The sequence below is a fragment of the Adiantum capillus-veneris genome, chromosome 27 (assembly GCF_014529385.1).
Source record: "Adiantum capillus-veneris isolate H3 chromosome 27, ASM1452938v2, whole genome shotgun sequence".
NCBI lineage: Eukaryota > Viridiplantae > Streptophyta > Polypodiopsida > Polypodiales > Pteridaceae > Adiantum > Adiantum capillus-veneris.
This window is the reverse complement of record NC_140957.1, coordinates 76,176,167-76,308,469: the sequence shown is the minus strand read 5'-3', so window position 1 is coordinate 76,308,469 and position 132,303 is coordinate 76,176,167. Positions and strand designations below refer to the sequence as shown.

General features: G+C 43.3%; 1 protein-coding gene and 1 pseudogene across 2 annotated transcripts; one reads left to right on the top strand and one right to left on the bottom strand.

Moving 5' to 3' along the window:
* Positions 1–16,235: 16,235 nt before the first annotated feature.
* LOC147422217 (uncharacterized) lies at positions 16,236–19,493 on the bottom strand (annotated as a pseudogene).
* A 23,949-nt stretch (positions 19,494–43,442) lies between these two features.
* On the top strand, positions 43,443–77,559 carry LOC147422216 (autophagy-related protein 18d-like). 2 transcript variants are annotated; one of them, XM_086502578.1, is made up of 4 exons: positions 43,443–44,449; positions 75,101–75,398; positions 76,362–76,546; positions 77,126–77,559. In XM_086502578.1, the coding sequence occupies exons 1-3, from the start codon at positions 43,535–43,537 to the stop codon at positions 76,517–76,519; spliced, it is 1,371 nt and encodes a 456-aa protein (XP_086358704.1). In that variant the 5' UTR covers positions 43,443–43,534; the 3' UTR covers positions 76,520–76,546; positions 77,126–77,559. The 2 variants fall into 2 exon arrangements, with proteins under 2 accessions (XP_086358704.1, XP_086358702.1); XM_086502576.1 differs by having other exon boundaries at positions 43,445–44,449; positions 76,362–76,488.
* The last annotated feature ends 54,744 nt before the right edge of the window (positions 77,560–132,303 follow it).

Genomic DNA, 132,303 nt, shown 5'->3' with positions numbered 1-132,303 from the left:
AGAGAGAGAGAGTGTTTGTGTGCAAGGGAAACAAGAGTTAGTGATAAAGAAATGTGGAGGCAAGGGGGGGGGGGGGGGGGGGGAGAGAGAGAGAGAGAGAGAGAGAGTAGAGAGTGGAGAACAGAGGATGGGGAGGATGAGAGGATATAGGTGGAGGTGGTGGAGGAGAAGAGTGGGTGGGCTTTGGTAGTCAAGGAGGGAAGCAGTAGTGGTGGCCAAGGAGGAGGAGAGGGCGGAGGAGAAGAGCTAGTGGCTTTGGTGGCCAATGAGGGTGGAATGGTGGTGCAGCGATGGCCCTCCACTCCCTCAAAAGCTCGCTCCATATCCTCACTCAGCTTTTAGCATAGATGACTAATGGTGTAATAGTGATACTATTAGTTGAAGAAGAATGATAATATTTTTGTACGCATCATATCTTCCTAGAGAATGCGATTTATGAGTATAGCTAGACTTAGATTTGCTATGGTCCCTTGAGTGGACACAAAAGAGTTAGAGGACGTGGGGAAAGCACTTAAAAGCATTGTGACTATTTGGGAGTTAGTAAATTGCAAGCTTGCACTCTCATCTACAAGAGATTGCAACTCTTCCAAAAATGGGGGGATGAAAGAGCCTTTTGTGAGGGATAAATTGAGCAGAAGATTATGTGTAGACACCTTGGAGGTGATATCAAAGTTATCATAGAGTAATTGGAGCCTTTCCCATATTTTGTGAGATGTACCCAAGCGATGGAGCGAGCTCAACTTGGTGTACACTTATGCTTAGCACGCAGCACGATATCCACCATAGCCTTGGCACCAAATATTTTCCATGCCACTATATTGGTTGCACCTGTGGGTGGGTCATTGAAGCGGCATTTGAGGCATATACCATATCAGGACATGAAGATTTTCCATCAACATATGGCCATAGTTCTTAGTGGACTAGAAGCATGTGCATGTGGATAGACTTTGTGTGATATTTATGTTCTTGACATGGTCTGTCTTGTGTGAGGTGTACTCTTTTCCTACAGATGTAGAGTTATTTCTAGGTGTGTGTTAGGGATATGAACAATGACAAAAAGCCTTAATTGTAGGAAACTTTATCTCTTGGGTAGCATACAAATGGGCAGGTTCAAGTACAGGTTGTGTGTACCAATGACAAATTTCAATTTGTGTGTTTTATTGCATGTGATATTAGGTAGAAGTTTCAAAAGTAAGAAAAAGAAAAGGTTCAAGAAAGTTTAGCCAATATATTTTTCTTCTTTTCTTTTTTCTTGACTTGATGTATGCTGGTTGAATGCTTTCTTAATTTGCATACTATCGACATCACTCCATAGAACCCATTATTAGGAGAAGTGAAGGTTGCGTCAAGGTCGTGGGTCGGGGGGCTGCAGATCAGAGCCGTCCATCGCCTCATCTTTACTGGCGAGAATTTGTGCTTGCAATCATTCGATGTTGGACAGCTCAGCATTGGGAATGTACACAGTTTGCGTGCCAATTGTTTGCCTCTAGCTCAGCACGCAGAATCGCAGTTACACGGAATGCTGACACGTCAGCCTACGGAATTGGTCGCCTGCCTGGGGTTGGCCTCTTGAACCGGTGGCCCTCCTCCCCACGACCGTTAACGGCCGAGAATGGTCCATTCCTTGCAATCCTGCTCCCACAGGACTCCCAGCTCCGCCAGTCGCCCTTTGGTCGCAGCGATTCCAAGGAATGGTCCCTAAGGGACCTACACCTTCTTTTTATGGCATCTATTTGTATTACTGGAATTGTAAGGATGATGGGAGGGGTAATTGTGGTGGCCAGGAAGAGCAAATGGCGAGCAAGGTGTGTACAACTCACAAGCGCACCAAAGAAAGGTGTGTATGACTCATAGGCATGCCAGAGCAAGCTGGCTTGATACCATGAACAGAAACAAAGAAGGCAACATCTATGCACATAAGAGGACAAGGAAGAGAGTTGCACATGCACATGCACACACAAAGGGAGAGAGAGAGAGAGAGAGAGAGAGAGAGAGAGAGAGAGGATGCTATGGTTGAATGGTTATATTTTGTTCAGTTGATAGTGTGTTTAAATGCAATTGATGTCTCATTGGGTTGCACCACTGTTTTCGTAATCAAATTCTCTTTTTATAATTTAATTATGATTTACAACAATATGTGACCACGATTTAACAAAAAGGAGACAAAGGAGAATCTTCTAAGATTCAGAAGATTGACGCTCTACAAAATTAGAAGCGCTAGTACAACGGTGCCGCCTCCGACAATGATGCGGATTTTCTTACCTTAGGCATGCCAACACAATCTACACTATCTGGAGAGACACCAGCACCTAGCATCTACCAAAAAAACACTCATACCTCCTTGGTCCTGCCGAAGTTGGGCATATCTTGCAATTAGTGCAAGACATGGAGCACCTCAAGCACCTTTCGTGCTTTATGAAGTGCACCACATTTGGCATACATGTTGATCAAGAGAGTTTCAAGCATGACGTCGCATCCGCCGAAAACAACCCAAAGCTCCTTGGCCCTCCTGCCCAGGTTAGGCATATCCTGTAGTCAACGCATTTCAAGAGATGACATCCTGGACAGGAAGCTCCTCAAGCAAGTTTTGTGCTTTATAAAGTACACCAAATATATGTCGACCAAGGTAGTGCCAAGCATGACATTTCTTCAATCAATTACTAACGATATCATCGTGAATTCTTTTGCCCATATCAACATTTTGTGTAATGCCACATGCCTGCAAGGTGCAAGTATACGCGATTTCATTTGGAGAGATGCCCTTTCTCTGCTTCTACTGAAAACAAATCTCTCTGTTCCTGACCTGATTCTATTGGACATATCCTACAATAAATGTACACCTTGAGACAACATTTCATATGGAGAGATGCCCTCTCTACATCAGCTAAAAACATCCTAGAACCTAAAAACATTTGGAGAGACACCATCCCTTCCAACCGCCGCTGAAAAATGGCCAAAGCTCCTTGGCCCTGCCCAAGTTGGACATATCCTGCAATCCATGCATTCCAAGAGACGACATCCAGGATAGAAAGTTCCTCAATAATTTTTTGAATTTTGTTATTGTAGACACTAAATTTCTCAAAAAGTTGAAGGTTTTTACACTTAATTTCTCAAACATTTGCAGTGCCTCTCTCCAGTAGTTGTGGTTGGATGCTACTTCCATTTAAAATTTGCCTCCATGTTAGACAAATTTTCTTGAGATTTTGACGTTTCATGCTAAATTCTCAAAAACTTGTTCTATGTGTGTTTGCATGAGAGAGAGAGAGAGAGAGAGAGAGAGAGAGAGAGAGAGATGGATGCAACTGGAGTAGCCTTCCACTCTATGGGCTTCTTAGGCATTGGTAGCCGCTTGTTACCTACCGCCGCCTCTTGGGCTCTCTGCGCTACTACCATGCATAGCTTTGTCAAGGCCCCTAATTTGGCGCAGACACCTCACCATTGATTTGCAGGGTCTCTCTCCACTCGTTGTGGTTGGATGCTACTTCCATTTAAAATTTTCCTCCATGTTAGACAAAATTTCTTGAGATTTTGACGTTTTACGCTAAATTTTCAAAAACGTGTTGCACACTTATAGGTTGTTTTATGTGTGTGTTTATGTGTGTATGTGAACGTGTGCATGAGAGAGAGAGAGAGAGAGAGAGAGAGAGATGGATGCAACTGGCATAGCTTCCATGCTTTGGGATTCTTAGGCGTTGGTAGCTGCTTCTTACCTGTCACGCCGCCACCTCTTGGGCTCTCTGCACTACTGCCATGCATAGTTTTGTCAAGGCCCCTAATTTGGTGCAGGCACCTCAACAATAAACAAAAGCATAAACATTATTAATTCAAACAATGTTGTGCTGATTGGCAGAGGCACTCAGCTCGCTGTTGATCATTGGCACATGAACCTTATAAGCTCCACTAGCAAAATCCGTGACAACAGAAGGAGAAATATGAGTAGGCAAAGACACATAGAGAGAGAGAGAGAGAGAGAGAGAGAGAGAGAGAGAGAGAGCACGCTTGTTGTTCAAGGGATCAAGCACAAGGAGCTTTGGACGGCTTACCATATGGCAAAAAATGTATAATTGCTAGATATTTTACTAGTTTCCATACACACATCTAGTAGAAGTGCAAACTAGTAAGCGTGAAACAACTCCTAGATGCTTCAAGTAGCAATCCCCTTACCATATAGTAAGTTGAGTAGCTATATGGTAAGATAATTGCTAGATGAATCAAGAGAGTTCAAGCTCACTTGCTAGTTTGAGATGTATTATGAAACTAGTAATACATTTAGCAACTCAAATATGTAAAATAGTAATTCATCCAGTAACCTTAACACGAAAAGTCCTAGCCCTACTCAGTGTGTCTCCCAAAATTACCTCAACCTACCTCTTGGTGAAAGTCCTCATCATGCTACCTATGAAAATATATGAACTTTCAATAATCAATCAACCCACGGCATTTGGAACAATCTACAGTAAGAAACTTGACTCACAAGTAACCCAAAACCCTACACACCCGCTCAAAACTATAGCTAGATGTATTGTGCCTGGTTCACAATCACCTTACAAAGCCTTTGACCTTACAAAGCCTTTGATCTTACAAAGCCTTTGACCTTACCAAATAGTCCTCATACAATAAACGTCAATCCAACATGACTCCCACAGGCAATAGCATACATCTGCAAGAAATATCCCCATCACATACATCAACCCACCATGTAAGCTACAAGTTCCACCTGCTGCTCCAGGATCAAACCGCAAGGGGTTACCCTTGCCCTCATTACAATTTGTTATGGTCTATCCGTGAGCAATGACTTATGCAATTACGCCAAATCCAGCTTCACCATGGTGGTTCGCTCAGCACTTCACACTCATCCTTGCACTCTTGCAACCCCGCATCTACATATATAAGCTTTCAAATAAAGACAGTGTAGAGATTATTTATTTACATAAGAACTTAAAAAACAAACCACGTACAATCAAGCCTAGTAATTCACTTAAGAATTTAACATTTGCTACGTGAGTTATGCTTGATTTGCAACAAGCACGTCAAAGGAAAATGTCGCCTTAACTTCAGCTAGATTTTGGAGTCAGGGGAAGCATTTACAATCATTTGCCACTTCTAGTACTTATACAAGAATAATTTTTTGCATATCAATGAGGTATTCTGTGCCATTTGATTCAACGAACTGTTATGATCTCCTAATAATCTCCATAATAAATCTGCCAAAAAGAAACCTAAGTTGTGAAAGATCATCCAGAGATACAAGTATTAAATAAGAAATTCCTTGAGTGGGCTCACCTGGTAAGAGCCAACATAAAGTAGGAGGGCAACGACCGCCAAAGTAAATGCACCTTAAGCAAAAGGGTAGTACAATGCCAAAAGGAACAGAGTACATATCTACATGATCGGTTGAAGAAACAAAGACTTTTTCAGTTTCAAGAGGCTACAAACAAAACTTAGAAGTGAAACGAACCCTTCAGCCTCCAAGACTATGTCACTCATGTGAGAGTGAGCAGCAGAAAGAGTGTGAGCCATGCACGTCAAAACGCTAGAGAGAGAGAGAGAGAGAGAGAGAGAGAGAAACACAAGTGCTTTGCAAATGATGCTCTCAATAGACAATCTCTGAATGACTACAAGACCCTAAGCATTCTATTTATAGAATCTTAGGTTGAGGTAGGGTAAAAATGTGTAACTGGTGTAAAAAACATAAAAGCCCAAAAATAGCTAAAATTGTGTGCACCCAGCCAAGCTTCAAAAATGATCTGTCGAGCACGTGCTAAAAGTGTTCACCCATGCAATCTACATGATGTGCAATGGGTGGCCAACCTAGGACAATCACTAGCCATACAGAATGGATAAGCAACGATGGTGTAACTCTAACACCCCCTCTCAGCATCGGATAACACAGAGGAGTTGAAGGTGAGAAGCCAAAGTCCTCTCAGGTACAGCCTTCGTGAAGATGTCTGCTACATTGTCCATTGTGTCCCTATCAAGGGAGTAACGGAGGCTTTTTATCCCTTAAAAGCTCCATCGGCAATTACAGTATCTCCCATCTCAAAAGCTTGAATGCCCAACTTAGTTGCCAACTCTATTGATATGAAGTTGTGAGTAGAGACGAGGTCAAAGAGAATAAGGGCATCATGCTCCCTTACTTTTCCCCAATCATAGGAGAGGTATGACCCTTTGTAATGACTATCATCTTTTGGAGCTTCAACCATGGAAGCTCTAGGAGTATCATTGAGTATATTTCTTTTGGGGCAAGAACGATAACCATGTCCTTGCTCCCCACACTCAAAGCATTTATGGTCTTTATGAAAGGCCTCTAATTTTTTGGGAAAGAGCTTATTTTTACCTTTGTAAGCTCCTTTCTTCTTGGCCTTGTTGTTTTTGGTGTTGGTGTTGCTTTGGGAGGAGTTTTGAGCATTACTTTTCCCTTTAGCTTCATTTTAATCTTTGTTTTCCATGGGCTTGAAATTTCTTCTCACCCCTTGTTGGAAACTGATCCTTGAACCAACCATAGTGTGGTGGATAGCTTCAATGATAGTGCTAGGCCATTGTGAGTTGACATACTCAGCCATTTCTTCAAGTAATATTGCACAAAATTATTGCTTTTGTTTGGAGAAGCCTATCCTTTGAAAGACTGTAGCTTAAAGATGTAAATCCCAAAACATGTCTACATATTTGTGGATAGACTCGTTGCAGCTTCAAGCTCCGCCATTCGGTAAGCAATTCGTCCTTTGCATCGCTTGCAAGGAATTTCTTAATGATGGAAACTTGTAGAGTTTTCCATGTCTTTGGGGCCTCACCATAGCCCACCATTAACGAGCAAATTTTTGGAAGTGCATAGCTACATGGTGTAGCTTGAGGACTCCGTGAAGCCCTTGTCTCCAAAGGCCGCATCAAATTGTTGGATGAAGGCCAATACTTTGTCTGTGGCACCAAAGGTGCCATCATAGGTGAGGAAAGAGATACTCTTTCCTCCCTCTTTGAACTTCTTAAGCTGTTGTGATCTTTGCCATGCAGGGTGTGATTTGTGATGTCCTTTCCTCTTTTTCTCTAGGAGAATAGCCATAGCTTTTGTCTCGAAAGAGGGGGATGGTGAAGAAGAAGGAGAAGAGGGTGACCTCTTTCTTGCCTTTTTCTTTCTTTGTTTCCTCTCTTCCCTTTTGGAGTGGCAAGGAGAAGGACTATGGGTTGACCGTTTCCTCTTGAGAGGAGTTGGAAAAGTCTAGACCGCCGTCTTCATGGAGCCACATCTTTAAAGAAACTCAGGGATTCACTTCTTTCTCGTTCTTTGAATTCCTCCTCTCTGATGGAAGAGAGTCTTTTTTTGGTAGTCTCATCAAGAGGCCTCTTAAACTCTCTCTCCTCCTGGAGAGGAGAGGAAATCCCATAAGCATGAAGTTTTTGGGTAACTTTGGCTTGCAAAATAGGGTTTCCCATAGCTTGATGCAACCTAGTAACAAGATAATTGATAAACATGGGGGCATCATCATTAGCACCCTCATGTGCAAAATCAAAGTTATCAATGTTCATTCTACTCTCTTGGTTATTATCAGGCCATGCTAATTATAGTGTATCCTTTGGCAATTCAAAACCTTAGTTGTTACTCCTCTTAGCCTTTAAATATCTACACCAACGGCTCGAAGTGGTTAATTATAGAGAGTAGTGGTGGATCTAGCATACCAGAATTGCCACACGGGATAGCTCCTTTAAGACTTCTTATGGCTCAATAATGGTAAAGCCGTAGGCAAGTCTAAAAAGACCTCATTATTAAGACCAAATCTCCCGAGTTGTGCACCATATCCCACATAGTGGACTCAACAAAGCCGATAATAGATCCCAGTCCCACTTACCCTAATATAATTAACAAAATAGACCATTTAGGATACTTAAGGACCTCTCTTCTTAAGCAAGAAAAGAGAAACCAAATGCTCTGATACCAATGTAATGGAAATGTCTTATGAACTTTGAGAATAGCACAATTAAGAGAATTAGAGTTAACATTTTTTGTGAGATCACTTTGAGAACATAGAGGGTGAACTTAATTGATGGTAGCAGCGTGAACATAGTACTTAATTAACTTGGCATGAACAACTTTTGCAAGAGAGAGCGTATTAGAGAGCATGATAATAGTTGAGGATTGGATTTACTTGGAGCCGGTCCCCCCTCCAAAAGACTTTTGTGTTATAGATTCTCCCATCAAGAGAGAGACTTGGTACAATACAATCTTTGTGTTCCTTGTGACCTTGGTGATGCTATGAATATGGAAAGCTTCATGCATCACAAGCATAACATAAACTTTGAAAAAAGAATTAACTATCCCAAGGCCTCAAACACCTTCAAAGGTGGAGAGAGATAGCAGGGAATGAGGGTAGGAAAGAGCAAGAAGAATCATTCATAGGAGAAAGAAATAGTTCCTCACTTATCATCACTCTTCTTGCTTAGTATAGCATAATAGCATAGTAATGAAGATGAAGAAGATGGCAAGCTTAAGCATTCAAGCATGGCTCTTGGTTGGAGTTGCATTCCATAGCCAAGAGTGTTGGTGTAGGCTCTCCACTTCTCAACAAGCTTGGAAGGAGATGGAACTCCTGCACTTTGCACTCCACACAATGAGTGTGTGTGTGTGTGTGTGTGTGTGTGTGTGTGTGTGTGTGTGTGTGTGTGTGTGTGTGTGTGTGTGTGTGCGCGTGTGCGTGTATGTGTGTGTAGGAGAGTATACCCCCTGTCATGCTTGGTCCACACCTCTCTCTCTCTCTCTCTCTCTCTCTCGTATTATTTGATTATATCATTTGGACATATATCCTTTTTTTCCTCTTTGAGAGAAAGAACTTAATTATTTATCTTTATGCATCTAGATTCTCATTGGACCCCTGTAAAGCCTATCCAATAGGATTCAAGACCATCATGAGGGCCACATGTGGAGGATTTTTGACATGTGTCTTTATACACTTCACGCATTTAGTCACTTAAGCATGGAAACCATTTATGTCTCTTGAGAGTTTATCTTTGAATTGAACACTTAAAGAACCTTAGTCATTTAAGCATAAAAATCACCTCAAGCTTTGGGCAAGGTTCCCACAAACACTTTAAGAACTTTAGTTAGCAAGCCGACAAGCACCTCATGCTTGGGTAGGATTCCCACCTCAAGGTCAGTCCTAGCTTGCCTAAGGTCGAAGGACTTTTTAATAGTAACTTTTAAAGGTCTTCAATGAAGCTAGCCCTAAGGTCTTTTAAGCTCCATTAAGTGCACGTTGCTCTTTGATAGACTATCTCCATTTGGACCCCTATGGAGATGTAACCATCTCTCCTCTTGGTCCCTTACTGAGGTAAATCTAGAAGCACTTATTGCACATTTCTCTTTGGTAAACCGTCTCCTTTTGGGTCCCTATTGAGATTCAACCATTTCTCCTTTTGGTCCTCTATTGAGATAGGTCTAAAAGCACATATCTATATCCTAACTCTTGTTCCCCTTTTATCTTCCCATATTAAATGATCAATTTAATATGAGAAAATCATTTCGTAAAGTTAGATATTATATTTTATGACAGAGAGGTTTCGTATGCAAGGATATTAATCTTGCAGCTTTGATCTTGTGAAACAGCATAACCAGATTATGTAGGAGATGTTTGTACGTCTTAGTTATAGGCTCTACTATAGGTAGGTTAGATAATGAGGAGGCTTGTTTTCATGTAGATTGTGTGAGATTCCATCAGTATTTTGAGCTTACATTGCATGTCTAATGAGGCTTGCAACTTCCATGAGGCTCGCATCTTCCACGAGGGAGGATTTCTCGTGTTGATCTGGGCCATGCATGCAGGTAGAAGATCATATGGAGATTATTGTTGATACAAGGAAAGAGGAACCATGAGGTTTCCTAGTCAGCATAGCATTGCGCACACACACACACACACACACACACAGGCAAACATACACAAATCTAGGGAGTATATATGTGGAAGCAAAGGCATGTTGGAAAATGACTTTTAGTCTTTCAATTGTGTATTGTTGAATGTCTTGAAAATTAGGGTTTTTCTTAGGACCATTCTACGTCGCAGACTTGACTATGGTAAGCAAGCTCTATGTGGAATGTTCTCACTCAAAAAGAGCGTGAGAATCAGCCAAAATAGCGAGCACCGAAGTCTCTCCCATCAAGAAGAGGAGATGACCTTGACTAGTAGTGGAGGAGAGATCTATAATGGAAGTGAAGAAGCCAAAGAAGCTTATGGATGTCAGCATCAAGGGGTGAGGACATAGACGTATAGTTTCTTCCACAAGTGAATGATTTTCTATAAAATAAAACTTTAGTAAGAATGTGTGTTGTGGAGAGAGGGGGTGGTGTCTTCTGTTTGCACTTTCAAATGCTAGTGTATAGGTTACCTTATCAATCAAAACTTGTATGTCTAACCTTGGCTTTTCCCTCTCCCCACTTTTGAGATCAACGGTTAGTGGTTCATTTGCCTTCTTTATGCATACCCACACATGGGTAGGTCGGGAATTTATACATCCAATTTGATACTTGGCACTTAACCTTAGGTTCATTTGACCACTTTGCCTGCTAACCATCAATTGTATGGTAGGATTTACTCACATAGTTCCGCTCCTCATAATACTATCGACTCGGATTCCATTTTTTAACCTAACTCCGGTTGCTATGAATTACCACCAATTTACATACACACACACAGACACACATTCTCTTTGACAGGATTAATATCATTTCTCTGGTCCAATATAATTGGATTCTTAAGAGATCTCGGTAAGACGCTTTTTTTCCAAACTCACAATAGTGAGTGTGTGTATTTTATTCATCAACATAATGTATAAAGGAGCCTCAAGCTTGTATCAAGCCTTGAGGGGAAGCAAAATTACAATTGATAGCAACTAGGCTCCTCAAAGAGGCAACCAACAGTCCCTCAACAGGTCAGTTATATCTTGTCAACACTGAGTTGATGGCCCAATACCATTCTTTCAAGGTCTTTCTCATACCAATAAAGATAATCAGTTCCTTGCTTTCCAGTACTATTTAAGAGAAGCTAGCAATTACCATAGTCTTTTCAAAAACTCTATGGTTCTCGGCCTTCAAGATTGCTTTAAAGAAGCAAAACCTGACAATTTGTATGCAAATCGGGAGCACTTGGCTATCGAGCATCATCTCTCCAAGGAAATTCTTGAAAAAGACTATCCTCCATGTCCTTTGGACCCACTTGAAAACTTTTCCTGCTAGGCCACTGATAGATGGGAAATCTCTAAACAAGTGAGGCAAATCCTCACAAGATATTTTGGAGCCGCTACATCTATTTGGGCTGATTCCTTTGGTGTGAATTCTCACAATTGTCAATAGTGCCCCTAGTAAGAGCCCTAGTAAAACCTTCCAAATAAATCACCTCGTTGTTGAGGGCCATTGTGGAGCCCAAATGTTCTTCAATACTACCTTCCATCTTGTCTCTGGCCATTGTCTACCCCATTGCTTACTGAGGGGAGAACCAATCCATGAAGCCCATAAGAGATAGATAAACGTCTTTGGTTTTTGGTTTCCAAAAATGCGTGCACTTAGGCCACTGCCACGCTTTCCACTCAAACTTGGATTCACACACTGGCATACAATAGTTGTATAGCCCTTCAAGCGCTCTGATTGCCATTAGATTTTTTGTCCCACTAAGGTTGAAATGCAAAGCTAGTTGGTCAATATCTTTCCATTTTTTAGTATTGTTGTCCCAAAAACTGGCCCAAATGACTTAGACGTTTGTTATTTATCTTTGTAGAGGATTCCCTAAAAAAGAGGATTTAATGATATATTGCCGGTTTTAGAGAGCCAAGGGGACCAGTGAGAGATGAAGTTCTAAAAGTATCTAGTTAACTCTCTCGACTCTAGTGCCTCCACAGCTGTGTTGCACTTCCGTGCTAGCTGCCTCCTTATTCCTCCCTGTTTAAGGTGTGACTATGTAGGGACGATCAGCTTATGTGCAACTACAGACCTTTGCACTGGCCACCCTGTGAGTAGATTTTTTCCTTTCCAATCATGAATCTTATAATATAGTCCAAGCCTCATCTTGCTTAGAGATTTTGGTAAGGAATTTGGAACATTGGGCCTTTGCATGGGTAATTGGGCTGTTAAGCCCCAACCCTCCTTGTTCCACAGGTCTTGCAACGGATTCCCACCATTCCCATTGCTAAGGCATTGCATCTTTGGTGTTCTTTTTCCACAAATATCATTTCATTGGTTTCAATAACTCTTACCATTGGCACTTAGCTATCTTGAGAATCGGGCCAGTAAAGTCTATGTAGGGGATCAACACATACTCACACCTTCACATCTTGCTCTTGACCTTGTACAAGACCCATTGGAGTCTTTGCTTGTGTGTTACCCCAACCCCCAATGGAGCACCAAGGTGTCTAAATATCTTACCTTTTCACACTACCTCTCTGGTCCACACCAAAGGATCAAACGAGTTGTTTTCTAACATAGAGATCAATCTAGATTTTTCAACATTTTGTTTTGACACGGAAGCCAACACAAATGCTTGCACAATATCTAGAGCATTTCTAACCACATGGAGGAAAGATTTTAGGAAGAGAAGTGAGTCAAAATTGTTTTGCTATGAGGCCTCCTCTCTCACAGTGTTGGATGCCAACAGTGTGACAAACGGATGTGAGGAGATGGCAAACAGCAGAGGGGCAAGTGGAAAACCTTTTCTTGATTGATCTTTTGACCTCAAAAGCTGTCAGGACAAGGGTCCTGTAACCTAAGGACTAGGATAGTCATGGACTACGGCCAAGGGCCGGGCTAGACAGTGTGGACAGGGGATCCGTCTAGGACAAGGGGCTAGGAGCCCACCTATATAATGGGAGGTTGGGAGGAGGATCTCTAGTCTAGTTTCCCTAGTTCTTACACTGGTATCAGAGCTTATGTGGCCTAGGAGGTGTCTCTTGCACTCTCTCTCTAGGCATTCTCACTTTTGGCTCCTAGAAAGAGGGCTTTAAGGTGTGAACCGTGGTCTTTTTAGGGATTTTCCCAAAAATAGCAGCTTGTTTGCCTAAATCGGGTATCGTGTCCTGTTTTGGATGCGATTGTGTGGTGCATGAAATTGCGCGATCTCTGGCTTGACAGGAGCGCCATGGCTTCAATGGGGAGCTTCCAGGAGCACTTGGCCTAATTGTGGCCGTGCAAGCTGCACACTCTCTCCCTTGTGCTCACGATGCCTGCGACAGAACTCGTCAAAAGAGTTTTCGTTTTCACATAGCAAGGCCAAAAAAATTCAATTTTTTGAGCCTTTCTTCTCCTTGGTGGTCTTTCCCACAGGCAAGGCAAGTCACGAGCATCAACCTCCGTGCTCGGTGCAAGCATCAAGCCATGTCGGCTTTTACCAGAGCTTGACGTTCCGCTCAGTCCTTGCAGAAATTCTAGATTTCTGCATATTTTTACAATTGTGACAGTTTTGATTGGAGTGTATGCAACATAATGGTTCGCCGATTAAGGAAGCTTTCAACAATCAAGCTTCTTCAAAACGGTGACGATTCAACCATCTCCACTGAAAGATTTCAGTCCTCTTGTGAGCCACGGGCAATTTTTCGGAGTTTGTTTTCTACGCCGATTGTGCAAGTTCTTTCTTTTTCAACGGTCAGGGGCTACGACGCACAAGTGGAGTTAGCAAAGCTCCTATACTTAGTGAGTACTCTGAACATCAGGTATTTTTATCTGAGTACTTCTTTCATCGCACTGTGTAGCCATGGATTCGGATATCAATATGAAATTCAATTTTGAGCAAAGTACTCCTAATCCTACCAATGACGGCTCACGGCCGGATCCTCTCAAGGAGAGTACCCGCGACGCTACGCAGGAGAAGATACTTACAAATTGCTCGATATTCAAGAATTTCGTGCACTTCAGACACGCATGACAGTCATGGATGAAAATTTTAAAGCTTTAAATGAAAATGTTACTAAACTTTCCACATTAGTGATTCAATTAATGCATCAGCAGTCTAAGAGTCCTGATGACACCCACATGCATGAGCAAGTTGGAACACAAGGGCAAGGCCCAATTAATGAAACACTGCATACTCTCACTGCCAAAGAGGTGGATGACTTGTTAAAGAACTTTAAACCACCATTTTTCAAGGGCGAAGATCGAGACCGCAATAAGGATGCAATGAACATCTTTCTCAGTAAATGGGATGGAATTCATGCCTTACGGCGTACTCCGGATGCAGTCAGAACTCTGCAAACGAGCTTAACTTTAGAAGGCAAGGCCTACAAATGGTGGATGTCTCTCAAGGAGAAGAACATCATACCACAGAGTTGGGCAGCCTTTGAAGCAATGTTTAGCAAGGAATTTTTTCCTACAAACGAGGCCGATCGGAATTGTACGGCTTGGGACACATGTTCCATGCACCAATACCCATCACTCCTTGAATATATCTCTCACTATCGGGACGTTATCCTCAAGTTGGAAGGCTTGGATATCTTTCAACAAGTACGAGGGTTTATATGAGGTCTGACACCAGAGCTTAAGAAGTATGTCAAGACCCAAGACCCTAAAACACTTGAGGAAGCCATAGTGAAAGCACATATTCATGATGACCCTGATGATAAGAAAACACATAATAGTAACGTACCTGCTAGTATACATGGTAATACATGCACGCAGTACGGGCACAATAAAAAAAATTTTCTATTTGCTAATTCAGATGCATCTAAAAAACCCAAGGGGTCCAGGGGTCCTCTCTCTCCCGAGGATTTTGATAAAGCCAAGAAAGAGAAGCTATGTTTTCAATGTTTAGGAAGAGGCCATGGCAAAAAGGATTGTCCCAATGCAAAATCTACTACTCAGGGAAAGGACAAAGCAGTGCACATGGTGAAACTACTGCCACTTGAGTCTTCCTCAAAATTCTCCACAGTGGAAGTAACACACATTGAGGTGGTGCATGAATGATGTCTCACAGCTTCCATGTGGCAAAAAACCTTTGGACCACATGAGTTAGTATGTATGCACGGATATCTGCAAGGGCACAAGGTACGCTACAAAGAGGGAAATGGGAAAACCACCAGCACAATATAAATGCCTCTCTATAGTCCAGTGATCTCACAGCACCCCTGTCCCCTAGCAAAGAACTAATGTCCAGGCCCAATCCCGACCAACCCTGAGAAGATAGATCCGATTGCAAAGTAGGTTCGGATAGCCTCCCTCTATAACACTCTAGAGCACCATGCAACAAATAGGCAAACCAATAACAATCGATACTCAAATTCCTACCCAATCCTTGACATACACATGTTTGCCCTCAAGCTTGCATACTTGTATGCATCGACATACATATAGGGAGCTCTCACACATATTAGATACCACGAGCTACACTACCCCTAGCACATATCCTACTCACACACACATATGGCTTATAATAGCTAAAGAGAAAATCGACATTGATGTGAGAACTGACTGGACCAATATCATGGTAGACATTTCCATTATAGGATGTACAACAATGATACTCCAAGCATGCCTATGATCTCCCTCTTTGATGTTGATTCGAGTTCCGGCTTCTTTGTCTTTTGTCCTCTCCAATTGATATGGCGAGAACCTTCTCAGCTCCTTTCGTCTCCTCAAATACTCATGGCCAAGCTCACTCGCTATTTTATGAAGGTGACTCAGTTTGTAGCGGTGGCTCCTCCTCCTGTGATATGGTCGCTAGCTGCAGGCCCTTCTTGGCTCCCTGTGGCGCTGCTTACTAGCTGCAGCCCTCCCTCAACTTCTTCATGCACTGGCGGCCCCTCAGGCCTTGTATTCCCTTGTGGCGGCTTTCCTCTATGGCCAGACCCTTCGAGCCCCTGGCTGCCTTCCCTTTTGGTCCCTGGCGGGCTTTCATAAACCAGCCCCCGTCCTCCTACTGTATTGCGCTCTCCTTAGAGCCACCACCCCTCACCTGTACCTTCTGCCCGATATGGCAGCCCTCCACCTCTATATGGCAGCCCCTCAACTGCTTTGGCGGCCCTTCTTCTCCCGAGTGTCAACCCCGTTTCCCTCTGGCAGCTCCCTTCAAGCAACGCCTTCCTCCTCTGCTAGGCCAATAGAGACCTCGCTATTGGTCGATTCCTCTATCAACAAGCCTCCCTCCTTTTTTATTCCCCTACAATGCCGCCTTCTAGCAACTCTCAGTGGAAACCACCTGTCTGCATGCACTCTCCAAGTGTCGCCCTCCACTCGACTGGCCACATTTTCCCCATGCAAAACTACCTGCCCGTTTTTTTTAATTCCAGGCTTCAGCTTTAGCTTTTAAAAAATATCGAACTTGGCATGGATTCCCACGTGCCCGGCTGCCACCTTCAGCTGTACTCCAACATTGACCCTTGATAATCATTGGTCCAGAGTATGCTTCTCTGCAAGATCCATCACCATTGGTCAGCCAATGAAAAGAATCCCGGATATCGATGGCCCTTGGGTAAAAGAACCCCGTTGACAGTACTACGACCGTCATGAAACTTGAGCTGCCCTCACTTGCAACTGAGCCCTCAATGGACATGTTATATCATACATACCCTGGCAAATAGAGCCTCTTGTAGACATCTCGCTCCAAATCCCATAGCATAAACTTCATGGCACCTGCATCCAGCACCCCTTGCCTTGTTCCCAACCTTGTGATATAAGCATATGCCCCTGCCACCTGTGATAGCAAAAAAACACTTGGAGTTTTGACTAGCAACTGCTCCAACTCGATGTACCTGGCTCCTGGCTCCATCAAATATCTGCTCAAGGTCTTTACCACTTGCCTGCAAACTACTATGCCTCGACTTCCTGCACTTCCATAGATCAACACAGTTTGGCTATACCATCATTGCCCACCCCCTCGTTGAGCATTTATGCTCAACCACAGTATTATTTAGGTATAATAAGTATGTATAGAGAGAATGATATAAAATAGAGCTATAGACTGCATAAGAAAAATAATAGTGTCTATATAGATAGGATAGAGATAGAGAGAAAATCATCTGCTACTGCACCACCCGCCAGGGTCAAATGGAAAGCTCGAAGCTTCCCCAAGCATGACATAGAGTCCACCTAGATCAAATATAAAGCACTAGCCGTGGCCATCCACCTGTAAAGCATGTATATCCAAGCCTTCCTTCGCACTTGTATGCCAATAGACAAGCCACCTCTCTAGCGTTTTATAGCATGAAGCTTCATCACCCTGCATCCATAAGTCTTTCTGCCAACCATAAGCATGATTTTGACCATTTGAAACACCTGTACCATAAACAGCTATCATGCCATCTGCTATAGAATCGTATGTAGCATAGTCTTCATCAAAAAAGCCTCACCACTGACACAAAGACACCTGTAAAGCAACCTCCCATAACACATGTATCCATAGCATCCCATAAAATAGCAAGACCCTGCCATTTGTCTTCACTTGCTGCATAGCCAAGCCAACCTGATCACTTTGCAAACCTGTATCCAAATCTTCTAAACATGGCTCCAAGACCATCTCTTCATCTTCAAGAGCATGACCTGCTAGAACGACAACCTGCTCTTCAAACACCTCATCACCTGCAAGATTCGTGTCACCTTCTTCGTTGCATGGAGCCTCACGCTCATAGGCTACACCTGTACCAGTTTCCATAGAGTCTCATGCCAGAGCTAACTCTCCACGGCCACACACAAACTCCGAAACCTCAAAGTACACCTCCACATGCTCACCAAGGCAAGGTTGCCCCACCCCCTGCATAGACAAATCACTTCGACATACCTCTGTTTCTGCTTCCAGCTCCTGCAAGTGATCCTCCAAAACCTGCTCTTCAATCAAACTGGATGCACAATCAAACCACATTTCTTCCTCCAATAGGGACTCACCATCACAAGACACAAGAGATGGCTACTCGACTCGCAGATTCACACAAGACATTCCCACACTTGCACTATGCATCTCCTCGACCTTCAAATGGCTGGCAGGCAACTCGCATACATCTTTCTCAGCTTCATCTACATGAAAGACATCATAAGTTTCATACCTAGAAGACCGGGATTCTGTCTCCCACATGCTATCTGTGTCCAAACTGCTACTAGAGCTATGAGAGCTGTCGGATTCCTCTTTAGAACTTGTCAATTCTTGGACCACTGCTACCTTCCTCATTGCCAGCTCTGGAACTGAAACCTCCTCTTTAAGATCTTTTATGACCTCACTCTCTTGAGGAAGCAAGCTGTGTGGCACCCTAAATATACCTCTCTGCACCTTTTGAGCCCTTACTGGTACTTCTTCTACCTCTTCTATCCTGGCATCGGCTTCATGTGATTTGATCACATTCATATCAACAAAAAAAGGAGCTTTTGCCTCTTGACACTCATTGATCTGCTTGGGCTTAGGTCCATGGGCTACCGTGATTGCCGATTGTAGCAACCCTACCTCCCACATGCTATCTGTGTCCAAACTACTGCTAGAGCTATGAGAGCTCTCGGATTCCTCTTTAGAACTTGTCAATTCTTGGACCACTGCTACCTTTCTCATTGCCAGCTCTGGAACTGAAACCTCCTCTTTAAGATCTTTTATGACCTCACTCTCTTGAGGAAGCAAGCTGTGTGGCACTCTGAATATACCTCTCTACAACTTTTGAGCCCTTACTGGTACTTCTTCTACCTCTTCTATCCTGGCATCGGCTTCATGTGCTTTGATCACATTCATATCAGCAAAAAAAGGGATCTTTTGCCTCTTGACACTCATTGATCTGCTTGGGCTTAGGTCCACGGGCTACCGTGATTGCCGACTGTAGCAACCCTGCCTCCATCTTCTTCTTCATCTTCCGACTCTTTGCTTTGGCAATTCTGACGGCTTCATCATAAATGCTTGGATCTTCATAATCGACTCTCTCATGAACATATGGATGCAGGCATGATAGAAACCTTTCGAGCTTCAAGTATCTCGAATTGGTTGCTTGGGTAGCAGCCGCCAAATTCTCCCAATAAGCTTCAAATTTATCAACTAAAGCATCAAAATTTTCACTTATGTCTTGTTGCAAACCTTTGATCTTTGCATTTGCTTCCGAAGCCGACACCACCTTTCGATATCTTTGTAATAATTGCTCTCGAAATCCGATCCAATCCTGCTTGTGCACCTCTTCTAAGCCATCGAACCAAACCTTTGCTTTACCTCGCAACACCAAAGGTAGAGTCTAGAGCTTTGCTTCATCACCTGGCATCCGCAGTACTGTCAGCATAAATAGATCAAAATCGGCAAGCCAATCGTCAGCATCTCCATCTCCTTTGAACACCGGCCCAAAATCCTGCTTCATCTTGATTTAAGAACACCTTGTTAGGAAGCAATCAATGGATCCTCAGTGGGGGCACCACAAGATGGAAAGGGGGAAATGGGAAAACCACCAGCACATAGTATAAATGCCTCTCTATAGCCTAGTGATCTCACAACACCCCTATCCCCTAGCAAACACACATCCAGATACAAAATCTTCAAACAACTAATGTCCAGGCCCAATCCCGACCAACCCTGACTAGATAGATCAGATTGCAAAGTAGGTTCGGATAGCCTCTCTCTATAACACTCTAGAGCACCATGCAACAAATAGGCAAACCAATAACAATCGATACTCAAATTCCTACCCAATCCTTGACATACACCTGTTTGCCCTCAAGCTTACAAACTTGTATGCATCGACATACATATAGGGAGCTCTCACACATATTAGATACCACGAGCTTTACTACCCCTCGCACATATCCTACTCACACACACATATGGCTTATAATAGCTAAAGAGAAAATCGACATTGATGTGAGAACTGACTGGACCAATATCATGGTAGACATTTCCATTATAGGATGTACAACAATGATACTCCAAGCATGCCTATGATCTCCCTCTTCGATGTTGATTCGAGTTCCGGCTTCTTTGTCTTTTGTCCTCTCCAATTGATATGGCGAGAACCTTCTCAGCTCCTTTCATCTCTTCAAATACTCATGGTCAAGCTCACTCGCTATTTTATGAAGGTGACTCAGTTTGCAACGGTGCCTCCTCCTCCTGTGATATGGTCGCTAGCTGCAGCCCCTTCTTGGCTCCCTATGGCGCTGCTTACTGGCTGCAGCCCTCCCTTGACTTCTTCATGCACTGGCGGCCCCTCAGGCCTTGTCTTCCCTTATGGCAGCTTTACTCTATGGCCAGACCCTTCGAGACCCTAGCTGCCTTCCCTTTTGGTCCCTGACGGGCTTTCATAAACCAGCCCCCGTCCTCCTCCTGTACTGCGCTCTCCTCAGAGCCACCACCCCTGACCTGTACCTCCTGCCCGATATGGCAGCCCTCCACCTCTATATGGCAGCCCCCTCAACAGCTTTGGCGGCCCTTCTTCTCCCTGGTGTCAACCCCGTTTCCCTCTGGCGGCTCCCTTCAAGCAACGCCTTCCTCCTCTGCTAGGCCAATAGCGACCTCGCTATTGGTCGCTTCGTCTATCAACAGGCCTCCCTCCTTTTGTATTCCCCTGCAGTGCCGCCTTCTAGCAACTCTCAGTGGCAACCACCTGTCTGCATGCACTCTCCAAGTATCGCCCTCCACTCGGCTGGCCACCTTTTCCCCATGCAAAACTACCTGCCCGTTTTTTTAAATTCCAGGATTCACCGTTAGCTTTTAAAAAATATCGAACTTGGCATGGATTCCCACGTGCCCGGCTACCACCTTCAGCTTTACTCCAACATTGACCCTTGATAATCATTGGTCCAGAGTATGCTTCTCTGCAAGATCCATCAACATTGGTCGGCCAATGAAAAGAATCCCGGATATCGATGGCCCTTGGGTAAAAGAACCCCGTTGAGAGTACTACGACCATCATGAAACTTGAGCTGCCCTCACTGGCAATTGAGCCCTCAATGGACATGTTATAGCATACATACCCTAGAAAATAGAGCCTCTTGCAGACATCTTGCTCCAAATCCCATAGCATAAACTTCATGGCACATGCATCCAGCACCCCTTGCCTTGTTCCCAACATTGTGATATAAGCATATGCGGCTGCCACCTGTGATAGCAAAAAAAACACTTGCAGTTTTGACTAGCAACTGCTCCAACTCGGTGTACCTGGCTCCTGGCTCCATCAAATATATGCTCAACGTCTTTGCCACTTGCCTGCAAAATCCTATGCCTCGACTTGCTGCACTTCCATAGATCGACACAGTTTGGCTGTACCAACGCATCTTGGTAGATGACGGTGCTACTCACAATTTCATCAACTATGGATTGGTGAAAAATCTCAAACTACCTCAAACTCCGAGTACCCACTGCTACAAGGTAGCAATGATGAATGGACATGATACTGAAATATGGGATACTCAATGCCAAGCTGTTCCATTGGATGTACAAGGGTATTCTACTTGTTTGGATTTTCAAGTTATGAACATGGAAAGGGCTGATGTGGTTCTTGGTAGGGAGTGGTTGCATAGCCTAGGACCATCACTGCAGCGTAGCTATGAGCACAACAGCTTGATGTTTGAATCCCATGGCGCACATGTGTTGTTGTTAGGAGAAAAGGATATACCTTCATCACCACTGATTTGTACTGTTGAGCTTATGCAGCTCGTTTCTGATAATGAAATAGAACAGGTTTTCTTGTGTTACTCACTGTCTCATTTTCTTTCTAACATTGAGTCTATTCAACATTCCTCAACGCCGCATGCTTCTGTCTCCTCTATTCCACCAATTGCTAATTCTACACAAGCAAACATTGCTAATCAATTACAAAAATTATTAAAGGAATTTCAAGATGTCTTTCCTAATGATTTGCCATCAGGATTACCGTCGACACGCTCAGTACAACATGGCATTGACGTGGCTGCAAGCTATAAACCTGTTAGTAAATCACCATACCGTATGAGTTACTCAGAGGTTGCTGAGGTGGAACGTCAGCTTGCTGACTACCTTTGCAGAGGGTTTATACGACCCAGTTCTTCACCATGGGCTTCGCCTATCCTTTTAGTGAAGAAAAAGGATGGCAGTATGCGCATGTGCGTAGACTACCGGGGCTTAAATGCGGTTACAGTTAAGAACAGATACCCATTGCCAAGAGTAGATGAGTTATTTGATAAGCTAACTCATGCTTGCATTTTCACGAAAATTAACTTGCGATCAGGATATCACCAAGTCCGTATTCGGCTTGCCGATATACCTAAGACTGCATTCCGAACACGGTTTGGACACTACGAGTTTTTGGTGATGCCCTTTGGGTTAACCAATGCGCCCGCAACATTCATGACACTTATGGATAGTGTCTTGAAGCCATATTTGGGCAAATTTGTCATTGTTTTCCTCAATGAAATTCTAGTTTAGTGCTTCTGAAGAAGAACACTTACAACATCTCAGGCAGGTATTTGAGTTGTTACGCACAAACAAGTTATATGCCAAGGAATCTAAATGTGATTTTCTCAAAGATGAAATTCATTATTTAGGGCATGTTATTTCAGCTAATGGCCTATACATGGATCAATCCAAAGTGGATACCATCAAGAAATGTCCACCTCCTAAAAATCTAGAAGAATTACATATCTTTTTAGGATTTGCAGGTTTTTACCGACGGTTTGTTAAAAACTACGCTCACATTGTTGTTCCTATGATGGATCAACTAAAAGGCAAAGGTAAAGCTTTTCAGTGGGGATCCGCTCAACAGTCAGTTTCGATACGCTCAAGGATGCATTAGCTACAGGTCCTATACTGGCTATTGTAGATCCTTTGAAACCATTCGTTTTGGAAACGGATGCCAGTGATCGTGCTATTGGAGCAATCATGTTACAAGACGGACGGCCGATTGCATTTGAAAGTAAGAAGCTTGATGCAGCTAGCAGAACTATTCTGCTTACGAACACAAACTCTATGCAATATTGTCTGCCTTAAAGACATGACGGCATTATCTGTATGGTACTCACTTCGAGATTGTGTTTGACAATGAAAGCATGTTATTTCAGTTAATGGCCTACACATGGATCAATCCAAAGTGGATACCATCAAGAAATGTCCACCTCCTAAAAATCTAGAAGAATTACAGATCTTTTTAGGATTTGCAGGTTTTTACCGACGGTTTGTTAAAAACTACGCTCACATTGTTGTTCCTATGATGGATCAACTAAAAGGCAAAGGTAAAGCTTTTCAGTGGGGATCCGCTCAACAGTCAGTTTCGATACGCTCAAGGATGCATTAGCTACAGCTCCTATACTGGCTATTGTAGATCCTTTGAAACCATTCGTTTTGGAAACGGATGCCAGTGATCGTGCTATTGGAGCAATCATGTTACAAGACGGACGGCCGATTGCATTTGAAAGTAAGAAGCTTGATGCAGCTAGCAGAACTATTCTGCTTACGAACACAAACTCTATGCAATATTGTCTGCCTTAAAGACATGACGGCATTATCTGTATGGTACTCACTTCGAGATTGTGTTTGACAATGAAAGCATCAAATGGTTTACACAAAAAATAGATTTAAAGGGTCGAAAAGCCAGGTGGGCCAAGATCCTTCAGGAATATGACGCCAAATTAAGGTATCGCAAAGACCGATACACTGTAGTGGAAGATGCTCTAAGTCGAATGCCAGAGATCAATTCGCTCTTGTTCATGGAACTTCGTAGTGAATTTTTAAATTCTCTCAAGGGCAAATATGAGCAAGATGCAACATATTCCAAAGTGTGGAGCCATGTTCAAAAGAGGGATCCTTCTCACTCCAATGCAGGTAGTGTACAGTTAACCTCCACACCTAGTTCTCCTTTCTCAAGTGATGAACTACAACGATGGAAGCAGTTTACCATCGACAATGAGTACCTACTCCACAAGGGGAGAGTTTGTGTACCGACGGACACAGACATTTGACGCCAGATTCTTTATGAATGTCATGATAGTCCAAGTGCAGGGCACCCGGGGATTAAAAAAACTTATTCTCTCGTACGACGACAGTTTTAATGGCCAGGTCTGCATGGCTTTGTTCAAGCTTATGTCTTGCATTGCCAAAAATGTCAAGTTAACAAGACAGAGCGCCTGAAAGCAGGAGGACTCTTACATCCTTTGGAGATTCCCAATGGAAAATGGGAAAGTATCTCTATGGATTTTATTGTAGGTTTACCAACCAGTATACGAGGTCATGACTCAGTATGGGTGGTCATAGATAGGTTGACTAAACTATGTAAGTTTATTCCGACCAAATCAACGGTTAAGACACCGGAACTAGCCAAGTTATTTGTGGACTATCTATACAAATTGTGTTTGCCAAGTAACATTGTTAGTGACTGTGATCCCAAGTTTAACAGCCACTTTTGGAGAGATGTATTTAAACGATTGGGTACACAAGTAAACCTCAGTACAACTGATCATCCAGAAACGGATGGTCAAACGAAACGGGTTAACCAGGTGCTAGAGGATATGCTAAGAGCATACGTCAGCAAAAAACAGTCAGACTGGGAAGAATACTTACCTATTCTCGAGTTTGCTTACAACAGTTCTAAGCATGTCACAACAATTTTATAGGCCACCAACATCATGGTTATGGGCTACCAGTGTTTCAATTAGGAGCAACAGATTTGCTTTTGGATGAGTATGATGAGACCCCTATTAATGCCTAAATCAAGGGCCCCATTGAGCAGGGATCATTGGCCTTTTGTGTAATTGGGGACTCAAAATCCTCCCAAAATTCATAGAAGAACCCTGTGGTCAGGCTATCCCACCCCATGGATTTTTCTTTCTCTAGCCTTTGGCATGAAAAAGCATTCTTCCTTAGTAAAGGACTTCTCCAAGAGATTGAGTCACTATTTTCTTAACTCTCCTCAAGAGCCAAATGATAGGATTGATAAGACCCTTCTATTAAAGTCATTTGTTGTTGAGACTATAAGTGAATTGGCCAAAGCTCATAAGAGCACTTAAATAATCAAATATACATAAAATATAATATCCTTTTGCAATAGCCTAGCTCGATCCAATATTTTCCACCTGTCGACTGCAATAAATAATAAAATATCAATTCCACAACAAAAGCAACTCAAAGCTTCTTGGTCCTACCATATTTGTCATACATGTTGACCAAGGCAGTGCCAAGCATAGCATTTTTTTTTCATCAACCCTTGACTAACAATATCATCGCGAGTTCTTTAGCCCATCTCAGCGTCTTCCAAATTGCCACATGCCTTCAAGATGAAAGCATAGGTGATTGCATCTAGAGATATAGATACTCTCCCTTTGCATCTGTTGAAAACAGCCTAGCGCTTTTTAGCCCTGCCCCTGGTGAGCCTTTTTCCTGCAAAATCAGTGCGTTTTGAGAGACGACATTCTGGCAAAAAAGCTCCCCAATAACATTTTGAGCTTTCTGAACCAAGCCACTTCTATACATGTCAACCAAGTTAATGCCAAGCACAATGTTTTGTTTCAACAACCCCCTGGGGCATGACTAACAATATCATCGTGAATTATGTTGCCCATACAGGCATTCTACATAGTGCCACATACCTTCAAGATACAAGCATAGGTGATTGCATCTGGATAAATGCCCTCATTTCCCATTTGTTGAAAACATCCCGAAGCTCTCTGGCCCTATTTCTATTGAGTATATCCTGCACTCGATGCGTTCCAAGAGATGACATTCCGGACAGAAGCTTCCAAGTTGCAAGCATAGGTGATTGAATGTCCTTGTTTCACATCTGCTAAAAATAGCCCAGATCTTCCTAGCCTTGTCCCTGTGGACACATCTCACAATCAATGCACTTCAAGAGAATACATTCTTGACAAGAAGCTCTTGACGTAAGTTTTGTGCTTTCTGAAGTACATCACATGTGGCATACAGGTCGACCAAGGTAGTGCCAAGCACGGTGTTTTTCTTAAACAACCCCTAACTAACAATATCATCATGAATATTTTTGCCTATATCAGCATCTTGCATAGTGCCACTTGCTTTCAAAGGTGTTTGGAGAGATGCCCTTGCTTCAGGTCTTGTTATCAGCAAGCTAACACGGACACCATTTTTCGGAGTTCTCTTTGTAAAACATTTATTATTTTGATAGATCGAGAATATTGTAACTCCTATTTTCTCGAATAAACTCTGTAATTAATGAGCCAGGGCTACAAGCTTCTAAATTGTATCAGCCAATCATTACCCAGCTTTGGTAGAACTCCAAATTATTAGTTTTGACCACCCAAAAACCTTGGCTAAGGTATAAAAGCCAATTTTTGTAAGTTTTTGGATAAGAAATACACAGCGTGAGCTAACGATGCTCACTCCTTTCCTTCTCGTGCTTCCTACTCCCTCCCCATTTGTCACATTGCGATTGCATTTGTTGCATTGCAACCGCAGGTAAGTGCTCTACGCATTGACGTAAGCAGTTCACAGTATTTCGTAGCTTTTGGCGTCACCAACCCGCGACCTAATTTCATCATAACTAGAAATTTACACTTTTAAATCGAAAACTAAGCATAGGAGGGGTATTGGGACATCATTGCTAAGCATTTAGATGCATTCTGGGTCAAAAACGACTAGGTCAAAAATCCACTGCTGTTAATAATCGCGATTTTGGAACTTAACCTAAAGTGGGATTTGAGACCATAAGCATGTGTGCTTAGGTCTTATAAACTTGTCCTAGAATTTTTGTTACGTTTGGATGTCATTTGATGTTATAACGGATGTGAATTGTTTGTCGATGAGCGATTGGCTTTTGGTGATTTCAGTCACTTGAGTGTAGCCTGAGTTAGATGCGAGTTGTTAGTTGTTTTCCGAGAGATTGACAACCTCTTGTAGCCTCTATGCACTAGTCGAGTCAGCTTTGTCCCATGGATTGACAATTTAATCGTGGTTCTCGCTAATACTGCAATAAGATAGGATGGTGAGGTTAGACATGAGTCCCACATTTGGCGCCGCTGCCGGGGATCAAAGAGACCTAAACTAGGGAAAAACACGAGCGTCTTGTGAAGTTATCCTTTAACTTCCTCTAGGTTCGCCTAGAGTTCAAAACTTTCTTTTAGAAATCGCATGGCTTAAGATTGTCGTCTTTTGCTATGTAGAGGTAGCTTGGAAGTAATCATACATGTTGAGTGCCTTTAGGATTGTAGGATTGTAGAATTAGATTAGGATTTTGAGAATGATTGGTAGACAAAACAAGTCTTAAGATCATTGCTCAGAAAAACTTAAAACACAAGAAAACGAGTGTGTGTGGACACTTTCCACAATCCCATTGCATGAGAATCTAGAAGTAGGGTATGTAGGATCTGAGGTGGATTTTAGAACATTGCTCTCTCTGAAAGAATCAAGTGTGAGTTGTTATTGGAAGCTACAGAATTTTAGGTCTACGGCTAGAAATAGCTCAAAAATACTCGAATCCACTCAATCCGACTTGAGAGTAAGCCTAAAAGTTGTCTGAACTAGTTGGTAAGCTCAAAGACACTTTGAGGTAAAAATTTCAAGAGTTGGCCAAAACTCAGATTATTTACTTTTTCTTGACATTTTAGGCCAAATTAAGTTTTGACTTGATTCATAGGCTTAAAATAGCTCATATAAAGATTGTCTTTGAAAAAATTACAAAAAAGTATTCATTTCAAGCCTGAAGTTAATAATCGTGATTATTAACTTTCTGCTCTAAATTGACCAAGGTTCATACCATTGACTCATTGCATGTGTACAAACAACTTTTTTAAAGGCCCAAGAGATTTGGATCACTAAACTGGCAAAAAACTGGGTAAAAACTAAAGTTTGTACTGAATTTTTAAATCTCGAGTGTGAATTGGGAAAGAAACTTGTTCAAACTTGTTGAAAATTGATTCATAAGCTTATATTGATGTGATAAACATGTGTACATGCTCAGTTGACCAAAAAGATGCAAAAATTTATCAGTAGTAAATAATCGCAATTATTTACATCTGCCCACTTTTTCATCTTTTTTTACCAAGGCAGCATACCACTAGTTTTACCATGTTGTAATAAGCCCACAAGCCAAATTTGGTAAGATTTGGATCACTTGATTGAAAATTGTGACTAAAATTGCAAAGTTAGTCTGCGGACAGATTATTGATGACCATTTGACCAAAAATTGTCGAAACTTGATGAAACACTTGGCTAGTGACCTTAACTTAAGGTGCTTAACAGATATGTGTCAAAGTTGGGGCAAAAAGATACAAAAATATTGTTGGAGTAAATAATCGCGATTATTTACATCTGCTTCAAAATTTGATGATTTTGCAAAGTTGAGTATGCCACAAGGTCAAGCATATCAAGTAGACCTCACAAATCAATTTCCGTGAAATTTGGATCCCAAAAGTGAAACTTAAGCCAAATTCTCGAAATCAGAGTCTGTGGACACAAAACAGTTGATAAACTTGATCAGATTTTGTCCAAACTTGTTGAAACTTTTCCAAAGACTTTAACAAGTAGTATACTTGCCAAACCAATCCAAAAATTGTAAAAAACTGACAAAAGTAAATAATCGCGATTATTTACTTCTGCTATTCAGAGACATCAATTTTGACTTTTGAGCTTATGCAGTGCTAAACCAACATAATATAAAGTCACAAGGTAATTTTGGGTTCAATCGGATTAAAATTGATACATGTTCACTCTGTTTCCAGGTTGCAGATCGAACCTTTGAATTTTTGCTAAAGTCAAATCTAAAAGTCAATTGACTCCCATAGCTCGATTTGAAATGATACACAGAGACCAATCACAAGAGTTAGCGAAAAACTCTATTGTCTGTATAGAAGAATAGCTAACTTGATCAAATTTGTACAGGAATCAGGTTGCAGACGGGGAATCAGTGGCTTGACAGGAAGTTGCAATTGAGTCAAGTGGAAGTTGACGACAAGTCAATCCAAAGGTAAGTACTCTATTCAGGGCTTCGTAAGTCTATATAAACCTTAGATCTGGTCCTGTACTATGAAATCAGGGCATACTCGAAGAAACCTCCAGTAGAGTATCCACCGAAGAAACCGTGAATCAAGGCAATTCCTTGCACACAATTCCTTAAGAAGTCTCAGACACTTTTTCAGCTTCAACATCCGAAATGTCTTCTTACTCGACTCACTCAGAAACAGGAACGACAGTGCGCTATAAGCATATACTATCTTTTTACAAGACTAACCATCATGGAGCCCAGGTTTACTTGGACCCTAACGAGGAGTATTCTATTCGCATTGATGACCATGGTATTGAGTTCGAAGAAGAGGTTAGGGCAAACAAACAAGGAAAAATGTACATGGATCAAAACGAAACTCAGTATTTACAAGTTGCAAACCCTGACGTGATAGACAAATGGGGGTTAGAAGTAAACACCATAATCCTAGATATGTCAGCAAAAGAAGGACCACCAACTTTAGAATCCGAGGGATACGATCAAGTAGACTTGAAGCCTTTGAAACAGCTTAGTACGTTTAATCCTAGGATCAGAGTCTATTATTGGGAAGATAGAAATATAAAAGATCTTCTGTGGATTTCTCATGCCAAACCACGACAACTAACGGCCATGAAGATCATTTATATCTTCAAGATCAAAGATAAGGGATTAGCTGACCTACCAACCTACATGTTTAGGGATTGTTATAACAACAACTTTGTTATGATGACTCTTGAGGAGGTAGAACAAACCAAATACCAAGGGTATTCCATACGGGATTGGATATTGGGGCAAGGACCAAAAATAATTCCAAGAGATGAACACCGTGAGAGATCATCTGAGAGTAATGTGAAGAAACCAAAAACCACCTCATCACGTAGAAAACCGGGTGACACTAAGGCCAGTCTAGGGCTACATAAGTCACTATTTCCAACAGACTGGTTTAAAGGACTCGGAACAGGACCAACTGCCAGGAGACCGGGAGTTGAAACAAACAGACATTCAGAAATGGGTTAGAAAATATAGTGGATCAGGGGATCCATACGACCACTTAGCAAGCTTTAAGCAAGTGCTAAGAGCAGAGCGCATATTCGATTTATATACTCAATTCGAGGGGTTTGGAATGACATCAGAAGGAAAAGCATTGACATGGTTCCAAAACATTCCACCAAGGTCAATCATGGACTTGAACACATTAGCTCAAGGATTTGTAGCTGCTTGTTCCAAAACGGGGATCAAACATAATATGGTAGCTCAAATCTATAGCTTTAAACAAAAACATGGTGAGTCTGTTAGGGATTGTGCAACTCGAACGAAACAATACATTGCCAGATGCCCAGAGCTGGAGATACCTGCAAAAGAACGACTTGTATCTTTTTTTCTGGAGGGACTGCTAAACAAAGAACTTCATGCTATACTCTATAGTAAAAAGCATACAACCCTAGAAGCGTGTGTGTCAAATGCTATTGACTTAGGAGACAATTGTGAAATTTTCAACGAAGAAGATGTCCCTAAGGATAACCAAAACGTAAAAACGGCATCACTAAACCAGCACAAGTGGGATTGGCTGCTACAGCACCACTCTCAGCCATAGAAGATATGCTAAAAAGGATGAACGACATGATGAACAACATCCAAAAAGCACCTATGAGGGGACCAGGACAAGGGATACCTCCACAGGGACAACCAATTAGGCCACAAAAATGGTGTGCAATCAAGGGTAAATGGACCAACCATGAGACCCACGAGTGTTACTCCAGACCAGAGTCGTGTGTCTCCTCTCTCTCACTCTCCGTCTGTGGTGCCCCCCGATCCCCTTCAATTGGTATCAGAGCGTAGGTGTGGAGGGAGCGCGTGTGTGCACAGTCACGACGACAGCGGAGAGCACGACGGCTTTGAGAGCTTCAAGGCGATAGCTCGCTCTCTCTCGACGGTAGAGAGATTAAGAAATCAAAAGACTTGCTGTGAGAATGCAATGGGAGCTTGTGAGCTCATTTGAGAGTGATGTATGCTCTTGTGGAAGCTCAGAAAGGAGTGTGGAAGATTGTGTTTAAGTGAAGGTGCTGCCCTAAAACTGTGTGCGCAGCAGCACAGTTTTCAGATTAGTTTTTCTCCTTGTAGAATGCAGATCTGAGAATTCTGTTTCAGTTGCCCATCCATTTCGACGTGGTCTACATCTTTGCAGAAGAAACTTTTTGCAAATTTCTCACCGTTTTGCTGATAAACAGCTCAGACTGACTGTATACAGAAAATTCCAGATTTTCTGTTGTCGCATTGTGTGCGAGTTTGATGCACTTTTGGAAGCACGCGAGATGCTTGAAATTGAGTGTATAAATTTTGAGCTGAAGATACAATTGCAGCTTGTGTTAAGCTTGTGGTTTGAGGGTTTTTGGTAGACTTGGGCAACGAAGTACGGAGGCGTTTACACACCACCGAAGCGGTCTCTTGAGAGACGCAGTTTTTTGGAGCACACAGGTGGAGCTTCTTTCACTGGTTTTCACAGAATACTTTGGCAGTGATTTTGTGCTTGGATTCATGGTCTTTGCGGATGGTTTGCATATGGTTATGGCGCATGGTTGATGCCCATTATACATGCATTTTGGCGAGCACTTTCAAGTGCCGGTGAGCTCTCTTGAGAGCATTGTTTTCGCATTGATCAAGTTTCCGGATTGCAAATCTTTTGGCGCTTGCTTATGCGCGGTCACTCCGTTGATGTACGTTGAGTGCGGATTGCCATTGTATGTGAAAATGTGGAGCCATTTTGGCATTCTTACTCATTGGCATTGAGTAGTGTTATGGTTTATGGTAGAGATTGTACTTGAGTTTTTGCTCAATTTTCAGGGAAAATTCTGTCCGATTTTTCCCAGATTCTCGCCATAGTTTGTGATCGAGTGTTTACTCTCACTTTGACAGGTTTTGTCAGTTTGGACACAGTTTTGTGTTTTTGTATCCACTCTCGCAAGAGTGAGTTGTGTATCTTTCTTTGCTTGAGACAGTGGTTTGCTCTCGGGTGGGAGAGTCTTGTGATCTCGAGCATTGTTTGCCATAGTTTTGCAGAGCTTATGCATGTATGTTGAGTGTAGTTTGATGCGCATTGATTGCTCATTGTATTGAGCTTGCAGGACAATGGTTATTTTGTGTTGATAACCATTGTGCGTTGAAACTCTAGCGAAATTTTCCCAGGAGTTTTATGCGTATCATTTATGCGATCTAGGTAGAGATTGCAGGTTGCACTCAGCATTTGCGTGCGGTGTTCTCTGCAGGTGGGAGATTTGTGCGTGTGTATGCATCGATACCGCACAGTGTGGGCTTGGTGATTAGCTCACAGATTGCAGTGTGATACTAGAGCATGCGAGGCTTGTATTGACATTGCGGGAACTCTATTTTGGAGTGTGTCTCACAGGTTTTACATTGTGTTTCTGGCCATATTGGTAGACACTTTCCAGGTGTTGTTGGTGAGGTGGTTTTGCTTTCTAGTTTGCTACATTGTGCTCATGGAAGAGACAGGTGATCGATCAGATTGTGACCTTTCACAGATGCGCGTGTTTGATGGGTCAGACTTTGCGGCATGGAGAGAGTGTATGCTTGATGCATTAACACAGCGAGGGTTGCATCGACCATATAGTGGTGATGTAGGTAGACCTTCAAACATGTCTGACGATCAGTGCCAGGAGCTAGAGGAGATGGCACTATCTACACTCTCTTTGCACCTTGCGGAATCTGTATATGCTCTTGTTATGTATGAGACTACTTCGAGAGCACTTTGGCGCAGATTACATGATATGTATGATAGATCTGAGTCATCACGGACTCGTGTGAGACATGTACATTCACGAGTACGCCGACAGGTGATATGTTGGTATTGTGGTCATTCTGGACATGTTAGATGGCGCTGTTTTCGTCGTATGCGACATCGTAGAAGACATGGCAGTCTCAGAGATGTATGTAGTGATGCCATGGACTCAGTTGCTTTGACAGTTGAGGCACATGTAGTGTCGGAGTATACTAGTGATGGGGATGTCACTTTTACCTCGAGCTATGCACGAGATGCTATACATGTGGATAGTGCACTCCCTTCGCAGTGGTTGCTAGATGCAGATGCTATGTTTCATGTCACGCCGCATCGTGAATGGTTTTGTAGCTATTCTAGCGGGATGCTTGGCAGTGTACGTTTGACCGATGGCTCGGTGCATGCGATAGCAGGTGCAGGAGATGTGAGACTGTCATTACCGAGTGGTGCATCTTACTTGTTACGACATGTGCGCTATGTACCAGATTTGACAGTGATTTTGATCTCGATTGGTCAGCTTAGAGATTGTGGATGTCAGATTTCGCTACGAGAGCGATATTTTGTGATGCATTTGGGTTCGCTAGTGATTGCGAGAGGTGCCAGGAGTGGTACTGGTTACCCATTGCATGTGGATCACGCGAGAGACGGTGTTGTCTCTGTGATCACGCAACCAGGTAGAGAGCGAGAGAGCTCTGGAGCACTCATAGGTTGAGAGGAGAGGTATATCAAGCTCTTCTTCTCACTCTCCTTCGTTGGCGACGATCACGAACAAGGCATGTAGAAGAACTTACTTCTTGAATTTCAATGACACTGCAACCTGGTAACAAGACCTCGATGAAAGCTTTTAAGGCCTCTAAAGCCTCCTCCTCTTCTGTTCTCCAATTTGCAAACTCCTCACGCCATTCGTCCATGTTGTAGATTGCACATCTTCATTGCTTGTGGACTGAAGGTCTGTGTAGCCCTCCTCAGTGGGGGCACCACAATAATATCGGAAAAAAGAGCAGTGCAATCGGGTGGCCTCTGTACTCGTGCACACTCCACAAACCATGCCTCATGCAAACAAGCAAAGAACAAAACAAAGGGGGCACCACCCTAAATTAAGAGGTTTAGGGACCTCACACATAGTGCACATAGGCAAGTGAGACTTCTGGCATTATGATGGTATCAAAACATATGGCAAAACACATAGAAACGAAGCTTAGGGACCTTATGTAGCATATATATACACAAGACATCAGCTTAACAATACAACGGCATCTAATCATACATAACAAGGATATAGAGAAGCAAGCCAAGGATGGCATAATCCCTTGTCAAAAACAATCAACCCAGCAAGTAGATATGATCCTACTAGCAACACATCAATACCTTAGAGAATGATGGCGAGGATGGTGGCCATGGAGCATGAGAGAAGACTCCTTATTTAGGTTTTAGGGCTAGTAATGTAGCATACTAGAGGGAGAGAGAGAGAGGGAGAGAGAGTAGAGCTCCATCCATAGCTCCTCGTTGTGAGCAATGTCGTCATAGCTTTGTTGCTTGGTGAAGTGTTGGTTTTGAGTGAGAGAAGGCCTCCTTATATAGGTTTCTGAGAGGGTTTAGGATTAGGGATAAACATGCTTAAATCCGTTGATTGGGGTTACTTTTTGCTTAGGGTGGTCAACAGATTGAGGTCACCTGATATGTCACCATCAAGATATTCTCTAGAGTGATGTGAGAGGGGAGGGTAAATGCTGATTTTTCTGATTGTGACACATGGGGATAAGGCCTTGACCAGCATTTAAGAGTAGGTAAGGTGGCTGTTGAAACTGGAGGTTCTGCACATGTCAGGGGGGGAACTGCTGGGTCCTCCTGAATATCAAATTCTCAAAAAATCCTCAACCATGGCTTCTTTTGACATGTGTTCTTTGAAAAAATCAGCATGTCTCTTTTCAACTCAAAAGTCTTTATCCCTGTTGACTCACCTTTACCATAAGATTTTCTCCTTTTCTCCTCTTGTAACTGCATTGTTGATGCCCAATCACTGCTTCTAGTAACGGTGAACTGTTACCTACCATATACTTATGGTGCAGTAAAAAATATTTACCATGGGTAAAAAAAGTTACTGTAGGTAAAAAGTGATTTGTATTTACCATGTAGGTGAAAAATATTTACTGTGGTAAAAAATATTTACTGTCGGTAAAAAAAGTGAAAACGGAGTATGCTGTGCTGTGAGTCCACACGAACATCCTCGTGTAAATTTCACTAGAAATTCACACCTAGAATGGGCTACTCTGTAAGATATAGGTTGTAGGCATGCATAAGAGCTCGTTCCCACGTATCTTCTGTCCATGGCACTTTTTACTCTTTGGTGCTTGTGAAGTAGATTTTTCTTCTCTTTCGAGATCCCTTGGACTAGAGTATCCTCATCTCCCCAACAAATGACTGTGCCTTTATTGCATCTTCAGAAGGGGTCCTAAAAACCATGCATCAACACACTAATTTGTGTGTGATTAGTGTGTGCATTGGCCAATGTGATTGGTCAATGTACACACTAATTAGTGTGTGATTAGTGTGTGCATTGGTCAATGGGATTGGCCAATTCACACACTAATTAGTATGTGTTAACACACACTAATTTGTGTGTGATTAGTGTGTGCATTGGCCAATGTGATTGGTCAATGTACACACTAATTAGTTTGTGATTAGTGTGTGCATTGGCCAATGTGATTGGTCAATGCACACATTAATTAGTTTGGGATTAGTGTGTGCATTGGTCAATTGGATTGGCCAATACACACATTATTTAGTGTGTGATTAGTGTGTGTACAAGCCAATTGGATTGGCCAATACACATATTATTTAGTGTATGATTAGTGTGTGTACAAGCCAATTGGATTGGCCAATACACACACTATTTAGAGTGTGATTAGTGTGTGCACACACTAATTGTGTGCACAATCTAATGCACACACTAATTAGTGTGTGCACAAGCCAATTACACAAGCCAATGCACACACTAATTAGTGTATGTTAACACACATTAATTAGTGTGTGCACAATCTAATGCACACACTAATTAGTGTATGTTAAAACACACTAATTAGTGTGTGCACAAGCCAATGCACACACTAATTAGTGTATGTTAACACACACTAATTAGTGTGTGCACAATTCAATGCACACACTAATTAGTGTATGTTAAAACACACTAATTAGTGTGTGCACAAGCCAATTACACAAGCCAATGCACACACTAATTAGTGTATGTTAACACACACTAATTAGTGTGTGCACAAGCCAACACTAAAACACACACTAATTATGTTAAATTAAACAACAATCAACACAAAAACAGAAACATACCTCCATGATTAAGTCATAGGTGACGTATTAGGCTCCAATGACCGTCCAAGTGATCGCGCAATCGGTCACACTAATCATAAACACAATAATCTCTTATTAGTCAATACACACACTAATATCTTATTAGCACTCAAGGCTTTGCAAGACTCTTTTATAGGTTGTAGACACACATTGGATTCTTTCCACATTGGATTCTTTCAACATTGGATACTATAGAGAATCCAATGTTTGAAAAAAATCAATGTATAAATTTTTAATCATATATTCAAATTTTATACCCTAGTTTAATCATTGTCATAATAAATGCAGACCGTGTCTTCTTCTTCCACACCATGCTTTCGCAGCATTGAGGATTTCATGGCAGACGGGATGTCATATCCCGACGCTCTCTCTGCCTATCATTCATAGCCGTCGCCTCAGCAGTCATCATCAGGGTTCGGCTGGTTTCGGGACGCTCTAGGTGGGTCCACTGCCGTACTGTGACCGATCCAGATGTGGAGAGGGCATTGCGTCTTCGGGCTGAGTGGTTAGGTTCACAACAGACCCTTACACAACGCTATTCACCGACGCAGCTAGCAGCTTTTGGATTATCAGAGGTCTCTACTCCGAATGGTGGCACTCCATACCTGCAGAGTTTTCCAGCTACAGCTCCGGGTTCAACTTTTCCTTCACAGGGTCCAATGCCCCAGGGTTCGACGCCACGGGCGTTCACCTATCCATCACCTATCCCACCTTCTGCCCCAGATTCACGTCGGCGCTCTTCTGGCAGTCAGCGTCAGGGCAGCTCGCGCGCTAGCGCCGGTCGATGTCAACGAGGGAGCGGAGCTAGTTGTTGTTTTTTTTGGGGGGGGGGGGGGGGGGGGGGGGAAGTACTACAGATTCTCCTCCATAGTCACCGCTCCCTGCTCTAGCAGAAGATGAGGACCATGACATGCCTTCACTAGATGCTCGCGGGTTATACTACCAGGTTCATAGAGGAGGTATGGTGGATCTCGGGACAGCGCAGGGCAGGAGAACCAATTAATCCACTCCACATATATCAATTGTTTTCTCAAATTTGATGAGCAAGATCCCTACAACCTCACATATATAGAGACAACCATGCACATGCGTTTCCCCAACCCTGAGGGGCAATAATGCTCAAGGCAATGGTTGCAAGAGCATGTCAAAACATTTCTGAAGAACAAAAAATCTAGTGTGAGGAGAGCGGCAAAGAAGACAATGGAGTCTCCAGAGCATAGTTATCGGCCAGGAAATGTCCATGATGTGGAGTGGGAGACCGCTATGGGCGAGAAAGAGGACAAAAGGGCAACGGTGCAAGGATGTATACGCGTTAAGTTGAGGCCAGATCCCATCAGACTCCTACGCATTATGGTTCGGGAGGGAAAACGGCTTGGAAAGACAAATATGTAAGTAAAAATATTAGTTTTATTGTAAAAAATCTAATGTTTTTCAGTATAACATTACCATGAGTCGCCCGACCAGAGATGTGCAGAGATATAGAGAGAACCATACCGAGTATCAAACTTGGTGTTGGTTGTTTGAAAATCAAATGATCTCTCGAGAGGAGTTCGAAAATGCGTGCAGAAGTCTGCAACATGTAAGTTTAATCTTATCTAAATAATCAAATTGTTGATTTTATATCAAATATTAAATAACAAAGTGTTAATTGTTTCTTTTTTATGGTTTTGCAGAGTCAAGGAGTTCCATGTGAAATGCCGCCAACTCCCCCATGAGCATCCTCTATTTTGTATACGCGGGCCCCGTTTGCCCTATCCCACATGACCATACTCTATTTTGTACACGCGGGATTTTTTTGCCCTTTATGTAAATGCAATACCTATCATTCTTTGGCTCAATACCTCCCCCAATTGTAATTCCACTTATGTAAATGAAATTATCAATCTTTTTTTGGCTCAATGTATTGTCCAATTGTGATATTTTGTTGTAATTAATAATAATTTTGTAAAATAACTAAAATAAATAAAAAATAGATGACCTTTTGGATGGTCCTGCAAAGGACAATCCAAACGGTCATCTGTTTTTTTATAATAAATCCCGCCGCGGTAATGCTCGCGATAACTCAGTCGCGGTAATGTTTGCGGGTATCTGTGCAGCAAAAGGCGCGGTAATGTTCGCGGAAATATTGCTGCAGCCATTACCGCGGAAGTTACCGCTAGACCATTACCGCAAACTTTGCCACAGTATTTTCCACATACGGGAATTTTTATATTTCAAGTTTGTTTGTTTTTTGCGGTAATGTGAGCGATAATACCGCGCATATGTTATAGTGATTGACGCTTTCCAAAGAGAGTTAGAAGACAGGATGACTGTCATCACCGATCTTCAGAGGCAAGTGCAAGAGATGAAAGCAGAAGCTGAACAGCACCAGCTAGCTAGAGATCGGCAGCAAAAAGAAACGGAGGAGTTATGTGATCTGGTCACCAAATTATCCGATGCCTGCAAAGCAAAAGACGAGCAGCTGACAGAAGTTATGAATGAACTTCTTACGACATCTCTGTCAACTCAAAAAATTCAAGTGCAATTAGATGTTGCCAATGCTTCTATGCAATACTCTGAACAGAGAATAAATGATCAGGCAATCTTCTTACGGCAAGAAGATGGCGCAGATAAAGACCACCCAAAGTGGAGGTTAAGCTGGTTGAACAAGAATCCGAGATACCTGATTCTGTTCACAAGAGCACCTGCAGCCCTGCAAAGAGATCCCACATTTTGTCATGTACCCAGAGTAAGGACATGGCAAGAGCATGAAGCACTGACAAAGAAGAGGCCAACTTGGCTTAACTACCCCAGACTGCCAGCTCCAGAGAGAGGACAAGCGACAGAGGAATACATGGTGAAAACCCTAACGGGCGCCATGTCTTTCTTCAAGAGTCTACCAAATCTCTCTTGCGCCATGTTATATAAGATCTGTAGAATGTTGCTCACATGCATCCAAGTCTTTAATGAGCCTGGGCAAGCAGGAGCCCCATGGATGTCATTTTTAGAAGGTAACAAAGGAAACAAAGGCTTATGCTATGATCTAAGCAGTTAGCCTTTTGAAGAAGTACTTTACGGCTTCTATGCCAGATGTATGTTCTTACCATCGAATAATATGTTGGCATTTGAAAAAGCTTTCTACACTGGATTCATCACCTGGCGGACGAAGATATTTGTGCATGTGATCAGCAACCTTACATCCAGGTTTGTAGGCTACTCAGTTGTGGAGCTGAAGAATAAAGTGACCATGCAATTTCTGCAAATGCCCAACAAAGAAAGAAAAATCAGATACCAGAAGGCACTGGATGCGCTTAAAGACCGTCTCGTCAGCCGTCAACCCGAAGACTATTTCAGCCCATAAAGCTGTGTCAAGGGACGACACAGGCGTGGAGGGGGGGAATGTTAGCAGCAAGCTAACACGCACACCATTTTTCGGAGTTCTCTTTGTAAAACATTTATTATTTTTAAAAATTGGGAATATTGTAACTCTTATTTTCTCGGATAAACTATGTGATTAATGAGCCGGGGCTACAAGCTTCCAGATTGTATCAGCCAGTCATTACCCAACTTTGGTAGAACTCCAGATTATTAGTTTTGACCACCCAAAAACCTTGGCTAAGGTATAAAAGCCAATTTTTGTAAGTTTTTTATAAGTTTTTGGATAAGAAATACACAGCGTGAGCTAACGGCGCTCACTCCTCTCCTTCTCGTGCTTCCTACTCCCTCCCCGATTGTCACATTGCGATTGCGTTTGTTGCATTGCAACCGCAGGTAAGAGCTCTACGTATTGACGTAAGCAGTTCACAGTATTTCGTAGCTTTTGGTGTCACCGACCCGCGGCCTAATTTCATCATAGCTAGGAATTTATACTTTTAAATCAAAAACTAAGCATAGGAGGGGTATTGGGACATCATTGCTAAGCATTTAGATGCATTCTGGGTTGAAAACGACTAGGTCAAAAATCCCCTGCTGTTAATAATCGCGATTTTGGAACTTGACCTAAAGTGGGGTTTGAGACCATAAGCATGTGTGGTTAGGTCTTATAAACTTGTCCTAGAAGTTTTGTTACGTTTGGATGTCATTTGATGCTATAACGACGGATGTTAATTGTTTGTCGATGAGCGATTGGCTTTTGGTGATTTCAGTCACTTGAGTGTAGCTTGAGTTAGATGCGAGTTGTTAGTTGTTTTTCGAGAGATTGAAAACCTCTTGTAGCCTCTATGCACTAGTCGAGTCAGCTTCATCCCATGGATTGACAATTTAATCGTGATTCTCGCTAATATTGCAATAAGATAGGATGGTGAGGTTAGACATGAGTCCCACACATCTGTTGAAAATAGCCCGGAGTTTATAGGCCCTACAAGAGTGTCATCCAAGAGACAACGGTTCGGAGAAGAAGCTCATCAAGAAGCGTAGGTGATTGCATAGAGAGAGATGATGTCGCTTCGCATTTGATGTAAACAGCCCATGGCTTCTTAGCCCTACCACATTTTTCATACATGTCGACCAAGGAGGTGCCAAGCACAACGTTTTTTTTTCCGCAACCCCTAACTAACAATATCACATATGAAGTACACCACATCTGGCATACATGTCAACCAAGGCAGTGCCTAGCACAACTTTTTGTTCTCGTTTTGTTTCAATATACCTTGGCCAACAATATCATAGTGAATTTTGTTGCCCATATGGTCATTCTAGACAATGCCACATGCCTTCAAGATGCAAGCATAAGTGATTGCATCTAGATAAATGTCCTCGTTTCACTTACATTGAAAATAACCAAGAGCTTTTTGGCCCTATCCTTGTTGAGTACATCTTGCAATCATTGCCCAACACAATGTTTTGTTTCAACATCCCCTGACCAACAATATCATCGTGAATTATGTTGCCCAAAGCTTTCTGGTCCTATCCATTTTACTATATCCTAAAATCAGTGTGTTTCGAGAGACAACATTTCCGATAGAAATCTCCTCTAGCACTTCCAAGTTGCAAGCATAGGTGATAGAAATGCCCTCGCTTCCGTTTGTTGAAAACAATCCAGATATTTTTGGCCTTATCCATGTTGGGCATATTCTGCAATCAATGCACTTCAAGAGATGACATTCTGGAACTAGAAGATCTCGATTCAAGTTTTGTGCTTTTTGAAGTACATCACATTTGACATGCATGTCAACCAAGGCAACGCCACTTGCATGACGTTGGTTTTTAAACAACCCATGACTACCAATGTCATCATAAATATTATGGCACATATCAGTGTCTTGTATAGTGCCACATGCCTTCAAAGGTGATTGCATGTGGAGGGATGTCATTGCTTCTCATCCGCAAAAAACAACTCAGAGCTTCTGTTCCAAGAGGCGACGTCAACCAAGGCAGTTCCAAGCATGGCGTTGTTTTAAACAACCTTGACTAACAATATCATCGTAAATATTTTGGCCCATATCAACGTCTTGCATAGTGCCACATTTCTTCAAAGGTGATTGCATCTCGAGAGATGCCCTTACTTCTCATCCGTGGAAAACATCCTAGAGCTTCTAGGCCCTTCATAAGGTGTTCCAAGACACGACGTTTCAGATAAGAAGCTTGTCAATGTTTTGTTGAGCTCTGACAAGTGCACCGCACTTTGACATACATTCTACTTTTTTTCCAGTAAACTATCACAAATACTGGGATGCATCCTGCTTCTTCTTAGCACAGGCTTTAAGTGAGCTGACAAAAGGAAGACTCATTATCCTCGTCTCCATGTTTGCTCGTGTAGAAGATATTGCTGCTTTCTTGGTGCTGCTCTGTAAACATATGAAGTTCTTCAATAGCATTACGAAGTGTTGCTGCAAGTAGATTATATAGCCCTTTTGAAAAGGTGCCAACAATTGGCCATGAAAAGCGAGCACATGTTAGAAAAGCAATTCTCCTCATCTCAAAGCATTATCAACAATTCTTGACTAAGAATCTCATTGAATTTTTTTTCCGATGTCAGCGTCTTCCAAATTGCCACATGCCTTCAAAATGCAAGCATAGGTGATTGCATTTCGAGAGATGCCCTCGCTTCGCATGTGCTAAAAACAACCTAGAGCTTTCTGGCCTTGCCCTTGTTGAGCATATCTTACAATCACGTTCCAAGAGACGACAATCCGGACAGAAAGCTTTTCAAGCATATTTTGTGCTTTTTAAAGCACACCACATCTTGCATAAAGTCGATCAAGGCAGTGCCAAGCACGACGTTTTGTTTCAATTGCCTTTGTCTCACAATATCATCGTTGCCCATATTTGAGTCCTGCGTAGTGGCCATGCCTTCAAGACACAAGCATATGTGATTACATTTGGAGAAATGCCCTCACTTCGCATCCGCTAAGGACAACAAAGAGCTTCTTTGCCGTGCCCTTGTTGGGAATATCTTGCAATTACTGAGCAATCACTGCATTCTAAGAGACAACATTCTGGAGAGGAAACTCGTCAAGCACTTTCCTGAGCTTTCTCAAGCATGTCACATCTGGCAGACATGTCAACTAAGGAATTGCCATGATGACTTCTTTTTTCAACAACCCCTGACTCAATATCATTGTGAATTGTGTTGCCGTATTAGTGTCTTGCGCAGTGCCTCATGCCTTGAAGATGCAAGTGTAGGTGATTGCATTTGGAGAGATGCCATATCTTTGCATCTCTTGAAAATTGCCCATAGCTTCCTGGCCCTATATTCGTGCTCGTGGTTGCCATCCTTGACTAGGATGGACTGAGTAGACAAGGAGGGGACCTTTGTGGTTGCTCTCAGTGGAGATGTAGGTAGAGCTAACGGCTAGCGAGTAGAGATGGTAAGAGCTTGGCCGATTGTGGATCTGGGATGACACAGCACCTTAAGTGGGCAGATGATGTGGGCTGAGGTTGAGGCAGGAGACCAATGCGAGGAGGTTGAGGGATGCCGACCGATGGAGGAAATGCACGAAGCGTGCGTGGTGAAAAAGCATGATATGTTGAGGTGGGACTCCCACAACACCAAGTCCCACGGGTTATTCAATGAAGTTGGAGAGATGGGATCAACGGTTGTAAGCCGAGCAGGGGAATCTCGAGGGGGATGGACAATCTATCTGTTGACAGACTGCTACTCTAACCATGCGACCGCGTAGCTTTTGATGGCACCTAAGGAAGAATGCACCCTTATATGGTGAACACAAACTAGAAAAAGTAAACTTGTCAAAAAAGAAAAACTCAGACAACATTCGACGGTGCACGTTGTTTTTGAATTTTGAGCCGTGCTTGCGTGTCGTCAATCCCACGGCTTGGTCTTTAGTGGTGAGGGTGAGACTCTGACAAGCCCGAATTTGCTAAATAAAGCATGGCTGTATGTGAGACATCTCAACTGTTTTTACATCTAAAGCCTCCGGGCTCATTTTACCAAAAGGCCTTAAAAATTTTGGGCATTACATCCAACGTGGCACTAAATCTTACGTGGCTCCATGCTTTTAATATTAATAATTTCCAATATAGAAACGAACACGGAGCACAAAACAAAAGAGCACGCGCGCGCGCGCTCGCGCGCACACACACACACCCACACACACACACCATGTAACGCACAAACACAAGGCTATGGCGGCTTCTTCTCCATCCACTACAACGGCAGAACTTTTGCCTTCATTTTCATCATCTACAGAAATTTCCATCTTTTCGCGCTCTTTCAACCAGGACCAGGGCTGCTTTGTCTGCGGCACTCCCACAGGCTACCGCGTGTTTCAGTCAGATCCTTTGCGAGAGCTTTTTTGCAGAGAATTTGATGTGGCTGGTTGTGATGACTTGTTTGCGCCCCGTCCTTTTAGAGCAGACAAGAAACCTTCCATTACAAGAGGAAATTCAGGCAAGATCTTCTCTGCAAAGGATGGTCAGGGTGTGCACAATGCCGGGTCAAGTCCAAGGGAACTCCAGATGGATGGAAAGCAGCAACGTTCATCACCCACATCGTTGTCCAATGGGGAGCCCGAACATGGTTTTGCAGAGAACCATAACAATGTGGAAGGGTTCACAATTGTCGAAATGTTATATTGCACTAACCTTGTTGCGCTTGTGTTACCGCGATACTCATCAAATAAGGTCATCATTTGGGATGATCATCAGGGCATCAGCACTGGTGAACTTGTATTTCGTAGTGCTGTTAGAGCCGTTCGCATGAGGCTCGATCGTGTTGCAGTCATTCTTGAGCAGAGAATCTTTGTGTACAACCTTCCCGACCTACGCCTTACATTGAGTGTGCAGACTATTTCCAACCCAAGGGGCCTTTGTGCTCTCTCCTCTTCCTCTGGCTCTTGTGTGATGGCTTGCCCAAGTGAAACTACCGGGGAAGTTCGCGTGGCATTGTATGAAACAAAGAAACGGTTTTTTCTCAAGGCGCATACGTCGGCTATTGCTTGCATTTCATTGTGCCATGATGGCTCTTTGCTTGCTACAGCAAGTACGAAGGGAACACTCATCCGCCTCTTCAACACCGCAGATGGGACAAAGATTCAAGAGGTTAGCATCGTCTTGCCTATTATTCAAGTATGCTAATGTTTTATAAATTTGTGTGTGTGTGTGTGTGTGTGTGTGTGTGTGTGAGAGAGAGAGAGAGAGAGAGAGAGAGAGAGAGAGAGAGAGAGAGAGAGAGAGAGAGAGAGAGTGTCGTTGCCTCCATTTTCTCAGTGAAGCACCATCGGCTTTTCTGGAGGTGCTCACTAGCATTTGGTTTGACATTATCCACTCTTTTCGGAGTCAGTGGGATATGTCAATTGGGCTCGCCAAGGCAGCGGGTAGTGGCGACATGCTTTTCTTCGATGCTGGTGTAGAAAAGGTCTGATTTTTACTTTCTGCAGAGGATAGATACAGTGGCAGTATGCACTGCTGTAGTGGTTCTTACTCCAATCTTCACATGATCCGCCTTGATGTAGAGCTCGATCAGGGCCTAGGCCCTCCACTATTTTCTATACCCATGTAAACGGTTTTGTATACCCCACGAGAGAGGCTGCTTTTAGCATCTCTTGGAATTTTTGTACACATTAATACAGAACTGTAAAAAGAAAACAAAAGTGGGGGGAGAGAGAGAGCCTTACGAGCATGCGATGCTGCCTCTCCTTGTTTCGAACTGCTTGCCCATGTGTGTGCATGCTTGCCAGCAATGGTTGCTGTCCCTTCGTCAAATGTTACCGATGTCGTGGCTTGCCCTTCTTGCAGATGCCAGCTTTGTTAGGCTCAACAGAAGATGAACCCCCCTCCCCCCCCCCCCCCCCCCCCCCCCCCCCCCCCCCCAACCGGGTGCCCCTCTTCCCCCCCCAACACCCCTGCGCACATGGGCATCTTTTTTATTCGTCCCTATTTCCTTTTATTGCTTTTTCCTTACTTGTGTCTGTGTATGAGTGAAACATGTGGATATAGAGAGGGTGATAGAAAAAAATGCAAGACAAGAGTGGGACCATGGCATTTCTATACAAAACTGATAACAAACAAAGTAACCCTTTGGTGAAGGGACAAATCAGTGTGGCAAATGAGTGTGCTCCCCTCACGGTGACTCACCATATATAAGGGAGCAACCAGGCTGCCCGATTTCCCAAAATCCACCAACAACCCTATAAATGGGGATGTGATGTTAAAGTTATGAATCTCAAGTGAATGCCCAATTTATTTATTTTGGCATTTTTAGGTATTTTTCACTTGTTTCACATGAGACTTGAGTCGTGCATTTCAGTTGAGGGGTATGTAAGAACCCCCTGTCCCAGTTGTATTGATCATCTCATATTGCCAAGTTGGTTGGTTCTAGCAATCTCTCTCTCTCTCTCTCTCTCTCTCTCTCTCTCTCTCTCGCATTCTCTCTTTATCTCTACTCTTATGCATCCTCTACTTTGACATGGTATTAGAGCTTTCGGCTTGGTGATGGTTGGAGAGCTACGCGGGACGAGGAGCGCGAAGAGGTGGATTCAACGTTTTTCTTCTTGGTTGAATTGTAGAAGGTCTCGCGATAAAAAAGGGTGTCTCAACATTTTTGTTTCATTAACACTATTCTTGGAGGCTATAAAGCTTACATGGGGTAAATAGAAGCAACATTGCAAGAAAGTGTATATAGAGGCACTACGAATGAAGAATGAGCCGAGGAAGTATGTGTGGGAGAGACTCTCTCCAACAACTACTTTGCATGCGATCTCTCTCTGTCACGTGACACATCCAACCCTATGTGTCCGTGGACAAGCTACAACATGATCAGGGTTCAGTCAGTCCAGTCAAGTCTAGATTAGAAGTGATTTGGCACTTTTGTGAGTCTATTCGTAGACCGTGCATGCCCAGTCACTTGGTATAGATGCATATCCTCTGGTTGCACACAGGATGATCATCAGTATTCCCATCAGAATTCATTATTCCCATTAGAATCCATTAGAATCAGTTAGGGGAATTTTCCAGTGCATTTAGCCTATTTCCCTATTTTTGACATTTTTCACTTATTTTAAGTGACTTTCTAACAAAAGTAGGTAGGGAAAATTTGCTAAGAAAATATGTAAGCAAACCCAAGTTAGCACTTTCTGGCAGAAGAGGCAGCAGGAGCTCCCCGCTCAACAGGCACCTTCTCAGCAAGAACCCGTAGTAACCCCAGCACCCTTGGCGTTTTTGGTCTCCATCATCGCCACACTCAGCCCAGCGTTTTCCAGTTTGTAGCATCGCCACCAGTACCAGATCCCTAGCGTTTTGCATAGCGCCAGCACCTCCCCAAACCCTTGGTGTTTTTCAGCCTTGCATCATCGCCAAGTTTTCCAGACAGCCTAGCGCTTTTGCTAGCGATAACAGATTAGTTCAGGGTTTTCATTTCCAGCCTAAAGTAAAGCATTGCAGCAGCATTTTTCAGCATTCAAGACAGTAGCAGATTCAGCCATAGTCCCATGCAGAAGACCCCTGTTTTCAGCCCTCGAAAATGCAGCCAAAACAGTCATTTTCAGCCACCGAAACAGCCCCGAAATTCAGCAGAGAGAAGACTATAGATTTCAGCCCTAAAGTCGTCGTCGTCATCACCGTCGTCGTCAACGGCATAGTCCCAAGTTGCATCAGTCCATTGCATCCGCATTGTACCACTTTGTGCAATCATAAGTAGACCACTCCCGCCGACGAGAGTGGGGCCTTCGGAGGAGGGTTTTACGTCTCTAGTGTCGTATCCCTCTTCTCTCTATCTCTCAGTCTCATACACTTGCACGCACAGTGTCCATTCACTTTGTTGTGATCATAACACTTTCCATTAAGAACGGAAGGCTCTCCCTTCCATAAGAACTAAAAGGAACCTTGAGCACAGTTCGGAGCACTCATCTTGAGCAAAGCGCAAACAATCATTTCGCTGCACCTTACATTGGTATCAGAGCCTTGGCAGTGTTCTGCATCACTCAAGGAAAGAACCACAAGAACCACAATATTTGTTTTTTGCTTGTTGAGGTTGCATGAACCCAAGTTCGCTTGGGCGTGTCGATTCCTAATCGTGTTTTGTTGAAGAGTGACAGGAATCCTAAGAAAGAAGGGCTTGTCCAGCCTCCCTTGTGTCTCTTTTCAGTCATTGAGAGCGGACTGTGCACTTAGCGGCCGGCCAATCGACGTGAGGTGAGAAAAAGCAACCTTGGTGTGAACGCAAGGCCGCCAAGGGGTGCGTCCGCGGAAAAGAGTAGAACTCGGGTGAAGGGAAGATCCTTCTCAAACGCGATTTGCAAGCGAAAGAAAACCTCAAGAACCTCAAGAATCTCAAGACCCTCAAGAACCCAAGAATCCAAGACCCTCAAGCACCCAAGTTCCTCGTGAACTTAAGAACCAAAGATCATAGTGCATGGTCGTCACCCGAAGTGGAATGGATACTTCGCATACAGGTGATGAGCATGAGAGAGGCGGCGAAGATTTTTCCCCACTTGGAGATTTTTTCGACCCTCCCCCTTCACCATCTACCCACGAGTTGTACTAACTCCTATGGAGATGATGGTCAAGTTGATGTTAGACATGATGACACAACAACAAGAAACGAATCGAGTTGCGTTGGCACAACTCGCAAGCAAAGCAGAACAACAAGAAGCTAAGGACCGTGAGTGCGACGAAAGAAACGCAAGACTTGCCGCACAACAAGAAGACAATTGCCTTGCTTTAGAACGCGAGTGCGACGAACGCAAAGAAAGAAAACAACAAAGAAAGGCGAAAGGCGGACGAGGCAGCACGTAGCGCGGCCTTGGAGGCCGAGCGTGCAGCTCAAAGATTGGCTTTGGAGACCGAGCGTGAAGCTCAGAGAGAGCTACGAACTCAAGAATTGCTTCGACAAGTGCTAGCCTCGAAGACCGAACCACCCAAAGATCGTGGGAGTTCCTCAAGTGGTGCAAGCCACGATGCGGATTCCAACCATCCAGTCACAGAGAAGTTGACTTTCAGTAAGTACGACGGTAAGATGGATGCTACGGTTATTCATTCTTGGTTGCATCAATTTAATGCTTTTTTTGCGACAACTAAGAAGACAAGAAATAGCAAAGTTTTGACGGCAGCTATGTACCTTGCCGGTGATGCCATCAATTGGTACCACGCATGGCAAGAGGCACAGCTAGCCGCGCACCTAGAGGAAGCGGATGAATTCATGCCCCTTTCCTTCAATTAGGCTGAGAGAGGCGGCGAAGATTTTTCCCCACCAGGAGATTTTTTCGACCCTCCCCCTTCGCCATCTACGCCACGAGTTGTACTAATTCCTACAGAGATAATGGTCAAGTTGATGTTGGACATGATGTCACAACCAGAGTTACCCGGAACACGGAACGGGAACGGCGACGGGGACCCTCGCGGAACGGGGGAACGGCCAGGGGTCCGGAACGGGAACGGCGCGGAACGAGAGGCATAAAAAACACCCAAATAATGCTTGAGAAGGGAATGGGTGTGAGGGGGTGCATTTTAATTTTTGAGTCCTTGCACACTAAAAAAACACCTAATGTTCATTGCAAATTTGCAAAAAACTGCCTATTTCTTTCCATTTTTGAGAGTTGGCCGTTCCGAGGCTGTTCCGGACCGTTCCGGGGCCGTTCCGGTATCAGGTGGTCACCCGGAACGGCAAAACGTTCCGGGGCGTTCCAGCTTGGCAGAGGGGGAGGGAACGGCGTTCCGGCCTTCTAGGGCCTGCGGAACGCGTTTCCGGTAACTATGGTCACAACAGTAAGAAACAAATTGAGTTGCGTTGGCACAACTCGCAAGCAAAGCAGAACAACAAGAAGCTAAGGACCGTGAGTGCGACGAAAGAAACGCAAGATTTGCCGCACAACAAGAAGACAATCACCTTGCTTTAGAACGCGAGCGCAACGAACACAGAGAAAGAAAACAACAAAGAAAGACGGACGAGGCAGCACGTAGCGCGGCCTTGGAGGCTGAGCGTGCAGCTCAAAGATTGTCTTTGGAGACCGAGCGTGAAGCTCAAAGATTGGCTTTGGAGACCGAGCGTGAAGCTCAGAGAGAGCTACGCACTTAAGAATTGCTTCGACAAGTGCTAGCCTCGAAGACTGAACCACCCAAAGATCGTGGGAGTTCCGCAAGTGGTGCAAGCCACGATGCGGATTCCAACCATCCAGTCATAGAGAAGTTGACTTTCAGTAAGTATGACGGTAAGATGGATGCTACGGTTATTCATTCTTGGTTGCATCAATTTAATGCTTATTTTGTGACAACTAAGAAGACAGGAAATAGCAAAGTTTTGACGGCAACTATGTACCTTGCTGGTGATGCCATCAGTTGGTACCACGCATGGCAAGAGGCATAGCTAACCGCGCTCCTAGAGGAAGCTGACGAATTCACGCCCCTTTCCTTCAATTGGGCTGATTTCCAAGACAAGCTCAAGGCGCGGTTTATGCCACCTTAGTACCTCGCACGATTGAGGGACGATTGGCGCAATCTCAAGCAAAATGGTATGCCAGTTATGTCTTTTTCTAATCGTGTTTTGCAGCTAGGTACTCAATTACGAAAATCGGATGATGAGCGCAAAGATGCTTTTCTCTTTGGATTGGACGAGTATATCAAGTACGATATCGCGGTACTCGATCCAATCGATCTTAACAAGGCGGTAGCGATTGCTCTCGCACAGGAGATGAAGCACAACAAGGGAAAGCCTAAGGAGAACAAGACTTCCATAAGAACCTCGCAGACTTCTCAGAACGATAAAAACGGTAAGAATGGTAACCCTTCTAACCAATCTTCCAACAGTCTCTCAGAAAAGAATTCTTCCAATGATTCAAAGGGTAAGGCTAACACAATTGCTAAACCTAAGCTTACTCCATATGAAAAGGTAGCACAAGGAATTGTAGGAGGATACATCATGTCGGAAGAGCAAAGCACTTATTCTAAGGAAGGTCGTCGTTTTCATTGTCACATTAAGGGTCACATAAAAAGAACTGTCTTAAGCTTGAATCGAATGAATCTAAAGAATCCACAGAACCCACTTCCTCTGTCAATGCAATTAATGATAACACGAGTGTGCCCCAAGTTTCTCATGACCCTCCCATTGATGATTCTCTCATTAAATGTTATGGTCGTACATCGGGGTAGCGTTTTGTCATATTGTTTGACCCAAGTAGTATGCATGATGTGATCAGTCCCTCTCTTGTTGAGAGAGCCCGCCTCGAAGTTAGTTCGAGATCTCCTTTCGAGGTCTCTGGCTTTGTTCCCGGTATGGACGCTCTCATCACGGAGGAGTGCCTTGATGTGTTTTTTGGAATTCAACAAGCTGCCTTCACTAGAAGATTTGTTGTTTCTCCTCTCTCAGGATGTGATGATTTTGGGCATTAGATGGTTTCGTGATAATAATGCTCTCATGGATTTTGCGGCAACACTTTAACTCTCAATACCACAAGTGATTCTCCTATTGTCATTCATGGAGAGGACATTGTTCATTCTCCATCTCTCATTGCTAATCTGTAGGACAAGATTGAAAGGATTCAGGAGAAGGAGACTCTTTTCCTCCACAGTATGACACACAGAATTTGCATGATTATGAGAAGCATGATGATTTGATTGACAATGATAAGCATGATGATTTGGATGATAAAGACAAGCATGATGATTTGCATGATCAAGATGTGATTTCTCACAAGCATGATGAGTTGCATGAAGAAGATGTGATTGTTCACAAGGATGATGTGTTAGTGGATGCTTTTTCTAGCGAAGCTAACCTCGTTGCAGATTCGATCAATCACGAAGAAGCGATCTTGGCTATCGGGCTTAGGTCCAAAGAACCCTCACAGGAAGTATTATGTGTTCGCATGATTGATACGCACTCATTGTTCGAATGTTTCATTCGTGATCGTTTCGTGTATTTTAGTCAGCATCGCTATGTGATCCCTTTTCCTAGGCATGACATTGTATGTTGAGCACGTTTCACTCATGAATGAGCACGAATGTATGCGGATTTCTCATGAAGAGCTCAAAAGTATGTATGTCAGGAAGTCACATTGAATGTCTCTTCCTTGGCATGACAGTTTCCGAACGAGCACATGAAAGTATGAGCACCAAGCATGGGCATTTCCATTGTGTTTTGCCACAGTTCATTGCTCTAGATCAAAAGAGAAAGATTCGATCTCATTGTTTGCATATGTTTGGTGAACGGGTTGTCACTCCGTCTCTTTGTTCATCTACATTGCATACACAGTCTTTAGCGAAGCCAAGATTTTTTCCACTCACTTTACATGGAATGGGTATGTTCATGGTTTTGTGTTGGAACTGGTTTCAGGAATTTTCCGCCATGTAGATTCTTGAAGAAGAAAGAAGCATGATTCTCAACGAAGATGTAGCATCGAAGGAGCCACAAAAGACTGTCGCTTTCGGCACGGCCCAAAGAAGCAAGCGTTGCAGACCTTTATGAAGTTCAAGTACCGCACGACCCACACATCAGAGTGGGCCGATGAAGAGTCCCTTCCAGGATTCCGGATGCTATTGGCGATCTCCCTCGACGCCATACAGTTCGGTACCAGTACCTCACTTTGAAAAGGAGGGGATGTCACGTGACACATCCAACCTTATGTGTCTGTGGATAAGCTACAACATGATCAGGGTTCAGTCAGTGCAGTCAACAAGTCTAGATTAGAAGTGATCTGGCACTTTTGTGAGTCTATTCGTAGACCGTGCATGCCCAGTCACTTGGTATAGATGCATATCCTCTGGTTGCACACATCATGATCATCAGTATTCCCATTAGAATCCATTAGAATCAGTTAGGGGAATTTTCCAGTGCATTTAGCCTATTTCCCTATTTTTGACATTTTTCATTTATTATTTTTAAGTGACTTTCCAACAAAAGTAGGTAGGGCAAATTTGCTAAGAAAATATATAAGCAAACCCAAGTTAGCACTTTCTGGCAGAAGAGGCAGCAGGAGCTCCCCGCTCAACATGCACCTTCTTAGCAAGAACCCGCAGTACCCCCAACACCCTCGGCGTTTTTGGTCTCCATCATCGCCACACTCAGCCCAGCGCTTTCCAGTTTGTAGCATCGCCATCAATACCAGATCCCTAGCGTTTTGCATAGCGCCAGCACCTCCCCAAACCCCTGGTGTTTTTCAGCCTTGCATCATCGCCAAGTTTTCCAGATAGCCTAGCGTTTTTGCTAGCGATAGCAGATCAGTTCAGCGTTTTCATTTCCAGCCCGAAGTAAAGCATTGCAACAGCGTTTTTCAACATTCAAGACAGTAGCAGCTTCAGCCATAGTCCCATGCAAAAGACCCCCGTTTTCAGCCCTCGAAAACGCAGCCAAAACAGTCATTTTCAGCCACCAAAACAGCCCCGAAATTCAGCAGATAGAAGACTACAGATTTCAGCCCTAAAGTCGTCGTTGTCATCACTGTCGTCGTCATCGGCATAGTCCCAAGTTGCATCAGTCCATTGCAACCGCATTGTACCACTTTGTGCAATCATAAGCAGACCACTCTCGCCGACGAGAGTGGGGCCTTTGGAGGAGGGTTTTACAACGTCTCTGGTGTCGTATCTCTCTTCTCTCTATCTCTCAGTCTCATACACTTGCACGCACAGTGTCCATTCACTTTGTTGTGATCATAGCACTTTCCATTAAGAACGGAAGGCTCTCCCTTCCATAAGAACTAAAAGGAACCTTGAGCATAGTTTGTAGCACTCATCTTGAGCAAAGCGCAAACAATCATTCCGCTGCACCTTACACTCTCTTTCTGGTCGATGTTGCAGAGCCAACGTTTTTGTTCGACGTTGTAGAGCCAACGTTTTTTTAACGCTAAGGCTATAGCTACTGGTCCATCAAGTTTATTAAATTCCCCAAGGGGCTTTTCACATGTGGTACATGTTTACATTGAGATTGGAAGCAGCAAGAAGGAAGAACGAGCACATGAAGTATGTGTGGGAGAGACTCTCTGGCAGCGTGAAGAAAGAATGAGTAGAGGAAGTATGTGCGGGAGAGCCTCTCTCCAACGATCACACTCTGCAATCGATCTCTCTGGTCGTCAACATTGTAGAGCCAACGCCTTTTTTAAACACTAAGGCTATAGTTGTTGGTCCTTAAAGTTTATAACATCCCCTAAGGGACCTTCCACACGTGGAAGAGGTTTACATTTAGATTGGAGGTTTTGTCCAATTTGGCCCCAACTTTGTGGACTATTTTCAGATCCAAGGTATATGCTAAGGGGATTTTGACCTCGAGATGGCTCCCTTCGTTCGAACGCCAGCGACAACTATGCTCATTGGAAATTGATCATGCAGTTGTGGTTCCTACGGAGTTCCTACGCAAAGGCTTGTGAGACATTGTCAACGTGTCAGGTGCAATGGAATCAAAGTGATTGTCACGTGACACATCCAACCCTATGTGTCCCTGGACAAGCTACACCATAACAAGGTTTCCGTCAAGTCCAGTTAGTCTAGATTAGAAGTGATCTGGCACTTTTGTGAGTCTATTCGTAGACCGTGCATGCCCAATCACTTAGTGTAGATACATATCCTCTGGTTGCACACCGCATAAGCATAAGCATTTACATCAGATTCCATCAGAGTCAGTTTGGGGATTTTTCCAGTGACTTTAGCCTAATTTTCCTATTTTTGACATTTTTCACTTAATAAATAAGTGACTTTTGTTGGGAATTGAGTAGGGCAAATTGGGTAAGTTAATATATAGGCAAACCCAAGTTAGCACTCTTGGGCAGATGAGCAAGGAGCACAACAGGCCCCCAGGCAACAGGTACTCCCCCTCTCTCAGCAAGACCCTCTCCAGGCATCCCTTGGCGAGCCCCTCCCCATTCAGCCAGCGTTTTTGGTAGGCGCCATCTCCCCTTGCAGCTTGGCGTTTCCACAAGCAACACCTCGTCGACAGCCTCCAACCCTAGCGTTTTGCTATCGCCATCATCCCGCAAGGCCTAGCGTTTTGGGATCGCCCTCAAAGGACTGCAGTAAGCCATTGTTTTCAGCCAAAAGGAACATGCAAGGAACAACATTTTCAGCCCTCTGTCGCAACAGATATTCAGCGTTTTCAGCCTTCGATTGCAGCAACAAAAACGCAGCCATAGACCTGCCAATTACTCAGCGTTTTTACAGCCATAAGACAGCAGATAAATCAGGGTTTTTCAGCCTCAAAAACAGCAGCCAAATCTGTGTTTTCAGCACCCCAAAGTAGTCCCAGATTTTCAGCCATAGCCTCTTTGTGGACAGCAGATAGAAGAGCACCGATTTCAGCCCTAAAGTCATCATCGTCGTCACCGATATAGTCACGAGTTGCATCAGTCCATGCATCATCATTGTACACCTTTGTGCAATCAATAAGTAGACCACTCTCACCGACGAGAGTGGGGCCTTCGGAGGAGGGTTTTACAACGTCTCTGGTGTCGTATCTCTCTTCTCATTCTCTCAGTCTCATACACTTGCACGCACAATATCCACTCACTTTGTTCGTGATCATAGCACCCTCCATAAAGAACGGAAGGCTCTCCCTTCTATAAGAACTAAAAGGAACCTTGAGCAAAATATGGATCACTCATCTTGAGAAAGAACAACACTCATTCCGCTGCACCTTACAGTGATGAAGATCTAGACTTTACACTTCCATAAATCTTTACTTCTTCCCTTGCTTTGATGTGTGCTACTCTGTCACGTGACACATCCAACCCTTTGTGTCCGTGGACAAGCTACAACATGACCAGGGTTAAGTTCAGTCAAGTCTGTCTAGAATAGGAAGTGATCTGGCACTTTTGTGAGTTTGTTCGCAGACCGTGCATGTCCAGACACTTAAGAGTATATGCATATCCTCCGGTTGCACATAGCATGATCATAAGCATTCCCATCAGAATCCATCAGGGGATTTTTCCAGTGCATTAAACCTATTTTTCCTATTTTTGCATTTTTCACTTATTTATTAAGTGAATTTTGTTGGGAACTAGGTAGGGCAATTTTGCTAAGATAATATATAAGCAAACCAAAGCTAGCACTTTTTGGCAGAAGAGGCAGCAGGAGCACCTTGCTCAACAGGCAACTTCTCAGCAAGACTGACCTTCGCGACAACTCTAGCGTTTTCAGCATTGCAGAAGGCCTAGCGTTTTTGCATCAGATCAGGCAGAGTTTTTGCACTTGCAGATTCACGGCGACAGTAGACAACAGATCAGCCCTAGCGTTAGCAGATTCCCCCACAATAGCAGATTAGCCCTAGCGTTAGCAGATTCTTCTCGCATGACACCAAATCAGCCTAGCGATTTGGAGCAGCATAACAGCGAGCGTTTTTGCAGTTCCGTCGCGACAAGTCAACAAGAAGATTCCGCAGGAGAAGTCCAGAACCTCGCAGATCTCACCTTCCCGCAGTAGATCCTTGCCGCACGGTCAGATCCATCGTAGTGTGCAGTTTCAGCCCGGAAAATGCAGATTTCAGCATCTGCATTTTCAGCGCGTCGTTGTCGTACGGTCGCCATCGACATCGTCACCGACATAGAGTCAGAATTCAGCAAATAGAAGATTTGTAGATTTCAGCCCTTAGAGTTTTCAGATTTCAGACCCTATCGTCGTCGACATCGTCGGCAAGTCCAAGCATTGTAGAGATTTGTGAAGTAGACCGCTCTCGCCATAGAGAGTGGGGCCTTCGGAGGAGGGTTTTACGTCGTCTTTGGTGTCTTTTTCTCTTCTCTATCTCTCAGTCTCATGCACTTCCATTCACTGTGTTCATTCACTTTGTTTGTGTCCATTGCACTCTCTCATTAAGAACGGAAGGCTCTTCCTTCCATAAGTAAAAAGGAACCTTGAGCACAGTTCGGAGCACTCATCATGAGTAAAGTTCAACATTCACTTCCGTTGCACCTTACATTGGTATCAGAGCTTTGGCAGTGTTCTGTATCACTCAAGGAAAGAACCACAAGAACCACATATTTTTTTTGCTTGTTGCGGTTGCACGTAACCCAGTCCTCTTGGGCGTGTTGATTCCTAATCGTGTTTTTGAAGAGTGAAAGGAAACCCAAGAAAGAACGGCTTGTCTAGCCTCCCCTTGTGCCTTTTTTTACTCATTGAGAGCGGACTGTGCACTTAGCGGCCGGCCAAATCGACGTGAGGTGGGAAAAAGCAACCTTGGTGTGAGCGCAAGGCCGCCAAGGGGTGCGCCCGCGGAAAAGAGCAGAACTCGGGTGAAGAGAAGATCCTTCTCTAACATAGATTGCAAGCTAAAGAAGAACCTCAAGAACTCAAGAACTCAAGAACTCAAGAACCCCAAGAACCCAAGACCCACAAGAATCCAAGTTCCTCGTGAACTTAAGAACCCAAAACTTCAGTGGATGGTCATCACCCAAAGTAGAATGGATACTTCGCATGGAGGTGGTGAGCTTAGGAGTGGCGAAGAAGAGTTTTCCCCACCAGGAGGTTTTTTCGACCCTCCCCCTTCCGCATCTACGCCAAGGATTCCACTAACTCCTATGGAGGCTTTTGACAAGATGATGATGGACAGGAAGCTAGAACGCGAAGCACGAACAATAGAAAGAAAGGCCGACTTTGAGCGTGAGTGCGAGCAAGCACGCTTGGAGGCCGTAGAAAGAAAAGCAGAAATACAGCGTGAACACGAAGAAAGAATGGCACCCATAGAGCATGAGCACAACGAAAGGAAAGCCGCCTTGTTCCGATTCTTTTCTCAAGTGCAGGCACAGATACAAGAGATCCCGGAAAAGGAGACTCTCTCAGTCTCTTCTTCTCCAAACCATGACACACAGGATTTGCATGATGATATGAATGATAATGATGAGCATGATGAATTGGATGACAATGACAAGCATGATGTTGAGCATGATGATTTGCTTGATCAAGATGTGATTTCTCACAAGTATGAAGATTTGCATGAAGATGATGTGATTGTTCACAAGGATGATGTGCTAGTTGATACTTTTTCTAGTGAAGCTAACCTCATTGCAGATTCGATCCATCACGAAGAACCAATCTTGGCTTTCGAGTCGACGTCCTAGAACCCCCACAGGAAGATTCGATCAATCAAGAAGAACCGATCTTGGCTCTCGAGCCTAGGTCCAAAGAAACCCCCCCCCCCCCCCCCCCCCCAAGGAAATATTATGTGTTCGCATGATTAGTCAGCACGCATTGATCGAGTGTTTTATTCATGATCGTTTCCTGTATTTTAGTCAACGTCTTTATGTGATCCCTTTTCATAGGCATGACATATTGTACGTTGGGCACGTTTCACTCATGAATGAGCACGGATGTATGCGGATTTCTCATGAAAAGCTGAAAAGTATGCATTCCAGGAAGTCACATTCCATGTCTCTTCCTTGGCATGACATAGTTGTAGAAAGAGCACATGAAAGTATGAGCACCAAGCATGGGCATTTCTTTTGTGAATTGCCACAGTTGATTGATTTAGATCAGGAAGAAAAGATTCATCTCATTGTTTGCATGTCTTGGACGAATGGGTTGGCAATCCGTCTATTTGTTCATCTACATTGCATGCACAGTCTTTTGAGAAGACGAGATTTTTTCCAGTCACTTTACATGGAATAGGTATGTTCATGTTTTTGTGTTGAAAGTGGTTTCACCTTTCAGGAATTTTCAGCCTCAGACATTCTTGAAGAAGGTAGACGCATGACTCTAGACGAAGTTGAAGCATTGAAGGAGCTACAGAAGCCTTTCTGTCGCTTTCTGCGTGGCCCAAAGAAGCAAGCGTTGCAGACCTTTATGAAGTTCAAGTATCGTACGACCCACACCTCAGAGTGGGCCGATGAAGAGTCCTTTCGAGGATTCCGGATGTTGTCGGCGATCTCCCTCGACGCCATACAGTTCGGTACCAATACCTCACTTTGAAAAGGAGGGGATGTCACGTGACACATCCAACCCTATGTGTCCGTGGACAAGCTACAGCATGACCAGGGTTCAGTTCAGTCAAGTCAGTCTAGAATAGGAAGTGATTTGGCACTTTTGTGAGTTTGTTCGCAGACCGTGCATGTCCAGACACTTAGAGTAGATGCATATCCTCCGGTTGCACACAGCATGATCATAAGCATTCCCATTAGAATCCATCAGGGGATTTTTCCAGTGCATTAAACCTATTTTCCCTATTTTTGACATTTTCACTTATTTATTAAGTGACTTTTGTACTAGGTAGGGCAATTTTGCTAAGATAATCTATAAGCAAACCAAAGCTAGCACTTTCTGGCAGAAGAGGCAACGTTTTCTGCATTGCAGAAGGCCTCGCGTTTTTGCATCAGATCAGCCAGCGTTTTTGCACTTGCAGATTCACGGCGACAGTAGACAGCAGATCAGCCCTAGCGTTAGCAGACTCTTCCCGCATGACACCAAATAAGCCTAGCGTTTTTGGAGCAGCATAACAACCAGCGTTTTTGCAGTTCCGTCGCGACAAGTCAACAAGAAGACCAGTGTTTTCAGTTTTCAGCATAGCCACTCCGCAGCAGAAGTCCAGAACCTCGCAAATCTCACCTTCCCGCAGCAGATCCTCGCCGCACGGTCAGATCTAGCGTAGTTTGCAATTTCAGCCCGGAAAATGCAGATTTCAGCATCTGTATTTTCAGCGCGTCGTCGTCGTATCGTCGCCATCGACATCGTCACCGACATAGAGTCAGAATTCAGCAGATAGAAGATTTGCAGATTTCAGCCCGAGTTTTCAGATTTCAGTCCGTCTCATCGTCGTCGACATCGTCGGCAAGTCCAAGCATTGTAGAGATTTGTGCAATCATAAGTAGACCGCTCTCGCCATAGAGAGTGGGGCCTTTGGAGGAGGGTTTTACGTCTCTGATGTCGTATTCTCTTCTCTATCTCTCAGTCTCATGCACTGCATTCTCTCATTAAGAACGGAAGGCTCTTCCTTCCATAAGTAAAAAGGAACCTTGAGCACAGTTCGGAGCACTCATCTTGAGCAAGTTCAACATTCACTTCCGCTGCACCTTACATACTCGCACGAGAGATGGTTCTTTTTATTTCCTTAGAGAGAGAGAGAGAGAGAGAGAGAGAGAGAGAGAGAGAGAGAGAGGGGGGGGGGGGGGGGGGGGGGGGGGGGGGGGGGGGGGGAGGAGAATGACATTCGGTGGAATCCCAACCAACCCTCTCAAGGACGCCCCACACGGTTGCCGATGTGGTATTTGCTTTTGATTGCGTAATTGGAATGGACACACATGCAATCCCTCATTGCAGACTCTGAATGTCGCCACGGTAACTCTTCAAAATGAAGCGATTTGAATCACCTTTGGATCCGTCTCAATGAGGGGTTCTTGATGGCCACCAAGGGGTAGATCTGGGGCTGATTTTGCACCTTTGATGTGAGAGGAAACAAGGGCTGAAAGCTAATTGCAAAAAACGCAGATCTCGCACGCAAAACACAACATATTTGGCGCGCAAAGTAGGGCTGAAAATGCACATGATGGTGGAGTCGATCGGCGATGATGGACAGCAATTGGTGTCACAAAGTGATGACGTGGCGGACAGCAGAAACCCTAATTTCTGCCAGAAACCCTAAAATTCCTGCAAACCCTAATTTTTGCCAAAAACCCTAAATTCTGGAAATCGCGGAGGCGGATTATTTTATTTTATTTTATTTTTTTTTTTGGAAAATGATGAGCGACGCGAATTTTGCTTTTGCTTTAAAAAAAAAAAAAAAGAGAAAAGACTCTCTAAGAGAGAGAGAGAGAACTGATGCTTTTGATTTTAAAAGCTTTTGGGGCTCTGCTTTTGGGCATCCCTTGTAACCTTTAAATTAGTCGTGAGGGCCTCACTTCTCAGAGCATCTGGACGCAGAGTCTGAGAGTGAAACCCTAACCGCTCTCTTGTACTTTGATGATTGATTAATATAAAAAGAAATACCGAAAGGGGCGCCAGTCTTTGGGGCCAATATCTCTAGGCACGGAACTCCGCCGGGCCAGTGCAAATCTATTGTGATCTGTGAATTGTTTTGAAGTGGTTATTTGGTGCTGTCGCGGTTGATTCTTGATTTGGAGTGTCCAAGTCTGTTACAGTGGTATCAGAGCACGGCCGATTTCTCTTCTACGGGAAATCCGATCCCCGAATTTTTTTCCGCGGCACCTATGGCTTCAGGCAATGACCAGCCGACTCCCTCTGCATCTGGAGATGCGGGCTGGGATCACAACGAAGATTCAGGCAGAGAGTATGGCCCGCCTTGGCCTACTTAGGCTGAGCGGCGAGAGATAGAGCGTCGCCAGTTGATCAGCGATGCAACAAAGATGATGCTCAATTTTGCCAAGGACCCGAAGATGGCAAAATATATGAACCAGACCTCTTTGAAAGAGGTACAGATGGAGTGGCAGAGAACCACAACACCACTCCCGAAACCCGCTCTCAAGAAACCTTCTGCCTCCAAGAAATATACGGAGAAGGAACTGGAGAACGTGGTTGATGCACGGATTGCTCAACTTTTTGACACGCAAAAGAAAGCCAAAAAGCACGGCAAAAAGCAGAAGAAAGGCACTGACTTCCCGGGATATTTGGGTCGTCGGTTGACATTTGACAAGGCAAAGAAACGGAAGAAGCGTGTTCGATTTGAAGGAGTACCCAGTTCTTCTTCTTCTTCTTCTGAGAGTTCTTCTAGCTCCTCGGATTCGAGCGAAGAAGACAGAAAAGGTAAAAAGCGAAGCAAGAAGCAACGCTTTGGAAAGGGCAAGGCAAAGAAGGCTAAATCTCGCCCAGAGACTGACAGTTCTCTTGAGGACTCGTCTACAGACAGCTCAGATTCCGATGACGGAAAGTTTTATGCGAACAAGAAGAATTTTTTCAAAGCCAACCAGTATGACTTTCTTGAAGATAAAAGCAAGAAAGTCTAAGAGTTTAAGGAAGGTGGCCACTCGATCAAGTTTGATACTTTTCAGGAGACTCAGATGCTTCGAAGGCTGTGTCTTTGACATCGCTTTCGCGGGAGGACGCTATTCAGAGCACTCCAAGATTCGGAGAGCTGCCTCTTACTTTAAGAGGAATGCTCGTACTTGGTGGTCCACGCTTCTATTAAGCAAGACTGTGCCAGTTACATGGCTGAAATTCAAGAGGCTTTTTATTTCTTCTTGGTTGACTCAAGAGTTTGAGCGAGATATACGAGCTGCTTGGAACCATCTCCGGATGACCAAGAGCGATATAGTGAATTCTTATTGTGAAAGATTCTGGAGCTCTTTTCTACCCGCCTCTTCATTCAAGAAGATTTCATTCAGAGAACAGATTGAGCGGTTTACCTTGGGTCTACCTACAGAGATCCGAGATCACTGCTTGGAACAGAAGTCAGCTTCTATTCAGGAGTTGATGAGTCATGCGAAGCGGGGCTTTGCCATTCACTCTGGCAGTCTGACCTACCCCACATATGAGGCCATGACACAACGAGCCGAACAGACTTCTGGGAATGAAAGTAGAATGAAAAAGAGCAACCCAGAGAAAAAAAAAGGATGCACGACCCAAGCTTACTCCTGAGGAGAGAGCTCGCTTCATCAGAGAGGGGAAGTGCTTTGGATGCGGGGAACATGGACATATTTCCGCGAAGTGCCCTGATAAGGCACAGAAAGAACAGAATGATAAAGACGACGACAGGTCTGAGAGTTCGAGAGCAGCTGAGGAATGTGGCAGAAAAGGCAGATAGAAAAGTAGAACTGGTACCACATGGCGTGGGACTTGCACCGAATCAAATGAATGAAAGTACAAACTTTGCCGTTTTTTTTGGGGCAAAGTGAAGGATCAGGAAGCTCTTTTGAAGGAGCCAAGGCCAACTTCTTTTCACTTGGAATTGGCGGCTCGATTTGGAACTACGCTCGACAGACTGACGCCACAGGCGGAGGTAGTTCGACTGGTACCCGGATGGGATGTTGCCATTACATCGAGCATTGGCAAACTTCGTTTGCAATGACAGGGGTGTTCAGGGCACGTGAGTGACGTTCTACTCGGGATCCCTTGGTACCACAAGAACTACGCCGTGGTTGACTACCGGGCCGAGAAAGCGACTTTGATAAATGAAGGGCTTAGAGATTGTACTTGATGAACTTCAGTTTTCTTACTCATTCTTTTGGGAGAACTGAACGATGGATAAAGGTTGAATATGTTTTGACCTGAAGAAAAGAACGCCAAGATTTTTTTTTCTCCACGCTCATGCCGATTGCTTTTGAGAGGGCCTGAAGATCATACCATTGATCTGATATCTGGAAGCACGCCACCGAATCGGCCACCTTATCGTGTGAGCCGAGTACAGAATGAAAAGATTATGAACTCAGTGAAAGACCTCTTGGAAAAGGGTCTTGTCCAGCCTAGTACTTCACCGTATTGCTCTCCAGTGTTGTTGGTTTTTAAGAAAGACGGATCTTGGAGAATGTGCATCGATTATAGCACTCTCAACGAAATCACCATCAAAAACAGATTTCCGATTCCTAGGATCGATGATATACTCGACAGGTTACAGGGATCCTCGTGCTTTAGCAGGATTGACTTGAAGAGTGGATATCATCAGATCAAGATAGCACCAGGAGATGTCTACAAAACAGCTTTTCGGACGACTTTTGGGTTATTTGAGTTTTTGGTGATGCCTTTTGGCTTAACCAATGCTCCTGCGACATTTAACCGGATGATGGACGGGATTTTTCGAGAGTACAGGCTATTTGTTGGCACTTTCTTTGACGACATCATTGTTTTCTCCAAGAATGAGGCAGAACACAGAGATCATCTGCTTCAAGTCTTTCAGGCATTACGAGATCACACGTTAGTGATTAATGCAAAGAAAAGTGAATTTTTCCTACTAGAGATACACTTTTTGGGACACATTGTGTCAGCAGCAGGAGTGCGAATGGACCCGGCCAAGATAGAGACTATCCGTGATTGGCCCGATTTGAGGAATGTCCATGAAGTTAGAAGCTTCTTGGGACTGTGTTCGTACTACAGGCGGTTCATACGAAAGTTTGCAGAGGTTGCTTCCCCTTTGCATATCTTGACACAGAAAGGAGTATCTTTTTCGTGGGGACCCCCAGAGGTGACTGCCTTTCAGACGTTGAAAGAGAAATTGACTACGGGACCTATTTGGACTTTGCCGGACTTGCAGAAGTCATTTGAAGTATTTTGTGATGCTTGTGGTCGTAGTCTGGGTACGGTCTTGATGCAAGAAGGCCATGTCATAGCTTACGAGAGCCGTTTGTTCTCTAGGCCGCAGATGACAGCACAGATCTATGGGAAAGAGCTTTTGGCGGTTATCCACGCTCTTACTCAGTGGCGGCATTACCTACTCGGAGCGGATTTTACTGTCTTTACAGACCATCAGAGTTTGCGCTACTTCTTGTCACAGAAGCAGCTTTCGGAAAAGCAGATGCGGTGGGTGAACATCTTGTCACAGTTCCACTTCCAGATTGTCCATGTGCAGGGACAAAAGAATGTGGTGGCAGATGCTTTGTCTCGGAAACCGTTGGTTCTGGCTATTTCCGCGATACATCATAGGAGCTTCGAGGATATGGTCGATCAGTGTGCCACAGATACAGATTTTGCAGATATTTTCACACGGATACGAGATGGGGAGAGAGTAGCTGGATACTCCCTTCGGGAAGGCTACTTGATGAAAAAGACTATGTTGTGCGTTACACAGCCGTTGAGGGAAAAGGTTATGATTGATTGCCACTGTCCACCTTTTACGGGTCACCGCGGCATTGCTACCGCCATGAAACGGGTAGAGAGAGATTTCTTTTGGCGGAGACTGAAGAAGGATGTGGAAGAGTTTGTGCGCAGTTGCTTGGTATGCCAGAAGGTCAAGTTTGACAGGCATAAGGCACAGGGATTGTTACAGCCTTTACCCATACCCACCCGCCCCTGGGAAAATATTGAAATGGATTTCATTTTTTTTGATCTCCCGAGAATACAGAATGATCACGATGATTTTCCGATTACATGGCACGCCTGAGACGATTGTCTCCGACAGAGACCCCAGATTTATGAGTTTGTTTTGGAAGGCAATTTGGGAGAACATTGGCACGCGGTTGCAGTTCTCGTCATCGTTCCACTTGCAGACTGACGGGCAATCTGAGATTGCCAATTCAGTGATTTTAGATTTATTGAAGTCTTGTATCTCGCATCAGAAGACTCAATGGGAAAAGAACTTACCTTTGGTGGAATTTGCCTACAATAACACGATACACTCTTCGACGGGGAAGATGCCATGTGAGATTGTTGAAACTGCTGCGAAGGTTCCATCCTTCCTGAGCACGAAAGATTAGAAATTTGAAGCGGATGAATATTCGCGAGATTTGGATACGGCTTTTGCCAAGGTTCGCGAGACTTTGCAGGAGTCTCAAGAACGACAGAAAAAGGCAGCGGATCGCCATCGTCGCGACTGGAAACTGAAGGAGGATGATTGGGTGCTCTTACTTTTGAGAAGGTACGCCTAAGAAAGAAACAGGGAAAGGAGAGGCTTTTTCCAAAGCTTAGTATGTGATACTACGGACCTTTCCAGATTACTGACAAGATAAATGATGTCTCCTTCCGATTGAAACTGCCAGATACTTGGAGGATTCACAATGCATTGCATGTGAGTCTCTTGAACCCTGTTAAGGGTGATGTGCCTGATGATGGGGAGCCTGATGAGCAACCCAAAGTGGAAGAAAACGAGGAGATCCTTGTTCCTGAACAGATTTTGGCACATAATGATACGAAGAAAGGTAAAGTCTGAAGGCGGTTCTTGGTTAAGTTCAAGAACTTTCCTGCATTTGATGCGAAGTGGATGGAGGAGGAGGACCTAACAGATACTCCTCGGATTGTGAAACTTTACCTCGATGTTTTGGTTTAGCATAGTCTACTCCAAACGGAACCCAGAAACTCAGCTTGGCCGAAGATCTGGTGCAGTGGGATGCACAAGAGGGGAGTTACTCCGCTCCTTTGTCAACAGATGCCTCGATTTTGATACTAAAGTCACTGATGTCTCTTTGAGCTTCAGGGATACTGAGAGCTGACAGTATTCTGCTGGATGACTTTATGAAATGGAATTCCTGATTATGATACTGATTTGTTCTTGACTTCTTGTGAGTGCAGGAACTGGTAGACGAAATGACTGCAGCATTTTGGTCTACTTGATCTCGAATAGACATGGTTGCAATAGGGGTTAGTCAATCGGACATCGATGAGGTCCCGATTGGACCTAGATGTGATTGCTAGCTACATTGCCGATAAATCATGGTCTAAGATTCGAATGAATGTTGAATGTCATGTGATGTCCTGTGATGTCTGGTGATGTCCTGTGATGCCGTGTGATGTGACTGTCGATTTTGTACATGTGCTAGATGTGTGTTCCTAGTACGAAGGTACTAACAGTCAGTGTCTGCTAAGACAGTTTATGGCTTTTGTCGGTTTTGCAGGCGTAATCGTGGTCGATTACAATGCTTTCAAGAGGGGGGTATGTCACAAAGTGATGACGTGGCGGACAACAGAAACCCTAATTTCTGCCAGAAACCCTAAAATTCCTGCAAACCCTAATTTTTGCCAAAAACCCTAAATTCCGGAAATCGCGGAGGCGGATTATTAAATTTTTTTTTTTTTTTTTTTGGAAAATGATGAGCGACGCGAATTTTGCTTTTGCTTTTTAAAAAAAAAAAAAAGAGAAAAGACTCTCTAAGAGAGAGAGAGAGAACTGATGCTTTTGATTTTAAAAGCTTTTGGGGCTCTGCTTTTGGGCATCCCTTGTAACCTTTAAATTAGTGGTGAGGGCCTCACTTCTCAGAGCATCTGGACGCAGAGTCTGAGAGTGAAACCCTAACCGCTCTCTTGTACTTTGATGATTGATTAATATAAAAAGAAATACCGGGCGCCAGTCTTTGGGGCCAATATCTCTAGGCACGGAACTCCGCCGGGCCAGTGCAAATCTATTGTGATCTGTGAATTGTTTTGAAGTGGTTATTTGGTGTTGTCGCGGTTGATTCTTGACTTGGAGTGTCCAAGTCTGTTACAATTGGAGCACTTGATGCAAGGAGGGAATGGCCGAGAAGAGGCTCAATGGGTTGCCGAAGTACCGGGCTGCAGTGGAGAGGCTAGAGTTAGCAGATCCAGGCCACAACCGACGAGGGGAACTTCGGCTGAAAGCTGAAAATGCTGGCTTGAATGTGTTGCTGGTGCAAAACGGTGGGCTGATCTGCGTCTTGGGAGCAAAACTCTTGGCAGGCTGATGCAAAATGCTAGGGCTGCACTCTGCTAGCACTGGATCAATTGATGAAAAACGCTAGTTAAGCTACCCCCTATATAGGGCAAAATATTGCTTGTGAATTCTAGGACTTAGGTAGGGCAAAACTTTAGTCAAAGTTTATAAAAATAAATCATAAAATGACTTATTAATAAACTTGACTAGGTCTAAGTTTCGAGGTGAAATTGTCGCACATTTGCCCACCTAGGCAGGGAGGGTGGGGATGGGGGAAGCCTAAAGATGTGCACGTTTCACAAGTGTCATAGAGCTTTGATACCAATGTTAGGTGCAACGGAAGTGTTTAAGGATTTAGCTCGGATCTAGTACTCCGCACAAACACAAGGTTACTTTACTTCACTTGAGAGAGCTGAATTGAATTGAATGAAAGAGAGAGACACGAGAGAGAGAGAGAGAGTAGACATGGCATCTCAGGTCCCAACCACCCTCAAAGGACCCCTTGCTCTGTTGCTAGAGCAAGTACTTGCTTTATTACTTGCACAATGTTGATACAATGATGCTAAAGGATGAGATGCTGAGATGCTAATGGGTACTTGATGCAGATGCTTGGCACTGCGAGACTAAGGATTGGTTATTGCGGGTACTTGGTGCTTGATACTGCACGTACTTGGGTACTGAAGGTACTTCGGTGCTAAGGACACATAGGTCTTGATGATCCCCACGGTGAGCTACATAGGGGCCAAGCCAATACGTAAGGGGTACTAGATGCTGGGGTACGCCGCCACCGCTGCCGATGGGTACTTGTACTGCGGCGCTGCTGAGGTACTGCTGGAGATGCTTGGTACTGCGATGACGACGACAGCGACAACGACGACAAGGCTATGGGCTGATCTAATTTCCCGGGGACGACGATAAGCTAAAAATTGAAAATGCTGAAGATGAAGATGGTTGAAATCTAAAAACGCCGGTGATAATGCGGCAAGTACTGCAGCGGCGACGAGGCTATACTGAAAACACTGAGAACTGAAACATGAAGGCGATCATAGGGCTGAAAATATTGATGGCTGCTAGAGGAAACGTTGGCTGAGGGCTATCCAAGCGTTGGTACTGCTGAGAGGCTCTTCTACTGCTCCTCTGCCTTCTACTGGTGCCAAGGGGCTTCATTTATAGGTATTTTAGCCATTTGGCCTACTTATTTCAATAAATGTCATGTCAAAGTCACTTATTAAAAAATGATTTAAGTGATTGTTCATATGCCTATATGGTTAAGTGACTTAACTATGCAAGTGAGGGTATGCAACCATGACCTGCCTGATCATGCACGTCTGGCTTAGCACAAGTGAAGCGCGCAGGTGAGATCCCCCCTGTTGAAGGTGAGACACAATTGCCACACTTCTATCTATACTTCTGATGCTGAATGCTTGTGATGCTCGTGGATGCATAAGCTGATGAAAACTCCAAACTTGTGGATACTACGGATGTAGGTACTGTTGCAATGTAAACACCGACTATACGAGTTACTAGGTAGCCTTACTATCGTCATAGAATACCAGCCTTGGTGTAACTTTGTCTTGCGAGCAAGTACTACCACTCAAATAGTCCTGTCAAGTAAATATTGCGGATGAAGCTGAAAGGTAAGGGTGCTTGGAGGTATTTCCAAGGGTTACATGTTGATGGGAGTGGATGCACGCTACATGCGAATGCGAATGCAGAAGAGGGTCAGGGATGCTTTCTCCAACTCCTTCCATATCCGCATAGAGGCAAGTAGATATTGTTACTCAAGATCTGGAGTATCCAATGTCGATCTTCGTTCAAAGACATGGCGATGAAGACGGGAGCGCGCCCGTGCCCGTGCCTGTGCCTGATGCACGATGGATTAAGGGTGGGAGTGGTTAATAAGCCCGAGAAGTTCGGGATCGAGACACGAAGATTCTTTGAGGAAAAACTGAGAGAGATTCTTTGGATTCTTGGTTCTGCGTGGGTTCTTTGTGGCTCTTCTCTTGAGTTCGCGAAGCCGAAGCACGCATGGACCTCTAATACCAATGTCAGGTGCGCACACAGAGCTTTGATACCAATGTCAGGTGCAATGCACACAAAGCTATGATACCAATGTCAGGTGTGTGTGCTATGATACCAATGTCAGTTGCATCGGAAGTGTTTAAGGATTAAGCTCGGATCTAGTACTCCGCACAAATACAAGGTTACTTTAGTTTCACTTAAAAGAACTGACTTGAACTGAGAGAGAGAGAGAGAGAGAGAGAGAGAGAGAGAGAGAGAGAGAGAGAGTAGACACGGCATGTCGGGTCCCAACCACCCTCAAGGGCGCCCTTGCTCTGTTGCCAGAGCAAGTACTTGCTTTATTATTTGCACAATGTTGATATAATGATGCTAATGGATGAGATGCTGAGATGCTAATGGGTACTTGATGCAGATGCTTGACATTGCGAGGCTAAGGACTGGTTATTGCGGGTACTTGGTGCTTGTTACTGCGTGTGCTTGGGTACTGAAGGTACTTGGGTGCTAAGGACACAGAGGTCTTGATGATCCCCACGCTGAGCTACGTAGCGGCCAAGCCAATACGTAAGGAGTACTAGATGCTAGGGTATTGCATCGCCTCCGCCGCAGTCGCCGCTGTTGCCGCCGCCGCCGACGAGGGGTACTTTTACTGCGGTGCTGCTGAGGTACTAATGGGTACTGCTGGAGATGCTTGGTACTACGACGATGACAATGACGAGGAGGAGGAGGTTGTGGGCTGATCTAATTTCACCGGGGACGGGGATGGGCTAAAAACTGAAAATGCTGAGGATGAAGATGGCTGAAATCTAAAAATGCTAGTGGTAATGCGGCAAAGAGTGCAGCCGCGACGAGGCTATGCTAACAACAGTGAGGGCTGAAATTTGATGGCGATCATAGGGCTGAAAAAGCTGATGGTTGCTGGAGGAAACACTGGCTGATGGCTGCCCAAGTGCTGGCACTGCTAAGAGACTCTTCTACTACTCCTCTGCCTTCTACTGGTGCCAAGGGGCTTCATTTATAGGTCTTAGCCATTTGCCCTACCTACTTTCAATAAATGTCATGTCAAAGTCACTTATTATTAAATGACTTAAGTGAACTTAACTTTGCAAGTGAATATGTAACTATGATCGGCCTGATCATGCACATCCTGCTAGAGGCTCACAAAGTGCCAGGTTAGGTCCTACTACTGACGCTAGACTGTAGCAGAAGCTTTTCCACATGGCGCAAGTGAAATGCGCACGTGATATCCCTCCCTGTTGAAGGTGAGGCACAACTGCCACACTTCTATCTATACTTTTGATGCTCATGAATGCATAAGCCGATGAAAACTTCTCCAAACTTGTGGATACTGCAGATGTAGGTAGTGTTGCAATGTAAACACCAACCATACGAGTTACTAGGTAGCCTTACTATTGTCGTAGAATACTAGTCTTGGTGCCGACTCTGCCTTGCGAGCAAGTACTACCACTCGAATAGTCCTGTCGTATAAGCATTGCGGGTGGAGCTAAATGGTAAGGGTGCTTGGAGGTATTTCCAAGGGTTCCATGTCGACGGGAGTGGATCCATGCCACATGCAAATGCAAATGCAGAAGAGGGTCAGGGATTCTTTCTTCAAGTCCCTCCATATCCACATACGAGGCAAGTAGATCTTGGTACTCAAGATCTTGATTATCGTGTATCCGATGTCGATCTTCGTTCAAAGACATGGCAATGAAGACGGTAGTGTGCTCGCGCCCAATGCGCGATGGATTAAGTGTACTCTCATGATGCCACCGAGAGTGGCAATGTCCGCCGATGTCCTCTTTGCAGAGTGGACAGTGGCCATAGAAACAATCGGTGAGTAACACCTAGTGGCCTTTGTCACATATGGGGGGGCATCAAACATGGCAGCAACTGCTATTATAGAGGCTCACTATCCGCATGTGACAGTGTGCTTTTGCATGGCACATTTTTGAACAACCTTTTAAAAGACATCAGCAAGCTAGACTGGATCGCTCCAGTCATTGCTGATGCAGTGAAGATTGTTACTTTCATCAACAGTCACAACTTGGTTCGGAGTGGGGTCGGGCGGCAAAGTGCTTCTAAAGTATTCAGACACCCGCTTTGCATTCAACTTTCTTCTTTTGCGTAGACTGTCTGAATGTCAAAATGCGGTCCGACAGGTCTTCATCCATGATGAGTTCACCACCTCCCCCCATGCAAAGACAGTAGCAGGGATTTTGTGCAAGGATACGGCAGAGGATCTTGAGTTGTGGAAGGAGCTCAAGAGTCTAGATGCACATGTAAAACTGGTGGTTCATTTGCTTCGAGTTCTGGATGCCATGGATCGTTGCATTGGAAAGGTTTATGAGACAATGGACCGCATGATCGAGCAGCTTGCACAGCTTGAGACGAACGCAGAGCGATATGAGGAGATCCATGCGCTTTGCAGCTCCAGGTGAAATTCATATGCTTCTCCTTTACACGGGGCAACGTACATGGTGGATCCAGAGTTCCAAGGTGCAGGGCAAGAGACAGATAGAGAAGTCATGAATCAATTTACAGAGATCTTAAACAAGATGGTTCTAAACAGAGTTGGGTGACGCATTGTCAGAGATCAGTTGAGACAGTATAGAGAGATGCGGGGGTCATTTGGCAATCCAGATACTCAAATTGATTGCATGAAGATAGGTTTAGTGCTATGGTGGGAGGACTATGGCTATGATGGCTCTGAGCTTCAGAGATTGGCGATCCGTATTCTTAGCCAGTTAGTTAGTACCTCATGCTTGGAGCAATTGTGGAGTACTTTTAACCACATTGCTTCCAAGAAGAGGAATCAGCTTGGAGTGGAGAATGCAAATGATCTTGTCTTTGTCAGCGCAAATTTGAAATGCTTTGCAAGAGTACAAGCAAACAGACAAATCCTTTTACACAGTGGGAGATGGAGCAAGAGGCTCCTCAGGCAGGTGGAGATGCACAGCCACCGACACCAGGTGCTTCATCCATGGTTGATATCGAGCCAGGCCTAGAGCTCGATGATGAGGAATGGGAGGATGTGCATGATTTATAGCCAGCTACTACGAATTGGGAGGCCTCAGGGTAGTGGCTCTTGAGTCTCGAGTCTTGAGGCTCGAGAGTCGCGACTTTAGGACTTCCATTATCCTTACCTTTTTGTATGGTTGCTTAAGCCTTACCCTCTTTGAAATTTGTAGCTACTAGCATCTTTATGGTATTTTTCACCTTCAGTCTTTTGGTATTGTGGTCACTGGTTTGGCCCTCTTGTAGTCTCGACTCTCATTATGGTGAATGTCCCTTTGGTTTTTTTGTAGCGCCTTGGCGGGCCTTGCTAGCCAGAACTAAGCGAAAAGTGTTATTTCTGACTTCTACTCTTGCAATTATTTGAGAGCTCTAATTTGTAATTACATGTGTTATATAACTTATTGTGTATGGGCATTGTGTTTGTTCAATGTTGTGTATGTCCCATCATCCATGGCTTCGGCGCTGCACATCCCAATCAAGTCATAATAAGGTTGAATATTCTCGAATCGTATTTTTTGTGGGTATTAGAGTTAAAGGACTCTAGTACTACTTGTATTCAAACACATAACGCTAAAAATAACATTATTTGGGTGTTTTTTTAGTCTCCTGTTCCGCGCCGTTCCCGTTCCGAACCCCTTTCCGTTTTCGTGTTCCGCAGGGAGGCCCGTCGCCGTTCCGCGTTCTGGGTAACTATGGTGACCAAGTCTGTTACAGGTACCAGTACCAAACTCAATGCATGCCATAAGATGATATTGAATGAATGGCCTTCTTGATGTCCTCCATGTCTACTTTTGAGAAAGAGGCTCCACCGAGTGATATGGAAACGTCCAAAAGACAGGGATGGTGATGATACATCTGCTCGCAAACTCTAAATTGCCTTTGGATCAATGATTCTGTTGTTGGTTACCGGCAAGCCTGTGCTACCCCAACTCGGATCGTGTGAACCAACAAACTGCAAACCGGATAGATGCTTGTATAGCGAATGGCGGGCTATGCAAAAGCTAATGCCCACGAAGGTTATTGGCCAGCCTGTGCTACCCCTATGCTGAGGAGATTGATGAGCGTAACGCCGAATGGGAGATGAAGATGGATATGTCCTTTGGATTGTCCCCATGAACCTTGGCAAGGCCTCTGTATGATGTCTCGTGAATCCGCCAAATAACTCCTCAAAGATAGAGGCTCCTCTTGGGGCTTCGACTAGATTGCTGTACAATGGAAGCTCTAGATGAATCCTCCTCTCTGCAATGGATGTGGTTGCGAATGTAGGCTCACAATGCTTGCAAACTCCCTCGGTGGTTGCCTCGGATTGGAACCCTTTGGCTCTGGATTGATGGCCAGCGATTGCTAAGGAGATGCAGATGGTGTTGACTTGATCTGCTACCAAAGATGTGTACAGATCAATGACGATGAAATGCCTCTTTTGGAATGATGGAATTCTCCATGCAGAGGGGAGAGACAAGACTCCAAATGGTGCCTTCTTTGTAAGTTTGTCATCATAGGCCCCTAAATCTTGATACTTGTAATCAACATCTTCATGTTTCCAGTGCATGTCTTCAATGATGTGATCTATCATGTCAAAGAGTTTATGACTGCAAATATCCATGTTGGAATTTCTATGTTGAGGTGGTCGAGCACGCACACCAAGTCAACTACGCTCTTGCAGGCGCACTACAACTGTAACCCCCGGAATAGTGTTTGCATTTCCTAGCCACGTGCCAACATAAAAGAACAGACTGAGAACTTTAAGCACTTCAAATAATGATTGAATTGAAAGAGATGCACGCCACACACGAGATGGGGAGTGGCGGAGCTCCACCACTAGAGAACACTAGCCCCAAACCCTAGTGCCCCTTTCGGTATTTCTTTATATTGCTTCAACTCAGTACAACTCCCATGGCTCTGCTCTTCATCTCCCACGGGTAGATTGCCAGAGTGAGAGCCCATGGGTCGTATTTAAAGACCCGTGGCCTCTAAAAGCAGTTACGATGAAAAGCAATAAGCCCAAAAGCTTTTGGTCGAAAAGCATCAGACCCAAAAGCTGCAGCGTCAAATGCAGAAATCCGTATAGTATGCCATGTCAGCAAGTCAACGAAAATTGTGGGTAGTGCGTATAGGGTGCCATGTCAGCATGTCAGTGCAAAGTGCGGGGCGTCCGTACAGTTGCCACGCCATCATCTTTTACGCTAGTCCTTTTTGTGTATGCTCTTGCTTTATTTTAATATCCTTTCTTTGGTTCTTGTTTTGTTTTTGCTTTTTGCTTTTGGTTGGTGTGTTCCTCTATTGGCTTGCTTCTAGGTGTGTGTGGATTTGAGTGCGTGAGAATGTGTGCGCGTGGAAGCTTGCCCTTAGAGTCTTTGTGTATATGTGCTGCTTGTTGCCCTCTCAAGGGTTGCTTTCGGGTGTGCATGCGTGGGAGCTTGTCCTTCTTGTTTGCTTTGTCCGTTTTTTGTTTGTCTTGCTTTCCTTCCTCTTATTTTGGTGAGCTTGGGTTGTTGTTTTTGGGGTTTTGGTTTTTGTTGTTGTTTGTTGGCGGTTAGTTTGTTCAGAGTCGGCTGGCTGCTCTCATCTCTGCTCTCTCTACCAAGCTTCTTTGGCAGATTTTCAACTGGATGTTGTGTCAAAGGGTTTTATGTTATTTTTGTTTGTCTTGCTTTCCTTCCTCTTATTTTGGCGGTCTTGGGTTGTTTTTGGGATGCTGCTTGTTGGCGGTTAGTTTGTTCAGGATCGGCTGGCTGCTCTCATCTCTGCTCTCTCTACCAAGCTTTTTTGGCATATTATCACCTAGATGCTGTGTCAAAGCCTCCTACACCATCTCCAGGAAGTTCCATCTCTAGCTATGGTCTTCACGAGCCACCTTCAGCAAGTCGACTGCTCGATCTTCTGGAAGAAAGCTCCTTGTCAGCTCCGGTGCAATGCTTTGTTATCCACCTTCTGACATCCTCCTGAAGTTTCTTGGTGATGCTAGTTGCCTGCTCACCCCCATCTTCATCACCAACTGCTCCATTACCTCTTACTGTCAGATTTTACCAGTTGGCAGACATCTATCCGCCCGACAGTGAGCTCCTAGTAGCTGCTCACTGCTATCTTCACGGCTGGGTGGCTTCGGTTCTTGATTTACAGTCGTTGAATGGTCTTTTGGTCGAAGTGCATATCTTCCAGAGACTACTGACATCCCCTCTCCACTTAGCTTGCCAAGGCACTTTTTACTCTCTTTAGGAGAGGTGTATCTCATTTTATAGTTTTCTTTAATGCCTATGGACCTGCTATGTAAAGAGTGATGTACTTGCTCTCAAAATAGGCACCAGTTGGGCATCCTGGGAGATTTTCAAGTAATAGAATCAGCCTCCTTTCCTTGCGCATGCTCGCGCGCGCGCACACACACACGCACACACACACACACACAGAGAGAGAGAGAGAGAGAGAGAGAGAGAGAGAGAGAGAGAGAGAGAGAGAGAGAGAGAGAGAGAGAGAGAGAGAGAGAGAGAGAGAGAGAGAGAGAGAGAGAGAGAGAGGGAGCTCTTTCTTCAAAATCCGTTTTTCTTCTTGGTTCACAGTTGAGGCGTGGCGCAGATAAAGCAGACATTCATAGCATTGCATTCTCTACACCAAGTTATTGGCTGGTTGTGTCTAGTGACAAAGGAACAATTCATGTGTTTTGCCTTAAAGATCCTTCTTTGTATAAAGGTGCAAGGGGTAGCTCAACAAGCGGCTATGTGAGCTTTCCTCTAAGCCTCTCTGCTAGCTCAGCTACCAGCTTGGCTTCTAGTATTAGTAATGGTCTTCAGCTAGCTCGATCCTCATTAACATCACTAACTCAATCGAACAAAGGCTCCTCTTTGGCTTTCATGAAAGGTAACTTCTTGTTTTTGTATGGTTTTGTTGGGCATATGACAACGTGAGTTGTTATGTAATTTTAAATTTGCCACAAGTGACAGTTTGCTTAATATCATAGTGAATGGTTAACATGTTTTTGTGGATGCATACATACATACATACATACATACATACATACATATATATACATATATATATATATATATATGTATGTATGTATGTATAATGTGTGTGTGCGCGCGCGAACGTGTGTATATGTATATATATATATATCTTTCATTGTATTGAGGTGTTTACTTTTGTTTTGAAAATGTGAAGATAAAATACATAGGTTTCAACTTACTTTCAGGAGGTCATAGGAAACGTAATACTGAAAGACTCTAGCAATAGGATACGTGGTAACAAACTCGGAAACTAGCATAAAGACACGTTGTTGCTATTTTCCTATGGCTTGCAACTTGCAAGCTGGAAGATAATAAATTGAAACGTGTGGAGTAGGATTTGATTGATTCAGGAGTCCGAGACAAGGGGATATAGTCTTGAAGGTGCACCTCATATAATGTTAGTGTACCACGTGCCTTCACAAGGAGGGGTATTTTAATTTTTAATCCATAAAATTATTTTTAGATCTTTTTTTTTGTTTTGTAGAAGGGGTTTTTAAATTGAAAATTGGTTAGTTTAACAGGAAAAAGGGGTGATGTTAGTGTCTCACAATTTGTAAGTACAAGGGCTTTTTTAATACCATTTGAACGCACGTGATATAGATGGTTTCTTTTAAGTGCACCTCTGACGGATTGAAACAAACAAGAACTAGGGTAATTGAGGAAATTGGGATTGGGGAGAATTGGGTGAATTCCAATTTGGTGGAATTGGGGGAAAACAAGAAAGTGGAAGAATTGGAAACTAGTAATTGGTGATTGGGAAAATTGGAAAAACCGAGAGAAGCAATACTTAACTGGTTTTTTTTTCCGGAGTTTGCAGGTGTTTTACCGGGCTATTTCAGCTCAGAGTGGTCGCTTGCTCAATTCCGTATACCTGAGGACACACATGCATTAGTAGCTTTTGGAAAAGATAGGAACACAATTATCATACTCTGCTCAAGCGGGACGTGCGTACTTTCTCTTGCAGCTCTGTCATAACAATCGACATCATTTAAGCTGTTTCTAGTATGAAAGTATCTTTATGTCTTCATTGGTCTTTTCTTTGTCGTACGAAAGTATCTGTATGTCTTCATTGGTTTTTTCTTTGTCGTGATTTTGATAAAAATATGTGCACACGCGGACACATGCACGCGCGCGCGTGCACACACACACACACACACACACACACACACACACACACACACACACACACACATAAATATATAGATTTTTAAAGTGATTTGTGTGCCCTCGCCCATCAGATACTGTGCGAGGCCGTGCACACACCAATATCCACACCCACATCCATACACGCGCGTGCATGCATACGCCTGCCAGGCGCACGCACCTATACACACATGCACATGCACACATGTAGATGTATAGATTAATAGATATTTATAAGTGGCTTGTGTCCCCTCCCCCATCAGACAATGTGTGTGCCCACGCACACACCCACAGCCACACCCATATGCGTGTGCATGCGCACGTACACATGTTCATGTGTGCACATGTAGGTCTATTTAAGTCACTTGTCACCTCTCATTCTTTCAGTTTAGAGTTTATATTTGCTTTTACTAAAGTTTATTGCCTCTTCCCAAGCAGATACTTCAAGTGTTCGTACGATGTGTTTCGTGGAGGCGAGATGGTTGTCAAAGACACAGTAAAGCTTGCGAATGTTACTGCGATGAAACAGTAACAGTTTTGCCTATTCCAAGTATTGTTGCCAAAATCATGGGTTTGCTCAATATGCCACCAATGAGTTGTTGAATAGACTGCACGAAGCTAAGAATAGGAAGGAGAGGAAAGTGTTACAAATTGCAGAAACTCGAGCAGAGGCATAGTAACGAGCCCATTATACTTGTGTGCATTCTTTTGGACAGATCTCTTATACATAAATGCTGCCCTCGATAGTTTGTAAATAGTACCTTTTCACTCTGACTCACTTTGCTTGTGAAATGGATGGGGCTTGAAAGTTTACAAGTAATGTACAGCAATTCAAATTTATTGTTATTAATAAAAGAGTGCAATGTGTTGTATTTGGTGCTCATTTACTCAGTACAATATTTGAGGATGGTGTAATTATATCAAACTAGAAATTCCAATAGTGGGCGAGAGATTGCTCCTACCTATTTTTTCTTGCTTTTTTTTTTTTCCCAAGAAAAAGATCCTTCCTAAAGTTAAGAAAACTGCCCAATGGGCTTCAAACGGCGCCTGTTAGAGAGGGTTCATCAAACTGTGGGGAGACTCTCCCAATGAAAAGCAAGATGTGTACAATGATGGCCGAATCAGGAGATGGGAGGAGAAAACCACATTGGTGGACGGCACTACCATCTAGGGGCGCCATGAACCATGGTTAATCACCAAGCAGCGGGCTCGCCAGATGAACCATAGTGTCAGGCTGCAAATGAGCTCCCAACACCACTCTCTATCGTTGCTCCACTCCTGAGGGACGAGTTCTGTGTGGTGGGCTGGAGTGTAGGGCCCTCCTTATCACAATCATCGTGTTGACTGAAACCATCTCAAAACGAAGTGCTTGGCCGGTGAGTGTGGACCAAGCTGGAGCACCCCAAGTGTAGTGGCTGGTTGTAGAAAGTGCAGGCATAAGCCGAAGAATCCGAAGCCAAACTTGCTGTGCCATTGGGGAGTCCCCACATTCAGTGACCCCTGAGTCTCTAGCGGGTGGTCACAGGAGGCACATATTGCCGAGAGGCTGCTATGCACCAACCAACTCCCAACTGTAGTAGGTCGATGTGTAACTAGCCATTGGAACATGGTGACTCTTCTCGGCTGTCTGCTGTCCCACAAGGGCTCCCAAAACCATGCCAAGAACTGAGACGTGAGACCCTCCTCCTACCAGTGAATCACTGCAGCAAAACGATCCTCTGCGCGTTGTCAGTATATGGCGACCCAACCAACCTAAGAAGGGGGTCCTTGGCTGATCGGTTGGAGTAAAGGAATCCGACCAAAACCTTAAGTCCCCGAAACCGGCCAGTAGCCTCAGTAAAGGGTGGTAAATTTCGGCTTTCACCCAATCTTTACATTGTTTAACTTTACCTGTACTTTATGACACAAAATAACTTCACGAATAAACCTGTAATTGGAATTCACCACTTCAACACAATCCACGACTTGGTAGCTAGAGTGCTCCCAAGTAGACAGCGACACCCTGTTGAGCCTAAAGATTGGTGTCCTTTCGGTATTTCTTAATTCTTATTGCAAATAGACGATCCAAACACTTTCACCGAACTCCCACCAAGCTGTCCAAACCTGTTAAGGGCTGTAATTACAGAATTTTGACCCAATTTAGGTAGCATAATGGCGCCAAAGCCCTTGTAGGTTAAAAGTACATGTCTAGGACACTTTCCATTTGCATTCATGAAGCTTTCCATTGATCTACAAGTCAATTTCAACATTCTATAATTCCTTGTTTTGATCACTGTCAGGTGCCCAAAGCCTTGTATAAGCACCCCAAGGCTTTTCCAAGGCTCCCTTGGTGATATCTTGTAGTTTAGGTGCAAAACAATAGGTTCTAATTTTCTGTTTTGGATCATTTTGAGCGGAGCAAACACGTCTACGCGTGTCTCTGGAGCTCCCGCATCCAATGGGGCAAATGGGGCAATTCCCCTTTGAATCGGACGAGTTGTCACGTGAGAAAACTCTCCATTTTCGCAATCCTTCGCGACGGAACTACGCTTACTTGTTTAACAATTTGCTAATCCGGTTTGTGCTCAGAAGGCTCTTGCCTTGGCAAACGCGCATAAAACCCCCATAATTACAAATGGTTGAGAAACCGAACTAATGGGGCATTACCATATGTGCAAAGGAGAGAGAGAGATGCACGAGAGCAAATCATGGTGCTACATGAGACAAGGGAGAAGGGAAGCTTTCCATTAAAGTTGTGATCACTTGCACACACTATTCTCTCTCTCTCTCTCTCTCTCTCTCTCTCTCTCTCTCTGTCTCTCTCTCTCTCTCTCTCTCACACACACACACACACACACACACACACACACACACACACACACAGTAGTTCACAATGAGCTCCAAAAGCAATCCCCACTCAAATTTTGGGCGCCCCTCTTGAGGCTGGAGCTTTTGGAGTGTGTGTTGGCTTGCAGGTTGCTCTCCTACTGCCATGTGTCCACTTTACCCCTTTTGGTTTAATTTTCTAGATCTTACCAACTTAAAGTCCTGCTGAGGGGCCTAAATGACTTTAATTGAGCCTAGTCACTCTTTTACTACTCGAATTTCAGTGCCAATCCGGCCCCACGATCTCGTGACAACGTGGCCTTCATTATTGCTGGTGAAACTCTCGGCCGCTGGCAGTTTCACACAAGCCATGCAATGTCCGGGCATTTGGGATTTCAAAAAGAGGGTCCCAAAAATTAAATGAAAATCAAGGGAAGGAAACCAACAAATTAAGTTAGTGGTTGTCACAGCTTGATGACATACCCCCCTCTTGAAATTGCAAACGTCCCCTATTGCATGCCAGATATACATGCCATATGATTTAGTGTGATTAGCATGCTTTTATCATTGCATGTATCCGCAAGAAAGGTCGTGAGACATGGATACAAATGACTTAATGAGACCTTTATACTTTGCCATTTTTGTGTATCATAGAAGTGAGCATTATAACTTGAACACTTGTTTAGCAATGTACACTTCTATTGCACTGAATCCATATGTACGTATGATGTGCTAGCTTCAACATCACCCCTCCTTCAAGCATGCTTAGTTGGGGCATACGTGGGTTGAACCAAAGGCTTCGAGGTAAAGCTACAATTCACTCTCTTCCATCCACTATGCATCCATAGGTGGATAGTTTTTGAACTTCACCAAATAACGTCTTGTAACTTTTTTGTTAACTTTTCTTTCTTTATGTGCCAAAATCTGCTCTGGTACCAAGATCTCATCAAGTTCGTCAACTCCAAGTTGATCTTCGTTTGGCATATCTTCCTACACATCACCCACAAAAGGTCTTGTAAGACTCACATGAAACGCATTATGAATCTTCCAAATGTCAGGCAATTTCAGCCTATGCTTACACCACTGATCTTGTCAAGTACTTGAAAGGTCCATAGTAACGCATGCTGAGCTTGGGAAACAACCTTTCCTTGCCCTTCATCTTCTTTAATCTTGCATTTTCAAACAACAAAAGAACCCAATCACCTAGTGAAACAACAGCTCATGTCAGTGACGATCAACAACCTTAGCAACCCTTGTCTGTTTTGTTCGAGCCTTCTCCAAGCAAGCTTAATTTTGTTATATATTTTTTATTTATATTCTCTACATATCTATCTGCTTCAAAAATCTTATCCTTTGTGTGCAAAATGGGAGGAATGTTTTTGCCACCTTCAACAATTTCAAAGGGTGCTTTGCCTGTTGACGAATGCATCGTATTGTTCTACGCATACTCAAGCATGGATAAGTACTGTTCCCACTTTCCCTTATTGTCTGACACATAGCATTTAAGCAAACCTAAGAAAATAGAATTAGCCTCTTTTGAGTGTCTATCAGTTTGTGGAATAAACAAGGATGAAAACTTGAGCGTAGTATCCATGTTTTCAAACAAGACTCTCTAAAACAGGCTTGCCACACGACTATCACGATCACTGGCAACTGATTGTGGCATACCATGGTACTTAAACACATTGTGCATGAACAATGGTTCCATCTGATAAGATTTAATCTTCTTCTTGACAGAAGAAAAATGGGCCTGTTTGTTGAACCTGCAAATAACGGTCCATATACTATCATTCCCCATCGGTGTTCTCGGAAGATCAAAGATAAAATCCATAGCAGTACTTTCCCATGGTTTATCTAGAATAGGCAGCGGTTGTAACAACCTTGGTGCCTTTTTCCCGTCAAACTTGACCTTTTGGCAAATTATGCATGTGCGCACAAAGGCATCCACACCTCTCCTCAAAGTAGCCCAATAAAGAATGTCTCGACCTCTTTCACTGTCGTATCTATACCACGATGCCATGCATACGGTGGGACATGGCTTTCTACCGTAATCTTATGTTGCAATGTCCTAGTGACACATAGTCTTTCATACATCATCATAAAGCCATCCCTGAGGAGAAAATGCTCATGGCGCTGTCTATCTAACAAGTGTTCAAAGATTCTTGCAAATTTTTCATCACTAGCATACTATTGCTTCATATGATCAAGTTAATGATGATAAGGAATTGACTCAATTGAAATTTGTGGCTTTCTCTACAATGCATTAGCCACAACATTCTTCTTGTCTTCCACATGCACAAGTTGAAAGTGGAACATAGAAAAAATGTTTGCCCATTGCATATTCTTTTCAGATAACTTTGACTTTGTCAAGAAGTATGGCAAGGTCTAATGATCTGTTTAGACAACAAAATCAGCACCAAGTAGGTAGTGTTTCCAACTTGAAAGCGCATGAATCACAACCAGTAGCTCTTTTGCGTAGGTTTGCATAGTCTTTTATGGCCGTTGCAAAATTCTGCTTTCATAGACTACTACCCGACCATCTTTCATTAACATTGCCGCAATACTATTGCCACAAGCGTCACACCGGACCAAAAATGACGTCTTGAGATCTGGTAAAACAATTAATTGGATATGAAGTAACCTTTTCCAATGAGCGATCAAAAGCCGAAATCTCTTTTTGTATCCATTTGAAAGTGACCTCTTTCTTTTGCAAAGCATGTAAGGGTGAAGCAATCGCCGCAAAATTACGAATGAATCTTCTGTAGTAGGAACATAGTCCCAAAAAGCTATGGACATCATGCACAATCTTCAAATCTGGCTGTAACTTGATTGCTTCAACCTTGACATTTCCATTCGGACACCATCATTTGACACTATGTGGCCTAGAAAGTGGATCTTTTCCAAGAAGAATTCACTTTTCTTGGGGTTTATGAGAAGCCTGTCACTACGTAGCTCTTTGAACACATGGTCAAGTGATGCCTATGCTCCTCTTCATTCTCCGAATAGACTATCATGTCATCAAAGAATGTGCCAACAAACCTTTGATGTGGGCGAAAAATCCGATCCATCATCCTATTGAACATAGCAAAAGCATTTGTAAGACCGAATGGCATCACTAAGAACTCATACAAACCAAATGTCATCCTAAACGCAGTCTTGTGCACATTTTGATTTTTTTGGCCTGATGCGAATCTGATGATACCGACTCTTAAGATCTATCCTATTGAAAATTTCCGTACCCTCTAGACGGTCGAGAATATCATCAATCCTTGGAATAGGAAACCTGTTCTTGATTGAATTCTTATTCACCGCACGGTATGCGCCAAGAGCCATCCTTCTTCTTCACTAGAAGCACTTGAGAGCAAAAGGGTGAAGAACTAGGTTGAATCAGACCTTTTTCTAACTGGTCCTCTACTTGGTTCAAAATCTCTTTCTGCTGGGCCGTACTAACCCTGTAGGAAGGTCTATTGGGTGAGCTACAACCCGGCACAAAATCTATCATGACCCTCTGGCCTCTCCGGGGGCAATTGAGACGATAATGAATTAGAAAAACAGTCACTAAACACCTTCTTCCGCCTTCCTTCTTGCCTTAATATCTTCCTTGATCCTCTTAATGCCTCTGAAGACCCTCCTTGATGCTTCTCTTCTTACTCTCCTTAATGCCGAGAGATAAAAATATAGTGGCTTGATTATGGTGGCGAGAGCAAGAACTCCTTGGCTATGGTGGCTTAGGCTTACGAAGGTGTGTGAGAGAGAGATTATGCTATGGGAGTACGATAATAATGACGGTGAGAGAAAGGAAGATTTGAGCTATGGGGTTTATGCTTGAAGGAGAGAGAGATCTGGATTGTGTATGAGGGAGAGACAAAGCTATGGTTGTTTTGAGCATGAAGGATAGAGAGATGGCTATGGCCGATTAAGCATTGGGAGCTCAGTTATGGAAGCTCGGCTCGGCTCAAGAGAGCTCTTGAGCTTTGGGATATGGCTTACGACTTCAAAATTCAGAGCAAGAGAGAGATATGGCTTTATTATGATTATCCAAGAGAGAACCTCTCCCCCCGCCCCCCCCCCCCCCCCCCCCCCCAAAAAAAAAAAAAAGAGCTTATCCCTACGTTTTTATAAGCTTTTCCTCCTTTGCATGCTAACTCCACCTTCTGAATATAGCCAACTCTTGCCCCCCCCCCCCCCCCCCCCCCCCAAATTGGGCACTCATTGACCACGCGAGTGCCAAGCACCACATTCACACCAATTCTCCTTTGTCTTCAAATAGATTGAATTTGTCTTTTATTCCCATTCCCCTTCGTGGAAGCAGAGAGCCACGACAATGGAGGAGTATTTCATTCGAACGAATTACTTGTCAAGCAAGGCCAAGTGTGTGTGCTGTTGATGACGATATACGTGAGAAAATTATGTTTGAGGGTCATGATGTACCAAGTGCAGGACACCCTGGCATACACCGTACTTTGGCCTTGGTTGGCCGGTATTTCTATTGGCCGCACATGAAAGCTTTCATTGAAAAGTATGTGCGAAAATGTACACAATGTTGGCTCAAAAATTTGAATGTTAGAAACGTGCAGGGTTGCTACATCCTTTACAAATTCTTGATAACAAATGGAGAAACATTTCTATGGATTTTGTAGTTGGATTACCTCAAACCAACCGTGGTCACTATGTTATTTGGGTCGTCGTCGATCGACTCACGAAGATGGCACGATTTATCCCTACACGTTCCGCTGTATGAAGCGAGTTAGCTTAGCTCTTTGTGGAACATTTATACAAATTATATGGTTTGTCTGATGAAATCGTCAGTGATCATGATTCAACATTCACAGGTAATTTTTGGCAAACAGTCTTCCAAACATTGGAGACCCGTCTATGCATGTCATCCTCAGGTTACCTTGAAACTGATGGACATACTGAACGAACAAATCAAACTATTAGGGAAAGGCTACGAGCATACGTCTCTTGACGTCCATTTGACTAGGAATGTTATCTCGTGCAAATTGAGTTTGCTTATAACAGTACGAAGCACTTAACACTGGCTATAGCCCGTTTATGCTTCGAAACCACCCATTGCTACCCAATTCAAGCGGATCACGATGTGATCGGTAGCTGATTTTTCGCATGATATGCAGGAAATACTGGGGATCGTGAAAGAAAGCATAAGACGACACAAGATCACAAAGAAGGTAAGTAAGGTTTCTTATAAGTTCGACCTGCCTCAAGGCATTGCTGTGCGTCCCGTGTTCCACGTAAGCCATCTACAAAATCGACTCGGCAGGATGATCTAGTGATTCCTCTGGAGAAAGTCCGAAACTTGCGAGACACCATCCGTTACATTCCGCTTGAACCCGAATCAGTTCTTGATCAAAGTGTGTGCAAGCCTTGCAAGTCTTTTTACCTCAAATATTTAATCAAGTGGAATCATCGTCTAGAATCTCGAGCCACGTGGGAGTCAGTCAGATCGTTAAAGCATCGCTTTTGCGGTTTTATAATCGAGGATATTGCTGAGGACAACAATTAAAAAATAAGGGGGAAAGTGTTACATCCCCGGACATCAGGATGGGTGCATGTAGTATGTCCAGCCAATGTGAGCTTGGCCCTTTGATTATGAAGTCCTATAAATAGGACTTGAGTCTCATCTTGTGTGATCACCACACTTGGACTCTAGGCCCTTGGCAGCTCTGCCCGCACACCATCGTAACAGGGAATGGGCGGAACACAGCCCAAACGTTCCGAAACGGCGTTCAGGACGAGTCCCGTTCGTCGAGAAGAAACACCGTTCTGGAAAGGGGTGTAACCGGAATGGTGTTTCAAAACGGGGGGAACTGGGTGAAACTTAAGAGGGAACAACAGAACGCGGGGTGGAAGAGGCAAAAATAGGCCTTTGGGGGCAAAAAAGTAGGCATTTGCGAGCAGATTTGGGGCAGTTTGGGAGACATATTTGGGGCAGTTTGAGAACAGATTTGGGGGAAATTTTGGAGTTGATTTGGGACTAAGATGAATGGAGGTAATTCAAGCCTTACTTTAGTCGATCGTTTCGGCCCTGTTCCCCCCTCCTCCCCGTTCCCGTCCCGTTCTGGACCCTCCCGCTCCCATTTTGAGTAACTATGCCGCACACTTGTATTGGTGTGGGCTTGGTGGTATGGGGCACTGGCCCTTGTGATAGAGGCTTGCCCGCTTGGCTGCTGACTGCAGGCTCCCAGGCTCGGGGGTGAGTTCGTATTGGCTCTGTGGTGGGAGGTGAGCTTGATGTCCCCTCACTACGTGTGTCTACGTGTCAATTTGGCTTGTGCCATGTCATGTGTGCACAATGGATCCGCTAGCGGATCCGCATCTCGAAGGGAGACAAAAGGCTGTGTAACAAACTTGGACACCCCAAGTCAAGATTCTATCGCGACACAACAGAGATTCACTTTAAAACAGTTCACAAAATACGACACGGCTCAGTGTAGTTCCGTGCCTAGAGGTATTGGCCCCAAAGACTGGCGCCCCTTTCGGTATTTCTTTTTATATTAATTTGTGTTCAAAGTACAATAGAGTAGGCCGACGCTCACTATCAGACTCTGCGTCCAAATGATCTGAGAAGTGAGGCCTTGCCCACATACTTATAATTACAAGGGATGCCCAAAAGCAAAGCCCCAAAATATCAAACTCAAAAGCAAAGTTCCCAATAATAATGGGTCTTCCAAAAGCTTTCAAAATTTAAAGCATTCAGCGCCAAAAGCTGGCAAGCATAAATCAGCTAGTGTAGATTGTGCAATACCGTCCGAAATGCCACGTTAGTACTTTCTGTGCCGTAAAATCTCGATTGCCACGTGTCAGACTGTCACCATAATCTGTCGTGCAATTTTTGGGCAGTCATTTCCGTATGGTGTGTGTGTGTCCGAGGCTAGCCACATCACCAGTTTGTGACATACCCCCCTCTTGAAAGAATTGTAATTGCCCTCGTTTACGCCTACAAAACAGATAGAGACCATAAATTGTCTTAGCAGAGACTGACTGTTAGTACCGACGCACTAGGCAGAACACATCTAGCACATGTACCAATCGACAGTCACATGGTCGGACATCACTTGACATCACATGACAAATCACATTTAAAATCATTCCAAATCTTCGACCATGATTAATCGGCAACGTATTTAATAACGGCATCTAGATCGAGTCGGGACATCACAGATGCCCGATTAACTAATCCATATTGCAATCATGTCTATAGAGATTTGTGAGACCAGAATGTTGCAGTCATTTTTTCTTTCAGTTCCTGCACTCAAACAAGTCAAGTACAAATCAATCAGTATCATTTTTCGTTTTTGGGAATTCCAGTTTATAAAGTCATACAACAGAATACTATCAGCCCATCAGTATCCTTGAAACCCAAAGGGACATGAGTGACTCTATATCAAATCGGGGTAATCTGTTGACAAAGGAGCAGAGTGACTCCCCTCTTGTGCAAGCCCGCTGCACTAGATTCACCCATCCTGAAATCGGGGTTCTTTCGGAGTAGACTATGCTAAACCGAATGCTTCAAGATAAAGTTCCACAATCTAAGGAGTATCTGCTAGGTCCTCCTCCTCCATCTAATTTGCATCCAATGCATGATAGTTCTTGAATTTAACCACAGAACCACCTAATCACTTTACCTTTAATCTTTCTATTTTTATGTACCAATATCTGTTCTGGAACGAGGATCTCCTCGCTTTTCTCCACTTCGGGCTGCTCATCTGGCTCCCCATCATCTGGCACATCGCCGTTAAAAGGCTTCAAGAGACTCACATGAAAAGCATTGTGAATCCTCCAAGTATCGGGCAGCTTCAGTCTAAAGGAGACATCATTCTTTTCTTTTATCTGGAAAGGTCCATAGTATTTTATGCTAAGCTTTAGAAAAAGCCACTCCTTTCCCTTTGTCTTTCGTAGGTGTGCCTTCTCAAAACGTAAGAGCACACAGTCGTCTTCCTGTAACTTCAAATCACAACGGTGTCGATCTGCTGCCTTCTTGTGTCTTTCCTGAGATTTTTCTAAAGCCTCCCGGACCTTGGCAAAAGCAGTGTCCAAGTCCCTCACGTACTGTTCGACTTGAAAAATCTTATCTTTCGTGCTTAGGCAGGGTAGAACCGTCGTAGCACCTTCAATAATCTCAAATGGCATCTTCCTCGTCGAAGAGTGGATCGTGTTATTGTAGGCAAATTTCACCAAGGGCGAAAATTTTTCCCATTGAGTCTTCTGATCAGAAATGTAAGACTTCATTCAATAAGTCCATAACGACTGAATTTGTAATCTCAGGTTGCCCATCTGTCTGCGGGTGGAAAGATGACGAGAACTGCAACCGTGTGCCAATGTTCTCTCAAATAGCCTTCCAAAACAAACTCGTGAATCCGGGATCTCTGTCAGAGACTATTGTCTTAGGCATGCCATGTAATCTGAATATATGGGCAATGAACATTCTCGCTAAATGGTCCGGCTTGACTGTTTTCTTACCTGGAATGAAATGAGCTTGTTTGCTAAATCTATCCATAACAGTCCAGATACCATCGTGCCCACTCTGTCTCTTCGAGAGATAAAAAGTAAAATCCAGAGCAATACTTTCCCATGGGCGGGTGGGAACGGGTAAGGCTGTATTAATTTTTGTGCTTTATGCTTGTCAAACTTGACCTTCTGACATACCAAGCAACTGCGTACAAAATCGTCCACGTCCTTCTTGAGTCTCGGCCAAAAGAACTAACGCTCCACACCTTTCAAGGTGGTGTCAATGCCACGGTTACCCGTAAATGGTGGGACAATGGCATTCAGTTAGAACCTTTTCCCTCAAAGGTTGTGTAACGCACAACATCGTTTTCTTCATCAAGTAGCCATCCCGTATGGAATATCCCGCTACTACCTTCCCATTATGTATTCGTGTGAATACATCCAAAAAATCTGGATTTGTGGCGTACGGATTGACCATATCCTCGAAGCTTCTATGATAAATCGCCAAGATTAATGGATTCTGAGACAAAGCATTTGCTATCAAGTTCTTCTGTCCTTGTACATGGACAATCTGGAAGTGAAACTATGACAAGATGTTAGCTCACTGCATCTGCTTTTCCGAAAGCTGCTTTTGTGACAAGAAGTAGAGTAAACTCTGATGATCATTCAAGACCAAAAAATCAGCTCCGAGTAGGTAATATCTCCATTGAGTGAATCTGTCCAAATGCTCTTTGTCCTGTCAATTTCGGCCTTGAAAACAATCGGCTCTCATACGCAATGACATGGACTTCTTGCATTAAGACCGCACCCAGATTACAACCACAAAGCTTCACAATAAACTTCAAATGACTTTTGCAAATCCCGCAAAGTCAAAACTGGTCCCGTAGTCAATTTATCTTTCAAAGTCTCAAAGGCGGTCACCTCTGTGGGTCCCCACAAGAAAGGGACTCCTTTCTGTGTCAGAATGTGCAAAGGGGAAGTGACCTCAGCAAATTTTTTAATGAAATGCCGGTAGTAAGAACATAAGCCCAATAAGCTTCTAGCTTCATGGACATTGGTGCAGCTAAAGTCGGTCCGAGCTAGCAGATGGTCAATGCCAGGCAGCGACATCATGTGAGTGCAGTGTAGAAGGCTAGGGCAGGCACCAAAGCCCTAGGCAACCCAAGGATAGCAGAGGTGTATGTTCTATGTGGTTTTTTAGGCCAAAGGTGTGCTGCAAAGAGACAAGCAGGTTGGTGGCCTTCTGTGTCTGAGGTGTGGGTTTTATGTGCTAAAGTGTGGTCTTCAGTGTGCTTTCCAAGCTGGTCCAGACGGCTCATAAAACGGAGCCCCGGTGCTCAAGATATTATAGTTTGAAGAAAGAGTGTGTAGCAGATCCCCGATGGACAGGACAGCTGGGGACGGGTAGCCCGGGCTGATGTCAGTGTATATGTGTGTAGTGCTCAAGTAGTGGAGCCTGTCTGTCTTCTCGGAATGCAAATCGGAGCTCTGGTTAGAGCTCTGTTTAGCAAGATATGGTCAGTTGAAGATTTTCCGAGGGCCGGGTCTGAGCCCACTTGGCCGCATTGGAAGATGTGCCATTTGGCAGTTTTTGAGCCTCGCCAAAGTTCTCGGGGATAGCATGTACCATGTGGAGCTAGTCGGAATTGATTGCACGTCAATCAGATGCTTGGTTCGCCAGATATGAGGAGATGAAATTGGGAGCATTGGGTGGTTGAGTGCACGCAGATGCATTTTTAGTTTTTTGGTGGCCTCGAACGGCGGACTTAGAAAAGTCAAAAGGGTTACCAGATTTGCATCGCACTGGCCCGATATAGTGAAGGTCCGGCATGGCTTCGTGACACGACCATCGAGTAAAAGAGCCGGGAATGGTAGGGCATCCGATGCAAGCAAAAGAGTTTTTTTTGGTTTGAAAAATGAGGGGATTTTAGGGGCTTTTGGAGGCATTTCACGGGCAGCTGCCATGTGGCGCTCAGAAAACCCACATGCGCAGGCGGCAGTTCGAGTGGCGGGCTATAAGGCCAGGGGCGTGAAGCCCATATGGTGTATGAGGAGGTGTGGAGAACTCTTGGGAGCTCATGGCTATGGCGTGGGCGCCAGAGGCGCTGCGCGGCGGAAATTGAGGCGGTAATCGGCCGATTTTGGCGAGCAAGGCGGCGACGCACGCCAAGAGTGGCGGCGGAGTCCGGTGGTGACGGTGATGACGTGGCAGGCCCGATGGGGAATGGTCCCACGTGGCCAAAGTTTTGAGAAGAAGGAGGAGGGCAATAGCGACATTGCTATTGCCTCCGCTCATCGTATAAAGGGAAGGTTCCACAGCTGCAGAGCAGAGCGAGTGAGAGTGAGATAAAAGATCCCACCATGTGTCAGAAAGAGGCCAAACATGCTAAGAAAGGGTGCTCCCCTTCTATAAAAGAGTCATTTTTATCATTTTGAAGGGCTTTTTGTCACCTCGTGAGGCTTGGGAGCCACAGGGAAAAGAGCCAAGAGTGTTTTTTGTTTGCAGAGGGCCGAGAGGGCGCCTCCCCCTATGTATTTTGTGAAGCTGAGTACGGCTATAGTGTTTTTTTGAGCAGAGAGTGAGTTCCCCCCATTGAAAACGGGCGTCTCTTGTCGTGCTATTTCCTTTCCCTCCCCTTCTCTTGCTCTGCTCTGTTGCATGTGATGCCGGGTGTGTGATGGCGTGTGCGCCCCCCCGATGAGTGTGTGTGCAAAGAGAGAGAGAGAGAGAGAGAGAGAGAGAGAGAGAGAGAGAGAGAGAGAGAGAGAGAGAGAGAGAGAGAGAGAGAGAGAGAGAGAGAGAGAGAGAGAGAGAGAGAGAGAGAGAGAGAGTGGTATGTGTGCAAGGGTAGGCGATGATTGTAGCCGTTTTGTGGGTGAAGGTTGATTAATGGTTTATTTGAGTGCGTGTACGCTGCGGTGCGTCAAGCTGTGTTTGATCGTGTGTGCGATAGTGTGAATTCTGTGAGTCGAAGGTGCTCACTAAGTGGATTGGGGTGCTGTGTGTGCCCTGAGCTATAGAGAGGCGCTTGTGTTTGTGCTGGGCGTGTTCCCCCATTCCCCCTCTCCATCTTCTGGTGCCCCCACGGAGGAGCACACTGATTGCTCTCCGGTAATGTGATTGCGAAGCAGAATGGGGCAAAGCTGCAGTCTGATTTTCAATGGAAGTGAGGATATGAACGATTGGCTGGCAGGTTTTGAGCTATTCCTTCTATCATTGCAGATGACAGATGAAGAAGACAAGGTGCGTACGGTGCCCTTGGTGCTACGAGGAAAAGCGAAGCTATGGTTTGTTGGTCTGCAAGCAGCAGACAAACAGGATTGGCAGAGTTTTCGAGAGCGGTTTCTGTTGCGGTTTCGCAAGGTGATATCGATTGACAAAGCGAATGCCAGGATCAAATGCCTGCGGCAAAGTGTAAGTGCCAATTTTGATATCTTTGTTGCCGATTTTGAAGCTTGCTGGAGTGGTTTGGTGGCTGCCACGGGTATAGTCAATGGCGATTGTTTTAAGCTAGAGAAATTTCTCGCTTGTCTGCATCCTGTGGTTCGAGATAAAGTGGATGATGAAGAGCCGAGGTGCTATGCCGAAGCGGTCCAAGTTGCCAAAGTAAAGAGCCGCAAGGTAAAGAGAAAGATGGAGCTTGGCTTGCTGAAGCCGGCAGATTATACGCCTACGGTGGCAGTAGCAGGGTGCTCTTTGGATAGGTCGAGGATGGTGCCGACTATGCGAGTTGTGCAGCCTGTGGAGGTAAGGCCAATGATCGATTTTGCTTGTTTGGAAGTGCCTGTTTGCAATGTGCCAGCGCCAATGGTAGATGCGCTTATCAGCGAGGATAAGCCCTGTGTTGGAGAAGGCGTGTGTGCGGAAATTGTGGTAGATGACAGGGTCCAAGTGCAGCTGAAAGAGGAAAAGAAGCCTGTTCTTGTGGATTCATTGTATGAAAAGGTAGCAGGTTGTGGCTGAATGGTAGGTGCCAAAAGCGTGGATTTGGATGAGGACAGTGAGCAGGGCCAAGTTGGTAGCAACCATGTTTTTTTGGAGCTTGAGGATGTGGATATAGGTGCCAAGCCGGCCTATGGCAGTGATGATGATGAGAGCAATAGCTCAAGTTTTTGGGATACAGGTAAAGAGGAGGATTCCACGTCCTATGGCGAGGCGACATATTCCAGCGAGCTTCGCTTGGTGAAGGTAAAGATGCCTTGTTGTGTGCCTAAAGATGTGGCGGTTGCCCATGTGGTTGAAGAGCAGGTTGAAGTGCCGAAGCTCGAGAATGATAGTATGCAGGTAAAGGTGTTGTGCGGTGCCATGCTTATGGCGGTGCTCATCAAAGTGGCTGTCTAGTGTGCTTTGACAATGAAACAGGTAAAGGGCTTGGCCAAGAAAGAGGACGCTGCTATGGTTGTGGACAAAGAACAGGTTGAGGAGAGTGGTCTGCAGGAGGCATGGGTTGAGCAGTGTGGCTCCATTTGCAGGGATGAGCTCGAGGAGCCAGTGGTTTTGAATGCCACAAGTGTAGAATGTGAGGAGTTGGTGCCGATAGAGCGGCCTGTGGCTGATAAACATGTGCATTTGGCTGTGGACAAAGTGAAAGAGCAGGCTGCGGATGCGGCTAAGCCATCGAGGGAGATATACAATTGGGTGTTGAAGGCTATGCTTTTGAGTGCAGCGATGCAGTGGGCGGTCCGCCGATTACAAGAATCCATGGAGCAGGCCTCCACATTACATGATTGGGAGAGCAGGTCAGGTTTTCCTGTCGATGCTGGTGCGGATGTTGGTGTGGCTGTTGAGCCAAATGATGAGCACGGTGGTTCTCTTTTGGGTGCTTTGGTGCGCATGGATACAGGTAGCAGTGGACATATGTTGTGTGCACGGTGGATGCACTATGATGTTTTTGCTTGGGTACAGCACTACAGGGAGCTGTTGTTGATTGAAGGATACGGCCAGTGCCCGCCTGAAGAGCAGCAATAGGAGCTATGTATATATTCTTGTACATACAGATTGTGGTTTGGTGTGCTTTTTTAGTGGCGTGTGTAGCGATGCCGTTTCGGAGTACAATGCATATGCTTTTGGTCGAACATAAATGTTTGACGAGGGGGTGGGCAATGATGGTGCAGCTAAAGTCGGTCCAAGCTAGCAGATGGTCAATGCCAAGCAGAGACAGCATGTGAGTGCAATGTAGAAGGCTAGGGCAGGCACCAAAGCCCTAGGCAGCCCAAGGATAGCGGAGGTGTATGTTCGATGTGGTTTTTTAGGCCAAAGGTGTGCTGCAAAGAGCCAAGCAGGTTGGCGGCCTTCTGTGTCCGAGGTGTGGGTTTTATGTGCTAAAGTGTGGTCTTTAGTGTGCTTTCCAAGCTGGTCCAGACAGCTCGTCAAATGGAGCCCCGGTGCTCAAGATATTACAGTTTGAAGAAAGAGTGTGTAGCAGATCCCCGACGGACAGGACAGCTGGGGACGGGTAGCCCGGGCTGATGTCAGTGTATATTTGTGTAGTGCTCAAGTAGTGGAGCCTGTCTGTCTTCTCGGAATGCAAATCGGAGCTCTGGTTAGCAAGATATGGTCAGTTGAAGATTTTCCGGGGGCCGGGTCTGAGCCCACTTGGCCACATTGGAAGATGTGCCATTTGGCAGTTTTTGAGCCTCGCCAAAGTTCTCGGGGATAGCATGTACCATGTGGAGCTAGTCGAAATTGACTGCACGTCAATCTGATGCTTGGTTAGCCAGATATGAGGAGATGAAATTGGGAGCATTGGGTGGTTGAGTGCACGCAGATGCATTTTTGGTTTTTTGGTGGCCTCGAACGGCGGACTCAGAAAAGTCAAAAGGGTTACCAGGTTTGCATCGCACTGGCCCGATATAGTGAAGGTCCGGCATGGCTTCGCGACACGACCATCGAGTAAAAGAGCCGGGAATGGTAGGGCATCCGATGCAAGCAAAAGAGTTTTTTTTGGTTTGAAAAATGAGGGGATTTTAGGGGCTTTTGGAGGCATTTCACGGGCAGCTGCCACGTGGCGCTCAGAAAACCCACATGCGCAGGCGGCAGTTCGAGTGGCGGGCTATAAGGCCAGGGGCGTGAAGCCCATATGGTGTATGAGGAGGTGTGGAGAACTCTTGGGAGCTCATGGCTATGGTGTGGGCGCCAGAGGCGCTGCGCGGCGGAAATTGAGGCGGTAATCGGCCGGTTTTGGCGAGCAAGGCGGCGACGCACGCCAAGAGTGGCGGCGGAGTCCGGTGGTGACGGTGATGACGTGGCAGGCCCGATGGGGAATGGTCCCGCGTTGCCAAAGTTTTGAGAAGAAGGAGGAGGGCAATAGCGACATCGCTATTGCCTCCCCTCATCGTATAAAGGGAAGGTCCCACAACTGCAGAGCAGAGCAAGTGAGAGTGAGATAAAAGATCCCGCCATGTGTTGGAAAGAGGCCAAACATGCTAAGAAAGGGTGCTCCCCTTCTATAAAAGAGTCATTTTTATCATTTTGAAGGGCTTTTTGTCGCCTCGTGAGGCTTGGGAGCCACAGGGAAAAGAGCCAAGAGTGTTTTTTGTTTGCAGAGGGCCGAGAGGGCGCCTCCCCCTATGTATTTTGTGAAGCTGAGTACGGCTATAGTGTTTTTTTGAGCAGAGAGTGAGTTCCCCCCATTGAAAACGGGCGTCTCTTGTTGTGCTATTTCCTTCCCCTCCCCTTCTCCTGCTCTGCTCTATTGCATGTGATGCCGGGTGTGTGATGGCATGTGCGCCCCCCCGATGAGTGTGTGTGCAAAGAGAGAGAGAGAGAGAGAGAGAGAGAGAGAGAGAGAGAGAGAGAGAGAGAGAGAGAGAGAGAGAGAGAGAGAGAGAGAGAGAGAGAGAGAGAGAGAGAGAGAGAGAGAGGTACGTGTGCAAGGGTAGGCGATGATTGCAGCCGTTTTGTGGGTGAAGGTTGATTGATGGTTTATTTGAGTGCGTGTACGCTGCGGGGTGTCAAGCTGTGTTTGATCGTGTCTGCGATAGTGTGAATTCTGTGAGTCGAAGGTGCTCACTAAGTGGATTGGGGTGCTGTGTGTGCCCTGAGCTATAGAGAGGCCCTTGTGTTTGTGCTGGGCGTGTTCTCCCATTCCCCCTCTCCAACGTTCTCCAAATCGGGCCAATCATGCATAGTCTCAATCTTGGCCGGGTCCATCTGAACTGTTGCTGCTGAGACGATATGTCCCATAAAATGTATCTCCGGCAAGAAAAATACACTCTTCTTAGCATTGTTTAGTAACTTGTGATCTCGCAATGCATGAAGGACCTGTAGGTAGATGGTGTCTATGTTCTACCTCATCCTTGGAGAAGACTATAATGTCATCAAAGAAAGTGCCAACAAAAGATCTGTACTCTCTGAAAATCCTATCCATCATTTGGTTAAAAGTCGCTAGAGCATTGGTAAGGCCAAAAGGCATCACAAAAATTCATATAGATCGAAGCTCGTCCGAAAAGCTATCTTGTAGACATCTCCCAGCACGATTCGGATATGATGATATTTGCTTTTCAAATCGATCCTGCTGAAACAAGAGGATCCCCGTAATTTGTCAAGAATATCATTGATCCTCAAAATCGGAAATCTGTTCTTGATGGTGATTTTATTGAGAGCTCTATAATCAATACACATTCTCCAAGATCCATCTTTCTTTAAAACCAATAACATCAGAGAGTAGTAGGGTGAAGTACTCGGCTAGATAAGACCCTTTTCCAAGAGGTCTTTCACTTGGTTCATAATCTCTTCATTCTAGGCTTGGCTTTCACGATAAGGTGGCCGGTTCGGTGGAGTGCTTCCAGGTATTAGATCAATAGTATTATCGTAAGGACGAGATGGTGGCAACTCAACGGCAGGCCCTCAGAAAAGCAATCGGCATGAGTGTGGAAAAAATCTTGGCGTTCTTTATCAAGTTCATACATATTCATCTTGTGTTCATCATTTAACTCTTTCAAACAGATTGAGTAAACAAACAGACTACATTTTATTTATTTGGAAACGGTCTAAGCCAATACAATAGAGATAGACTCGCCCTTCAATTTCACATCAAGTATAATTTTTCGGCCCTTTTCATTTGTCAATGTCGCTTTCCTCGCCCGATAATCGACCATGGTATTGTTCTTATGGTACCGAGGGACTCCAAGGAGGACATCACAACCTTCCAAGGCCATTATGTAAAAGTCCTCGTGCCCCAAATACCCCTGAAAATGCAACCGAAGTTTGCCAATGATATCTGTAACAGCTATGTCCCATAGCTATGTCCCGTCCGGGTGCCACCAGAACTGCCTTTGCTTGTGGTCCCATCCGATCCGGTGTAATCTCGAGCCGCGCCGCCAATTCAGGTGAAATGAAGTTGACCTTGGCTCCTCCATCAAAGAAAATAAGGGCTTCTTGATCTTTCACTTTGCCCCAAGCTTGGCAAAGTTCTGTACTTTCATCTTGGGTGAGTACCCATGCAATCTAGAACCAGTCGTGCTTTCATCTTGCCTTTTGTGCCACGTTCCTCGATTGCTCTTGAACTCTTTGTCCTGTCTTCATTCTGTTCTTGTTGTGCCTTTTTAGGACACTTCGTCGAGACGTGTCCATGTTCCCCGCATCTAAAACACTTCCCTTCTTTGATGTAACTGGCTCTCTCTTGAAGAGTGAATTGGGGTCGTGAATCCTTATCTTTCTTTTCTTGGGAACTCTTTCTCTTTCTACTTTTGCTGTTAGAAGTCTGTTGGGTTCTCTGAGTACAGTGGGGCAAGTTAAATTGCCCTAATGTATCGCAAAACCCCGTTTCGCATGACCCATCAAATCTTGAATAGAATTTGACTTTTGTTCCAGGCAGTAATCTTGGATCTCTTTAGGAAGTCCTCAACAAAACCGCTCAATCTGTTCCTTAAACGAGACCCTCTTAAATGAAGAGGTTGGTAGAAAAGAGTTTCAAAATCTCTCGGAATAAGCATCCAGAGAATCTCCCTTGGTCATCCGAAGATGATTCCAAGCGGTTCGTATATCTCATTCGTACTCCTGGGTTAGCCAAGAAGAAATAAAGAGCCGCTTGAATTCCAACCATTTAAATTGAGCTTCCTACCTCAAGAGAAGAGTGGACCACCATGTTCGAGGATTTCCCTTGAAGAAAGTCGTAGCCCTCCTAATCTTGGAGTGCTCTGAGTAATGCCCTCCCGCGAAAGCTATGTCAAACTGCTGAATGAAGCCCAAAGCCCTCAGAGCATCTCGGAATCCAAAAAGAGTCAAACTTAATTGACCGTTCACCTTCTTTGAATTCTTTTACTTTCTTGCTTTTATCTTCGAGGAAGTCATATTGGTTGGCTCTGTAAAAATGCTTCTTCTTTGCATAAAACATGTGATCGTCGGAGTCTAAACTGTGTGAGGATGACTCCTTTGTAGAACTGTTAGAAACTGGGCAAAATCTAGGACCTTTTCAAAGCTTTGATTTTTTATTTGCTTTTTGCCTTTTTTGTCTTCTTCGCTCAAGTCAGAAGAGCTAGAAGGACCGTCGAAAGAAGAAGAAGAAGAAGAAGAACTGGGTAGTCCTTCAAATAGTACACGCTTCTTCTGCTTTCTTGCCTATGCAAAAGAAGATTGACGACCCAGATAACTCGGGAAGCCAGTCCCTTTCTTGTGCTTTTTATCTTGCTTTTTGGATTTGTTGTTTGCGTCCAAAAGCCGGATGATCTGTGTCTGAACCACCTCTTGCAATTCTTGCTCTGTAAACATCCTCAGAGAAGGAGGTTTCTTGATTGTCGGTTTTATGGGTGCTTCTGTGGCCTTCTGCCACTGGGTGTGTACTTCTACAATGGATAGCTGAGATAAAAAATCTGCTAATTTCGAATCCTTTGCAATTTTAATCATCTGCTTTGTTGCTTCGTCAACTAGTTGTCAACGTTCCATCTCTTCAATCTCGTACTGAGTAGGCCGAGGTGGGCCGTACTCTTCCTCTGTTTGCTCATAAGAATCTTCTTCGTGATCTCCTCCCGCATTCGCAAATGCAGAAGAAGCTAACTCTTTCTTGTTGGAATCCATAAGTGCCATGAGAAAAGGATCGAATTTCCTGGTAGAAGAGAAATCGGCCACGCTTTGATACCATTGTAACAAACTTGGACACCCAAGTCAAGCTTCTACCGCGACACAATAGAGATTCACTTTAAAACAGTTCATAAAATATGACACGGCCCGGTGTAGTTCCGTGCCTAGAGGTATTGGCCCCAAAGATTGGCGCCCCTTTTGACATTTCTTTTTATATTAATCTGTGTTCAAAATACAAGAGAGTAGGCCGGTGCTCACTCTCAGACTCTGCGTCCAGATGCTCGGAGAAGTGCGGCCTTGCCCACTTATTTATAATTACAAGGGATGCCCAAAAGCAGAGCCCCAAAATCTCAAACTCAAAAGCGAAGTTCCCAAAATAATGGGTCTTCCAAAAGCTTTCAAACTTTAAAGCATTCAGCCCCAAAAGCTGGCAAGTCTAAATCAGCCAACGTAGATTGCGCAATTCCGTATGGAATACCACGTCAGCACTCTAAACTCCAGGTTGCCACGTGTCAGACTGTCAACACAATCTGCGGTGCAATTTTTGGGCAGTCATTTCCGCAAGGTCTGTGTGTGTCTGGCTAGCCACGTCACCAGTTTGTGACAGGCTGATTGAAGCCATATGTAACACATTGCAGTCAATCGAAATGCCAAAGAGTGGACAAGAATTGTTTTTGAAACGCTTCATCATGACAAGGCTCATGAACGTGGAGTCGACTTCACCCTCTGAAGTTCATGTTTCTGCAATTTCAAAATCACTTAAATTGCACAAGAGAAGCTTCTTGGCAACCAAGACTTGGGCTCAAGGCAACATGACAGAAAACATTGCCTATCTCTCTGTGTTTGAAACAATCGATGGATCTGGGCTCATATCAACTAAGGTAAAGGACTCGGTCTTCTCTTTTTGGGTGTTAAACATTCGTGTTTTACTTTATAAAAAGGATGTGTAGAAAGTGTATTGGTAGAAAGTAGTATGTGAAACATTCAATGCATCTTTTGGAACAATTTTAGGTAAGAACATCTACTCACTTTCATTGCTCATTTGTTTGCTTCATATTTTCACCAACTGCTTCATGCTCTTCGTTCGTCCATATGGTTTATGTGTAGCTAGATGACACACCATTGATATTGGTATAACAATCGAGAATTCCTCGTATGGCATCGTTTGGACACTGTATGACACCGGTGTCATATGATACTGTTGTCATATCGATAATATATAGTTTGGATACTGTATGACACCGGTATGATAACGGCATCATATTGGATATACCCGTATGATCTATGGTATTGATATTATACCATTATCATATGTATATGATACATTTACCATATTGGTATGATAACTCGGGTATGATACTGGTGTCATAACAATATCATACAGGTCACATACTGTCCCCAAGAGGTGTCATACATGTGTCCAACCGGTTTGACACCAATATATGTATGCAATTTGTTGTCATACTGGTGTCAAAAATATATTATATTGGTATATGATATAAGTGTCATACCCATGTTCGACTGGTGTCATACCGGTGTCTACTAATTGATGTCATACATAATGATATCGATATGATACACACGTCATTAAATTGGCATACCAGTGTCAAACCGCTATCATACTGGTATAATACAAGTGTCCAACATTTGTCATATTCCCATCAAATTGTCACCATACCTATATGATACAGGCGTCATACAGATGTTCAACAATTGTCATATTGATGTTCAACTGTTGTGATACCGGTGTCAAACCGATATTATTTTGGTATGATATAAGTGTCATACTACCAGTGTCCAATAGGTGTCTTACCGGTGCTATACAGGTGTCATACGGGTGCTGGTGTCCCCGAGAGGTGTCATACATAATGATGCCTATATAACAAAGGTGTCTCGATGTTATTGTTTTGGTATCATACCACTATATTCCTTTTATCATATCGGTGTCTCATTGGGGTAATTTCAGTATCATGCCGCTGACTCGACGATATCATACTAGTATGCTATTGGTATTTCTAAGGTGTCATACCATTGTCATAATGATAGGACACTCTTATGACACGAGTGTCTTGCTTGCATTTTATCAGTGTGATACCTTTAGTGTACTATTATTATGTTTTTGCTTATGTAACCTTGATTCTCTTAAATAAAAGTCTCATTTTCTATAGATGAAACTCTTTGTTTAGAGACAACACCCCAACGTCACTATTTGTAACCGGCTTGGACACTACAAGCGAGAAATCAATAGCAACACACGAACAAAAACTTCATAATCACTGAACTTAATGTGGAGAGAGAGAGAGAGAGAGAGAGAGAGAGAGAGAGAGAGAGAGAGAGAGAGAGAGAGAGAGAGAGAGAGAGAGACTCAACACGGCCTGGCAGAGTTTCGTGCCCAAAGGTATTGGCCCCAAAGACTGGCGCCCCTTTCGGTATGACTTTTTATATTAAATCTTTGAGCAAAGCACAATTGCCTGCGGGTGCTCGCTCTTAGACTCTGCGTCAAGATGCTCTGCAGAGTGAGCCCCTTGGGTCACTTATAAAGGTTTTACAAGGGTTGCTAAAAGCAGAGCCCCAAAAGCATTAAAACTTAAAAGCAATGGCTCTAAAAGTATCTTGGGTAAAAATCAGCCAACAAAAAGCATCAATGCTGATTGTGGAAATGCGTATAGCCAGGCCACAGCAGCAGCCAGCGTAAAAACACGAAAAATTCCGTACACTTACCACATCAGCCAGTCAACGTGTTTTCTGGGTTTGCCACGTCAACAATCCGTACTGTCTGCCACGTCATCAGTTTGTGACATATCCCCCTCTTGAAAGAATTGTAAATGCCCTCAATTATGCCTACAAAACAGACAAGGCCATAAACTTTCTTAGTAGACACTGACTGTTAGTACCAATGCACTAGACACGACACATGTAGCACTTGTACAAATCGACAGTCACATCACGGGACATCACTCGACAAGACATCACATGATAAATCATAAAAAAATTCATTCCAAATCTCGGACCATGACCATCAGCAACGTATTTGGTAATCGCATTTAGATCCATTCCGGACCTCACTGATCCTCAATTAATTAATCCTTATTGCGATCATGCTAAAGAGAATATTGAGACCGAAATGCTGCAGCCATTTCAACTTTCAGTTCTTGCACTCAAACAAGTCAAGTACAAATCAATCATATTCTTTTTCGGGAATTCCGTGTCATAAAGTCATACAACAAAATAATGGTCAGCCCATTAGTATCCTTGAAACCCAAAGGAGACATCAGTGAATTTATTTTGAAAATTGGGGTAATCCGTTGACAAAGGAATGGAGTGACTCCCCTATTGTTTAAACCCGCTGCATTACATTCACCCTTATTGAATTTGGGGCTCTATCGGAGTAGACTATGCTAAACCGAATGCTTCAAGGTAAAGTTCCAAAATCTGAGGAGTATCTGCTAGGTCCTCCTCCTCCATCCACTTCGCATCCAATGCGAGATAATTCTTGAATTTAACCAAGAACCACCGAATCACTTTACCTTTCATTTTTCTTTCCTTGTGTGCCAAAATCTGTTCTAGAACGAGTATCTCCTTACTTTTCTCCACTTCTAGTTGCTCATTAGGCACCCCATCAACTGGCACATCACCTTTAAAAGGTTTCGAGACTCACATGGAATACATTGTGAATCTTCCAAGTGTCGGGCAACTTGAGTATAAAGGAGACATCATTTATCTTTTCTTTAATCTAGAAAGGACCATAATACCTTTCCCTTTTGTTTTCTTAGGCCTGCCTTCTCGAAACGTAAGAGCACCCAATGTTCAAGGATTTGGAAGTACCCACAGGAAAGAAAAGGAAGGTGTTGTCAAATAAGAAAATGTTATGCAACAATCTTATTGATATGTTCTCAAAACATTTAAAGAATTTCATAATGCACAACTTTTTGTATAAATGACACATTAAACAATGTAAGGAATGTATCCAATTTCTAGATGATGTTGTTTTAGTTGTTGATTTTGTACATAACTGCACTTAAAGAGCAGAATGGGATTCAATCTATGCATTGGTATTAGATTTTAGTGCACATAACATAGTTCGAATGGCAGGTAATATCTTCCAAACTGGAACTTTTATTGCCGAACATATTTATCCCTGCAGTGTCAAGTAATGAAGTGCTTAGATTATTTTCATAGTTTTTGCATGCAACATCCACAAATGCAACATCCACAAGACACTGCATTTCTTCATATCAAACAAACAATATGACACACTTTTTGTTTAACATAGTTTTTTGAAGTATGCAAAATGGCTTTGACAGTTTGGTCTCCCTATAAAATGGGATTACGTGTGGTCCGATGGAGCATCCTCATAGTTTGGAAAAAGGTGGCCATTTTGTTTTCTTTCCCAAGTATATAATACTCTCTCTCTCTCTCTCTCTCTCTCTCTCTCTCTCTCCACCTCCACATGATGTTGAACTTTCCATGTTCTCATGTTATAAGAGTTGAAAATTGAGTCGCTAGGTCATAGAGGCTCGAACTTAGGTTCGAGTCTCATGAGCTAGATGTTCAAAGAAGAGACTATCAGTTATGAGTCTTTAAGCTGGTGATCTTTTGAGGATCTTAATCTTAAGCTCAAGTCTCATGATCTATAGAGTTTTGCAAATGCTTTCTAGCTAGAAAGAATCTTACTACCATGTCTAGGTCACATGAGGCTTGAAATTTGAGTCTCCACGTCATTAGGCCCGAACTTAAGTTCGAGCCTCGAGCCTCATAAGATAGAGACTGTAGGAGAAAAGACTGTAATATGAGGTTTCAAGCCTCTCATAAGCTAGAGACTCTAGGATCAAAGATTGTAGTTTACGATTTCAAGCCTCTCATAAGCTTGAAACACATGGGGAGAGAGAGAGAGAGAGAGAGAGAGAGAGAGAGAGAGAGAGAGAGAGAGAGAGAGAGAGAGAGAGAGAGATCTTGAAGTGATATGAGGAATCTTGCAACAAGACATTTATATAAAATTTAGCAACATCCTAGTTCTTGGTCAGATCATGCTTTCCTGCACATTTAATTAACCATGATATATGACCATGACCTGGACGAGCTTTGCTCTTGGCTAAGCTTTGCTAGGCTCTTTGAGCAAGTGTAACAAAAGAGCAGCAAAATATAGTGTGGCATCTTGAGTAAAGAGAGCGGCAAGTGCAAATACCTTTGTAGGAAGTGGTGATTTCGGATGACAGTTGCAAGGGAGGTGTTTGTGGGTAGCAGCATGGTCTGCACAAGATCCATGGGCATTTCGAGCAGTGTGAGAATTGTTTATTCAAACCTTCAGATTTTGAGTGCGCAGGCCACGGGGTTGGCCTTGGCGAGGGTAGCACCATCCCAGGCCTTGAAGTTTAAGCAGCAGGCGTGCTGGTCTAAGAAGCGATGGAGGGAGCGAAATATGCTATCACAGCGGCACCATAAGCCTCTAAGCTGGCGGCTTCACCCTCACCTTCTAATCCTCATGATCTTGCATGATCGAATCCTTTGAGGCAAGTCGAGGCCCATCCACATGATGTCAAGATTCCTACGAGCTGGTGGAAGAGTACAGTTGATCAGGCCCATCCATGTGAGCTACGTCCACGTCATGCCTTGATGAGCAACTAGCTACCTGCAGAATTTGTGCAAGGATCACAAACAACTAGAGCGTTACGGCATCAACAACATCCCCAGAAGAAGCAAGATAGAGGCAAGGCGACCACTAGTTCCTGCTGTAGTTCATGACTGAGGCAAGGTGACCTTTGGTTTCTGCTGCGATTCATGATTTCATGTATGTAACCACAGCTCATGGTAGAAGCGACATTCGGTAAGAAACTATGGGCTCATCGGACAGCAAGCAACAAGGTGCAAGGGGCCATGGCTTGAAAACCCACAGACCTGTCTTCTCGGTCGTTTGTCGCCGTCAGTTTTGAATTTCAAAATTAACGTTGTTTTATAATTTGTTGACAGAAGTGCCGATTTCATATTTGACGGACGTTGGTTTTGAATTTTAAAACTGACGTTGATAATGGCATGTTCAAACGAGAGCCCAGTGGAATCATGTAACCTCCCACCATGCTCTATGTTCACCAAATGCGTTTGCAAACATTAATTTAACTTTCATGCTCAGCCATGAAACCAATTGGAAGCGGAGAAGTGATTGAGGCTTTACCTCACACTTTCGCCATCCATGTTCAACTATGGTACTAGCCCGATAATGCATCTTTATCGAGGGGAGGGGTGTCGTCTAGCTCTTGGTGGGTCCAAAAATGTGCGCCTTGTTTTTGGCAAAACGAATGCACCACCAGTGTTCTATAAGATCTTCCACTATCTCATCTAAACCTAGGCTAAGTTTGATGAGGTTTCTAATGTTGCTATTGACTTTGATGAAAATGATTCATGTATAATTTGAATACTTGTGTAGTTCTTGGCTCTAGGTGAGGCTCGAACTAGAGCTCGAGCCTTCCAGGCTCTAGGTGGTACCTTAAGAATCGAACTAGAGCTCCAGCCTTGTAGGCTCTAGGTGGTTCTTGATGGCTTGAATTGTAGACTGAGCTTTGTTTCCTGTGAGAATTGCCCAACAAAACTATTAGATCAACGTGAATTGAAGTTCTTTTAGGGTTCATCACTAAAGAAAGAAGCATCGAGTGCCCTACAATATACAAGGCCAGGGACCGGTAGGCTCAAAGTTGGTGCTGCGACAGGATGGGTTTAAATCTTTCTTGCTGAAGAAGGTAGATGGGGGGCTCTTGAAGGCACCCATCTTGATGGTGAGCGGTCGAGCGGATCCACACTCTCTATCTACTTTCTTCCTTTGTCCGCTTCTTGTGTTTGCAGAACGGGTGGAGGCGCTCCTCCTTGCAATGCAAAGAGCATCAATGATAGATGTGTTCAATGCCGATCCCTACCTAGGGAGACATTTAATATTGGATGGGTTGGTTTTTGCCATGGAAACCCCTAGCAAGGTGTATGGTGCTTGGCCTATCTTTAATGATTTGGTCTCTTCGTCGAATGTGGTGAGCGTTGTGGTTGTCATCGGCTCTATTGCAACATGTTGCTAAAGGGTGGCATCCCTTTGACAACATGCTGATTCATGCCTAGGAGACAGTTGATAACATTGGGAGGTTTGGTTTCTATCGTGGCAGTCCCACTCGAGGTGTATGGTTCATGTCCCACCTTTATCAGTCTGGTGAGACAATCGCTAATGGTGGCAGGGTTGATTTCTATCATGACAGCCCCTGGTGAGGTGTATGGTGCTTGCCCCACCTTTAGGGGTCTAATCTCTTTGTTGGATGTGGTGAGCATTGTGGTCGGTGTCGGCTCTGCTCTGGCATGTTGCTAAAGGGTGGAAGTCTTTGACTGCATGGTGGCTCTGTGCAAGTCCGTCATCACCATGCTTTGTGGTTCTATGATGTGGTGGTTCATGTGCCTTTTTTTGGTTTTGTGCTTGCTCTTCTTTGGATTACTACTGTGAGATAATGAAGGCAATGGACTCTACCCTGATGTTATGGATTTTTCTCTTCTCTTGGTATGGATTTTGGTATTGTCAGTATCTATTTTATCTATTGGTGTTTTCATCTTGAGGCTACCCTTGCATCGGGATGGCAGTCCGCGTGGAGTCGGTGGCATTCTCTTGGTGATATTTGGTATTTTTTCGTATTTCTTGGTTTTGTTTGGGATCTTATATGTCATTGTTGGTTGTAACTGAATTTCGTGGCTCATTGTGAGCACGAGAGAAAATTCTTGTTTATAGAAATTAAGTAGGTGATATTGGGGTGCATAGCCTCGGAGATCATGGGGGGTCAGTTTCCAATATGTGGCCTCTCACAAGAAGTTCTTAATGTGGAAAATCATGAGAGAGAGTATCGTCTTTCCTACATACAAATGTTTGCATCCTCTTGTCAATTTGTACATGCAACTTGCCTTTTGTTTTTGGGTTGTTTATTGTTGTAGTGAGTGTTCTAACTAGCTCAAGTTTCAACATTTCAGCTTGATTAAAATCAAGTTTTGATGTCTGTGCTTGGCAAAAAAGCATGCCTTTTGGGACCTCAAAATTAAAAATTCCCTATTCTTTCACTCTAAAATAGAAACGCTTTCTGTATCACAAACTACCACATTCCAAACTTGAGTTTTGTAAGACAACTAACCCAAGCTTTGAAAGAAGTGGCATTGAGCATGGTAGGCCCCACACTTAACCATCCAAGTCCCTCGAAGTCTCTTCAAGCTCTACTTCTACTTCTAGAGCAAGGCAAAGCTATGATCTCTTTACACTTTAGGCATCACTATTTCCCAAGTTCTTTGTATACTTTTGATCCCAATTTAAACATGAAGTTTTAATTAAATTTGTACAAGTTCTTTTTACACTCTTCATCCCTACCCCAATGCAACTTCTCCAAGTCTCAATAGAACTTGACACCCAATCTTTGACAACAATGCAACATATGCTCTAGAAGTCGACACCAATGTGTTACAACAAGGCATCCGAACACAATCCAAATTGCACTCTAGAAATTGACACCAATGGTTCCTAATAGTGCAACCTAGTACATTACAACCATCACTCAAGAGCTTGGAACAAAGATTTGTCCCAAAATTGTGCATTTTTCCCAAAATTCCTAAATATGTGTTCATTGGTGTTGGCCTCTCCAATCACCGCATGCCAATCAAGGTACTTCATCAAAAGCTACACACACAAGGTGAATGGTGCTAGAGTTTCATTTAATCCATCCACACACAAGCAAACAATAGGGCACATACACTAATCACAAGATTAAGAAGCAACTTAATCAACTTAGTTGGAGATATTAAATATTGCAAATCAAGTGCTCATAGAAGGATAGGAGTGATCAATAAGCAAGAAGTCATTAAACACACTTAAATCTAGAATAATGAGAAGGTAAAACTACTTCATGATATAATGGAGTATAGAAGATTTAAGACTAATGAAGACAATAGAGTTTAGATTAAAAAATGCTTCTCTAATTACAATGGATTAGCACTAGCCTCTTAAGCATGCGCATTAAGCTCAAAGCTAGGCCATCCATAGAGTGAACACTCAAAAGAGAGAGAGCTCTCAACAATGGATCCTCAAGAATGGAGCTCCCTTGCATACAGGCTTTCTTATAAAGGCTTGCATCACAATCCTTTCTACGATGGGATTAAGTTTGAGCCCTTTAGTTAGCATATACAGTTTGGAACTCCAAATGATCCCAAGACCTTATACAAATGTGGATAGGAAATATTGTATATATCCATAGCAAATCTCTAACTTGGTGCATAATCAATGTCGCATGTGTTAGCCGCTGCTAACAACAGTTAACAATTTTCTTTTGCAAGGTCAAATAAGACTCTTTTCTTTGTTTTTAGTTTTTGTCAATTGTTGTTGTGGTTGAACATGAATTCTCAACTAGGGGGTGGGCAATGATGGTGCCAAAGGGTATTAGAGCTCAAAGTGAGCACAAGAAAAGCTTTGAATGTTTACAGGTGTGTACTCATGTGCAAGAGTAGATATGAAGGTCAAGGACAGCCAGAGGTATTCATAAGTATAATTTTTGTGGTTTTTTTTTACTAAAAAGCTCTATTTTGGGGCTAATTTGGATGGTTGCTCGAGATGTCTAAAGTGTAGAGATTATGTTGCAAAAGGGAGTCCTAAAGGTGCTCTTGAAGCTGGTCGAGACAACTCATAAATCAGAGCTCTGAGCAATGATTTATCGCAAGTCATAATTGGTAGGTTATGATTGCACTTGGTCGGTAGATGAGTTTTTCCGCTCTTTATAGTTCGGGTTCAAGGCCCCAAGAATGTCAAAATACGGAGGTGCAGCTGGAGATTATAGTCAACAAGGTGGACTTGGAGTGGGTTTTTACACAAAATGTCAAATAGACAAGTGAGTAGAGAGTTGTGGGGCATCCTTAAAGTTGGAGAAGATAAACAAATATTTCAGAAATTTGAACAAGGGTGTCCTCTTTACACAAATTTAGCTTGCATGAAAGGGCATCAACTTACTCTATTCTTGTGTAAGAAGGAAACTCTTGATGTTTGAGAAGATTCAAGTAAACTTTCATATATTTGAAAAAGGGTGTTCTCTTTACGTGAATTTAGCATGCATAGATGGGCATCTGTCGACACTAAATTTGCGTACCCTTCTTCCATTTCATGAAATATTGCTTGCATCTTATCTAACTTTAAGGATGTCCTCCTTACGCGATTTTAGATTTTCATTGAAATCTTTCTAGGATTCACTTTTGTATCTGCTAGCTGCTACTCAACGCCATCTCCCACCTTCCCCCTTGCAATTCCTTCATCCCCCCCCCCGTCCTCATGCTACCCCCTCCCTCCATCTAGCTTGCTCATGCTGCCTTCTCCTCCATTCCCACTACTGCCTCGCCCTTGCACACCCTCCTATTGCCTCTCACTCCCACCTGCTCTCAAGCTGCCCCCATGTGCCCTCCCTCTCACTGGCCTTGCACCCACTTCCCATTGTTGCCTTGCCCCACCCCTTGTTTTCCTGCCAATCCCCCCTCACCTGACTGCCTAAAGCAACAAACACAGAATGGAAACCCCTGATCCACCTCAAAGGGACTCTACAGAAGTCTCTTGATCGACATCGTGGAGCTAACCCCTGGATTTGCTCTTTTGCCAAAAGAGCGAGCAATCTTGATGGTCGAGGTGGAACGGCTCCAGGCCACCTCAATTATCTGCAAGATTGTTTGTACTCAGCCCAGCAGAGGCCAGGTTCGGGACTTACTTCTCCAAGCCCAATTCCTCACCAAAGTGGGCAAGTTCATCGATGCGCACATTCTTGGGAGAGGTTATTGTGAGATAGAGTTTGAGTCTCTAGAAACATCAGGGCTTCGACCCAACGACATATGTGCTTGAGGAGGAGGCAGATCTCCCCATGTCAAATTGCTTTCTAGGGCTGAGGCGGGAGTATCTTTCCTTGCTTTCTAGGATTGGCTCCATGATTGGGATGGTCTTGGAGTCCCCGCGCACCTCAGTCTCAGTTGTGTCCAAGGTTGCAGGGTTACCCATTGTATGGGTTCTCGTTCGAGAACACACACACACGCACACACTCCCAAAGGTGGTTTTGTTGCCTTGGATAAGTGGTGCTTGGATCAAACAAAGTGTAAAGTATATAGGCCTCCCAAATCAGTGCTTCATTTGTAAACATATGGGCCATCTTGCTAGGGCATGTCCATGCAAGAGAGCTAGTCGAGCTCCACAGTTGCAGGCCCCTCATTGAGTTCCAAGTTACCCCCCACCTAGGGAATTGAAGGCACCTAGAGATCCAACTTCATCAGCGGTAGATGACCAGACTGAGGAGGGATGGCACAAAGATCGGGGGCTCCATTGTTAGGGCGGCGAGGCTCCTTTCCTTGACCGCCACCCTACTCTTCCTCAACAAGAGTGCATTCCTACAAGAACCCACTTCGGACCTTTGCATCCTCCCTCCCCCCCCCCCCGTGCGCGGAGTCATGGCAGTAGGCCATAGGGCAGAGGTATCATTGTGCCAGGGAGGGCCCGGTGGGTGACCATGCAGGTTTGAGGTAGCCTTATGGGTTTCTTTAACATCTATGTTCCCAACCATAAAAGTGCACGGGCTGAGTTTTGGTCACACATTGGGGAGTCATTGCCTCCATCAGAGCAGTGGTGTGTGTGTGTGTGTGTGGGGGGGGGGGGGGGGGGACGACTTCAATATGCTGGAGGACACCTCAAATAGGATTAGAGGAATCCATGCTACTATGCACGGGGCTGAGTCAAAAACTTGGGAGTGCCTATGTACATCGGATGCAAGAGTGTCACCTTGATAGACCCTGGATGGAGGAGCAAAGGCATCCGGCTCGACAGGAGCTGATCACCATTGAGGAGCAGCACCATGAGTTTCCCTTTCATCATCAAGAATCTCAATGGGCCAGGTGGGAGACAGAGTTCCTAGTCAGCTCTTTGAGAGAGTGGGTTGGTGGCCATGCATGTATCAGTGTTTGTCAGCTAAGGAGTCCCGATGGATCAGTTTCTATAGAGCTCAAGGACATACGTGCAATTTCTACTGACTTTTATTGTGATTTTCTTTAAGTTTAGCCACAATCAGAGTGTCAAGATGCATGCAGAGAGCAGGTTTGGGGACATATGCCATGCTTAGTCACTGAGAAAATGCATTAGAGGCTTGAGATGCCTTTCCAGTTGGAGGAGCTTCATGAGGCACTCAGGGCAGTTCCCCAGGGAAGTTGCCTAGGGGAGGATGGTTAGACTCCCAGCTTCTTCTTAGAGTACAGGGAGTTTCTTGGTAATGATCTTTGTAGCCCTACCAACACATCCTCCACACTTTGGAGAGATTTCTAATAGTATGAGTGAGGGCTTGATCTATCTTATCCTCAAGGATGGAGGCTCCTTGGATGATATTCAGCAGTGGCATCCCATTACTATATTCAACTAAGACTACAAAATTCTATCAAAGGCTATGAGTTTGAGAATTCATCCACTACTTGATAGCATTATACATGAGACTCATACAATGTTTTTCAAGGAGGGAAACATCCTTGACAATACTTTTACCTTTTGGAAGGTGCCTACCCTCACACATCTCTGAGGAGAGGATATTTTGATACTCCTCAATTTTGAGAAGGCCTATGACAGAGTTGACTCGGACTTCTTGGAGGTCACTCTACATTGGATGGGGTTTTTAGATGCATGGATCAGAGGAGTGTAAGTTCCTTACAGGTTTGCGCACATACAAGTGCTTTTGGTAGGGGGAAGAGGGGAACGCTTCATGCTTGCATGTTCGGTTAGACAAAGCTGCCCTTCCTCTTGGTGCTTTTGGCTAGTATGGGGTACATCACGTCTTGCTTGACCTTTTTGAGCTCATGCATTAGTTAGTTGGAGAGGCTGATCAGGAACTTCTTGTGGTTGGCACTTGACACCCAATAGTGGGTCAAATTTTCATGGAAGGTCATCACTTTAGCTTGCTCTCAGGGAGGGTTGGGGATCATCAACCCCAGTGCACAACGATAATGCAAAGCTATTTTTGTATGTATTGTTGGTAATAGTTTTACACTAAATCCGTTTTAGTAAAGTGTACCATGAAGGGTGACAACTCTACATTGACCATGTTTTACATTAAACATGTTTTTGAAAAATGTCCGATGTGTGAAACACTGGTCCATTCAATGTTTATTTTGTTGTCTTTCTTTATCCTTACTATTAGTGTGTGATAGTAACCGGTCTAATACTCAAAAGTAGTCAACTTAAAATTGGTTTGCTTCTTGAGACCACCCTAAACTAAAAGGTACTTGATGACACCAGTATGATATTGATCGTTGTTCAAATTTTTGCTTAGTGAGCCACTTCACCCAACAAAAACACCTTAGCATGATGGCTATGCTCTCTCTTACATTGTACATAGATGTATATGTGTGTTAGGGATTTTTTCTTGTATTTTATTTAAAATCCTTTCTAGCTTATTATTAGCTAGGAGAGCCAAAAAAGAAGTGGATCTATATTATGGCCTATTTGTGTATATAATCTATTTTTATCCAAGGGCTTATGTACAAATGTTTTCTTACGTATTTCATTGATTTCTATAAATATGTTTAGTTAATTATGTAAATACTTGCAATTAAGTGAGTGTTTATCAAACCAAAAATCCATGCCATACATTCTTACCCTTCATCATACTTCTTGTATATAATCCAATGTAGTAAATAAAATTTCTCCACGTAAGAAATATTCACATTTTATAATTTCATAAGAAAGACTTCTATCCCCGCCGTCACTTATTATCACTCAAATCTCTTCACATTTCACATACTTTTTTTTATCCCCACAAATAATATCAAGGGAGGGTCCTCTCATTTAACTCTATCATGTCATTTGTGTCTTCTATCCTAGTAGTCCTTTGCCACTCTCCTATGCATGAGGGGTCACTCTCTTGAAGGCTAAAGGGAATCAAAAGAAAGAAGGGACACACTCAATGACTTTTTTGGACAAAAACACATGTGTTTTTAAAAATTAGTTCCCATCTGATTTTGAAAAAGTGTACAACATGGAAACATTGACACGTGATTCCAAAAATAGGAGTGGGTCTTCCTTATCCCTTGCGTTACATGGATGTGAGCTCAAGGGGAAGAATTATTGAGATTGAAAGGAGAGAGAGGTGAGTAACTTGGAGGTGTCTACTCTAGTAGATAGTAGAGGGTGCTACAATTAAGGTTAGTCATTAGTGTTAGTAATCACTATGAAATCATTTACAAATGTCATTCACCAAACGGTGAGACACATAATGAGTAGAATTAGAGAAGGGTTGAAGCTCGAAGCTTTGGAAAAGCCGAAATTCACCTATTTACTCTTTCGATGACAGAAGTGGTTCTACACGGTGACGCTACGTCTGGCGATGAAGTCGTTCTCGCATGAATAATTTAAATCTTTATACCAAAGGACTTCACTTACATATGTTAATCTTGAGTAATTACTTTTGACTTTTTGAATTTTAAAAGGATGAATGAAGCTTGGTAACATGGACATGCATGTAGACAGATATGAGAGTATATGTGTGTATGTAGAAGATTATGAAAGCTATGGTGGTAAGAGAGGAAAGGAAAATGGTGAAGAAGGTGAGAGGGAAGATGGAAATTTGCAGGTTTGAAAGGATAATATAGAGGAATGATTGTATAGGTGTGTGTGTGTGTGTGTGTGTGTGTGTGTGAGTGTGGAAAAGATAGAAACGAACCTATCTCTAATTAAGTATGTGAGGAGGCAGATTAAGGTCCACAAAAAATCTAGAAACAGTACGCAAATGAGGTTAGAGTAGTGCTTGCTCCTTGATGAATCCTAACCTTCATGGTTTTTGTGCTTTAGGTTTAGCCTTTGGCTTTAGCTCGATCTTGTGTTGGATGGCATCCACTCCGCGTACATCTGTGTAATCTTTAGCAAAAATCCTAGGAAACTTTCCTAGCACAGTTTTAAACTCCTCTTTATCCTCCCATGTGAGTGTCTTGGACAACATATCATCTAACATTTCTTCCTCTTGCACTCTTGATCCTATCCTTGACAAGTTGTCTCCTTGTCGTTTGGCCTAAATATTACCCCCCACATTTTCAATGGATGACTCCTCCTTCGTAGTGCTACCGCTACTTTCTTCTTCTGAGGTGTCATTGGTCCAATCATCCCCGCTTTCACTTTAATAGGATTCTTCATGGGACCCCTCTTGATGTTGCTCCTTCATGTCAAAGACAACCTTCCTGTGATTGTCATTCCTGCAACTCACAATCCTGCAAAGTTTGCATTCTCATTAGTCATGGTCTACCTAGGATAAATGGATAGCCATTTCCCTTTGTAGACATAAGATAGAAATCAACTTCCTTGTTAACGCCAAAATCTTCCACCGAAACATTCTTACAAACTCCCAAGCACCTAGCCTTGCTATTATTTGCCATTTTCACATTAATTTCAGATGTCTCATGAACATGCATGCCTAGTCTTTCCATAAGGTCCTCTATTATGATGAAAAATTGTGCACCCCTATCCACTAGACCCTTCCTAACTAGTTTTCTTTTGATATAGAAATCTAGCATCGGTGTAATATCCTCATCCATTTGAGCTTGTGCAATTTTTACAACATGAACATTGTCTTTTATCCTTCTCCTAGTGCTTACTGCCATTGTTAACTCCCTCCTAACTTGTGGACATAATGTAAGAAATTGAGGCCACGATATGCTTAGACCCTTACTTCGTATGTCCTCCGTAAGGTTGTATGGAGCCATACCATGTCCGAGAGGAAAGTCTTGGAGGTTGATGCGACGTCAAGTCCTATTAGCTTCCTTGGTTTCCTTTTCTTTTTTTCCTTGTCCATGGTCACTTTGTAACATTACACCTTCTTTTTCCTTACCTTTTCCACACCCACATTTGATGCCATTTGCTTCAATGTCACCCTCTTTGGCTTGTGTGACTCCTACATCATTCACATTTGGGTTAGGCAAAGGTGGCATTCCCTCCACTCCTCGTGGTGGAGGTCGAGCAGCATTTGGTCTCTGCAAAAGCACGGGTTGTTAGCTAGTGCCTTCACTTGCATTCGTCACTAGATAATTCAAGTTAGGCCTCCCTAGCTCCCCACAGGGCCAAGGACAATTATACATCACATGCCCAGATTCTTTGCAATTCCAACATTGCAAGACTCTCCTAGGTCGTAGCTCTCGCTCTTCTAACTTCTTTGCTTGTCCCTTTGGACCTACAACTTGTGCAAGGTGAATTGACATGTTGCTTAAAGATTCATTTAACTTCTCAATCACTTCATCCGTTACCTCAAGAAGCTCCCTAGATGTCAATACTTGTGACTTACCTTTGGGTCTAAGACCTTCTATTGGAACCTCTCCCCTTAGGCACTTGAGTTTCCTATACTTCATGGAAGCTCTAGTTTCAGCTGCATCATAGGTCGCAAATACACCCACCTCCACCTTTACCGGCTATGAACCTCTCCTTCTTTAGAAATTCTGCACCATCACCAGGGTTAACAACATTTTGTATACATAGTGTCCAAAGTAGTGGAAACTCTTGCTTGTACAAGTAGTAGTCATCCAAGTCTTTTTGCTTATGAGAAACGTTGTCTTGCCATAGTTTTTGAGTGTTTTGAGAATCAAAGAAATATCTCTTGAAACGATTCACAACTTCCATGTAATTCCTTGGGCAAAGAGTCAAACCAAGTCCTAGCATCTTTCCTAAGGACCATCTCAAACATTTCTACCCGTTCTTGATTAGTTACTATCCTCTTGATATGGCAAGACATCTTGAAATTTGCTAAAAATAATTTATGCATATTCCCCAGGCTCTCCAAAGAATAAGAGGTAGCCACTCATTTGTTTAGTTGTATCCATGTTTCAAAAAAAAAGAACACAAAGCTAATTGCACTCTTTTCTTTTCTTTTCTTTTTTCAAAACCACAATTCAAAGTAGAATGAAAATGTATACATCAAAGCTTAGATCGTAGAGAATCAATGGAAAAATGAGCAGATTGACTAAGGCATTGATAGTTGCTACTCGCCTAGGTCCAAACATACAATTGAAAACACGTTGGAATTGTAACTTTGTACCAATTATTACATGCACATCTTGCCTAGCCAAAGGAATGAATGTATGATACAAGTCCTCTTGATTCATTAACCTAGCTAATACAAGATTAGAGCATGCACGTCAAAGGAGATAGTGTAGTCTACAATGGATAGTAGACATGATTTGGTGATTGAAGAATATTCCTAAACAACTCCGCACCAAAGAGGAGTGCAATACGTTGTCGGAAGAAAATTTTCTTATTAATGTACATGTTTACGTGGATTGCATGCACCCAATGAAATGGATGAAAATGAATTGCATGCGGACTTGGAGGTGGTGGGTTATTTATGAAAAGACTAATAGACTTACCTTGGCAATTACAAAATTGTTTGTCCTCCTTGGGGCACCAAAATTGAGAATGTCTGAGATGGGAAATAAGAAGAGCAACCTCTAGACAACCTTCAAAGCTCTCGTGCTTCTCAATGGGGTTGGGACACAACACAAAACAAAAACAACAAACCCACAGCCAAAACCCAACTACACATGGGGCACCACCTAGTTTGAGAGTGAACTGCGACACAAGACAGGAGAATTGTAGAGAAAACCCACAATCGAGCGAGAGATATACACTAAACCTTACACCAATGCAACACACTCCCACACTAAAACACGAGAGAGAGAGAGAGAGAGAGAGAGAGAGAGAGAGAGAGAGAGAGAGAGAGAGAGAGAGAGAGAGATTGTGTACAATCTAGCTTCAACTGTATGATTTGCACACTAAGGTACCTAGAGCTTAGGGATTCAAGTGACAAAACTTAAGATTTAGTTATGGCACTATGTACTAGTACACTGTCTTAGGGTTATGGGAGCCCTCTCACCATTCACCCTCTTACAATGGTAGCCAAAGCAACAATCAAATCAATGAATCACAAGCACAAGCAACAAGAAAACAACCTTCAATGAACAAATTACCTTATGGAACCGAGTGAGTTTGCCATACCAAATTGGAAGAGAAGCGTGAGCCTTTGGAAAACAATTGCACCTAAGCTATCAATTTTATTGATGTTGGAGTAGATACAACAATGATGGGAGGAGTATAATTTACTTGCACTCAATCACAAACACAAACTAGCTCAAGCTTCTCTATGCACCAAGGTGAGCTAGAGATCACTACAAGTTTTAGAGGAAGATTCTTGAAAAACTCACAAGCTTAAAGCCTCATAATTGACAATCTCACATCTAGCTCATGAGGCTTGAACTTAAGGTCGAGCCTCTATGACCTAGAGACTCAATAATCAAGCCTTATGAGCTGGAGATCACTACCAGCTTTAGACAAACAATGTTAAAAAACGCACAAGCCTCATAAGTGACGATCTCTTCTTCGAATATCTAGCTCATGAGGCTCGAACTTAAGTTTGAGCCTCTATAACGTAGAGACTCAATTTTCAAACCTTATGAGCTACATATCACTATATGCTTTAGATGTTTTCTCACTCAAACTTGCAAATAATCTCCATGCGTTCAATTTTTTAGAGTTTGTTTTGTGCCCATTGAAAAAAAGGAGCAGTCATGGTTGTCATGACTCATCAATGAGAAAAAAAATTACTCTTTGGTGAGAAAAGAGGCCTCTTTAATCACACCTAGAAATATTTCCCAATCAGAAAAAGGGTCTTTCACACCTAGAAACATTTTTCATAGAAAATTGATTCTCTAGGTCATGAGGATTCTTTCCACCTAGAAAAACTCACAAGCTTAAAGCCTCATAATTGACAATCTCACATCTAGCTCATGAGGCTCGAACTTAAGTTCAAGCCTCTATGACCTAGAGACTCAATTTTCAAGACTTATGAGCTGGAGATCACTACAAGTTTTAGACAAAGAATGTTGAAAAACGCACAAGCCTCATAAGTGACGATATCTTCTTCGAATATCTAGCTCATGAGGCTCGAACTTAAGTTTGAGCCTCTATAACCTAGAGACTCAATTTTCAAACCTTATGAGCTACATATCACTATATGCTTTAGACGTTTTCTCACTCAAACTTGCAAATAATCTCCATGCGTTCAATTTTTTAGAGTTTTTTTTGTGCCCATTGAAAAAAAGGAGCAGTCATGGTTGTCATGACTCATCAATGAGAAAAACAATTACTCTTTGGTGAGAAAAGAGGCCTCTTTAAACACATCTACAAATATTTCCCAATCAGAAAAAGGGTCTTTCACACCTAGAAACATTTTTCATAGAAAATTGATTCCCTAGGTCATGAGGATTCTTTCCACCTAGAAATCATTTGCAAAATTCTCTAGCTAATGAGTCTCAAAGTACCTAAGTTCCAGCCTCCATGACTTAGAAACTCAATTCTTTAGCCTTATGAGCTAGAGACCTGTACAAGTTTTAGACGAAGATTGTTGAAAAACTCACAAGATTAAAGCCTCATAAGTGACAATATCACATCTAGTTCATTAGGTTGGAACATAAGTTTGAGCCTCTATGACCTAGAGACCCAATTTTCAAGGCTTATGAGTTGGACATGACTACAAGTTTTAAGACAAAGACTATTGAAAAACTCACAAGCTTAAAGCCTCATAAGTGACATTCTCTTCTTCGAATATTTAGCTCATGAGGCTTGAACTAAATTTTGAGCCTCTATGACCTAGAGACTCAATTTTCAAGCATTATGAGCTAGAGATCACTACAAGTTATAGAGCAAGTTTGTTGAAAAACTCACAAGCTTAAAGCCTCATAATTGACAATCTCATAGCTAGCTCATGAGCCTCGAGCTTAAGTTCGAGCCTCTATGACCCTAGAGACTCAATTTTCAAGCATTATGAGTTGGAGATCACTACAAGTTTTAGACAAAGACTTTTGAAAAACTCAAAAGGTTAAAGCCTTATAAGTGACAATCTTTTCTTTGAACATCTAGCTCATGAGGCTCGAACTTAAGTTCAAGCCTCTATGACCTAGAGACTTCTTTTCAAGCCTTATGAGTGTTACCATATACATGTGGTAGTGATGTGTGTGAACACACAAGGACCGCCGGGGCATTTTTTCCCTCTTCAGGAGGTTTTTCCCCCCGTGCATTGTATACACGCCCATCACTCTAGGGCTATCTATCTGTCCATTGCACACTAAGTAACACACTCTCTATTGTGTGCCTTGAACTTCCTTCATCTTCTCCAAGCTATGTGCATTTCTCTGCAACCCTAATTCAGACAATTGGTATCAGAGCAGGTTGCGTCCTCCCGGGCTTAGTTGCCAGCTGTTCCAGCACATGTCTGCTCACTTTCTCCAATTACAATGAGGTTTGGCAAGAATTCGCACGTCGACAAAAATTTCGGGAGAGCTCGTAGAGCATAGTCTGCTCGGATTTTTGATTCAGGCTCATTTCGGCCTCCGTTTCCTCTACAGGGACTACTGCACATGTTATTTCATCATTTTGTGCAGAATTTCTGTCAGTGTCTTTTTTTGCATAGCAGCTGCCTTACAATCTTCTACGGTTTGTGCTATATAGCACGTGTTGTTCTCACTCCGTTTCTCCTATTTTCGGGCAGTTTTCACATCATGTGCAACATTTACCATGGCTGACAACAACACAGATGTCTTCAAGATGTTTGCTGTTGAGGATATGTTGGATGGGGACAATTACCCTATGTGGGCTTTCATGATGCAACACGTTCTTGTGTCAAAGAGCGTCTGAAATATTATGCAGGGCTTTGATGTACGTCCTGGTTTTGAGGATGCAGGCGATGTTGAGGATGTTGCAGGTCTTGCTGTAAGGATTGCTGCAATTAGAGTTGTTTTGCCTACAGCAGAACAATCTCCTTGGGATGTAAAGGATGCATAGGCTCATGCATTGATTGCGTTGTCTGTGAAGCGCACCATTGTTCCTCACATCCGTTCATCAAAATCTGCAAAACAGGCTTGGGATATTTTGGCTGGTCTTTATGCAAGTCGCAATGAGGCTAAAATTGCTTTGCTGCGTAAAGAGTTGGAGTCGAAGATTATGCATGAGGAGGATGATATGGACACTTTCCTTGCTAGTGTCAAGGATATCAATGAGCAACTAATTTCTGCAGATGAAGTCATTTCAGATAGTTCCCTTGTGTAGACTGTTCTTGATGCCTTACCAGATTCTTAACAGACTTTTGCTAATACTTGGAGACTTATGACCCAAGGAAATCCTGAACTTGTCAAGTTTGATGCATTATGCACATTGCTGTTAGTCACTTTCCAGAAAAAACAGGACTAGACAGCATGCACTTGAATAGGCTTTTATTGCTTCTCAAAGAAAGGGTGGTAATAGCATTAACTGTTGTTAGCAGCGGCTAACACATGCGACATTGATTATGCACCAAGTTAGAGATTTGCTATGGATGTATACAATATTTCCTATCCACATTTGTATAAGGTCTTGGGATCATTTGGAGTTCCAAACTGTATATGCTAACTAAAGGGCTCAAACTTAATCCCATGGTAGAAAGGATTGTGATGCAAGCCTTTATAAGAAAGCCTGTATGCAAGGGAGCTTCATTCTTGAGGATCCATTGTTGAGAGCTCTCTCTCTTTTGAGTGTTCACTCTATGGATGGCCTAGCTTTGAGCTTAATGCGCATGCTTAAGAGGCTAGTGCTAATCCATTGTAATTAAAGAAGCATTTTTTAATCTAAACTCTACTGTCTTCATTAGTCTTAAATCTTCTATACTCCATTATATCATGAAGTAGTTTTACCTTCTCATTATTCTAGATTTAAGTGTGTTTAATGACTTCTTGCTTATTGATCACTCCTATCCTTCTATGAGCACTTGATTTGCAATATTTAATATCTCCAACTAAGTTGATTAAGTTGCTTCTTAATCTTGTGATTAGTGTATGTGCCCTATTGTTTGCTTGTGTGTGGATGGATTAAATGAAACTCTAGCACCATTCACCTTTTGTGTGTAGCTTTTGATGAAGTACCTCGATTGGCATGCGGTGATTGGAGAGGCCAACACCAATGAACACATATTTAGGAATTTTGGGAAAAATGCACAATTTTGGGACAAATCTTTGTTCCAAGCTCTTGAGTGATGGTTGTAATGTACTAGGTTGCACTATTATGAACCATTGGTGTCAATTTCTAGAGTGCAATTTGGATTGTGTTCGGATGCCTTGTTGTAACACATTGGTGTCGACTTCTAGAGCATATGTTGCATTGTTGTCAAAGATTGGGTGTCAAGTTCTACTGAGACTTGGAGAAGTTGCATTGTGGTAGGGATGAAGAGTGTAAAAAGAACTTGTACAAATTTAATTAAAACTTCATGTTTAAATTAGGATCAAAAGTATACAAAGAACTTGGGAAATAGTGATGCCTAAAGTGTAAAGAGATCATAGCTTTGCCTTGCTCTAGAAGTAGAAGTAGAGCTTGAAGAGACTTCGAGGGACTTGGATGGTTAAGTGTGGGGCCTACCATGCTCAATGCCACTTCTTTCAAAGCTTGGGTTAGTTGTCTTACAAAACTCAAGTTTGGAATGTGGTAGTTTGTGATACAGAAAGCGTTTCTATTTTAGAGTGAAAGAATAGGGAATTTTTAATTTTGAGGTCCCAAAAGGCATGCTTTTTTGCCAAGCACAGACATCAAAACTTGATTTTGCTCAAGCTGAAATGTTGAAACTTGAGCTAGTTAGAACACTCACTACAACAATAAACAACCCAAAAACAAAAGGCAAGTTGCATGTACAAATTGACAAGAGGTTGCAAACATTTGTATGTAGGAAAGAAGATACTCTCTCTCATGATTTTCCACATTAAGAACTTCTTGTGAGAGGCCACATATTGGAAACTGACCCCCCATGATCTCCGAGGCTATGCACCCCAATATCACCTACTTAATTTCTATAAACAAGAATTTTCTCTCGTGCTCACAATGATCCACGAAATTCAGGTACAACCAACAATGGCATATAAGATCCCAAACAGAACCAAGAAATACGAAAAAATACCAAATATCACCAAGAGAATGCCACCGACTCCATGCGGACTGCCATCCCGATGCAAGGGTAGCCTCAAGATGAAAATACCAATAGATAAAATAGATACTGACAATACCAAAATCCATACCAAGAGAAGAGAAAAATCCATAACAACAGGGTAGAGTCCATTGCCTTCATTATCTCACAGTAGTAATCCAAAGAAGAGCAAGCACAAAACCCAAAAAAGGCACATAAACCACCACATCATAGAACCACCAAGCATGGTGATGACGGACTTGCACAGAGCCACCATGCAGTCAAAGACTTCCACCCTTTAGCAACATGCCAGAGCAGAGCCGACGCCGACCACAATGCTCACCACATCCAACAAAGAGATAAGACCCCTAAAGGTGGGGCAAGCACCATACACCTCACCAGGGGCTGTCATGATAGAAATCAACCCTGTCACCATTAGCAATTGTCTCACCAGACTGCTAAAGGTGGGACATGCACCATACACCTCGAGTGGGATTGCCACGATAGAAACCAAACCTCCCAATGTTATCAACTGTCTCCTAGGCATGAATCAGCATGTTGCTAAAGGGATGCCACCCTTTAGCAACATGTTGGAATAGAGCCGATGACAACCACAACGCTCACCACATTCGACGAAAATACCAATATTAAATGTCTCCCTAGGTAGGGATCGGCATTGAACACATCTATCATTGATGCTCTTTGCATTGCAAGGAGGAGCGCCTCCACCCGTTCTGCAAACACAAGAAGCGGACAAAGGAAGAAAGTAGATAGAGAGTGTGGATCCGCTCGACCGCTCACCGTCAAGACGGGTGCCTTCAAGAGCCCCCCCATCTACCTTCTTCAACAAGAAAGATTTAAACCCATCCTGTTGCAGCGCCAACTTTGAGCCTACCGGTCTCTAGCCTTGTATATTGCAGGGCACTCGATGCTTCTTTCTTTAGTGATGAACCCTAAAAGAACTTAAATTCACGTTGATCTAATAGTTTTGTTGGGCAATTCTCATAGGAAACAAAGATCAATCTACAATTCAAGCCATCAAGAACCACCTAGAGCCTAGAAGGCTGGAGCTCCAGTTCGATTCTGAAGGAACCACCTAGAGCCTGGAAGGCTCGAGCTCTAGTTCGGAGCTCTAGTTCGAGCCTCACCTAGAGCCAAGAACTACACAAGTATTCAGATTATACATGAATCATTTTCATCAAAGTCAATAGCAACATTAGAAACCTCATCAAACTTAGCCTAGGTTTAGATGAGACGGTGGAAGATCTTATAGAACAATGGTGGTGCATTCGTTTTGCCAAGAACAAGGCGCACATTTTTGGACCCACCAAGAGCTAGAAGACACCCCTCCCCTCGATAAAGATGCATTATCGGGCTAGTACCGTAGTTGAACATGGATGGCAAGAGTGTGAGGTAAAGCCTCAATCACTTCTCCAATTCCAATTGGTTTCATGGCTGAGCATGAAAGTTAAATTAATGTTTGCGAACGCATTTGGTGAACATAGAGAATGGTGGGAGGTTACATGATTCCACTGGGCTCTCGTTTGAACATGCCATTATCAACGTAAGGTTTAAAATTCAAAACCAACGTCCGTCAAATATGAAATCGGCACTTCTGTCAACAAATTATAAAACAGCGTTAATTTTGAAATTCAAAACTGACGGCGACAAACGACCGAGAAGACGGGTCTGTGGGTTTTCAAGCCATGGCCCCTTGCACCTTGTTGCTTGCTGTCCGATGAGCCCATAGTTTCTTACCGAATGTCGCTTCTGCCATGAGCTGTGGTTGCATACACGAAATCATGAATCGTAGCAGAAACCAAAGGTCACCTTGCCTTAGTCATGAACTAATGCAGGAACTAGTGGTCGCCTTGCCACTATCTTGCTTCTTCTGGGGATGTTGTTGATGCCGTAACGCTCTAGTTGTTTGTGAGCCTTGCAAAAATATCTACAGGTAGCTACTTGCTCATCAAGGCATGACGTGGACGTAGCTCACCTGAATGGGCTTGATCAGCTGCACTCTTCCACCAGCTCGTAGGAATCTTGACATCATGTGGATGGGCCTCGACATGCCGTGAAGGATTCGATCATGCAAGATCATGAGGATTAGAAGGGGAGGGTGAAGCCGCCAGCTTAGAGGCTTATGTTGCCGCTGTGATAGCATATTTTGCTCCCTCCATCGCTTCTTAGACCAACACGCCTGCTGCTTAAACTTCAAGGCCTGGGCTGGTGCTGCCCTCGCCAAGGCCAACCCCGTGGCCTGCGCACTCAAAATATGAAGGTTTGAATAAACAATCCTCACACTGCTCGAAATGCCCATGGATCTTGTGCAGACCATCCTACTACCCACAAACACCTCCCTTGCAACTGTCATCCGAAATCACCACTTCCTACAAAGGTATTTGCACTTGCCGCTCTCTTTACTCAAGATGCCACACTATATTTTGCTGCTCTTTTGTTACACTTGCTCGAAGAGCCTAGCAAAGCTTAGCCAAGAGCAAAGCTTGTCCAGGTCATGGTCATATATCATGGTTAACTAAAGATGCAGGAAAGCATGATCTGACCAAGAACTAGGATGTTGCTAAATTTTATATAAATGTCTTGTTGCAAGATTCCTCATATCACTTCAAGATCTCTCTCTCTCTCTCTCTCTCTCTCTCTCTCTCTCTCTCTCTCTCTCTCTCTCTCTCTCTCTCTCTCTCTCTCCGTCTCTCCATGTGTTTCAAGCTTATGAGAGGCTTGGAATCGTAAACTACAATCTTTGATCCTAGAGTCTCTAGCTTATGAGAGGCTTGAAACCTCATAAATTACAGTCTTTTCTCCTACAGTCTCTATCTTATGAGGCTCGAGGCTCGAACTTAAGTTCAGGCCTAATGACGTGGAGACTCAAATTTCAAGCCTCATGTGACCTAAACATGGTAGTAAGATTCTTTCTAGCTAGAAATCATTTACAAACCTCTATAGATCATGAGACCTGAGCTTAAGATTAAGATCCTAAGAAGATCACCAGCTTAAAGACTCATAACTGATAGTCTCTTCTTTGAACATCTACCTCATGAGACTCGAACCTAAGTTCGAGCCTCTATGACCTAGCGACTCAATTTTCAACTCTTATGAGCTAGTGATCACTACAAGTTTTAGAGGAAGATTCTTGAAAAACTCACAAGCTTAAAGCCTCATAATTGACAATCTCACATCTAGCTCATGAGGCTCGAACTTAAGTTCGAGCCTCTATGACCTAGAGACTCAATTTTCAAGCCTTATGAGCTGGAGATCACTACAAGCTTTAGACAAAGAATGTTGAAAAACGCACAAGCCTCATAAGTGACGATCTCTTCTTTGAATATCTAGCTCATGAGGCTCGTACTTAAGTTTGAGCCTCTATAACCTAGAGACTCAATTTTCAAACCTTATGAGCTACATATCACTATATGCTTTAGATGTTTTCTCACTCAAACTTGCAAATAATCTCCATGCGTTCAATTTTTTAGAGTTTGTTTTGTGCCCATTGAAAAAAAGGAGCAGTCATGGTTGTCATGACTCATCAATGAGAAAAAAAATTACTCTTTGGTGAGAAAAGAGGCCTCTTTAATCACACCTAGAAATATTTCCCAATCAGAAAAAGGGTCTTTCACACCTAGGAACATTTTTCATAGAAAATTGATTCTCTAGGTCATGAGGATTCTTTCCACCTAGAAAAACTCACAAGCTTAAAGCCTCATAATTGACAATCTCACATCTAGCTCATGAGGCTCGAACTCTATGACCTAGAGACGCAATTTTCAAGACTTATGAGCTGGAGATCACTACAAGTTTTAGACAAAGAATGTTGAAAAACGCACAAGCCTCATAAGTGACGATCTCTTCTTTGAATATCTAGCTCATGAGGCTCGAACTTAAGTTTGAGCCTCTATAACCTAGAGACTCAATTTTCAAACCTTATGAGCTACATATCACTATATGCTTTAGACATTTTCTCACTCAAACTTGCAAATAATCTCCATGCGTTCAATTTTTTAGAGTTTTTTTTGTGCCCATTGAAAAAAAGGAGCAGTCATGGTTGTCATGACTCATCAATGAGAAAAACAATTACTCTTTGGTGAGAAAAGAGGCCTCTTTAATCACATCTACAAATATTTCCCAATCAGAAAAAGGGTCTTTCACACCTAGAAACATTTTTCATAGAAAATTGATTCCCTAGGTCATGAGGATTCTTTCCACCTAGAAATCATTTGCAAAATTCTCTAGCTAATGAGTCTCAAAGTACCTAAGTTCCAGCCTCCATGACTTAGAAACTCAATTTTTTAGCCTTATGAGCTAGAGACCTGTACAAGTTTTAGACGAATATTTTTGAAAAACTCACAAGATTAAAGCCTCATAAGTGACAATCTCACATCTAGTTCATTAGGTTGGAACATAAGTTTGAGCCTCTATGACCTAGAGACCCAATTTTCAAGGCTTATGAGTTGGACATGACTACAAGTTTTAAGACAAAGACTATTGAAAAACTCACAAGCTTAAAGCCTCATAAGTGACATTATCTTCTTCGAATATTTAACTCGTGAGGCTTGATCTAAATTTCGAGCCTCTATGACCTAGAGACTCAATTTTCAAGCATTATGAGCTAGAGATCACTACAAGTTATAGAGCAAGTTTGTTGAAAAACTCACAAGCTTAAAGCCTCATAATTGACAATCTCACAGCTAGCTCTTGAGCCTCGAGCTTAAGTTCGAGCCTCTATGACCCTAGAGACTCAATTTTCAAGCATTATGAGTTGGAGATCACTACAAGTTTTAGACAAAGACTGTTGAAAAACTCAAAAGGTTAAAGCCTCATAAGTGACAATCTTTTCTTTGAACATCTAGCTCATGAGGCTCGAACTTAAGTTCAAGCCTCTATGACCTAGAGACTTCATTTTCAAGCCTTATGAGTGTTACCATATACATGTGGTAGTGATGTGTGTGAACACACAAGGACCGCCGGGGCATTTTTCCCTCTTCAGAAGGTTTTTTCCCCCATGCATTGTATATACGTCCATCACTCTAGGGCTATCTATCTGTCCATTGCACACTAAGTAAAACACTCTCTATTGTGTGCCTTGAACTTCCTTCGTCTTCTCCAAGCTGTGTTCATTTCTCTGCAACCCTAATTCCAACAACTGGTATCAGAGCAGGTTGCGTCCTCCCGGGCTTAGTTGCCAGCTGTTCCAGCACATGTCTGCTCACTTTCTCCGATTACAATGAGGTTTGACAAGCATTCGCACGTCGACAAAAATTTCGGGAGAGCTCGTAGAGCATAGTCTGCTCGGATTTTTGATTCAGGCTCATTTCGGCCTCCGTTTCCTCTACAGGGACTACTGCACAGGTTATTTCATCATTTTGTGCAAAATTTCTGTCAGTGTCTTTTTTTGCATAGCAGCTGCCTTACAATCTTCTACGGTTTGTGCTATATAGCACGTGTTGTTCTCACTCCGTTTCTCCTATTTTCAGGCAGTTTTCAGATCAGGTGCAACATTTACCATGGCTGACAACAACACAGATGTCTTCAAGATGTTTGCTGTTGAGGATATGTTGGATGGGGACAATTACCCTATGTGGGCTTACATGATGCAACACGTTCTTGTGTCAAAGAGCGTCTGAAATATTATGCAGGGCATTGATGTACGTCCTGGTTCTGAGGATGCAGGCGATGTTGAGGATGTTGCAGGTCTTGCTGTAAGGATTGCTGCTATTAGAGTTGTTTTGCCTACATCAGAACAATCTCCTTGGGATGTAAAGGATGCATAGGCTCATGCATTGATTGCGTTGTCTGTGAAGCGCACCATTGTTCCTCACATCCGTTCATCAAAATCTACAAAACAGGCTTGGGATATTTTGGCTGGTCTTTATGCAAGTCGCAATGAGGCTAAAATTTCTTTGCCGCGTAAAGAGTTGGAGTCGAAGATTATGCATGAGGAGGATGATATGGACACTTTCCTTGCTAGTGTCAAGGATATCAATGAGCAACTTATTTCTGCAGATGAAGTCATTTCAGATAGTTCCCTTGTGTAGACTGTTCTTGATGCCTTACCAGATTCTTAATAGACTTTTGCTAGTACTTGGAGACTTATGACCCAAGGAAATCCTGAAGTTGTCAAGTTTGATGCATTATGCACATTGCTGTTAGTCACTTTCCAGAAAAAACAGGAACAGACAGCATGCAGCTGAATAGGCTTTTATTGCTTCTCAAAGAAAGGGTGGTAATAGCAATGCAACCACTTCTTATGGTTCTGCTGTGAGTGGCAAAACTTCTGTTCCTAATGCTTCTGCTGGCAGCACTTCGTCTGGCGCTTTCGTCTGGTGATAAGGGCAAAAAGAAGATGTGTTGCCATTATTGTAAAGCTAATGATCACTTGATCAAGCAGTGTCCTAAGTTGAAGGCCAAAGAGGCTAAGAAGAAAGAGGGTGGTTCCACTCCAAATGCTGGTTCCACCACAAATGCGGCCATTGTTGAATCTTCTGTGAGAGGAGAGTGTGATGCTGATGTCGATGCAGAATGGGCTTTTAGATCAGAGTGCACTTACAATCCTGCTATCCATGATGCATGCTGTTCAGTTGCTGCAGATTCACATATGTGGTATTTCGATAGTGGTGCTACAAAGGACATTACCTCACATCATGAATTGTTCACCTCTCTCCAGTCTGTCCCTCATGGGAATTCTGTCACTTGTGCCAACAATGCCTCTTATCCGGTTCAAGGAGTTGGAAAGATTGTGCTTACTACTGCAAATGGCAGTTCCTTCACACTTGTTGATGCACTTTATGTACCTGGGATCAAGAAGAATCTCTTGTCTATATCCGCATTTGCTAGACTTGGACTTGTAGTCAAATTTGATGACAGATGTACAATACATGATCTCAGTTTTGGTGATGAAATTGTTGCATCTGGCCTTTTGTGCCGTTGGCTGTATAAGCTCACTTTGTATGACAAGTGTAGACAAAATTTTGCAAATGTTGTTGTAGATTCAAGGGCTATTTCAGATGCAAAACTTTGGCATGCACGTTTTGGTCATTTGAATTTTGCTAGTTTGTTGCGCTTACAGAAATCTGATATGGTTGCTTCTTTGCCGCCTCTTGAAGCACCTGTCAAACATGTTTGTGAAGGCTGTATTTTGGGTAAGATGCAACGTTCTATGTTTCCAAAGGATGCTTCAGTTCAGGCCACATGCAGGTTGCAGCTGTGCATAGTGATGTTCGTGGGCCCATGCAAACTCCGTCCTTGGGCAATTACCTTTACTTTGTGACTTTCATTGATGATTACTCCAGGCATGCATGGGTATTTCCGCTTAAAGAGAACTTCGAAGTTTTTATGTGCTTCAAACAATTTTTGGTTATGGCTGAAAATGTCTCGAAATGTACTATGGGCATCCTCCGTTCTGATCGAGGGGGGGAGTATATGTCTCATGAATTTAAAGCATTTCTAGCTAGTCGTGGGATAAAACACTAATGTATAGTGCCTTATACACCTCAGCAAAATGGTGTTGCTGAGAGGAAAAATAGGTCACTTACGAAAATGGCACGATGTATGGTCAAAAGTCAAGCTTTGCCGCATTCTTTTTGGCTTGAGGCCATTATATGTGCCACTTATGTACTAAATAGGTGTCCTACGAAAGCTTTGCAGTCTATTATTCCATATGAAGCATGGCATGATAGAAAGCCTTAGAGTATGTACAAAAGGAAGCATAAGGTTAAGGATACATATGTCTAGGGTTAGCCCCTTGATATGGGTGCCTAGTTTATATTTATCTCTTGTTGTATATATGAATTGCCTAAATGAATAAGAGTACTTGTTAATATCTTGTTGTTCTTCCTTTGTTATCTTAATGTTTTTGAACATCATCCTCATTTGAGATCCCCTCAATATGAAAATTGCTTTACTGAAGGCTTGTGAACAAGTTCATTCTTGTTTCCTATTTGTTATCCCAGTATTTCTTAACACTATAATCCTTGATGATGCTTTTGACTCTAGTGGCCTTATTTTAAAATTTATTGATTTTTTTATAATTATATCGTTCTAATTAGCACAATTTATGATGGAATTGTTCATAAAGAGGTAAATCTTCCATATCAACAATGTTAAACCATGCTTATAGAATTGGCATTGTAAAAAACCCAACAATATGGCTTTGTGTTGAGGCTATGCCTATGTGTTAAGGTTAAGTTTATGATCTAATGCTCTAGTCACTAATAATGACTTGCATGCGTGAGCAGGTGTGACTTAAGCTTATGTCATGTCTTCAACTCAGTGTCCTAAAGTAGGATTAGCAAGTATAGATTGAATGTAAATTTGAGCCTCCCATCCATGTGACATTGTCGTATTTCTATATGGCACCAATTAAGATTCGCATGTACATCTAGAAATATGTATGAGACTATGCTCATCTGCTAGTTCATGAAAGGCATACTAAGTAGCACCACCAACAAAGTGAGTAAAAAATCTTGAATATGAGACACATACAAGCGCTAGTGCCTCATTGTGCCTCTTTTTGAAATGGCACTAATAAGAACTAGCATGTGTGCCTTGAACTAAGTTTGAGCCTCGTATTCACTTGCTCGTTTAGTTAAGGGATTTGAAGCAGTTAGGCTAAACCCTCACCTCAGTATCCTTCATAACAACAACAAGTAAAACCTTAACTTATGTCTGAGTTGTGCTAGTGCCTAGAGCTAAGTTTGAGTGTGTCCACTTGCTATTTTAAGTGTGGCGTGTGAGGCTCAAAGTTAACTTCAATCCTCTTCTTGATATCCCACGCAACAACAAAAGTGAGACGCAAACGTAGTTTTTGACCCCCTATTCATGTGCTAGCTAGTGCCTCATTTCTATATTTCACAAAGGGTGCCCACAAACAATCATGAGGTTAAACTTAAACAAACTACTCTAATTTTAAGTCTCATTATTGGGACTTGAATAATTCCCAAAATACCTAAATATGTCTTAATGTAATTAGTGTGTGCTTGTCATGAGTGTGCTTTGAGATTTTAGTCTATGGAAAGTCGGACTTTTGTGTGTACTTAATGTGTGTAGGTGATTCTTGATTGATGATATTATTAGAGTTAGTGATTCATGGCTAATCTCTATTGCATTGGAAGAGCATTCTCCTGAATCCTCTCATTCGATATATCACATGATGCTCGTGCTTGCATGTCCTAGCCGGATTGCCGATCCTAGGATTGATAATTTTGTTGGTCTTGGGTTGGTTAGGTTATGCTACGATTCTTCCCAACATTTGGCGCCACCGTCGGGGATCAACAACCTAAGGTAGTGAGTATAGGATGTTTAGAATAGAGTAATTTCACTACTAATTTCATCGATTTTTGAGTGTGTATAACTCAATTTTCGTTTAATTTGATGATATGTGTGCAAGTAATTGAAGCTACCTTTTGAGTTATGAATATCCCAAACCCCCAATTTCACTAATTTCATACTCACCTTTATTAATTTCGCTTCATTTCCATGCTAATTTTTACTAATTTTTGACTAAATTTGCTAACCTAACCGCTAACATTTGAAGTGTAATGTATGTTTAATCCTTTTATAAGAGTTGGAATCAACACTTTTAACAAGTCAATTATGTTAATCCATGCCTAATTTGGTGATTTGAGTGTTTGATTTTTGGTTTACAATGGTCAATTTTTGGGCTAATTTGGAAGAGCCACACATATGTGTGCATGATGGAATCATCGCGTGGAGCAAGGATTAGCTTGGATGCAATGGATACAAGTACATTGACCTAGTCCATTCAAATTTTTGGGTGATTGATTTGATTTCAATGTGTTGCTAACTTATTGTTAAAATTAGGTGTGTAAATCAATTGACATACTTTGTGAGCTTAATTTGATTATTTTGGAATAAAATTGATGGTCAATTTTGACTAGTGAATTATGTATGTCAAGATTAGGCTTGATTTGCAACAAGAATTCATGTATGCATAAAAATCATTGTGTGTAATGCACCAAAGAGAGATAAAAACTGTCATAAAATTCAAGTGTGTGTGCACCTAATCTTGAGTGTGTGCATGCATAAAAATTGAGAAAATTGATGATATATGAGTATGAAATCATGTAAGTGATGTGTATGTTATGCTAATTAAATCATTGGATATGCCTAATTGCCAAAATTTTGAGCAAAATTAGAGTGTGTGTGCCCATGTAAGACCACTTGATTTTCAACGATTGATGGTCAATTGGGACACCTAAATGATTTTTGATTGTGAAATGTGAAAAGTGTGTGCAATGATTAGGTATAAGCCTAAATGCATTGCCAATTGAGCTAAATTTGAACTTTTGTGCTTAATTTTTGAGTGTATGCATTGCTTGATTGGGTCAAAATAGTGTTAATTTTTTAAAAATTGAGCATGCATGCATTCATTTATACTTGATCGAGTGTGTAATTTGAGCTTTGCAATGAGGAATTGATGGAATTTTTTTACGTACAATTTCGGTCTAAATTTGGGTGTGTTTGCCTGCTCAATGGAATTTAATATCCAAATTGGGGATGAATGATTGGTTTTGGTCACCAATTGTGATGATTACTACACCAACAAAATATTGGTGTGTGCATCGTTGATGATTCAATTGATATGCAATTGGGGATGATTTTTGTTATACCATTATCGCGTATGTCTATTTGATTGAAAATGGTAAAATTTTTGTTAATTTATCCATTCGCATATGCCATAATCAAGTAGCCTCACAAACCAAATGACTAATTCAATTGGATTTGGATGATGTTTTGACATGGTATATGAGCAATTCAAATTGCAATGATTTTTAATGGAATTGGAATGTTTCAATGAGAAAATAGGTGCATTAAGTTGCCCGACCAAGTGTAAGTTGTAACAAATTACAATTTCTAAATGAATTTTTCCATGCATGACTTCCAATCACTCACATGGGCTAGACCAAGCATCATAATGTGGAAATATGGATGAGAGATTCAATAGTCTTGTGTAAGATTGCTTGAACAAACTTTGTGTGTATGTCTTATTGGATGATGCCGGTAATCATTGATTGACTTCAAGATACTTCCATGTATGATTTTATTGAAGCTGAATGGGTTGCCAAAATGAGAATGGGTGTAGCCTTGCAATCTTAATTGACAAACCTAATTAGGTTTGATGATTTGCATGATGAAAATGAGAAAATTTTGTTGCAATGATTATGAAAGGGTACATTTTGAATGGAAAACCCAGTCTTCTATGCACGAATTTCAATCCATTTCAATGTGTGTGTTCAATTCATCAAATCTCGAAGGATTGTGCATTGGTTTTTTTCATT

What these genes read in the sequence shown, in the direction of transcription:
- LOC147422216 (XM_086502576.1), top strand. Translation starts at nt 43,535, where the DNA reads ATGGCGGCTTCTTCTCCATCCACTACAACGGCAGAACTTTTGCCTTCA. An exon ending in CTCTTTGGCTTTCATGAAAG is followed by an intron (nt 75,399 to 76,361) that starts GTAACTTCTTGT and finishes CGGAGTTTGCAG; the next exon opens with GTGTTTTACCGGGCTATTTC. An exon ending in ATACTCTGCTCAAGCGGGAC is followed by an intron (nt 76,489 to 77,125) that starts GTGCGTACTTTC and finishes CTTCCCAAGCAG; the next exon opens with ATACTTCAAGTGTTCGTACG.